Below are 121,896 nucleotides of genomic sequence, written 5' to 3'. Positions count from 1 at the left end.
GGGAATCAGTTTTAACAGTTTTAATTGTTCGCTAATAATGGAGTCTATGGGGGATGCACTTTCCTGTAATTTAGAGCTTTCTGGATAGCAGCACATTTTATATCTCAGGTGCATCACTTTACATTCATGTGAAGTCAGACTTACTGGCCTATAATTGCCAGGCTAAGATCTCAATCCCTTTTTAAATATAGAAATCACATCAGCTTTCCTCCAATCCATAGGCACCAAACCAGATGAAAGCGAGTCTGAGAAAATCAGAAATAGATCTGTACCCAAGGGATGTATTCCATCTGGCCCAGGGGTCAGTATCGTTACAGTCAAATCCGCAGCCCATTGAGAAGCATAAGTACTGCTCTTTAGCTTAGAGTCTAACAAAGACTTCAGTTGGGGAAACTGAGGGGTTTGTTTATACAGATGCTTCGCAGTGGCATCTGATTTGTTTTGATTGTGCTCGGAAGAAACAGTAAAAGTAGAATGTGACTTTACTTTCACTGCCAGACTTGCCGCTAGGGCAGGGTTAGATTTAGAGAGCAGTGAATCAGATACAGTAGAATGGGCCCCAGCTGGACACAACTATGGAATCAAAAATGTCCAACCTGTGACCCTTTTAGCTTTGCTGGGATGCAGGGAGTTGTGGTTTAACAACAGCTGGAGGGCCGCAGGATAGGCTTCCCCTGCAAGAATGAGACAAAACAAAACAACTGGCACACAGGGCAGCAATAAGTCATTTGTAGTCTCACTAATTATGGTTTATGGCCAGGGGGCACCTCCTTTATGGCTGGCATTGGCAACTAGCCATTCTGCTGGATGCTATTTGCCCCCAGTGCAGGAGGGGTTCCAAGGTATTAATTCTACTAATTCCCATTAGTGTAAAACCCTTAAAGTGATACACACATACTAAGAGACACAAAGAGGCTCAGCGGGAAGGTAAAAGTGCAGCCTCAGGCTGCCGCCAGTCACCACATCGGAAAATTCCCTTCCATTCCCGGGGAGATAAGGGACATGACATGCCCTGGGAGAGACTCCGCTCTCTAAACAAAAGGAAGAACTTTAAACTGTGTACAAGTGTTAATCAGTAGCCGCTGGGAGTCAGATCGATGTGGGTATTGGGACCAAGCGCAACGCTGCTACATGCAGGCCCAGGGCCCGTTGTGTTCTTGGGGCCTTCTGCCAAGTGCTGCCAGGGGGTCATGTAATAATGAGAGTTGTAGTTCAGCATAAACTCTGCATTTTGGATGACAGAGAGCAAGTGCAGGTAGGCGCCAATGTGGAACAACACAGCCGTTTGCACCCAGTGTATTCCTGTTACACAAATGCTCAGAAACAAACAAATAAACGTCCGATATCCAATTAGTGAATTGCAGCTTCCTGAATCCTCTCTGTGTAAAATCTGATACAATATTTAAGCTCTCTTTGGCCACAGCTCTCCTGTCCTTGTAACAAGTCTCCCAAGAGTAACAAAGATCCTTTATAACTATAACTCAGTAGTAGAACTACAGCCGGGAGCAGGATGGCAATACTAACTTGAAAATGTTTGGAAAAGCCTCCCTGCCCATCATCTAGCCTTGGACGATCACCCATAAATGCTGCAGTGAGTTTCCCCCGTGACCCATTTATTCTGTCATTTCCAAAGCTCCCCATAGGCCTGCACTGGTCATAGGCTATATTAGCATTAGCCATTTGGGCCAATTAGCCACCTTAAAGGGGTAGTAAACCCTGCTGTACTGCTCAACCAAGCTTTACTCTGCTGTTGCTGGACTACAAAACCCGAGAATAATGTAACATATAATGAAGGTTGAGGCATTGCTGGGAGATGTAGTCAAGCAACATCAAGGTTGTATTCTTAAAGCAATATTGCACAATTAAACTTTCCCCCAATTCTCCAGGGCCCGCGGCTGCATTATAATGCAAGAAATCCCCCAATGAGAATCCCAGCTGATCTGTATATATCCGGCTCCATGTTCTCTGTTCCTGCAATTGGAGTTGGGAGCATTAAGCTCAGTTTCCCAGCACTGAACAAGTCTGTCAGTACATTATTACAGTATATGTAAGTAAGTGTTATGGGAAATAGGGCAGGAGAGAAGGTCAGACATTTAAAATTAGGTGGTTCCCAGAGGTATTGGAGTTGGAGATGGTTACCCTAAACCAGGGATCCCCAAACTTTTATACCCGTGAGCCACATTCAAATGGAAAAAGGGTTGGGAGCAACACAAGCACCATAAAAGTTCCTGGGGGTGCCAATAAGGGCTGTGATTGGCTAATTGGTAGCCCCTATGTGGGCTGGCTGCCTATAGAAGGCTCTGTTTGGCTCAACACTGTGTTTTATGCAACCAAAACTTGCCCCCAAGCCAGAAATTCAAAAATAACTCCCTGGTTTGGGGGCACTGAGAGCAACATCCAAGGGGTTGGGGAGCGACATGTTGCCCCAGAGCCACTGGTTGGGGATCACTGCCCTAGACCTATGGCCTCATGAATGAGTAAATAATGTAGCCAATTTGGGCAATTTCAATCTGCTTTTGGGGTCCACATGATCCAACATTTTGACTGGAATCTGCTTGGAAGCTACCAGGTTACTTAGACTTGCCCCTGCACCTACAGGCACTGAAACCCCATAGGGCACCCTATATCCATGGGCTTCTCAGCCTCTATTGTTATGCCCTTAGTGGTATTACCTTAGGATTTGGGGGGATACCAGCTGCCAGATTAACTATGACCCTTTTTACTCTTTTTTGAGCCAGAAAGCTACAAGCAAAACACATCAAAGCTGCAAGCAATGGGCATTTTATCTCCTATAAACTTACTGCTGGGCAATGTTTGCAACATCGGTTATCTCTGAGCACTTGGGGGGAAAGGTGCCCTGCTGCCCAGGCTATCTCTCATCCCCTCTTATCTGCACTTGCGTCCTCTGTTTAAATAGCTCGATTAGGAAACACGACCAAAGGACTTCGGGTCATAGTCTGATGAACTTCTGGGCAGCTCTTTGCTCAAACCAGTCGGGAAGCAGCTTTGACCTTCATTTGATAATGGGAGACCTGAAAACAAAAGCAAATACAGACCCACAAAGGCTGAGCCAGCAGTATTATGTACGGTTGTGCTACATCCTAGAAAGCCCCTAAAAATGGAACGTTGTTGCTCATTCAAGGAAATGCGTAGGCTGGAAAGTCTAGTACTAGTCACACTTTCCTATAAAATGCAGTTATTTTGCCCTCCAGTTGCAGTTGTGAGTCTCGCCCTATCAGACAGACCAGGGCTCCTTAACTCTATCCATATTCATATATGTTTGCAGTCAAACATTTCAGCCCTTGTGCAAAGGACAAAAGGAACAGAAAGGTGACACTGTCGGCAAAAGTCTCAGCGCCCAACAATCCTACGTCCGGTTGTTGCACAGGGGCTGATGTTGTACACAAGGAGCAGGAAACCAGAGGAGCCGCACAGAGGCCTATGCCATTAATCAAAGCAAGGAAAAGTGCCCAAGCTTTAGGAGAGGACCCCATTTAGGTCATTGTCATGGCGACTAGACCACTTAAAGTGTGTATATTTCAGCTGTAATGAAAAATGCATAACTGCAATGGGTTGGCTGGGACTAGAGACTCCACACAGCAGTAGGTTACAGTAGTCTATATTAGAAGGGCTTCTGTGAATATTTTGGTTGCCTTGTGTGAGAAAGGGTTGAATACAAAGCCAAAAATAAAGGCACAAAAGGACCAGTAGTAAACAAAACACTCACCGACCTTCAGCATAGGGTGCATAAAGCAGAAAGACCTTCAGCATAGGGTGCATAAAGCAGAAAGACCTTCAGCATAGGGTGCATAAAGCAGAAAGACCTTCAGCATAGGGTGCATAAAGCAGAAAGACCTTCAGCATAGGGTGCATAAAGCAGAAAGACCTTCAGCATAGGGTGCATAAAGCAAAAGACCTTCAGCATAGGGTGCATAAAGCAGAAAGACCTTCAGCATAGGGTGCATAAAGCAGAAAGACCTTCAGCATAGGGTGCATAAAGCAAAAGACCTTCAGCATAGGGTGCATAAAGCAGAAAGACCTTCAGCATAGGGTGCATAAAGCAAAAGACCTTCAGCATAGGGTGCATAAAGCAGAAAGACCTTCAGCATAGAGTGCATAAAGCAAAAGACCTTCAGCATAGGGTGCATAAAGCAACAAGACCTTCAGCATAGGGTGCATAAAGCAGAAAGACCTTCAGCATAGGGTGCATAAAGCAGAAAGACCTTAAGCATGGGGTGCATAAAACAGAAAGACCTTCAGCATAGGGTGCATAAAGCAGAAAGACCTTCAGCATAGGGTGCATAAAGCAGAAAGACCTTCAGCATAGGGTGCATAAAGCAACAAGACCTTCAGCATAGGGTGCATAAAGCAGAAAGACCTTCAGCATAGGGTGCATAAAGCAGAAAGACCTTCAGCATAGGGTGCATAAAGCAAAAGACCTTCAGCATAGGGTGCATAAAGCAGAAAGACCTTCAGCATGGGGTGCATAAAACAGAAAGACCTTCAGCATAGGGTGCATAAAGCAGAAAGACCTTCAGCATAGGGTGCATAAAGCAGAAAGACCTTCAGCATAGGGTGCATAAAGCAGAAAGACCTTCAGCATGGGGTGCATAAAACAGAAAGACCTTCAGCATAGGGTGCATAAAGCAGAAAGACCTTCAGCATAGGGTGCATAAAGCAGAAAGACCTTCAGCATAGGGTGCATAAAGCAAAAGACCTTCAGCATAGGGTGCATAAAGCAGAAAGACCTTCAGCATAGGGTGCATAAAGCAAAAGACCTTCAGCATAGGGTGCATAAAGCAACAAGACCTTCAGCATAGGGTGCATAAAGCAGAAAGACCTTCAGCATAGGGTGCATAAAGCAAAAGACCTTCAGCATAGGGTGCATAAAGCAGAAAGACCTTCAGCATGGGGTGCATAAAACAGAAAGACCTTCAGCATAGGGTGCATAAAGCAGAAAGACCTTCAGCATAGGGTGCATAAAGCAGAAAGACCTTCAGCATAGGGTGCATAAAGCAGAAAGACCTTCAGCATAGGGTGCATAAAGCAAAAGACCTTCAGCATAGGGTGCATAAAGCAGAAAGACCTTCAGCATAGGGTGCATAAAGCAGAAAGACCTTCAGCATAGGGTGCATAAAGCAAAAGACCTTCAGCATAGGGTGCATAAAGCAAAAGACCTTCAGCATATGGTGCATAAAGCAGAAAGACCTTCAGCATAGGGTGCATAAAGCAGAAAGACCTTCAGCATAGGGTGCATAAAGCAGAAAGACCTTCAGCATAGGGTGCATAAAGCAGAAAGACCTTCAGCATAGGGTGCATAAAGCAGAAAGACCTTAAGCATAGGGTGCATAAAGCAGAAAGACCTTCAGCATAGGGTGCATAAAGCAAAAGACCTTCAGCATAGGGTGCATAAAGCAGAAAGACCTTCAGCATAGGGTGCATAAAGCAGAAAGACCTTCAGCATAGGGTGCATCAGAAGACCTTCAGCATAGGGTGCATAAAGCAGGAAAGACCTTCAAGCATAGGGTGCATAAAGCAGAAAGACCTTCAGCATAGGGTGCATAAAGCAAAAGACCTTCAGCATAGGGTGCATAAAGCAGAAAGACCTTCAGCATAGGGTGCATAAAGCAGAAAGACCTTCAGCATAGGGTGCATAAAGCAAAAGACCTTCAGCATAGGGTGCATAAAGCAGAAAGACCTTCAGCATAGGGTGCATAAAGCAGAAAGACCTTCAGCATAGGGTGCATAAAGCAGAAAGACCTTCAGCATAGGGTGCATAAAGCAACAAGACCTTCAGCATAGGGTGCATAAAGCAGAAAGACCTTCAGCATAGGGTGCATAAAGCAGAAAGACCTTCAGCATAGGGTGCATAAAGCAACAAGACCTTCAGCATAGGGTGCATAAAGCAACAAGACCTTCAGCATAGGGTGCATAAAGCAACAAGACCTTCAGCATAGGGTGCATAAAGCAGAAAGACCTTCAGCATAGGGTGCATAAAGCAGAAAGACCTTCAGCATAGGGTGCATAAAGCAGAAAGAACCAGGGGCATAAGCAGAAAGACCTTCAGCATAGGGTGCATAAAGCAACAAGACCTTCAGCATAGGGTGCATAAAGCAACAAGACCTTCAGCATAGGGTGCATAAAGCCAACAAGACCTTCAGCATTAGGGTGCATAAAGCAGAAAGACCTTCAGCATGGGGTGCATAAGCAGAAAGACCTTCAGCATAGGTGCATAAAGCAGAAAGACCTTCAGCATAGGGTGCATAAAGCAGAAAGACCTTCAGCATAGGGTGCATAAAGCAAACAGACCTTCAGCATAGGGTGGCATAAAGCAAAAGACCTTCAGCATAGGGTGCATGAAGCAACAAGACCTTCAGCATAGGGTGCATAAAGCAGAAGACCTTCAGCATGGGGTGCATAAAGCAGAAAGACCTTCAGCATAGGGGTGCATAAAGCAGAAAGACTTCAGCATAGGGTGCATAAAGCAGAAAGACCTTCAGCATAGGGTGCATAAAGCAACAAGACCTTCAGCATAGGGTGCATAAAGCAGAAAGACCTTCAGCATAGGGTGCATAAAGCAAAGACCTTCAGCATAGGGTGCATAAAGCAACAAGACCTTCAGCATAGGGTGCATTAAAGCAACAAGACCTTTAGCATAGGGTGCATAAAGCAACAAGACCTTCAGCATAGGGTGCATAAAGCAAAAAGACCTTCAGCATAGGGTGCATAAAGCAGAAAGACCTTCAGCATGGGGTGCATAAAGCAGAAAGACCTTCAGCATAGGGTGCATAAAGCAGAAAGACCTTCAGCATAGGGTGCATAAAGCAACAAGACCTTCAGCATAGGGTGCATAAAGCAGAAAGACCTTTCAGCATAGGGTGCATAAAGCAAAAGACCTTCAGCATAGGGTGCATTAAAGCAACAAGACCTTCAGCATAGGGTGCATAAAGCAGAAAGACCTTCAGCATAGGGTGCATAAAGCAGAAAGACCTTCAGCATAGGGTGCATAAAGCAACAAGACCTTCAGCATAGGGTGCATAAAGCAACAAGACCTTCAGCATAGGGTGCATAAAGCAGAAAGACCTTCAGCATAGGGTGCATAAAGCAGAAAGACCTTCAGCATAGGGTGCATAAAGCAGAAAGACCTTCAGCATAGGGTGCATAAAGCAGAAAGACCTTCAGCATAGGGTGCATAAAGCAGAAGACCTCAGCAGGGGCATAAGCAAACCTTCAGCATGGGGTGCATAAAGCAGAAAGACCTTCAGCATAGGGTGCATAAAGCAACAAGACCTTCAGCATAGGGTGCATAAAGCAACAAGACCTTCAGCATAGGGTGCATAAAGCAAAAAGACCTTCAGCATAGGGTGCATAAAGCAACAAGACCTTCAGCATGGGGTGCATAAAGCAAAAAGACCTTCAGCATGGGGTGCATAAAGCAACAAGACCTTCAGCATAGGGTGCATAAAACAAACAGACCTTCAGCATAGGGTGCATAAAGCAACAAGACCTTCAGCATAGGGTGCATAAAGCAACAAGACCTTCAGCATAGGGTGCATAAAGCAACAAGACCTTCAGCATAGGGTGCATAAAGCAACAAGACCTTCAGCATAGGGTGCATAAAGCAACAAGACCTTCAGCATAGGGTGCATAAAGCAAAAGACCTTCAGCATAGGGTGCATAAAGCAACAAGACCTTCAGCATAGGGTGCATAAAGCAACAAGACCTTCAGCATAGGGTGCATAAAGCAACAAGACCTTCAGCATAGGGTGCATAAAGCAACAAGACCTTCAGCATAGGGTGCATAAAGCAACAAGACCTTCAGCATAGGGTGCATAAAGCAGAAAGACCTTCAGCATAGGATGCATAAAGCAGAAAGACCTTCAGCATAGGGTGCATAAAGCAGAAAGACCTTCAGCATAGGGTGCATAAAGCAACAAGACCTTCAGCATAGGGTGCATAAAGCAACAAGACCTTCAGCATAGGGTGCATAAAGCAACAAGACCTTCAGCATAGGGTGCATAAAGCAGAAAGACCTTCAGCATAGGGTGCATAAAGCAGAAAGACCTTCAGCATAGGGTGCATAAAGCAGAAAGACCTTCAGCATAGGGTGCATAAAGCAGAAAGACCTTCAGCATAGGGTGCATAAAGCAAACAGACCTTCAGCATAGGGTGCATAAAGCAAAAGACCTTCAGCATAGGGTGCATAAAGCAACAAGACCTTCAGCATAGGGTGCATAAAGCAGAAAGACCTTCAGCATAGGGTGCATAAAGCAGAAAGACCTTCAGCATAGGGTGCATAAAGCAGAAAGACCTTCAGCATAGGGTGCATAAAGCAGAAAGACCTTCAGCATAGGGTGCATAAAGCAACAAGACCTTCAGCATAGGGTGCATAAAGCAGAAAGACCTTCAGCATAGGGTGCATAAAGCAAAAGACCTTCAGCATAGGGTGCATAAAGCAACAAGACCTTCAGCATAGGGTGCATAAAGCAACAAGACCTTTAGCATAGGGTGCATAAAGCAACAAGACCTTCAGCATAGGGTGCATAAAGCAACAAGACCTTCAGCATAGGGTGCATAAAGCAAAAGACCTTCAGCATAGGGTGCATAAAGCAGAAAGACCTTCAGCATAGGGTGCATAAAGCAAAAAGACCTTCAGCATAGGGTGCATAAAGCAACAAGACCTTCAGCATAGGGTGCATAAAGCAAAAAGACCTTCAGCATAGGGTGCATAAAGCAGAAAGACCTTCAGCATAGGGTGCATAAAGCAAAAAGACCTTCAGCATAGGGTGCATAAAGCAGAAAGACCTTCAGCATAGGGTGCATAAAGCAGAAAGCATCAACCACCATATAGGCACTCAGGAAACTCCACAGGGTTCACAAAAAATATTTAAAAGTAAAGAAGACTTTATTCACATTATATTAAAATATCTCATTTTAATGAGACATGCATAAATATTCTTACATATCAACATATCTGCAACAAAATTGCTCAAAACTATTAAACTGAGATCCAATGTTATGCTCCCAGGTTCTACTGATTCATCTGCTGATTGCACTGGGTAACCGCACACTCTGGGGCCCCACTGTGACAGACTGGACCTCTTAGGGGCCACCAGACAGGTTAATGCTAAAGACATTCAAAGCTATTAGATATAGACAGGTATAGGACCTGTTATCCAGAATGCATAAGAGGTTTTTAATTAAATAAACCCAATAGGGCTGTTCTGCCCCAATAAGGGGGTAATTATATCTTAGTTGGGATCAAGTACAGGTACTGTTTTATTATTACAGAGAAAAGGGAATCATTTAACCATTAAATAAACCCAATAGGGCTGTTCTGCCCCAATAAGGGGTAATTATATCTTAGTTGGGATCAAGTACAGGTACTGTTTTATTATTACAGAGAAAAGGGAATCATTTAACCATTAAATAAACCCAATAGGGCTGTTCTGCCCCAATAAGGGGTAATTATATCTTAGTTGGGATCAAGTACAGGTACTGTTTTATTATTACAGAGAAAAGGGAATCATTTAACCATGAAATAAACCCAATAGGGCTGTTCTGCCCCAATAAGGGGTAATTATATCTTAGTTGGGATCAAGTACAGGTACTGTTTTATTATTACAGAGAAAAGGGAATCATTTAACCATGAAATAAACCCAATAGGGCTGTTCTGCCCCAATAAGGGGTAATTATATCTTAGTTGGGATCAAGTACAGGTACTGTTTTATTATTACAGAGAAAAGGGAATCATTTAAAAAAAATTTAATTATTTAAATAAAATAGAGTCTATGGGCGATGGCCTCCAGTTTCCATGACTGTATATGATTAGTTTGGTGGGATAAGAATGGGTTGTTGGTAACTGATCTAGGATTGGGCCCACCAGGAGATATATAGGCCCCCCTGATTGATTGGGCAACATTTACATTTTTCTTTTTTTTTTTTAATGGAATTGAATGATCCAGTCTGTCAAACAGTAGCTGTAAAAGTTTGTTTCACAAGTTTATGATGAAATTTCTGGGAAACCAGTCTTTTCTTAAATAAAAATAACCCCCTTTATATGAAAAGTAAAAAGGGGAAAGTGAAGTAAAATAAGCAATAAATATACATTTGCCATAGGAGCTTACAGTCTAACCTATGCGGTTCCTGAGCGCTGATACTGACTATTTACAGACTCTTTAAAAAAGGACAAAAATGCAAAAAAAAAAAAAATGTAAATAGGCGGCTGAATGTGGGTGGAGTCAGGACGAGTCTGTTAATCAATATTTTAATGTGACATCAGAAAGAGAAAGGATTGTTTGCTTAAAAGTTCTGGTTTCCATAAAGGCCGACGGGCAATTCCCTGACTGTGAGATCCCAGCAATGTCCCACAGGGCAGAGACTTTCTCTTCAGTTTCAAAGAAAGTGTTTTGTTAGAAACCATCAATTCTACCTGCGCCGAAGCCCCTTCCGCTCATACGGTAAGAACCCCCCTATTCCTGCAGCTTGGTCTCTTCCACTCCCTTAGCTTTACTCATAATATAGAGGGGAAAGGGGGGTATTTCTGGGTGTCTTTTTATGCTCCCCAATATTATAAATATTATATATTTCAAAGTCATATTTAGCCGTTTCCAAGCACTCTAAGTGCCATAAATTCGGGGGAAAAATTTTTTTATATTTTTTTCACATAAATAGGCTAATGTAGGCCATAAGACTATTATTGTAATTATTTGTGATGCCGAAAACCCATTAGAAAATCACAAAATGATCTAAAATTTAGAAAAACGCTGACTTACTATCTATTTTACCATGAATTTTAAAAAAAAGAAATACGGAGAGCGCCAATACGAACGTATTTTATTGCAAGATAAATGATAAAATCTAGTGCAAATAGTTAATTTTATTTTTAGATGAATTTAAAAAAAACAAGGAATATCAAAAACACCAGTTTTAAAGAAATGTACGTATATTTTAGAAATTAACCAATGTAAAATGCAAACATTAGATGGGATTGCTTATTGTGTGCACCGAGATATCCATGGATATTTCTATATTATACATACAGGTTGGAGCTGCCATATTGTTTCATTTAAACAGTTCCTATACAGTGTGAGGGTTTTTGAAGGCTCAGAACATTCCTTCTGTTTCTATGTTTATACCCAGCACAGTAAGTGCTATATGTCCGTATGATAAAATAATGACTCCTGCTGTATCCATTTCTGGCAATTTTTATTAGTGTTCGATGTTTCCTATTTATATATATATATATATATAATTTCATAAAATTGCCTATTTTAATAATACCATGAAACTGCTTTATTTTTCCTTATAATAAAGGGAAACTTGAATTTTGAAAGTCTGCAAAATGCAAGAAAATAAAATATAAACCAACTTTTCAGCAGAGTTATTTGTAAATGTCGCTGCTACTGAATGTCTGCCCCCGGCTGTTCCCTGCACTGCTGGTTCTGACGCTTGAATCAATGTACCAGAAGGCACCGTGGGAATTCCCGGCCAAAGGGGAACTGGCGTCGGACTGATTGTTTCATGAGTCAGAATCAGCAGTGTATAAGAGAATGATACACTTAAAACCATTGAATTTTACCCTCATTGAAATGAATAAGAAATCCGATTTTGTGCCAGAGGCCGTGCCATGGACTTGGTATGAAAGCAGCCAATAAAACCACAGGGCTCAGGGAGTGTCTGTCCGGCTGATGTGACTGCCATACACTGTGTGTTTTCCATACTTTTCTATGCCAGTATTGTACAGTGTAGGCCACTCTGGCTCCGTGTATTTACCCTGCCACAAGCCCGACACTCAGCAGCCATATTCCTGTATCTGCCTTGGGATCTACTGAGAGTTGGTTTAAGACCAAAATGTGGGACTGCCCCCCCCATGGGGTAGAAGGTCAGTCAGTGAGCAATATGACAGTTAGTGCCCATTCTACTCATAATTATGTCTCTATAGGAGGGAGACTGTACTGCCAGTGGCTTCATATAGACATAACCATTGTATGAGGCAGTGTGTATATATCAGCAGCTTGGGGGGCTCATTATTCCTGTGTTTTTCTCTTGCAGAATCGGAAGTGGAACTGATCTACATTCTGATCGGGAGTCGGACTGCTGGAGCTATGGAGTGTGACAATGGTGTTTGTGTCAGAGCTATCAAACGCCATTATCACACTAATGAGCTACTGCAGGCACACTCACTCACTGGCTGTAGGCTCACTCGCTCGCTGGCCGTAGGCTCACTCGCTCGCTGGCCGTAAGGCTCACTCGCTCGCTGGCCGTAAGGCTCACTCGCTCGCTGGCCGTAAGGCTCACTCGCTCGCTGGCCGTAGGCTCACTCGCTCGCTGGCCGTAGGCTCACTCGCTCGCTGGCCGTAGGCTCACTCGCTCGCTGGCCGTAGGCTCACTCGCTCGCTGGCCGTAGGCTCACTCGCTCGCTGGCCGTAGGCTCACTCGCTCGCTGGCCGTAGGCTCACTCGCTCGCTGGCCGTAGGCTCACTCACTCACTGGCATCAATTCAAGAGGCCCCAGGTGCAAACATTTTAGCCTATAGTATTCTCTGTTATTTAGTGTATTTTTGCCACATTAACAAAAACAACATATAATTTCACTTTGATATAATTCCCCTGCGGTTCTGCTCCAGTACCGGTAGGGTACGAAATGTGTAAGGCGGCATTTTTAGGGGTTTGTATGCTTTTAATAATGATTTTTGAATAATGTGAGTTTTGATCTTTTGGATTTTGCTGTTTGGCTTGCCCTTTAAATCTGGGGGCAGTGTCCCATTCACTTTGGCTCATTTTGACTGGCCATTGAGGATCCTTCTTTTGCTATAGTATAAAACGTTCCTGCCAGGGAGGAAACAGCCATTTCTTTATTCAGCTTTATTCTGTTATTGCATCTGTCCATCTCTTTCTACTCTGTATTTCAGATAATAAAGGCAAATTCAATGCTAGTGTTTGTCTGCCATGTGTTTCCCTGAAGCCCCCGGTACAGAGAGCAGCATTACATTGCAGGGTGCGTGTATCATACGTGTGAGTGAGAGCTGGGAGTATTACTGTAATGGGGCCCTCGTCATGTATGTATGTATATGTTTATTTATAAAGTGCTACTTATGTACGCAGCGCTGTACAGTAGAATACATTAATACAAACCCCCTATTATTAAGATAATAATAGATAAATACACAGTATAACAATAAATACAAATAAATACAAGATACAGTTGCAATAATTTAAGAGTCAAAGACACAAGAGGATGGAGGTCATGGCAGTTACCATGTTCCTCACCTATGGGCCTTGGGTTCACGCTGCGTCCTGGCCAACGTGGGGGACCTCTATCCCTCTCCAGCCGTACCTGTACTCAAAACCTAGGTATGAGCCCATCTGGATGTGCTGAGGGTCAACCCAAGGCTCAATCCTATCCAACTGGGGGATTAAACAGATTGTTCTGCTGAGGGATCGGTTCAGTCTTCCATAAGCGCCAGTAGCCTGTGTATGCAGTCCCTGCTTCAGGCTGTTATAGGGGCCAATATACAGTATATACTCTCACATACTATCAGCAACATGTGGGGGAAATGAATGGAACCCATGAAGTATGGAGTATGGCATTAGTGCATTCCTTTCATCTTCTCTCAACTTTACCCTAAATGCTTATTGACATTCACTAAACTGTTGGTCGAGAGGTCCCTGTAATTATTATTATTATTAACATTTATTTATACCAATGTACCGTATAATGTACCCATGACATTATAAGGCATAAAGAGTCCAACTAAAGGAGGCCATACACGGGCAGATCTGAGCAGCTGATCCAGCAGCCTATGTGCCCATGTACGGGGCCCTTCAAAAGATCTACCCCATTGATGTCAGGCAGGTTTCATTTTCCCATAGGATTGAGGGCCACATTAGCCCATTCACGTGGTCCATAACCCGACAGCCTGTTTCCCTGTCATTATTAGCTGAACTTTGGCTCTAGGGCTAAATGATTGGATAAGCCCAATATCTCTCACCTTGGGTGGGCACATCGATGAAAGACCAGCTCGTTACGTGACCTCACCAAATGAGCCGATCTAATAATGTGTGACCAAAGCAGAAGGAACAAAGTAACACAAAAGTATAGGACAGACTTAACAAAGTGTGAACTGAAGCATGGAGCCCCACTAATCAGTCAGAGGATAAAATAACACAGTTAAAGCCTGTGCACTTATTATACTGATATATAAAAACATGGTATATATGTGGCCACAATGCACAATTGCTCTAAAAGCCTCTTGGACTTGTAGTTCTTGTACCGCCCACTGGGGGGCAATGAGGTGTTTTTCTCCCTGGACCCATAGCGGATTCCTATCTGCCAGAATATTGCTTTATCACCAGCAGGGTTGGAAATTTACTGCCCACGAGGATATTGATCATTTCACTAGGAAGGGATTACAGGCTGCAGAGACAGTTGTGCCCTTTTTTCCTTGCAACAGTATCCCTAGGCATTGGGGATGAACATATAGAACAGGAAAAATACAAGAATAAACATCTATTTGGAACTGGTCAGTCTAGCACAGACTGCAGCTTTATTGCTGCTAGTAGTACAGCCATCAGATCTACTATGGGGCCGGACAAGTGGTGTTTCCATAATAAAGGTGGCATGGCGTGGCATCACAGGAGCCTGTACATTTAATGGGCACGTTTATAAAGTGATGTAGAATTATACACAATACACATTCGTAGCTCACAGGTTAACACAATGGCTATGGGAAGCAGCATGTCTGTCCCTTGGTACCCTCTGCACTGCTGGCACTGACTGTTCAAACAATGTACCAGGAGATGTCTGATTAACAGACCTGTAATGACGCATAAAAGGCAGTATTGGAAATGGCAGGGGGAGTGCTGCCCTGTTTCAGGAGTCAGAACCAGCAGTGCAGGAAAGGGCAAACAAATACTGCTTGTAACCAAAATGATATTAAATAATGAATAGGCATAGAGAAGAGGCTAAACTACGACTGGGCCATGGGATCGCAATGGGATTGGGTCACTTAGTTCTGACCGGGGTTTACACTCCATTTGCACTGTTTAACTATTTTTTGAATACTCTAAAAACGGGCATTTTTAGTGGGCGCTGGTAGAACCTGATTGCACTCTGATACTGCATTAGACTCCATAGTGTCCCTGTGTCTCTGGGAAGTACTGGGGCCGGGGGGTTTGGGGGGTAGGAGAGCCGGAAGGATAATGAGATGGGGAAGGTGCAGGAGAGGTTATTATAAAGGTGCAGAGATGGGGAAGGGGAAGGCGTGGGTGTTGATAGGTGCCATAAGAACATACACTGCCTTCACAGCTACTGATGCTTTACAAAAAAATGTCATTTTGGTTTAAACTACAGTGTGGATTAAAGCAACTTGCTTTCCTATAATGGGCTGAGTTGCAAAAGTCACAGAAATGACATGCACTTTATTAAAGGTCGCCAAGCAAGCGGATCTTCACCCGATATCCCCACCTATGGGTGGGCGACATAGGGGAGTGTGTAGGTAAAAAAAAAAAATTTGATCGTTTGGCCCTGGGGCCAAATGATCGAATTATATTGGCGGCAATGGGGCAGTCCATTCGGGGACCGCATCAATGAGCCGGTATTGTCCCCACTCCGACTGAATTTTCTAACCTGGCCGATCGATATCTGCCCAATTTCAGGCCAGATATCGGTCGGCCAGGCTCCTCGTTCATGCCCCTACATGGGCCGATAAGCTGCCGAATCAGTCCAAGGGACCGATAACGGCAGTTATTATGGGCCCGTGTATGGGGACCTTAAGGCTGTGGCTGGAGTAGGGGGTGGTTGGCGTAGGAGGAGCTGATGTAGAGGAGCTGGGGCACAATGGCCTGACTGTAGATGGGGCTAGTTTGATTTTGCTGTCAACTAAGGACCACCTCTATGCGCTGATGTACTCCACGTCCCAACAGCCTGCCTAGCAACATATATGATCTGATAGATGGTCCAAGGGCCAAATGATGGGCCTGATATCCTTAATTGGTGAACATATGGGTGGCTGGGGGTGTGGCTTATATAGGGGGGGGTTAGTGTAGGGTGTGGCCAGTGCAGGGGAGCTGATGAATGTGGGGTGGATAGAAATGTGCTTGGTGAAGGGGGTGGTTGGTGCCAAGGGCTGCTATAGGGTGTGGTTGGTGCCAAGGGGCTGCTATAGGGTGTGGTTGGTGCCAAGGGGCTGCTATTGGGGGTGCTTGGTGCCAAGGGGCTGCTATTGGGGGTGGTTGGTGCCAAGGGGCTGCTATAGGGGGTGGTTGGTGCCAAGGGGCTGCTATAGGGGGTGGTTGGTGTCAAGGGGCTGCTATAGGGGGTGGTTGGTGCCAAGGGGCTGCTATAGGAGGTGGTTGGTGTCAAGGGGCTGCTGTAGGGGGTGGTTGGTGTAAAGGGGCTGCTATAGGGGGTGGTTTGTGCAAGGGGCTGCTATAGGGGGTGGTTGGTGCCAAGGGCTGCTATAGTGGGTGGTTGGTTGGTGCCAAGGGGCTGCTATAGGGGGTGGTTGGTGTAAAGGGGCTGCTATAGGGGGTGGTTGGTGCCAAGGGGCTGCTATAGGGGGTGGCTTGTGCCAAGGGGCTGCTATAGGGGGTGGTTTGTGCCAAGGGGCTGCTATAGGGGGTGGTTTGTGCCAGGGGCTGCTATAGGGGGTGGTTGGTTGGTGCCAAGGGGCTACTATAGGGGGTGGTTGGTGCCAAGGGGCTGCTATAGGGGGTGGTTGGTGCAAAGAGAACTGATGGTGGTGGGAGGTATAGTGTAGTGCCAAGGCTTTGTCCTTTTTGACCAGTGACCCAATGAGCCATTTATTCAGAATTACTTTTTAATAGGCAAAAACCTTATGTTTTTAGTACATATCTGCAGCTAAAAATCACTCAGATCATATGTAAACATGTCAACTGCCCGGCATCCTAATGAAAAAGGCTCCTACATTGAAAGAATAAATCATCGTTTGCTTCAATGAAACGTAACAAGAGACAGACAGACGGAACGACAGGACAAAAAGGTGCAAATATCTGGGAAACACTCTGACATGTGCAAGGCTATGCCCCGCCCCCAGCGGCACAGAGGGGCCTAACGAATAAGAAGTCACGGTTCCACTTCAGGAAATTATACAATCCCTCTGTCTGGGTGCATCTTGGGTTCTGTTGGGTGCCACGTGGATTATGCCAATGGATTATTTGCAGATAAGAGTGGGAGTTGCTATTACTGGGGGGCTGCCGAGCTGCAGAACAGCACCCCTAGTGGCTATAGGCTGTATAGCTATGACAACTGGTGCAACAGGGGAAAGCAGAATGAGAGTGTGCACTTATATATAATATTGCACATACAGTAAGCAATGTTATTAGTGAACTCCTAAAGCTGAAGTAGGAGAAGCACCATTAAATGGGCCAGTACTGGCGCTAACACTAAGGCAAGACTTAAGGCTTCATATTTGGGGGCTCCAGTCGGTGCTGCCACGTTGCATACATAAATGGGGACGGCTGTTGCAAAATTGAAACATCTTAGAAGCAAGAAGCACAGTGCAATAACAGGCATGCTTTGCTTCAGGCTTTAGCCCCTTATAGATGTGCCATCCTGGGATGGGCAGTAACATTCCCTCCAGCTTTACAGCTCCGCAACCCATTGTGGCCTCACTCCGATACACCATGAACACTTTAGCCTGCATGCACGATAGATAGATAGATAGATAGATGATAGATAGATAAATAGATAGATAGATAGATAGATAGATAGATGATAGATAGATAGATAGAAAGAGAGAGATAGATAGAGAGAGAGAGAGAGAGAGAGAGAGAGAGAGAGAGATAGATAGATAGATAGATAGATAGATAGATAGATAGATAGATAGATAGATAGATAGATAGATTGGTAGGTGTGGGTTAGGTGTGCTGGGTTTACTTGGATGGGTTGAACTTGATGGACACTGGTCTTTTTTCAACCCTATGTAACTATGTAACTATGATAGATATAGAGAGAGATAGGTAGATAGATAGATAGATAGAAAGAGAGAGAGAGAGAGAGAGAGGTAGATAGATAGATAGAGAGAGAGAGAGAGAGAGAGAGAGAGAGAGAGATAGATGATAGATAGATAGATAGATAGATAGATAGATAGATGATAGATAGATAGATAGATAGATACATAGATAGATAATAGATAGATAGATAGATAGATAGATAGATAGAAAGAGAGAGAGAGAGAGAGAGAGAGGTAGATAGATAGATAGAGAGAGAGAGATAGATGATAGATAGATAGATAGATAGATAGATAGATAGATAGATAGATGATAGATAGATAGATAGATAGATACATAGATAGATAATAGATAGATACATAGATAGATAATAGATAGATAGATAGATAGTTAAATAGATAGATATAGAGAGAGATAGGTAGATAGATAGAGAGAGAGAGAGAGAGAGAGAGAGAGAGAGATGATAGATAGATGATAGATAGATAGATAGATAGATAGATAGATAGATAGATAGATAGATCGATAGATAGATGATAGATAGAAGATAGATAGATAGATAGATGATAGATAGATAGATAGATAGATAGATAGAAGATAGATAGATAGATAGATAGATGACAGATGATTTCTAGTGAGATAAGTTTGATTAAAAAAGATCCATAAATGTGGCCGGGTAAATAGAAAGGCGGATATATATCTACGACACATACAGTAGGTAGATAAGATTGGCTGGCAAGACAGGTAGATAATAGATCATAGATCAATAAAATGTGTGCAAAAAACAACAAATACAGTTCCTTTGTTAATAAATTAAGAGCATGAATCCTGACACACAGGTACAAAGCAATACAATCGAGTACAAAACGTTTTTTCTTTCTGATCTCGCTGGTCGAAACCAAATCCAACTTTATAGTCGATCCTTGAGCACAGAGTACTGTAGGGTTTGTGAGCAAAAACCCCATTTGCCACTTATGGTTGTCACATGACCACAGAGCTCCCAGCGTTGTAGCCCCGGCCCTGGGTACTTTGCCCAACACATCCCTGATCCACAAGACTCCTTTTATTTCCCACAAGGCTTTGTTCGTTTTTGGGTCCGAGGGACAGGAAAACATTTGGAGCAAGTTTTGCTAAATAATAAAGATTTGGCCAAATCTGGAACTCAGAACTACACTTCATGCATTCCTGCCATTAATTATAGGATCTGTGATCTGGAAACCCATTATCCAGAAAGGTGGGAAATATGGAAATTCCATAAGAGTCCTTTTTGGCCACTTTTTGTCTGACTGAGGCCCATTGATTGTGGGAGTCGGCAATTGATGTCCTGACAGTCTGTGTCCAGGCCGGACCGGCAATCTGTGGGTTCTGGCTGCTGTAAGGTGCCATAGACACTCACTATTCATTGGGCTGGGGGGGCTGCTGTAAGGTGCCATAGACAGTCAGTATTCATTGGGCCGGTGGGGGTGCCATGTTTGGGTCTCTGTGAACCTGAGATGCCAGGGCCTATTTTAAAGCTTATAAAGCGCATAAGAAAAGCTTGAAGCTAAAGTAGAGACTTCGTGTAAGTCCTGCCCCCCCGTAATGGGGCTGCTGTACACACGGCCTATGCAAGCTATCAGCAAAAATCCTAAACAATGCCGGCTATCCAGCTGGCAGCCCCCCTGCTTTCATTGATCTACAACTCCCAACGGCCCCTGTCAGTCAGAGGGATGATGGGAGTTCTAGACCAGCTGTAGCGGGAGGGCCGCGTGTGTCCTGCGCTATCCCCGCGCTATTATATATATACACACTATTTCCTTAGGAAAACTATGAATATTCTGTACAGAAAAGGGGATCCAAAATGAAGAAAGTTCCACACTAAGCGGCTGTGAATGAGTCCATCTGCCGGGTAACTAACGGCTGTTTCTAGGCAACCAGCAATGTCCCCTCGGTGGGTAACTCAATAGGGTCTAGGAAGCGCATTCCTCCACAAATAGCGCCGGAGAGGAGCTACGTTTTGTGCTTCGGCTTGGGCCCATTTTTGCTTTTTCGGGAGCCGGCCGCGCTGGGCTGAGTCCTTTCCTTGGCAGCACTTTGTTTCTTTGGCTTCGCTGGGTTGGCTTTCAGGGACTTTAACCCTAGAATTTCACAGAACTTGTTGCACTGGTGTAAGGCCTTGAACTGATCTATGAACGAGACCGAGCAGTTCCCTTTAAATCCCTTGTACCTAAGGGAAAGAGCAGGATACAAAATGTAAGGCCTAAGGAGAGCAACAATGGACATATTGGAACATACCATATCTCTGTGTAATGGGGGGGTTAGATCTGCTTCCTCAGTCAGAGAAGTCACGAGAGTGGCATTTAGAAAGTTTACAAAGCCACATGTGGTGTTTTGGTTTTAAAAACTCCCTTTGTAGCTTAATTACGCCAAGTTCCATTCAATTGAATCAGCCAAATGGCAAACCTGTGCATTTCCGGGGGCATAAAAATGCAAAACTACGCAGCACAGGGCATTCTTTTGGCATTGCCTGAATAACACCATTAAAGGGAAACTATACCCCCCACAACAATGTAGGTCTCTATAAAAATATACTGCATAAACAGCTCATATGTAAACCCTGCTTCATCCAAATAAACCATTTCCATATAGCAGTATGTGCCATTGGGTAATCCTAAATAGAAAACTGCCATTTTATGTACTAAGGGCCGCCCCCTGGGATCATAGGATTCACAGAGTTCTGCCTTTTACTCCCACACTACTTCCTGTTACAGTTAGAGCTGCATCACTTCCTGTCAGCTGATCTCTGAGGGGGCACACAGCCCATCACTAAATGGCGGCTCAAGGGAAAGGCTGTAAAAGGGCAATATTTACTGATATATAGTTTGGTAGGTAATTTAATATGATATAAACGGTCTGTTGGTTAAGTATTCATTCTGGGGGTATAGTTTCCCTTTAACGTTCCATGAGTATTGATTGCCATACAAATGCAATGGTATCACACGTAAATAAAATACACTGAATTTTCAAGATGGCATCAACGACTCTCATGGGAATGTGGAGAGGCAGAATTAGTGAAAGAAAAAGGGGGGAATGCAGAAAACCATAGAGAGAGGGAAGATGGGGAGGGGGGAGAGGTAAGAAGAGTAGAAGAAGGAGCGGAGAAGAGAAGGGAATAAGGAAAGAAAGGAGGTGAGGGGGGGAAGGAGGAGAATATTTTGGAGAGGGAACCCTGACACCCAACGACACATTTCCTATTACATTTCCATTTCAAAGTGACCAATGTTCATTAACTTTAACTCCGACTTCCCACATGAAAGAGCAGCAGCTTCTCACATTTATAATAATTGGCCAAACTAACGACGGCTTCAAAGGCGTGACTCGCTGACCTGCCTCATGAAATGTTCCCTTTCTTCCGCTAATTACCAGCAATATGCAGATAGAACTCATTAAATCTGACCTTTGAGGCACTGGGAGCCAAACAACTCGCACAGAAAGGGACGCTGGGAGATTTCTCTCTACCTACAACTTTCTACATTTAGAGAAACGCGTTGGGAACAACAATAGGCCTTCAGGTTTTGATTGCTCCACTTCTGTGGATTACAGATCATAGGAAAAGATTCACTTAATGGAATTAGGTAAGTTGGGCAACCTGTAATACTTTATAGCAGAGTTGCCCAACTGGAGGCCTGTGGCCCTGCAAAGGATATTTATGGCCCCCAGGCTGCTCAAAGGCTCCATAGGCTTCACTGAATGATATAGTTTAGTCTAATCTGGCTATTGTACATCCTATGTGAGAAATGATTGGCCCATAGCATGTAATATGTTGGTCAGCACCAAGGTGAGCTTTGTATTTACTGATTCACTTGCTTATCAATAGATCCAACATCTACAGATCCCTCATGGAGGAACTAGGATTGGAACCAGCACTTTCTACAGATATAAATATGGCCTATGGTCTTGGTCCATTCCCCGGGCTGCTGGGATAGAGCGTGTAACACCATCCGTCGGCATTCTTCTACCTCATAAAGGACATAGTAGTAAGTCTGCAGTCCTATAGAGGCCTTGGCTAAGAACTGTGGCCCAACACGGAAAGGCTGCTTTTGACTATCTTGGCCCTATCAGTCTCTCTAGGAAAGCTCTTTAGAGGCAATGATACTGCTGGATTCATGCACCTCCCTGACTGACAGGCATGAATTACAACATTAAAGAATGAGTAACAATGGAAATAACTGCTGGCACTTACCCTTTAGTTATTGTTGCTATGCCAACATCTGTCAGTTTCATTCCAACACCTGCAGATGGGAAAAAAGCATTTAGATATTGCAATGCATTAAGGCCAGTTTGGTAGAAGTCCATAGCCACCCACCAGTGAGTAATTTGGCCTGGGTGCCTCATCTGCAGTGGCCTATTGAGTCTGCCTGCAGTCACCACCAGTAAAGTGGCTTGGGCCTTCGGGATTGGGTTATGGGCCGGCGGTAGGGTTCCCACCTAGTATTTTACCGGCCAGGCTGGTAAAAATGATGCTTAATGCTATTGTTATTAATAGGGAAAATAACAAAAAATATAAGAAGGCCGGAATTTTTTTCCAGAAAAGGTGGCAACCCTAGCCACAGGGGACCACCGGGTTTTTTCCTGGTGCCCAACCGGCCCAGTCCGACCCTGACCCCTTCATTACATCCCCTTTACATAAGAGACAAGCCTTTTCTTTTGCACTGTTTATAACAACTGCAGGGACCCCCCCCAACAAAGTGTGGTTCCCTGGGAAAGTTGTCCAACCGTCCCCAAGCGGTGCAGCCCTGGCAACAGAGCAAAAATAACAGGGAAAGGTGCGACAATGTGGCCAGCTGGGCAGAGCCACTCGGGGTATGCAGAGCTCACCCGTATGAAACACAGAGCATTCAATTTCACAGTAACAGGCGGGATCACATTACCCTGCATATCAGTGACGAGTAAATTTCCATTGGTCTTCTCATATACCCAGTGCTGGAACGTGCAGCACTTCTGCCCGGCCTCCGAGTCCTTCCTCAGGACATTGATCTCCTTGCCGTCCTTCACAGAATACTTCACAAAGTCCCCAATTAATTCCTCCTCCACTGTTGCATAGGGGATATTGTTTGCTGGGCGGTGGATGAGGAAGATGGGAATTATCCTGAAATGAAAGGAGCCGTGAAATCAGATCACTAGATATAGAGTCCCACAAATATCCCACAAATAACCTCTGTGAAGGCGCTGGGAGTTGTAGACCAACAACAACCACTTACATTGTCTCATTACACACACTCAGGGTTGCCTTGAGGTAAACCATGCTGTACCCTGTACCTTGCACTGGAATATTAATATTTGCCCCCTCAGCGCTCATTCACTTGCACCCGTGGCAATAGCAAATGAGCCCTTTTACCTTTTATAATCTGGAGACCAAAGGTTCCAAACTAGGGCCCAGATGAGTAGAACATGGGAGACAGCTTGAAAGCCAATTAGAGTTCTCGAGGGTAATGTAATAAATGGTCTTAGGTTTGCTACTTGTCTAGTAACCTATAGCGACCAATCACCAGGTAGAAATTGCTGGTCAGCCGTTTGAAAACAAATCTCTGATTGGTTGCTATGGGTTACTAGTGTGGGCAAACTTTTTATTACATTACCTGGGGTAAATGCTTATCCATATATCTAGAGATTTCTGAGATCCAGCTGGGAATAGGGCGACTGATATTTTGGTATGGGTTTTCCTATTTGGCTTGGGACCTGGGGGGTTTTTGGATAAGGGGTGCAGCTATTTAGATTTGTAACCATAAAGGAGAAAAAGCTAATCTGTCTTAACTAGGACTCTATGGCAAATGGAGCTTTCTGGATAATGGGTTTCCAGACAATAGATCCTATGTTTGTTTGTGTACAAATGGTAATTGGGACCCTGATATAACAATGGAGTGTAGAGGTGAATGTGAACCCAAAAGAGCGGAGAGCCACTGCCCCACGCTATTAGTTTCTCTGGGTGATCCGACCCACTCCCCCCACTGTGCTTCCGCCATCTCTATGGCACTAAATAGACGTATTTGGTTTTTGGGTCGCTCAGTAGAATGTTACACATGAATGCCAAGGATTTCACTAGAATTAATATGGAGTCAGGTGATGGACAGACAGGAGCAGCTGGCAGAACCCAGGCAGCGCCGCACATACCCGCACTATTCATCCTCCTAACGGCAACAAATCTCTATGAGCCGCAGCCAAGAAAGTGCCAAACCCTCCTGTTTATCATACACAGTAACACAGTAGCTACACAACTCAGCTGGCACGGGTACATACGTACAGCATAGCCTCACATACATACACACACATACACACACGTACACACATATACACACACACGCACATATATATATATATATATACACACACACACATATATACACACACATATACAATGACCTCTGATCCAAGTAACAGAAAAATAACATTTTACAACTGTATTTTACAACATATTTTGTTATCTCAAAAATATCCGTAGGAGGGTAAAGGTGGTCCTTTATTATTGGGGGGGTTGTTTACCAAGCCTAGGTTACAGGATTTCCTGGCAGTGCAGACAGGCCAGAAGGTGTCAGGATTCCCTTAGTCTATAAAAAGGGAGGGCACCATGTGCTCAGCCTCTTTTGGCCTGCCCACTTGCTGTAGGGGGTGCTATAGAGCTGATAGGGCCCAGAACAGAGGAAGGTTCCAGTATAGGAAAAGGAAGTGCAAGGGAAGATTTGTTATAGTCCCTCTAAAGGTGGCCATACACGGGCCGACTATAGCTGCCGATAACGGTCCCTTGGACCGATTCGGCAGCTAATCGGCCCGTGTATGGGGAGAGCAGAGCGGCCTGGCCGACCGATATCTGGCCTGAAATTGGCCAGATCTCGATCGGCCAGGTTAGAAAATCTGGTCGGATCGGGGACCGCATCGGCTCGTTGATGCGGTCCCCGATCCGACTGCCCCATTGCCGCCCACATAATCCGATCGTCTGGCCCCAGGGCCAAACGATCGGATTATTATTTTTTTTACCTAAATGGTCCCCGATATCGCCCACCCGTAGGTGGGGATATCGGGGGAAGATCCGCTCGCTTGGCGACATCGCCAAGCGAGCGGATCTGCTCGTGTATGGCCACCTTAAGAGTGAGAGACAGGGGTCAGTTAGCAAGGCAGCTACAGGCTCCAGTGAGGAGACCAGTGAGGGTTATCACCCTGTGGTGTCAAAGCTGCCATTATAGGGACCCAAGCGGTTAGTTGTTGTAATGCACCACTGTGTAACACGTGCCCTATCAGGAGTTGCCGAGATCTGAACCCATTTAGACTGGGTCTAAGGATTCTACCAATGATCAAAAAGGAAAAAGCCAGAGCTCCACAGCTCAGGAGTAGACAACACAAAAAAATAGAAAACAGTTAAAGGGCAAGGTGTAATCTCTTTAGGCCCGTAAAAATATACCACTTAGGACTTCTCTATCTATCTATCTATCTATCTATCTATCATCTATCTATCATCTATCTATCTATCTATCATCTATCTATCTATCTATCTATCTATCATCTATCTATCTATCTATCTATCTATCTATCATCTATCTATCTATCTATCTATCTATCTATCTATCTATCTATCATCTATCTATCTATCTATCTATCTATCATCTATCTATCTATCTATCTATCTATCATCTATCTATCATCTATCTATCATCTATCTATCATCTATCTATCTATCTATCTATCATCTATCTATCTATCTATCTATCTATCTATCTATCATCTATCTATCATCTATCTATCTATCTATCTATCATCTATCTATCTATCTATCTATCTATCTATCTATCTATCTATTATCTATCTATCTATCTATCTATCTATCTATCTATCTATTATCTATCTATCTATCATCTATCTATTATCTATCTATCTATCTATCTCTATAATCTTTTTCTATCCCTAAGTCATTCTAAGTCAGAACTTACTCCGGAACTTTTCCAAAATCTTCCAACTGTTCAGCTTCTGCCGCGTAGATCTTAGCATATTCCCGCGCAGTATTTTGCACGTGGCATTCCTATCATAAACAAAAAAATATATTTATTGAACCATTTTCTATAAATTTTAATTTGAGCCTTTACACTCTGTGTTTCTATTGTTTCCTATGTTAAAGTCATTAAAGATAAATGCATATTGTAAGGAAAGAGCCAGTGAATACTAGGAGCTAGGGGCACAGGCCTCAGGTGGAATTGTCGGGGGGGGGGGCGCTATTTGGCAAGGGAAGGAGGGACAGTGGCAGACAGGGGGCTCATGCAGGCCAAGCAGTAGGAGAGCAAGTGGCCGAGGGCCAGTGTGTGCCAAACAGCGGGGGAAGGGGATAGGCAGGCAGGGTGCTGGGTTAAGTAGCATTCCCTTGGGTGCCAATAATATATGGCCGGGCTCTGCTAAATACAGGGTTATTACAGTACGGCTATACCTTTACATTTGCCTGTAGAACTGTTCTTACTACAGAGGAATATGTATGCTGCAAAGGTTTATGTAATGGCCCATTCCGCTGAGTGGGGTCTTCTACCTGGGTTGAAATATTTCATGAATGGTTGGGAAGGGTGCAATGTGCTGCAGTGAGCGGGATCCATCCCTAGGGAATAGCAGGAACACGTTACTGCCCTCACCTGCACAGCAAGCTTATAGTTCCTTTGCACCAGTTCATCGTTGTTCTTCGTCCCATACGCTATAGCGTTGTGCACTTTCAGAACACACAGGTGCCCAGGGTTGAAGACAGGGAATAGGCCGCACATGACTTTACTCCGAAACGCCTTCCGATGGACTCCTTCACCAAAGTGCAAGTCTTCCGTAGTGATTCTGCCATACAGGTTGCCTCCAAAGTACATGTCGGTGATGAAGTCCTCTCGGAACAAGAGCTGATTAAACTCAATCTCCTCACCGCCTAAGGAATGAAAGAATATAAGTAACGCACATGCACTCACAGATATATTGATGATATATACAGAGTCTTTCTAAAATATTCTGACTCTTCACCAGTTCTCTCATTTTACTGAATAACAAATCCTACACTTACATCTTATTTTTATAAATATTCTGTCCCTATAATGTAATACACCGCATAGCCACCTTTTATAGCAACAATGACTATTTGGTACTGATGTTGGCCCATTCCAGGTTGATTTGTTCCATGTCATTCATCTCAGCTCGGCTTTCATATTGTGCCATAGGCTCTCAAGTGTGTGACCTCTACTGGAAAGCATTGTATTGGTCCAATCTGACCACAATCCGCATCGCAACTGGGTCACTCTCATGCTTTTTGGTAGGCCCCACACATACTCATACTTGGCTCTTTTTTGCTAATGGCTTCTTTTATGCCACCCTACCATACAAGCTAGTATTAACTCTATATCTCCTACAAATTCATTGTTGGCCTCTCTGTTGCTTCTCTCATAATTCTTTGTATGGAGAGTTTTGAGAAACCTTTCCAAAGCATTTTTTGTATTACTTTTTGTCTTGCTCCCTCGATCAAAGATATTGAGCGCTCATTTTCATATTCACAGCTCCACCTCACTTGGAAAGGTTAAACTTCATGGACTTTTGTCCTTCTTCAACCCAAATAAACTGTGAATAGTAACTGTGAATAGTGATCTGTACCTTGGGGAGAAATGATTGCTTATGGCAGTGCTGTCCAACTTATTACATATAGTGAGCCAATTATATCTCATACAGTATAGTGGAAGGTCAATGTCAGTTAAAAAATGATATCATATAGGGAAGTCTATGGGGCCTTTGAGAAGACCAAGGCCATCAAAATCCAGTCAAAAATCCAGTGTCAAATCCAGCCTGTGGGCCTCCAGTTGGACAGCCCTGGCTTAGGGCAATGAAATAGAAAAATACAATATATCAGTGCCTATGAGATAACACAGAGCATTTGTCCCACCAGGGATGACTTGATTAGTAGTGTACTACAGGTCTGGAAATGTATGACTAATATTCAGAAGAGACACTTGAGGTGGCTCATAAGTACACAGTGTTCGCTACTGAAGAAATGCGCGGAGGATTCTCTATAATTAGAATATCACTTTATCCAGCATGCTTCACAGATGAAGATATAATAATGCTCTTGGAAAGCATACGCTGTCGCTTAGTTTAGAGACAAAGTTGAACGCGGCAGGTTGACGTGTCCTTCTAAGGTACGCAAAATGATTCCTCGAGCTTAGTTATTAGCTGTTCCCATGAAGAACACTGGGATTTGGAAGACTATGGCACATTTATTTCTAGATAGGCTTAAGTGTCAATGGATAAATGGACCAGAAATAAATTACTTATGGGTCAAAGAAGGCCAGAATTGAAGTGTATCCCATGTACTAAGCACAGGTCTTCTAACTTGTCCAATTCTGATTGCATTCGGTGACCTTCAGTCTATCCCATGTAGGGCCATCAAGGGAGTGTTTTGGATCAATACATTCTTTTGAATATATCTGTTGCTTGAACAGTCAAATGGATAGACCAGGTTGGGAAATGACTTCCATCTGCTTGTGTATGGGTTTATTTACCAACCTGACGGAGGAACGCGCCTGGACTTTGGTAAAGTCATCTGGTTAAACAACTTATGGCCCAATAAGTCATATGTGTGTAATTTATCCACCCCAATGTGCGGCCAAACTGAACACTAGCTGCCTAATTAAAAATGTGTTTTCAAATGCTACCTGTGGATTGGTATCTATGGGGTCTATTAGATTGCCTCCTAGGTGACATATTGGCCTGCAGGCCTTTAGATGGCATTAGATGGCTTCTATATTGTTTCCCTTAATTTCTTTCAATAAAGTCCATAATGTTATAAGTATTATGTTATATTGATGAATATATGCCGTTCTGGGCCAATAATATTATTCCCAAAGCCACAGTCAGACCTTAGGCAGAGGTTGATCATTCAGCCTCACCAAAGGAATCATTTTATTTTAGATTAGTTCTGAAGAAATCTATTTTTAACTTTTATTATTATGACCTGGTGCATGACCCTTTATCTTTTTTGACCTACACCTCCCAGCATACACTGCCAGCCTATGTGGAGGTGTTGGGGGGGGAAATGGAAAACAGTGGAGCTCACAGAAGTTCCCACAGAAACCCCTTTCCGTCCTGTTTGGGTGAATGCCTTTACCTTCAGCTTCTGGACAGGGAGACAGCTGCTCCAGCACTAGAAAATAAAAAAATGCCATCAATAAATTGTCACTCATTGGGACCAACGGCCTAAAACCAGACCCTTTCCCCAACTTACCATCGGAAGTCAGATGAAATTCTGATGATGCTTTTCCATATGAATTCTTCAGGGTGCACAGATATATCCCCTGGTCTTTTTTACTCATTTGCACTATTGCTAGTGAAACAGGAGACTCATCACTTGAGCTGAAAGGGGAAAGGAAAGAAAAGCAATTAGACTGAATAGGGAATATTGGGAATAGGGAATATTGGAATTAGGGGTTTGCAGGGGGCACGCAGAAACCTACTGATTTGTATTGAAGTTGGAACTGTGGGACTATAGTGTAAATAGAAAGTAATGTGTGTTTCTATGTGTTCCTGCCTCGCCCCAATATCACAGAGAGACAAACTGGCCCAGGAATAAAGAGATAGTAAATTAATAATACATAAAATATCAGCAACACCACTGTGAGCAAAAATATATATCAAAGACCCCTTAGGGACTATTTTTTGTATCCCGGGTGCAAGAGAAATTGTCCTGCTAGGCCTTCAAAGAGGCTGTTCACATTAAAATGAACCTTTAGTATAACCTGGAGCTTGATATTCTCAGACAACTGCTTGTCACTTTCTGTGGGTTTTTAATTACCTAACCTTTTGTTCAGCAGTTTGGAATTTCAGCAGGTATCTGTTGCTATGGTCCAAATTACCCTAGCAACCAGGCAGTGGTTTGAATGAAAGACTGGAATATGAATAGGAGAGAGGGTAAATAGAAAGATAAGTAAAAAAAAAAAAAGCAACAATAACAAAATAGCTATAGTTTTTTGACTGTCAATGACCTCCTGTTGAAAGTTGGAAAGAGTCAAAAGAAAAAAACAAATAATTCAAAAACTAAAGAAATGAAGACCAACTGAAAAGTTGCTAAGAATCAGCCATTCTATAACATACTAAAAATTAACTTAAAGGTAAACCACCCAATCAATCATAGGCATAGTTTGGTCTGTGATTGGTTGGATATTCCAACCAACCATTGACTTTGTTTGACTCAACATGTGTCTTATGTAATTAGGTCACTCCAAGATTTCCAAGTAGTGGATACTTCCCTCAAGCAGGGTCAGACTGGGCCAAGACACTGGGAAAAAAACCCAGAGGGCCCTAGAGGCCCAAACTCGATCCCTGTAGGTGCTCCCCCGGGGGTGCTTTTGGGGGTGTGGGTGACATGGCCGTAGGGGGCACTTTGGGGTGCGGGGCCCCCGGGGCAGCAGCCCCGGTGGGCCCTACACCCCCCAGTCTGACCCTGCCCTCAAGTATCTGTATTTTTGTTTTTCATTATTGGTGTAATAGCTCCATTCATTTAGATTCCTGGTATAGAGGTTAATTGTTGAAAAGATCTGGTGATCTGGTAACCTCACACTACAATCTAGGTTAGGGTGTCACCATTGCAGTTTAAAAATAAAGTTGAGGGCGTGTTTTATGGGTGAGGACTACAGTTACCCGAGTAAATGCACTGGATCACGTAATGAGCCATTCCAACAGCTGGCTAGCCCCTCTGAGCCCTCAGCTATTCCGTTACATTAGCCCCCACCATCAATCACCTGTCACCATTCAGATCATATAAGGAATTCCTGGCTTATACATGTTCTCAGCTGAGTTACCCAACCCTTCTACACGGTACTGTATATCTGACTTTATATTCAGTATTTTCATATTAGTGGATAATGCCTTTACTGACGCTTTATAGTTACATAGTTACATAGTTACATAGTTACATAGGGTTGAAAAAAGACCAGTGTCCATCAAGTTCAACCCATCCAAGTAAACCCAGCACACCTAACCCACACCTACCAATCTATACACTCACATACATAAACTATAAATACAACCACTAGTACTAACTGTAGATATTAGTATCACAATAGCCTTGGATATTCTGATTGATCAAGAACTCATCCAGGCCCCTCTTAAAGGCATTAACAGAATCTGCCATTACCACATCACTAGGAAGGGCATTCCCCAACCTCACTGCCCTCACCGTGAAAAACCACCTACGCTGCTTCAAATGGAAACTCCTTTCCTCTAATCTAAAGGGGTGACCTCTGGTGCGCTGATTGTTTTTATGGGAAAAAAGAACATCCCCCATCTGCCTATAATCCCCTCTAATGTACTTGTACAGAGTAATCATGTCCCCTCGCAAGCGCCTCTTTTCCAGAGAAAACAACCCCAACCTCGACAGTCTAACCTCATAGCTTAAATCTTCCATCCCCTTTACCAGTTTAGTTGCAGTCTCTGCACTCTCTCCAGCTCATTAATATCCTTCTTAAGGACTGGAGCCCAAAACTGCCCCCCATACTCAAGGTGAGGCCTTACCAGGGACCTATAAAGGGGCAAAATTATGTTTCATCCCTTGAGTCAATGCCCTTTTTTATACAAGACAGCACTTTATTTGCTTTAGTAGCCACAGAATGACACTGTCTGGAATTAGACAACTTGTTATCAACAAAAACCCCTAGATCCTTCTCCATTAAGGAAACCCCCAACACACTACCATTCAGTAGATAGTTTGCGTTTATATTATTTCTACCAAAGTGCATAACTTTGCACTTATCAACATTGAACCTCATTTTCCAGTCTGCTGCCCAGTTTTCTTTATGTGCCGGAAGTTCCACCCCCCCAACTGGAATTCTGTGCGGAAACTAACTAGTGCCCAACCTAGTGCTGAGGTTCTGATGGGCGTTATTTAGCAGGCGTCTGCAATTATACTGGAATTCTGGGAAAGAAACACTCCATTGTCAGTAAGAAACATGGCAGATTACATGCAAATGTAACAGCCTTCATTTAGGGTGTGGATTTGTGGAGCTGAATACTAATAATTTGGCTGATTTCCTTGCAAACTTGCAGCTGCCAGGGTTCCGCTTCATGGAATCTTAGGGTTCAGTGCCCCCCTACTGGTAATGTTGCCTTAAACCACCTGATAGAGCTACCTATGGGACTATTCCAAAAAATAGTAGGGTACCAAACCTTCATTCATCATTGTTTTCGGAACCTACTAACTTGACTTCCTATTGGTACACTGACCCAAACTATATAATACAAGACAATGGCAATAATTCATAGGACAACCTCAACTAAAGGTGCCCATACACGGTCCGATTGTAGCTGCCGATATCGGTCCCTTAGACTAATTCGGCAGCTTATCGGCCCGTGTATGGGCACTAACGATGGGCCTGCCCGACCAATATCTGGCCTCAAATCGGTCAGATATCGATCGGGCAGGTTAGAAAATCTAGTCGGATCGGCTCGTTGATGCGGTCCCCAGACCGACTTTGCCTATACCCGTCATTATAATTCAATCGTTTGATATCGGTCGGGCAGGCCCTCGTTTCTGCCTCTACACGGGCCGATAAGCTAATAATACATTTACATTAATAATAAGGAAAACAACAAGGAACATGGCAGAATGTGTACTTGACCTTAACAAGAAATATTTGCACCCCAGCTATCCCACCCTCGATCCCTGGAGCACAATGATTCAATGGCTATGCAAGGAATGTATGTATGTATGTGTGTATGTGTGTATGTGTGTATGTATGTATGTATGTATAACTTTACTTATACAGTGCTACAAGGGTACAGAGAGCTGTGGGGATACATCCCTATGGCTCCCAAGGCCCATCAGTAACACACCAGCAAGCACCCAAGCCTCTCGGTGCATGAAGGTGGTATTAATAGGCATCTTATTATAGCAGTTTTAAAGCAAAGGGCACACATGGGCCAATTCACACGCAATATAATGTTCAGCCCAGGTACCCAGTATGTAATACCAAACTCAATTGCCAAATGGGTCAGTGTCAAATTACACCGACCCATTTGTCTGATTCTCAAGCAGAACTATTGGATCAGTGGAGAAATGCTGGGCGTCATTGGCCAACGGTTTTTTGGTTTTTTTGAGTTACAGACACAGATTAGACCATGACTTTGGGGATTTATGCACAAATGTTGGAAAATCCATTGCAGTTTTAGCATTTACCTTCTGTGCATCCGAGCCAGCAGCTTTGAATCCTTGGTCCAGGTAATGGTGGAGTCCCCGTGGATGTCTCTGAACTGACAGAACAATTTCACATTTCCAGAGTAGTCAGCGAACATTTCGACCTGTATTTTGTGCAGTAGTCTGGGAGCTGTAAATGCAATAAACTTTCGTAAATGTTTGTTTAGCGTCCAGGCTTCAACCTCCGCCTCAACAATGATGTGTTCAGGGTTATAAAAAAAGCACATTTAGTCAGACGTTGTTGCTTTAGGGGGGTCAAGGCAGCGGGATAATAGTCTCTGGGAAGGGACTGTGGCTGTTCTCCTACTCCCATGTAACTGGAGGAGTCCCAAGCCGGACTTGGATTTCTTACTATTGAGTGCTATTCTGATACCTACTGGGAGCTGCTATCTTTCTCCCTTCCCATTGTTCTGCTGATTGGCTGCTGGGAGAGGGGGGGATATCACTCCAACTTGCAGCGCAGCAGTAAAGTGTGCCTGAGTCTGAGCTTTCAGAAGGAGCCAGCACTACACATTAGAACTGCTTTCAGCTAACCTATTGTTTCTCCTACTCCCATGTAACTGGAGGAGTCCCAAGCCGGACTTGGATTTCTTACTATTGAGTGCTATTCTGATACCTACTGGGAGCTGCTATCTTGCTCCCTTCCCATTGTTCTGCTGATCGGCTGCTGGGGGAGGGGGGATATCACTCCAACTTGCAGCGCAGCAGTAAAGTGTGAGTGAAGTTTATCAGAGCACAGGTCACATGGCCGTGGCACTCTGGGAAATGAGAAATAAGGCTAGCCTCGTGAAATTTCTAAATTAAATATAAAAAAAAAATCTGTGTTTGTGAAAAACAGATTACAATGCAGGATTCTGCTGGAGAAGCTCTATTAACTGATGGGTTTTGAAAAAAACATATTTTCCCATGACAGTGTTCTAGTTATACACCTGATTGTTAGAGACAAGGAAAGAAAGTAGATAGGAAGAAGCACTCTGAGAATGAATACAAGCTACTAACTCTATAGAGAAGCAGTGCAGTATATCAGTACAGTGTAGTACCAGATGCTTTATTTCTATGAGTTCCCATTGATAAACAGCAAAGCAGGGTCATGTGAGTCCTACTCATGTGCGGTGGGAGCTCCTGTTTCACTGCAGGCAATAAACATGTTGGCACTGGGTTTTATTGGGACCCTACACCCATCAGGTGTGACAGTTATGCCATGGTCTGTGATGGGAAATGGAAAATGATAGAACTTGGGTGACCCCATAGCTGATAATCAGAGAGTAGTTATTTTATCTGGAGCTGCTTTTGAAATCACAGCAATGATGAGAACTAAATGGATAAAATTGCAGATCTCTATTCCACTGAACCCTACCTATCATCGTTTAGAGCAGAGGTAAGTGTGAATGACTCCAGAGGCTGGGATCTGGCTCTCCAGTAACGACCTGTCTCCCAGTAAGGGATGTAAGATCTGTGCCTGTCTCTTTATTGTATCTGCCCAATGGAGCCCTATAGGCTTGCCTACTGTTGCCATCTTGCTTTGCTGTTCTAGTGGTTCTAAGGGAACCTAAACACACATTAGATACATATAACGCAATGCATGCGTCTAGATGGCCCAACTGGTGCTGTTCTGCTGTTTCCTTTGCAGAATTAATACCAATCCTAGTATTACCTAATCCTATTACAGTACTAATCCTAGTATTACCTAATCCTATTACAGTACCAATCCTAGTAGTTACATTAAACCTAGTCACTATTTTCTCACCTTTACCATCTTTATCTTTCCCAGAAGAAGCAGAAGAAGTCTCCATCTTGTCCTCCTTTTTGACAAGCTTATCTTTATCTCCTGCCAGTCCCTCTTTTCCCCCCAATGTCTGTTTGTTGTGGATTTTGGGATGTGAGTCACATTCCTTCCCCTGTGCACTTATTGTCCTTTTAGCCATTTTCTTCTCTGCTTTGGTCTCCAGCAGACCTATAGAAGCCACTGGAGTTTGGGAACTGCTTGGTTTTGGGAGTGCGTTTGCCAGTGAGTTTGGGCACTGGGGCTTTTGGCTGCTATCTCGTTTTGTATCCAGCTTACTGGTTTCATATACATCTGAATCCTCAGAGATAAATAACAGCTCCTGGGAATTTGGAATGTAACCTGCATTATCGTCTTCTTCATCTGAATCCTTGGGAACTGTTCCACCCGATGAACCTCGTGCCTCCACCTTTGATTTCATGGTTGGTGCCGCACCTTTACCCACTGTTGCCTTACATACAACACCACCATTTAGTAGCTCTCTGTTACTCCCAAAAATACCGTCTTTCTTTGAAGGCCTTCTTTTACCCTCTGGAATTGTATCTTTTTGTTGTGTAGTTATGCTATTTGCTTTTTTTGTGATAAGATTCATTTTGAGCTGGTCTGTAGCTCTGCGGCTAGTCATTCCACCATAACCTTTATTTTCAGGACAAGGATTAAGGCCTTGATCAGTATTTCTGTCGATCATTGCTAAAGTGTCTCCAACATTCTCATGTTTACAGTCCAAGGAAGCTTTAACACTTACAGCTTTAGTAAGGTTACTCACTTTTTGTATGGTGCCTAACGGTTTGGGCACCACAGTAGAACACGTAGAAGAGGCACTTTCTCCTAAAATGTCTTTATTATCAAATGGCTGAGTAAAATGTGTATTTTCCTTGAACAAAGTTAAAGAAATGTCTTTTGGCATGACGTTAGATCTGTGACAAGGACAGTCACTGTGTATCTTGTGGAGCCCATTGGCATCGCGTCCTGAGACCTCTGTGGAGGTTCTGTGTCCCTGGCTGGACTGGCTGCTGCTTTCAGGCAGAAAGTTGTAGGATTCATTGCCATTTGTAACCTTTAAATGAAAAGAAACAGACAAATTTTGTTAGATAGACTGATGCCCAGTTTATTAATATCTCTATAGTGATCATTTACATTAGAAGTGTTACTGTATCTCCTAATTCAATTCTACATTTCCCAAAGACTTCAATAAAGTTTTAAGGTGATCAGCTTTTCTCAACGATTTTAACATTGCTCTATATGTTTGAAATAAATACTTATATTGAGAAAATTGTATTTTTTTGCATGGTTGTTTATGGGCATCCCTAGGAAGTAGCCAAACAGCTAGGTTTCTTTGAAGCTTGCAAAAGAAAATCTGCCATCTGGGCATGAAACGCATAAGGCTGTTATATATAAAGTAAGATATATGTTGATGTTATCATAAAGGTTTGTTCTATTTTTAAATTTTGAAATGCAAAATGGATTCATATATGCTTTCATTGAAGCTTGCCCTAAAGGAACTCAATTGGGAGGAATTGAGTGGATCTTTTCATGGGCCATATCCGACTGGTCCGACATTCTGACAATGATTAGATCAAAACATAGACCTATGGCCCTCGTCCGACAGGATTTTCTAACCTGCTTGGGCCGACCGCAGGAGGTCTGTCATACATTGGCCAAGAGAGGCCAAGACAGCAGCTTTCATTGGCCTATGTATGGCCAACTTTACTTGTATTCCTCTGCAATATATTCATTGAGCTGTAATTCTGGAATCTGAGGCTTGATAAAGGACTAGACTGAAGCCTGAACATTGCCTTTGGCATATAAGTAAAGTCATCACTTCTCAAAATAACCAGCGTGCTGCTGTTTCCATCATTTTGCAGAATGGAACACGGGGCACTTTTGAGCACTTTGAGAATCAGAGAGACAGAGAACCCAGAGAACCTTACATGATCTGTACTGGTGGACTTGAATAAAGGTGCCCATACACTATAAGATCCGCTCGCTTGGCGAGCATTTGTATTTTCATGTAGCAAAGATTGAGTCAGGCTAACAGGAAAACCTTGAAGCAAACAACATAAATGCCTCAGTTATCCTTCAGCCCTTCCATGTAAACTTGGCCCCTTGACACTACATGCGAAATGCGTGAAAACTGCCCACAGTAGTAGTTTCACCAAATTGCCACTGGGAGCAATGGGGGAGCGATAACGGATGATTCAGAGCAAATGTTCCAAATCCCTATGTGTGCAGTCAGCCTAAGTAATGCCCCTGGGGGGGCCAGTGTCTAATGCAGCATAAATGCAATATCAGCCCAGTGACTGGACTGGGAAACAACTGTTCCTAAGAACATTTATCACCTCCGTGAGTGTCGGGGGGAATAGAAGCTTTGCAGTCAGGTGCGACCTTCATCTGGGAGTTTGTGACCCAGTCATAGACAAATGTTTATAGTCTATTGGAATTAACTCGTTCATGTCCTTAATATCAGTCGGTAAGAATGAGCTGGATACTGCACCATTAGACTCACATGAGAGTACCAGCTCCTCAGCACCCCGGCTAATACACAGTACATGTGCAACATAAGCTATAGTTAGCCCTGTCTTTCCAACCCTGTTCAGAGCCATGTTTCCTGGGTTCTTGGGACAACAAATGTCATGGGACTACAACTCCCAGCATTCCTCCAACCCTGATAAAATGTTAGGGCTGTAGTTTAACAAGAAAATAATTTAAGGGGCCAACATTTTCAACACATAACTGTACAGTAACTATTGGGTACTAGGGAATTATCAGCCCTGCCAGTCTGCCCATTGTAGAAGCAACTGAGAGCCATTGTTAGGGCACTTGGTGGTGATAGTCCTAGTTCCCTGAGAAGATATCCTGGGTGGCACTACTGGATCAAAGGTGGCAACAGTTGTGCAAATCTTTTCCCACCAGTCACTCCAAGGACAGGGGAGTCATTTAGCCAGTCTAGCGATTGATTGAAAATAGATGCCATCAGCAGACAAAAGGCTTGATCATGTCCAATCAGGAACATGATTCCATTACTGAATCCTATCCACTAATGGGCAGACTTCAGCTCAAATCGACTAAAACTGGTCACTGGCTGCTCTGATATACCAACCAGAGTGCACAAATGTGGGTAGAAGAAGCCAATGGGAGTGTTTTCTTAGAATAACAAGCATTTAAATAAAGGCAAATCTGACTTCCTGGGTGGCATTTAGATGTATAAATTTAGCTCAATGGCACATAGAAGCCTGGATCTGCTGGGGTTTGGACCACAGTATAAGACACAATTATTTTTATAATAAGAGCCAGAAACCATCCTAAGCTGCACATCTTCATTGCGAAGAATACAATCCATGACCTCAGAACCTTCTTTCAGATCTAGGTCTTAGTACCAAAGATCTTTCTAAAGAGGAGACAGACAGGAACATATTATGGAGGTAGGAATCACATTGGTGCATGTCAAACTCTCCCTGCTTCACTTCCAGTCTGTATTGCATGATAGCCCCCCTCAACTCATCTACTCCACAAGCCTTGCCTCTCACCTCACTTGGGGGGAAGCACTGAGGGAGTGGGGTGCACATTGGGCCTGGCATTGCAGTTCTTCTGTGGTCAATGGCCTGTCCCAAGCTGAGTATAAGGATCAGGAGAGAGTGGGAGCAGATATAGAGAGAGAGGAGCAGAGGAGTGCAGGGTTATGAAGGAGAGTATAAGTTAATATAGTATATGAGTAGAATTCATTAGCAACAGATTATTAGAAATGTTATTGGGTTGAAGTACTTACACATGGTGCCATCTTCAGCAGTTACATGGCACACTGCCAAGCCTACTCCCAGAAATGAATTCAATGTCAAAACACATTTTCCCTATGGCGGTTGATCAGCCACTCCTTGACGTAGCTTTAGAATGTTCAGTTACATAAGTCTATCTTGTAGCCTATAGGAGACCCACTCACTGCTTGCCTAGGCTTTACTGAGCTCCCATACCCCATGACTTACCTCGACACCTACATCAGTGCTGGCGCTCACATACTTATGAGACACTCCGAAAAAATGAAGCCTATTTGTTTTTAGTTACAAATACCCACCCCTCCCAGCTCATACACGATCCCCATTGTGTTTAACAGGCAGTTAGGAGATAAATATAGAGGATGTTTTGCTGGTTTACGCAGTTTATGGATTGTGGGGTCTGTTCAAATGTCACGTAAGAATGTTCTGGAAAGTCTGCCCCCACTTATCTTTATCTACGTGAGCAGGCAGCTACTGTAGTGAAGGTGGCTAAGGGGGAAGCCATTGATTTATGGTGGGTGACTGTTGTGGAAAAGATTTTGGACCTTGCCACCCGGATGGACTTAATTTACAGCTGAAATAGGAGACTCCTATGAGGGAACTAAGAAGCCAAAGGCCTCGTGTTCCAGCATCAAAAGAATTTCCTCCTCCTGACTCTTTTACTGCTCTATGGAAAATGTTTGGCCCTTTATAAATAAAGGCCTTAGACAATGCCAGCCCTGGGGACCGTCTGTGTGAGGAGCGGCACATACTGAGACCCAATGGCATTGCTAACCCACCTTTAGTAGGAGAACTTCGAATAAATATTATGTACTGGACCTTGTGAATAGTCTGCAAGTCCTACAAACTATACAGGTATGGGACCTGTTATCCAGAATGCTCGGGACCTGGGGTTTTCCCAGATAAGGGATCTTTCCGTAATTTGGATCTCCATAACTTAAGTCTGCTAAACATCATTTAAGTATCCAATAGAATTGTTTTGCCTCCAATAAGCATTAATTATATCTTAGTTGGGATCAAGTACAGGTACTGTTTTATTATTACAGAGAAAAGGGAATAATTTAACCATTAAATAAACCCAATAGGGCTGTTCTGCCCCAATAAGGGGTAATTATATCTTAGTTGGGATCAAGTACAGGTACTGTTTTATTATTACAGAGAAAAGGGAATCATTTAACCATTAAATAAACCCAATAGGGCTGTTCTGCCCCAATAAGGGGTAATTATATCTTAGTTGGGATCAAGTACAGGTACTGTTTTATTATTACAGAGAAAAGGGAATCATTTAACCATTAAATAAACCCAATAGGGCTGTTCTGCCCCCAATAAGGGGTAATTATATCTTAGTTGGGATCAAGTACAGGTACTGTTTTATTATTACAGAGAAAAGGGAATCATTTAACCATTAAATAAACCCAATAGGGCTGTTCTGCCCCCAATAAGGGGTAATTATATCTTAGTTGGGATCAAGTACAGGTACTGTTTTATTATTACAAAGAAAAGGGAATCATTTAACCATTAAATAAACCCAATAGGGCTGTTCTGCCCCCAATAAGGGGTAATTATATCTTAGTTGGGATCAAGTACAGGTACTGTTTTATTATTACAGAGAAAAGGGAATCATTTAACCATTAAATAAACCCAATAGGGCTGTTCTGCCCCCAATAAGGGGTAATTATATCTTAGTTGGGATCAAGTACAGGTACTGTTTTATTATTACAGAGAAAAGGAAATCATTTAACCATTAAATAAACCCAATAGGGCTGTTCTGCCCCCAATAAGGGGTAATTATATCTTAGTTGGGATCAAGTACAGGTACTGTTTTATTATTACAAAGAAAAGGGAATCATTTAACCATTAAATAAACCCAATAGGGCTGTTCTGCCCCCAATAAGGGGTAATTATATCTTAGTTGGGATCAAGTACAGGTACTGTTTTATTATTACAGAGAAAAAGGAAATCTTTAAATTTTTAAAAATCAGAATTATTTGCTTATAATGGAGTCTATGGAGATGGCCTTTCCGAAATTCAGAACTTTCTGGATAACAGGTTTCCGGATAAAGGATCCTATACCTGTACTAACAAAAATCTATGAAACTATATTGAATGTATAATTAATTACAATATGCAGTCTCTTTTCATTCTTCTTTCCCATTCCCTTTCTCTCCTGACCTCTCCATCTCCTTAATCTTTCTTAAGCAACCATTCTATTTCAGCTTCTGTCTTCTCCCATCTTCCTTCCATGTCTCCTTTATATGAGGTTGATGGTTCATGTTACACTGGTAGTTCTCCTAGTGGAAGAGCAGTCTAACGCTTCTCCGATCTCACAGAGATGTCCCACTTGTACTGCTGACCTGTTAGTACAGGACCCCATGTGAACTGACAGTCACATTCTAAGCTACTACTGTGCATGATAAAAATAGGTTCCCTTGTAAACTATGGAGGGGACAAACTATGCAAGAAGCTGTAGTTCATGTGTCTTTTCTCATAGTATGCGATGAAATCAATACATACCTTAGTTAGGGCCACAGAATCTACTTTTGCGCGGAGTGCAAAGACACAAACTGCCATTTTTTTTACACCTTGCTCCCTACCCCATGTATAGCACCCATAGGAACAGGCATTTATGCTTCAAAATGTAGCACAGAAACATGTGCTTCTCCTATGAATACAGCACTGCCTACATTCAGCAGCACTGTATTCATGAGCAGGCCTGGTCTGGTAATCTGTAGATTCTGGAAGATGCCAGAGACGCTGCTGTTAGATGCCATAGTGAGCCATATTAATTGGGCCTGTAATGGGGGCTGCTGGGGCCACTGTGTACTTAGAATGAATGAATGAACACTTAACCAACAGATAGTTTATATCATATTAAGTGGCCTGTTAAAGTAGGAGTAAAAGTAAAAGATAGAATTCTGCCCACTGATTGGCTGATGGGGCCTAGCATGTATGTGTGCCAATGGTTTGTTTGAGTGCACTGTGAATCCTATGATCCCAGGAGGCAATTATCTTTTTAGGATTACCCAATAGCACATACTACTAAAAAAGTATATTTTTATGAAAAAATGTTATTTATATAAACAGGGTTGTACATATAATCTGCCCCTGTGCAGTTACAGAATGCTCAGTCTAGTGCAAATCTAGTGCAAAGTGCAGCACTGTTGTGCAATACAGCCCTGTTTCTATCTTAGTACAGGCCCGTTGTGTTTTCTGCCCATGGGCACACCCTTGCACGTCTGAATGTTATGCAAGCTAGGGGGCGTCGACATACCGCCTCTAGCCCCTCCCCCATAAATACAGCGCTGCGCTTATATGAAACTTGTGTGCAGCGCTAATCCTATTTGTTGTTTACTGCAGCTAAAATACATGTTGTACTTGTGTCACAATGACCCATATAAGAGTGGCTAAAGCCAGGGGGAACATACTATTGGCTTGTAGTCCATGTCTTGCCCTATAAGTCAATGCAACCTCAGTAACCAGCTACAAGTCGCCCTTGTGTGGCCCTGTCCTGTTATTTCCATGCCCCTAATACACTGAAGGGCCGATCATTTGCTGAATGGGTTAACATAGACCCGAGCTACAGAATCTGTGCATAAGTATTTATATCAGATTTCCCCATACAGCTGTCCCCAGCTCTATTAAAGAGTCCAGCTATTATCAGCCATTCTCTATAATTAGGAAAGCTTGCTGTTTGGCTGACACTTCATTTTAACCATTTGTGTTCCTCTCCCAGCCGTAGCTGTCACTCACGCCTACCCAAATGGCTGCTGGGATGTAAATATTCCTTTTCTCCCAAAAGCCCAATCCCACCACGCTCATGTAGCAAGGCACCAGGCAGAAGGGGAAACTTACTGTAAGTGCGGGGTTTTCTTTGGCATTTCTTCTGGCAGGACATTCCATGTTACAGTGGCACTTGGCCACCTGTTGCTCCACAAGGTAAGAAACTGCCTCTGCTGTTTTCTTGCAGTTTTGCCCTTTAGTTTTCTCTCTACTTTGGGACGGAACAGTTCCATTTATGTCGGTCAAACCTATTCCAGAGAACTGTTGGTTTGATTCCATTTCGCTGGACTTAGTGGGACAATTCTCTCCAAGAGGCACAACCATTTTATCTTCTGGTGACTGCTTTTGCCTTTCGGTATCCGTGCTTGGAGAGGTCAGTATGAGAGAATTCTCCATCTGTTCACCCGTCTGTGAGTTTAAACATTTAATATTCGCCAAGGTATCTATGCTATTGGCCGAGGGGTGTTCCACTGAAGTAGTACCAAGGAGTTGTTTGCCATGAATAGACAGCTCCCCAACAAGGCTATTTTCTTTGTTCTCCTCTTCAATCCCAGCCTGATCATTCTGAATGGCGACTGCAGAGAAAGGCAGTTTACATCTCTCTTTGCTTTTCACACTGGAGGTTTCATCTTCTTGGTGCCCCACAGTTATAACCATCTCTGGCTGTAGAGCTTCCAGGCGATCCCTGGAGAGTTCCTTTCTGACAGCTACTTCTGTTGGCTGTGGGGGACTGACAGCGAGGCCAGTAAAGGAGTCCTCCTCATCTACACTGTTATCCGACACTTCATTCAAACAAGTCACACCACTAAGGGCAAGATCACACCCATTTAGGTAATCCTGGCTTTGCTTTGTCTCATCATACTGGTCACTTTCCAGTAAAGATCCAGGGTCAGAGTCTAACAGAGCCTGTTCCCACATTCCGTTGGCATAATCAGTCATGACATCAGAACATTCCAAATAGTTGAGACGATCATCAAAAAATTGCTCTTCTGAAGGCAGCTTAGTGTCCCAGTATGGCTTGGCATACATGTACCAGTAGTTAGTGCCGAGCCACGTACAATACACACGATCCATACTGTGTGTGTGACATGTGAACAATTTATCGTGCCGCTTACCAAATCCATCATTGTCCTTATTGTCTATGTCCTCAATTTTTGGAGTATTTATTGGGCTTGACACCAGCTCGGAATGTTGGGTTGCGTTGGTTTCAGTGTTCGAAATCAAATTATTTTCACCGCTCTCCATCCTGGTTTCTTTTTGTAATTCCTGATCCCCTTGGATTTGTGGGTCCGTTATGGATAACTCTTGGATGGCCATTATGTACTCGATAAATGAGTCAATACTTAGGGTTTGGTCATTTTCAGGTCCCTCTGTGTTTGCAGCCCCCTCCATAAGTCAAAAAGCCCACAAAATTCTGTTTTAGTCTGTGTTATGCACTTCTCATAGGAACGGACTCAGAACATTTCAGTATTGGGTTTGTGATCATCAAACTATTAGGAATTGCCTTCATGGCGCTGTTACGTTTGCTGGCTCTTCGGGTCATTCCTGCAGAGCAAAACAACAAGCAAAGTACTGTAAGGGCATATTATATAGGGATCATTAACCCTAAAGTGAGCAACTATTCATTCACAACACAATTACTGTTCTACATATCCTTAAGGTCCCCATACAGGGGCCAATTTTAGCTGCCGATATGGGTCCCTTAAGGTGGCCATACACGAGCAGATCCGCTCGCTTGGCGATGTCGCCAAGCGAGCGGATCTTCCCCCGATATCCCCACCTACGGGTGGGCGATATCGGGGACCATTTAGGTAAAAAAAATAATAATCCGATCGTTTGGCCCTGGGGCCAGACGATCGGATTATGTGGGCGGCAATGGGGCAGTCGGATCGGGGACCGCATCAACGAGCCGATGCGGTCCCCGATCCGACCAGATTTTCTAACCTGGCCGATCGAGATCTGGCCAATTTCAGGCCAGATATCGGTCGGCCAGGCCGGTCTGCTCTCCCCATACACGGGCCGAATAGCTGCCGAATCGGTCCAAGGGACCGATATCGGCAGCTATAGTCGGCCCGTGTATGGCCACCTTAAGACTGATTCGGCAGCTAATTGGCCCGTGTATGGGGACTAACGATGGGCCTACCTGACTGATATCTGGCCTGAAATCATCCAGATCTCAATCAGGCAGATTAAAAAATCTAGTCGGATCAGGGACCCCATCGGCTTGTTGATACGGTCCCCAGACCAGGGCCAAACGATCAAAATTACCCTGGATTCTCCCGATATCGCCCACCCGTAGGGGGGTGATATCGGGAGAAGATCCGCTCGCTTGGCGACATCGCCAAGCAAGCGGATCGGCCCATGTATAGGGACCTTTACCTACAGCCCAGTAATGTCAGCCCTAGAGGGCTCTGTTTTGTTAGCATCTGGGATTAGGTTTACTTCTCAGAGGGGGTGTCAAATTTGACTCACTGCAGAGGTTGTTGAACTACAGCTTTCGGCTAACCACTGTCAGCAGGGATTCTGGGAGTTGTAGTTGACATCAAGAGTGCCTTCTGGATATACTGTTTGTACTGTTGCCAAGGCCACCATATGCTCCCTCACACCATTAATATGGCACTGTTACCTGAATCCTCTAGCAGGCAATTTATTTCTGGGACAGTGAGTACTCAGTATTGGATTTCCTATTCAGGACTAACATAGGGGAAGTTAACGTAAGACCTAATGTTATAATTACTTGTACCAGAGATTGTGCATGTGTTTTTATTGTTAATATAGGCATTATCTAGGAGTATTCCAGGATGCTGTTAGAGCAGGGATCCCCAACCAGTGGCTCCGGGGCAACATGTTGCTCACCAACCTCTTGGGTGTTGCTCCCAGTGGCCCCAAAGTAGGTGCCATTTTTACATTTCTGGGTTGGAGACAAGTTTTGGAAGCCCAGAGACCCAGTTTTACTCCAAGCAGAGCCTCCTGCAGGCCACATGGGGCTACCAAATAGCCAATCACAGCCCTTATTTGCCATATGCTGGTATCATGATACTGACACTAAAAACACTTCTTATCAAAACATTGATGTATATATAAGTTACCAATAGGTCAAGTTCATCGTTTTTTGCTGGAAATTCTAATTTTGTAAGTAAAATATTTGTTAAAGAGTTTTCAAACTGCTGCACTGCTCTGCTCAACCTAACTTTACTCAGCTGTTGCTGGACTACAAATCCCACAGTAATGTAACATATAATGAAGGTTGAGGCATGCTGGGAGCTGTAGCCCAGCAAGATCAGGTTTCTATTCTTAAAGCAATATTGCACAATAAAACTTTTCCAAACTTTCCCCCAAATCTTCACAGCCATCAACTTTAAAATGCAAAAAAATCCTCCAATCAGAATCCCAGCTAATCTGTGTAAATCTGGCTCCGTGTTCTCTGTTCCTACAAGTGGAGTTGGAAGCACAAAGCTCAGTTCCATAGCCCTGACCAAGTGAGTCCTTTATCTCCATGTTTAATTCCAGTGTAATATAATGAAGAATAAAAAGACATTGTTATCTCTATATGTAATAGGTAACAGCAAGATGGCTGACATAGTGCTGGGAATCAGCATTCTTATTGGTGAATTTTTTTGGGGCACAGTGGAAATGTAAAAGCACTGGACAAATTAAGGTTTTCATTATGGACATAAACAGTTTGTCTCATGTATTGTCTAGTTCATAGAGTTACCTTATACCACTTTATATCATGGTAAGTTAGTAGGCGCTAAAGCAAAGTCTCTGTAGGGCTTATTCTTTATGGATTCTGTGCATCTGCCCAGTCCAGTCTTCCTCCCAATAAACCAACAACTGTAGAGAATGAGTTCTGTGAGACTCCAAGGCAGAGAGAAGAACCTATGTGTAAAATAAAAAACATTCAGGTACTTATATTCAGGTAATATCTAGTGTATGTTGCCCACACTGACCAGTTTATACCAGATGACGCATTCCTATAGCATTATGGGTAAGTTGAGGGTTGCTTTAGGGCAGTGGCAGACGGGGAGATTAGTCGACTAGAAACAAATCTTCATTGCCGCGGGCAACTAATCTCCCCACAATGCAATGCCATCCCACCGGCAATAATGTAAATCGCCAGTGGGTTGGCATACGTGTCGCTACAATACCCGAAGTTGCCTTGAGAGGGTGCCTTAGGGTGAAGACACACGGAGCTACTAGTAGCAGCTACTTGTCGTGGCTACTAAAATAGACAATGCTGATCATTTGCTGATAATTGTCTCTATGTGTGTTTTAGCAGAGGCAATTCTCAGTATTGTCTATGGTAGGGGTTTTCTGGTGTTTAGTAGCCTTGAAAAAGTAGCTGCTACTAAGTAGCTCAGTGTGTCTTCACCCTTAAACAACAAGGCTCATGCTTTTTCAGTTATATTCGGTAACATAAAGAACTTGGAATGTTTTTACATATTCAAGCCCTTAGAACTTTTTTGTACCCACAAAACATTCCTGGAGCTCTTCCCAAACAAGCAGAGATGATAAAGGGATAATGAGGCCGAGCGGAGAAACGGCATCCCACCTGTTCTACTACTGAATGATGTACAGCGCAGTTATGTGTTTGCCAAGTAGGCACTCGCTGCTTTGCACAATGAGCCACTGGAACAGGGATTTATTCATGAATTTTATAATGACCAAAAAAAAAAATAAACTTTGTTAGGCAGCTAAAGGGAAACCTAGGTATAAATTCTGTCTTAATGATTAAGGCATTCCCATTTAGTCCCTACATACCCCAAGGGAGGTGAGAATGCCTTCTTGGCCCAAGCCAATGGCTGTCAAGTGGTACCCCTATTGAATATGAGGTAAGGTGATGTCATATTAAACCTTTTAGGCTTAGGAGGCAGATGGTGTATGGTCCTGGGGAGCCCGAGGAAAGTGGGCCCAGGAAAGAGATGGACCAGGAGGAGAACCTCAGTTGGAGTCAGGGAGAAGGGGCTAAGTTAAGGCCCCCATACACAGGCCAATTGTAGCTGCCGATATCAGTCCCTTTGACCGATTCGGCAGCTTATCCCCGTGTAGGGGCAGAAACGAGGGGCATGCCCAACCGATATCTGGCCTAAAATTGGCCAGATATCGATCGGCCAGGTTAAAAGATTCAGTTGGATTGGGGACTGCATCAACGAACCAACTGCCCCATTGCCGCCAATATAATTCGATCGTTTGTTCCCTGAGGTGACGATCTCGCCAAGTGAGCGAATCTTCAAGTGTATGGGGACCTTTAGCCTACACGTTCCCTGATATCGCCCACCCGTAGGTGGGGATATCGGGTGAAGATCCACTCGCTTGGCGATCTTGCCAAGCTTGCAAATCTTCACGGGTATGGGGACCTTTAGAGTGAGGATGTTCTTATAACTCACTATATCAGGGCTAGGTGTTGGTTAGCTAACAAGAGTGATCCAGGGTTCTGACAATAAGAGTAGAAGGGTTAAATCCAAAAGTGAGGTCCATGAGAGTAGGGACTCAAGTGAGTAGGCTCAACATATCAGAAATGACCCTGGAAGCACCACTGTGAGGGCTGTTGCACTAGTTATAGGCTCAGTAACAGTTGCAAGGACCAGTGGCCCCAGTTTGTTTAAAAGTTCTGGTATGTGTATGAGAATAAAGGTTAATGACCCATTCCTTCCATACTCCTACGGTTGCTCTGTACAGACATAGCAGGGGCAGTTTGTGCATATCCTCTTCTCCTGATGTAAACAATGTAAAAGGTAATGAGTGGATTTGGGCATACTGTGGGCCAATGGCACCAAGGCACGGCCAATGTAATACGTTGTATCGGGTGTATCATTGATCTCTGCAGAGACAAGATGGAAGACTAACTGGACCTGGAATAGAAAGGCTTCTGAAGAAGAGTCTGAAATATGGGTTGTGTATAAAAGGCAATACCAGGGTGCTCAGCTACCCAACTGCCCTGAAGCCTGCAATACCTAAGGGGTTTCAAGAGGGCATTTACATCCCATAATACCTAGAGAACTGCCATAATGCTACATGAGATCAGTACTCCCATGGATACTATGTAGCAGTATGGTTGTTCTCTATGTATAATGGCAGGTAAGTGTCCCTTCTTGTTATCCCCCAGGTACTGCAGGGCAGTTGGGCAGCTCAGCCCCCTGCTGGTAAGTTTAAGCAGTTGCCCTGCTCAGGGCATCATATTCTAGTTAGCAGTTTCCCCATTGACAGCTCCTGTATTCATTTCATTTATAGGGAGAGAAAGCAATAAAATACTCCTGTCTCCATATCACGGAGACTTTGATAGCTGATGCCTGGAAAATCCCAAATAATACCCCTAATCCCGGGATTGTTTCTGTGCTAGCACGCAACCCAACCCAGGTAAGCTCCCTTTCTCGGTTATTTAAAATCAGCTAAAAATAGTCATTTCTCAAAGTGTGTGGCATCAACAACACGGGCCATGGAAACATTTAGCAAAATGACCCCTCACATGGGCAATAAAACCCGGTTCTGGAACCCTACAGGCTCCGCCATGCAATCTCAGCACATTCACCCTGAGCATTTTCCTAAATAAATCAATCAGCGGGTATTAAAAGATCCCACTCACCCGGGTACTAAAAGGTTCCACACACACTGCCACTAGTGCATTGTTAACCTTTTGAGTGGGGCACGTTGCTCTCACATTCTTCACATATAATAGCAGCCAGAGTCCAACTCTGAAGCAGATCCCGCTGACCAAGTCAATAGGCTATAGATTTACACTATAGAGGCCCAAGCCTTAAACCTACATTTTGACTAAGAAAATCCCAATTTTCACTTTGATCAGTTTATGTTAGTTCCCTAGGCCTCCAAAAGCTTTTCAATTTGTAAAGAAGGCGAATTAAAATGATTATAAATAGTTGGTGATAGTTCCTACTTTAGACAGTAGGTGGCAGCAACCCCTAAAGTTGGTCATTGGTCAGATCCAGTCCCAGATTGGCCACACTTGTTACCTCAATTTGGCGCCCATCCATACCCCCATGTTACTCCAACCCCCCAAAAGTATGTAAAATGTCCATAAAGGATATGGAAGTCTTGCCGTCTTAACCACAGTTTTCCTTTCTCTTAACGCAAATTCGAATTTCAACACCAGAGATTTTCCTTTCCTAAATTGTCCCTCCTCTGCTTCTTTCCCTGTCTCACACACACTGAACTCCTTCCTATTTCCCTTATAAAAACTTTATTTATAATAACAATAATAATCCCCAACAGCCCCCATGTAAACTGACACAGTCCACCCTCAGTCTCTGCAATAGGGGCATTAGCTTTGCCCCATTTCCCACTTCCAAAGCCGGGCAGGGGGACTGGCGGTGATGTAATGGGGCAGGGACAGTAATGTCGCGGGGCAGTGACATCATGGGGGGGGTCTGATGTGGCAATTGGCGAGTCCTGTACAGTTTTCCTAATTTGTTTCTTTTTAACAACTTTATTAATTATAACAATAATAATCTCCAACAGTCCCCTCACAAGTAAGTGGGAAGATTCAATGCACCAAAATTACAGAAGGGTTGAAACTACGTCAGGCAGAAGAGCAGGGGTGTAACTACTCTGCCCAGGGCTGGCCCCCCTGCAAAAAAATCTTCGGATGGGCCCGGCACAGAGTACCAAACTCTAGCAGCCCTGACCCTTCCGCTCTGTCATGTCCCCTGCCCTGTGTTCCCTGCGTCACGTCCCCTGCCCTGTGTTCCCTGCGTCACGTCCCCTGCCCTGTGTTCCCTGCGTCACGTCCCCTGCCCTGTGTTCCCTGCGTCACGTCCCCTGCCCTGTCTTACCTGCATCACGTCCCCTGCCCTGTCTTACCTGCGTCACGTCCCCTGCCCTGTCTTCCCTGCGTCACGTCCCCTGCCCTGTCTTCCCTGCGTCACGTCCCCTGCCCTGTCTTCCCTGCGTCACGTCCCCTGCCCTGTCTTCCCTGCGTCACGTCCCCTGCCCTGTCTTCCCTGCGTCACGTCCCCTGTTGCTTATAAATCTGCGCTTCCCACCCATTCTCCTATCTAACAACCAGCAAGGAGCGGGGATGAACAGGCAACAATAGAGGAAACAGACCCTGTGGCCCCTATGGCCTGCACCCCCCTGTCCCGGGCCCCGGCGGGGTCTGTGTCCTCTATTGTTATGTCACTGTAGAAAAGTTACAAACAAGCACCCCCACCTAGGGTTACCTGTTAGTTCTGCCCACATATTGAATCCACATCCTGCATGACTAACTAGCAATTAATTTAGATGTGTGCTGCAGACTAAACTGAATTATATGCAGCCCTGCCTAAATTAATTGCTAAATAGCCATGCGGGATGTGGATTCAATATATGGCTGGTATGTGGCTTTCCAGCCAGAAAAGAAATATATATAGAGAACAATTCTATCGGGTTTAATTAACGTTGTATTGTTTCTTTAGTAGACTTAAGGTATGGAGATCCAAATTACGGAAAGACCCCTTATCCGGAATACCCTTGGTCCTGAGTATTCTGGATAACGGGTCATATACCTATATATATATAACAAAATGATTCATTTCAAGCACACATGCAATAATACACAAACAATTCTGCTTCCTATTGGCCATTGTTTTTCGGTACAAATGATAACAATTCTAATTATTGTATCTTTCTCTGTTTCCTATTTGCTGAGATCACTGACCCCCCAATGAACATGGCTCCGCCCCTAAGCTTTGGATTAATGAGAATTATCAATGATATATCCAACAAAAGCAGAATATAAACAGCTCAGAAACATATAAATAAATATAAAACATTTCCAATGAAATCCTTGTGTTGGCAGCCTGACGTGTTAGAATGTGGCAGTCAGCAAACTGAACCGAACAGGTCGCGTTCCACCGCGTCACTGGCAACAGAGCGGCCAAACATACAGCTCAGCGGCTGCAAGAGATCAGCAAACCTGTCGTGTCCCTTCAAGAAATTTCAACATAGTAATGGGGGGGGGGGGGTAGGAGCTAGAGGGGCAAGTACTTTTATTATGGTGCAGACAGTAGCATCTTATAATCAATTTCATTTTTTATTTCTTGCAATAATTTCACATTTTTTCATTGGAATTTTATATTCTATATGGAGGCTAGGGCTTAATGAAATTAAAATTGGAACCCAGCAGCTGGAGTATAAAGGAAAACTATAAATAAACACCGGTGGATCTATGTTTTTGTTGCTAGGGTCAATGACCAGGGCTAGGTAACGGACCTCAGCCCTCAATTGACACAGGACCTACTATACGGTTCAAGTACCTACCCCTGGGAAGACTTTTCCCCCCCTACATTCTAATTTACCATATAGGCACCTGAGGGATGCCCCCTAGTGTTGCTACCCTAGCTATGGGCCTGCAAGCACCAATATGGTAAATACAGTGTCAGTTGCAGGTAGAGGCAGAAAAGGAAGGCTAATAATTTAAAAAAAACACAAAAATGGGCATTTGAAAAATTGCTTAAAACAAGCCCATCTGTAATACAGTATATTTCCCCTTTAATAAACAGAATATTGGCCCTACTAAATTGCTGAAAGTGCTAGCACTGCCAAATTACAGCACAGTGCTTCCACTTTACTGCTGCGCTGCAAGTTGGAGTGATATCCCCCCCCCCCCCCAGCAGCCGATCAGCAGAACAATGGGAAGGGAGCAAGATAGCAGCTCCCAGTAGGTATCAGAATAGCACTCAATAGTAAGAAACCCAAGTCCGGCTTGGGACTCCTCCAGTTACATGGGAGTAGGAGAAACAATAGGTTAGCTGAAAGCAGTTCTAATGTGTAGCGCTGGCTGAAAGCTCAGACTCAGGCACACTTTACTGCTGCGCTGCAAGTTGGAGTGATATCCCCCCCCCCCCCCAGCAGCCAATCAGCAGAACAATGGGAAGGGAGCAAGAAAGCAGCTCCCAGTAGGTATCAGAATAGCACTCAATAGTAAGAAATCCAAGTCCGGCTTGGGACTCCTCCAGTTACATGGGAGTAGGAGAAACAATAGGTTAGCTGAAAGCAGTTCTAATGTGTAGAGCCGGCTCCTTCTGAAAGCTCAGACTCAGGCACACTTTACTGCTGCGCTGCAAGTTGGAGTGATACCCCCCCCCTCCCTGCAGCCGATCAGCAGAACAATGGGAAGGGAGCAAGATAGCAGCTCCCAGTAGGTATCAGAATAGCACTCAATAGTAAGAAATCCAAGTCTGGCTTGGGACTCCTCCAGTTACATGGGAGTAGGAGAAACAATAGGTTAGCTGAAAGCAGTTCTAATGTGTAGCGCTGGCTCCTTCTGAAAGCTCAGACTCAGGCACACTTTACTGCTGCGCTGCAAGTTGGAGTGATATCCCCCCCCCAGCAGCCAATCAGCAGAACAATGGGAAGGGAGCAAGATAGCAGCTCCCAGTAGGTATCAGAATAGCACTCAATAATAAGAAATCCAAGTCCGGCTTGGGACTCCTCCAGTTACATGGGAGTAGGAGAAACAATAGGTTAGCTGAAAGCAGTTCTAATGTGTAGCGCTGGCTGAAAGCTCAGACTCAGGCACAAGGCACTGAGATGGCGCCTACACACCAATATTACAGCTACAAATACATTTGTTGGTTCAAGAATAACATTTTAAATGTGTGTGAATTATTTGCTATGTAAACAGTGTCATTTAGAAATAAACAGTATACCATAACGGCCCTGCCTGTGGTGTCAGAAAGAGAGTCAGCGTGCAGTAAGTGCAGGTGTTGCTCCTGGGCACCCTGTAGTTTGCCCCTTTCCCATTTACATTGATTGGCCTGTAGTTCTGCTTGTCTGCTGGTCACTCAGCAACATAGTGTGTATATATAGTGTGTGTGTATATATATATATAAGAAACATTTTTAAAAAATATATAAAAATATAAATAGTGTGTATATATAAAGTAGTGTGTATATAAATGAATGTTACATTGGACAAATAAAGAACACATTCCCTATGCAGAGATATTTATGACAGTGATTCTGATCCAGCAGAAACAATAAGATGTTGGACTGTGATCCTGGTTATCCAAGCAGGAGAAACTAACTTGTTTTGGTGGAAGGCCTGACTCAGTGACCTGTAAAGGGGAATGAGACCATAGTGCAAAGGAAGCTATTTTGTTATGTTTTCTTTACCCATAATGCAGCGTGCCCCACCAATATTCAGCTGTACGCAGATTTGTGCTGCCGCGGCTGCAATCGTACTTGCACTCTAATCAGTTTAGGTGCATTGGGGTCAGTTCATTGCGTTTGGCAAGAGAGTGACAGTGACTTTAGGGAGGAGCAAGGAGCGTATTTTGGCACAAGTACCTTTAATGAAAGTTACTCACTGCACTTGCGAGCCCTACTATCCCCTAAAAGTTATAGTATTTACCACTTAAAAAGCAAATATAATGACAAAAACAAATTGTATTCCTAATTATAACAAGAAGTAACTCAGTTGCCCTTAGTACTCTGCTACCCCAATACAATTAGGACCATGAGAAGCCGTACTTTCCAGCTACAGGATTCTGTGTTATATATCAGAACCCCCCCAACACCCCCAATCAGTAGAACAGTTCTACAATCCATTAGAATTAGTAAATGATGGCAAAAATCACCAACACAACTGCACTTCATACCCACAAACTAACACAAACATTAGTGAAACCCCAGGGTTTATTTCCAAGGTACGGCAATGGGCATCATAGGAGGCATCTCTGGCTGTTCCAACTTTCACTTGAAGGGAATTCAAGAATTTATAATAGTATAATTATGTGGTAATTATTGGAACAGATACGCACATTTGATATATTTTCTAAAAGAATATTTCCCTTTTGATATATTGTTATATTGTTCTTACAAACCAAGGCCAAAGCAACCCAAGATGAAGATGCATCTTTGTTAATAACATTCACTATTTCTAATTCTAGGCACATCCCTATAGCTGAACTGGCACCATCCCCAATCACTACCATCAAAATAATGAATAAACCCAGTGCCGGGGCAGCATGGGGTATATGAATAAGGGGGAATTTGGGGGGCTGCTGCTGCTGCTGAGACATACCTTATATCTGCGCAGGAGATGATGGAAAGTCTGCAATAGTAACTACAACCTTTAATGCTTTGCCTTGATCTATTTTTATCCGTTTGCCAAGTAAATGTAACTGACACCCCTAACATGCGCTCCTGTCTCGGGGTTAGTTTACACACAGGGAATTATTTCAGTATAGAGGTGGATTTACTTTCCAGCAATTTGTGTGTTATAAGAGGATGGAACTCCCTTTTTACCTGCTATAAGAGTGTAAGCTCTTTTGGTTCTCCAGCTGATCACTTCTCCCCAGATGCCCACACCATCCTGTTGCACCCAAGGCACTTGGCTCTGTTGCCCACCCCTAGTTAAGCTTTGGACAATAAAGACTGGAGAACCAGGGGGTCATTTACAGAGACCCTGGACCCTGGCTTGCAGTGTTGGACTGGCCCACCAGGATACCAGGAAAACTCCCGGTGGGCCCAGGTGTCAGTGGGCCCTCCTGCTCACCCAACCATTTGCCTTGTATGCCTATACCATGGCCATTACTCAATTCTATATGAGAAGAAATGGAGGAACAGGAGAGGAAAGGTGGTCTGGAGAGTGGGCCTAAGGGCTAAGGTTTTCTGGTGGGCCCTTGGCACCCCAATCCGACACTGTTTGTAGAGCACCTATGCCCAGAGTCTGGTTGTGCTCTGCACCTCACAGTGGATAATAAAATCTGGTGTTGAGTGTAGAGGTGCTACACCGGTGGGTCTGTCCTTACAAGCTGCCATAGGGCAAATGAGGGCTCCATTATGTTCCAAAGGAAGTGGATGTTAGAGGGCAGGAGGGAAGATGCCTACACGCCTACACCTGCCCACCGCTCATGAACACAGCACTGCTGAACTGAGACAGGGCTCTATGCTGTACATTTTTGCACTATGACCCCTGCCCTGCACGTCATAAATGACTCCTAAGGTGTCTGCTAGAGGGGGCTCAACGAGAATCTGCCTTTTGCAATTACTGTAACCCATCATCATACAGTAAATCATCTTGTCCAAGGTTATTTGGAAAGAGACCATTAAAACTATATGCTGGGGGGCATTACTTTGAAGTCTTGCTATTGCTGTGGTTAACTGTAGTAATATCTGAGAATTAACATATTGACTGATATATTACTGACACCATGTGTATTTTAATGGCAGAAAGACATGGGCTCTGAATGTATGAAGATCAGGGTTGCCCCCTCTCCTACCCAGGAACTCCAGGCAGGGAAGCGGGTGTGAAGTCACTGGGTAGGACAGTGATTGTCGATTGGCCGATCGCCGCGTCAGTCTTCAAGAATCCTGGCAGGTTTTCCAAATTGGGAAAACCGGGCGGGCAGTTTTGACCTGGATAGCCCTACCAAAAACCGTGCTGTCAAGCCGGGCCCTCTCAAAAGCTTTTTCTGCAGGGGTTCCCAGCGCAACCAAGTTTATGCTACTGATAATTACCCAAATACTGAGTCCCATTCGGATGCGGCTGTTTGTCTGTGAACCATTAGGTTCCAGTCCCGACTTCATGCATGTAGCAATTGTGGTTGGGCACGGGTTCTTGGATGGTATTTTGGGGGTAACTTTTTGGTTTTAATTGTTTTTACTTTTTGATATGTTTAATAAAGATTGATATTTATTTATTGAAGTGAGTGTGCATATAAACAGGTTCTTGGCCTCATTCCCTACTCTTTTGGTGGGCTGTGGCTATTTTATGGAGTATATATTTTCTCCTAGTTTGCACCTTTATTACCTATTTAAGGTATAATTTGGCTGTGGTGCCCATATCTATATTCTTCTTTTTTGTTAGAGATTCAAAAATAAACCTACATTGAGGTCAGTGGGAGCAACATAAAAGGGGTTGGCGAGGAACATTGTGAGCCACTGGCTAGGGATCACTGGGTTATGGCTTATAAAGAGCCAAGCAGAACTATCAAGTATAATTCAGATATGGAAACAGAAGAAAGGATTTGGCTTTCCAGGTTCAAAGAAATGAGAAACATGACCAAGTGAGACACAAGACAATATTCAGCACTTATTGTGTGGACCTGGTCCAGTCGGGCTATTAGTCACACTTGTGCTTGAGAAGGTGAGGGTTACACTGGGAGTGTTAGTTCATCCTCAGGATGGGTCTCATGTGAACCGAGAGCAGCTTAAGCTTGAAAAGAAAGAGGTATTTTGACAAGACGGGTCTAGTCCGGCAGCGGAAGGCTGAGAAGGTTGGGGAAGATAAGAGCATCTGACTGTGTTACACAGAGAATTCAACAAATGGAGGGCAGCTCAAGAATTGTCTTGAATAAGAGAATATTACAAGGTCACAGGGAATAACAAGAGGTTGCTCAGAAGAGCAGACTGCACTGGTATGGGGCATTTAATCCTAGTAACCGCCAATACAAGGGGCATTAGAATAGACAAGGGAATCTGGCATAGGGCCCTTCCAGCTGGATTCTAGATGTGTCCCTGAATTTCCAAATGGTCTGGTCACCCTAATCTGGCATCGTTGTTTATGAAGTATTGGAATTGCAAATGGCTCTAAGAAAGGGTAAATACATTGTAGGAGCATCGAACAAACAATCCTTAGCCAATGATTAGCTCCAAAAAATCACTATAAAATAAATGACTCTGATACAATTGTGTTAGTCCCGGGGACAACCTGCAGGTAATTCCCTCCAGATTACTGTTACCCACACTAGGAAACACAAAGGTTGCCGGGAGTAGTAAGATCCAATGCTTTATTTCTTACTTCGCCATGGTCTCCCCCCCTTCCTTAACAGGGCTTAGCCCCAAAACACCAGCCTTGCCAGGTACAGGGTCCAACATTGTTTGGCACCATTGAACTCCAGAGGGCCTTCCTACTCCCTTAATATCCACTCCAACCCTGACTGGCAGGTACCCGCTGGGAAGCTACTCCCACTCATGCCTTGGTGGAGCTTTTAGCTGCCCATTCTCACTAACCTGTTTCAGTTGCCTCTGCAGGTCATTTGACTTCCTCCCTGAACCTTCGTCCCATGAAACATTCTCTCCTTCCTCTGACACTCCCTCCATTTATACTCTTTCTAAACTCCACCCTTTAAGCTTTTTGAAAAGTAAACACAATTTCAAGGAACGTTCCCTAAGCCCCGCCCCCTGTTCCCCTGCTGATCTGGCTGGCTACTTTGAGACTCAAATAAAATGTAACAGTAGTCGCCTGTCCTCAGCCTGCCTTCAGCCTGCCTCCTCCCAATCCCACAATCCCCTGCTGCACATGTAATGTCAATAAGGAAAGGAACATCTCAGTGCAATGCATTGTGGGTTATGTAGTTCCTGCATGCTGTCTGTAAGCTGTGGAGAAGGAGTTTCCCTTTAATATTCTTCAGAGTTTGACATGCTAAGTGTGTTCAGTATTGTGTTATGTTGGCACTTGATAGCTCTGCAATCTTGCGTTGCCTTTATGCGCAGTCTGATTCCATGAGAATGCTCAATTCCACGCTCAGTAAAACTGTGAAATAGGGAAAAGTGGGTAGGGTTGTCTCCCACAGGTATTATTGTGATTCCATTTAATAGCTGGGGCAGATGCGGGGGCAGATTTGTTTATGAATTGTTACATTGTCATATAATCCCACCAGTATTTATCAGTATTACAAATATGCCTTGTATGTATAAGCATGTATCCTTGGTAGCCACTTGCCCCCACTAGTGCTATGTATATCAGCGGGCTGGCCCAAAGCCGTGGGACAGGGGAGAATCTGAAGGCCACTAAGGGTTAAGTGTGGGTTTGTATAATTCTTGAGCTGACACTGATACACAGGCCCAGAGAGGGAACTATACACAGTAGCTCTCCAAACTACAGATCAGTTTAAGGCAATGCCGGTTGCCATTCTCCAGGTTCACTAAAATGAGCTATGAAAGGTGCTGGGAAACCTCTATTTCAATTTAAAGGTTTTAAAACAACTAATGTAACTGTTTTAAAGGGATTCTGTCATGATTTTATGGGGTACTTTATATTTCTAAATGACACTGTTACACAGCAAATAATTCCCTCTGCCATTTAAACTTTTATTCTTGAACCAACCAATGTATTTGTAGCTGTAATATTGGTGTGTAGGCGCCATCTCAGTGCATTGTGCCTGAGTCTGAGCTTTCAGCCAGCGCTACACATTAGAACTGCTTTCAGCTAACCTATTGTTTCTTCTACTCCCATGGAACTGGAGGAGTCCCAAGTCGGACTTGGATTTCTTACTATTGAGTGCTATTCTGATACCTACTGGGAGCTGCTATCTTGCTCCCTTCCCATTGTTCTGCTGATCGGCTGCTGGGGGAGGGGGGATATCACTCCAACTTGCAGCGCAGCAGTAAAGTGTGCCTGAGTCTGAGCTTTCAGAAGGAGCCAGCGCTACACATTAGAACTGCTTTCAGCTAACCTTTTGTTTCTCCTACTCCCATGTAACTGGAGGAGTCCCAAGCCGGACTTGGATTTCTTACTATTGAGTGCTATTCTGATACCTACTGGGAGCTGCTATCTTGCTCCCTTCCCATTGTTCTGCTGATCGGCTGCTGGGGGTGAGGGGGGGGGGATATCACTCCAACTTGCAGCGCAGCAGTAAAGTGTGACTGAAGTTTATCAGAGCACAGGTCACATGGCTGTGGCACCCTGGGAAATGAAGAATATGGCTAGCCCCATGTGAAATTTTAAAATTAAATATAAAAAAATCTGTTTGTGTTTGTGAAAAACAGATTACAATGCAGGATTCTGCCGAAGAAGCTCTATTCACTGATGTCACATGTCATGGGAAAACATGTTGAAAAAAAAAAACATGTTTTCCCATGACAGTGTACCTTTAAGGAGAGAAAGAAGCCATCTATTGCATGTAATTTACCACCAATCTGAACCAAACAGATTAGTGGTATCACATACAATAAATGTTTTCTATGCCATACCACTACAGTAATCTGTTGGTTGAAACCACAATTTCCCCTTTAAATCAGAGTGCAGTAAGGGATTAAGCAACAATATGCCCAGCCTATGCAGAATAGTTTCTGATTGGAGAAGCCTCCTGTATAGGTACGTAACATGCGGGGCAGTGGAGCAATCCTTGGCCATACATATGTATAAAGATCTTTCTACTTGGTGAAGTTGCCAAGTGGATGTTTGCCTGATTGAGTTGGCTTCCCGTGTTATAGGCCAAACCAGGCTGATCTGATTGTTGGCCCAGTGGGCAAACAATTGGATCAAACTGCAGGTGGGGACCACATCCACATGCCAAGGTGGTCTTTGCTCAGTGAGATTTTCAACACTGCCTGACAGATATGTGGCTGCTTTTGGGTAGCTCTTAAGCAGAAGGACCCCATACACGGGTCCCATGGGCTGGGCCAAATCAGGGTTATGTTGGCTAAGGGACAAAATTATTGGAATCACATCCACATGCCAAGGTGGTCTTCATCGAGTGGGATTTTCAACCCTACCTGATAGATATGTGGCTGCTTTTGGGCTGCTCCTCAGGAGGACACTATACACAGGTCAATAAGCTATGGACTCAAGCTAAAGCAGTTTTATTGGAATGTGTATGGTCAGCTTTAAGCCAATGAAAATGCATATGGTGTTACAGGTCCCCTCTACTGTTTAGGAATAGTTGCTCCAGCCTCAGTGAATATCATTGTACCATTGTCACTGGTGGAACCATTGTAATTGGATAACAGTGATAGTGTTTCCCTAAAGCAGGGATCCCCAACCAGTGGCTCAGGGGCAACATGTTGCTCACCGATCCCTTTAATGTTGCTCCCAGTGGCCTCAGAGTAGGAGCCACTTTTACATTTCCGGCTTGGAGACAAGTTTTGGAAGCCCAGAGACACAGTTTTACTCTAAGCAAAGCCTCCTGCAGGCCACATGGGGATACCAAATAGCCAATCACAGCCTGTATTTGGCCTTTTTTTGGAACTTTTTTCATGCTCCCCAACACTTATTACACCCAAGAGTGGCTTGGGACTCCATTCCATGCAAGCTCAGTTGCTTTGTTGATTCTATAAACCATGACCTGGATCAATAAAAATCTTTATAGACAAATGCAAACCGTATTTAATTAGAAAGAACTTTAAACATATTCAATTCAGAATGAAGTTTTACAACCCCTTTATTGGACCAGTTCTACCTTCTAGCTGGGCAGGAAAATTCATTTGGTGCAACACTGTAAGGGACATTACGTGATATTATTCTTTGGAAAGCCATTTTATTTTCTTCAGAAATGTAAAACAGCGAGCAGGGCACATTGCCTCGATGGCAATAAAGGGAATTCAGTAGCTAAGTGACTTGTCTTTACTCGTTGAAGGTCAACAAAAGCAGAACGCATTGCAAAAGTCATACTTAATGTCACAGGGATTTAATCTGAAATAAACATTGATGCTAAACATGCTGCCATTCCAAAGAAGTCATATGATACGCCAGCAACTCCTGGCCAAAGACAAATCTGTAGGTAGCTGAAGACACTAAGTTAGAGGTCACAATTAAAACAAGTGCCAAACTGTCTCTGATACCCAGCAACACACAGTTTAAAGACAAAATAGATGGCAAGATAGATGAATCCCTATATTGTTTTTTTCCCTTTGGGCCCAAGTGTCAGGGGTGCCTCCTTCTCCTAAACATTTAGCCTACCTCATGGGCATCACTTATTTCTGGGAACAAAGAGGAGAAGTAGATGGAAGGATAGATGCTAGTATGTAAAGAAAAAAGACTAGGAGAATAAAGAGGTTGAGTGAAGAAAGGAGGAGAAATAGTTTGGACAGTGGCCCTAGTGTCTAAATTTACCGGTGGGACCCTGGCATTCCAGTCCAACACTGGTAGCTGAAGGCACAAAGCAAGTCCAAGGCAATGATCCATTTTTATTAATATAAAAAAGGGCCGTTCAACCTGCTCTTGAAATGCAGCAATGACAAATGAAGGGCTGGAGGTTGGAGAACAAAAGAGTTCCCATCTTATATCCATCGCTCTTCCTATGACATCTGGAGTTTTGTGGGGGCCCTCTATGTGCATCTCTCTCATCTTGCAGAGCCTTGTACATAAACTGTTTAGAAGCCTTTCCATATAACTGCAAATGTACCAGTGATTTTTGACATTACACGACTATACTGATGCACATCTAGTGGTCCCTACAGACCCGTTCTGCCTGTATGGAAGATTAAGATTGGCTGTAGGCACCAGCCTAGTAACCCTCAGAAGTGCTGCTATTTTGCTACCAAGATAACATTTTCTGGTTTTATGCTTTACCCCAGGGTGATCCCACACTCTTCCTTCTATATAATTCAGAAATATACATAATAAAATATATCTACTCTTACAGAGAATGCTTTCTGTACTTACCAGAGACTAACCTAAATCTTTACAGAGAGTTTAAGCAAGTAACATGTCTGGAATAGCACTCCTTTACCCCTGAACTTTTTGGATGCTTCTAATAATGGTAATAAGTAAAGGAGTCACAAACCAGAAAGAGCAGTTCCTCCTCTGCTATCTCAGTATTAAGAGAAATTTCCAAAATTGCATTTCCAAATACACATTATATACAGTTAGTATTAGTGGTTGTATATATAGTTTATGTATGTGAGTGGATAGATTGGTAAGTATAGGTTGTGGGTGCTGGGTTTACTTGGATGGGTTAACCTTGATGGACTCTGGTCTTTTTTCAACCCTATGTAACTATATAAAAAGCGACCAGCCCTGCCATCAAAGTGCCTCCAGGAGCTGTGCCAGTGAGGTGCCAGGTCTGTGGGCAGCCCAGCTGCTGCTTCCCATAGTAGTGATTTGGCCTCCCTTCTGTTCTTTGGGTCCAGCATGTTCTCAGCTCTTGTGCTTTAAATACTGATTTTTCTCTAGAAATAGTTACTCCTCACTAATGTCATTTGAGTTGACCCGCCATAGCAAATGATGCCTACATGCTGTACCTGTTGACTGAGTGATGGGTTGTGTTCAGCAAAATGGGGCAATTGCCTTCAGCAGAGGAGAAAGAGAAACTAGAAAATAGACACGTTTTTTTAAAGGGTTTTATTTTTGTTCAAACAACATAACACAAGAGTACAGAGTGTGTGTTATGATCCAGAGTTGCAATAATTAAGAATAGCACACATTATACAAGGATATCTAGTATAAATAAATTTAAAGCAACTGGACTTGTTAAGTAATCATTGAAGACGTTTCACTACTCATCCGAGCAGCTTCTTCAGTTCAACTGCTCGGATGAGTAGTGAAACGTCTTCAATGATTACTTAACAAGTCCAGTTGCTTTAAATTTATTTATACTAGATATACCATGACCTGGATGAATGAAAATCTTCATAGACATTATACAAGGAGTAAATAGGTGTAGTTCAGGCACCATATAAACAATTTGAGACAAAGTATTGCGGAAGTGAAGCATAGCAGTTTATTGTGGTGATAGTGTGATTATATTGAGTTTTTAGTTTCAGGGCAGGCGTCTAGCCAGGGTTCCCACACTTTGCCAAACTGATAATGACCCTGTCCAGCTAGGTACGTCAGATTAATAAGTGGGAGCCTTCTGTTAACCAGTTGTATCCACTGTTGAGTTGTAGGTGGATGAGGGCTCATCTACTTCATCATTTCTTAGCATAGAAATATAGTGTTCTCAGGAGGGTTCTAGTTTTATTCAGGGGTACCAGCTCATCAACTAAACCAAGCAGGCACACTTCTGGGGACAGAATCCCTGGTAGAAGGATGTGGTCACTTAAGTATTTTGTTTTGACCGGTATTTGTGAATTGTGGCGTAATATAGGTCCTATGAGCTATTCTGAACTGAACCATGCTGTCTTTTGTGGAGATAGAGTGACTGTACAGGCCATTTGTTACATCCCCCCCCCCCACATATCATCTAGATGGGGAATATCACCCTCCAGTTTGCATTTGGCTGCCTCAGTTGGAGATCCTAGAGATGTTATAAGCATCTTGTACTGATCAGATACAAGCTTTTTGGGGTTTGGGTCCCATAATCTGTGGGACCTAAGTATCTAAATTTAACAACCCACTTAAGGCCACAGACATTCCCTTTTCCCCAGTGAGCCTGGAGAGAGAAGAGAGTTGACTTGCTTTTGTTAATCTTGTGCCCACTAAATACGCTAAATTTGCTAATTTCTTCGTTAAAGGAACAGTAACACCAAAAAATGAAAGAGCTTTAAAGTAATAAAAATATAATGCACTGTTGCCCTGCACTGGTAAAACTGGTGTGTTTGCTACAGTAACACTACTATAATTTATATAATAAGCTGCTGTGTAGCCCCGGGGGCAGCCGTTCAAGCTGGAAAAAAGGAGAAAAGGCACAGGTTACATAGCAGATAACAGATAAGCTCTGTAGAATACAATGATGTTTTATCTGTTATCTGCTATGTGCCTGTGCCTTTTCTCCTTTGAATGGCTGCCTCCATGGCTACATAGCAGCTTATTTATATAAATTATAGTAGACTTTCTGAAGTAAACACACAACTTTTACCAGTGCAGGGCAGCAGCACATTATATTTTAGTTACTTTTATACACTTTCATTTTTTGGTGTTACTGTTCCTTTAAGTGAACATCATCTGTGCACAGTGCTATCTTCTCCTCTAGTCTCCCACATTGGAGTCCACGCACATGGGATGATTGGTGAATTAGTATGGCATAGGGGTTTAATGGCAAGGGTGAATAAGAGAGGGCAAAGAGAGCAGCCCTGTCTGGTACCACAGGGGAGGGGGAGGATTTGGGAGGACATTATTGATGCAAATCTGTGCAACTGGAGAGAGAGAAAGGAGATTAAAGTGGGGCCTATGCCAAACTTACTTTATATATTCCATAGGTACTGCCATTCTTGCTTTTTTTGGGCATGAACTCAGTTTTATCTGGGTGAACAATAAATGTTATTACTTCATTCCAGCCTCCCTTGCCCCTAACAAAGTGGAGTACAGCCTTGGCGCTAGATCCTTGCTTAGGAGGTGGTACCAAGCTATTGGTAGACCATCTGTGCCTGGGGGAGGCTTCCAGTGGCTTCAGCTACTTCTACCAAGGTTATTGGGCTATCTAAGTAAGTAAGAAGACTCAGCTGCACTCAGTGGGGGGATGGTGAAATTTTGCAAAAATTGGTCTAGTTCAGAGAAAGTATGTGGTGCGTGATGATGTACTCAGCAGATGTGTTAGCTATATCCTCTGAGTCTACAGCATATGTGCCCTACTTGGGTTTGATTCTATATACCATGCTAGGGGTTCCATTTTTGTCCCCCTGGTCCCCGCTGACTAGTGTATAGCAGCTTCTTCCAGGTGGAGGAGGTTTGTGCCAGTTCTTAATGCCTCTGGGCAGATTTTAGTAATTCATGATTGTGCTCATTGTCATCATCACAGTATGTTTTTTTAGCAGCAAGGGCCCGGGCTTCAGAACCAGCAATCCCTTGCTTAATCTCTCTCTGGACTTTTCTATTGCTGACATTAGGGAGCCCCAGGCTGACACTTTGTAGATCAAAATCTGGACGATTTTTAGCCAGAAATCACTCATGGTGGCCCGTTGGAGGACCCATACATGTGCAGATAAAATGCCGAATCGGTTTGAAGGACCTCCTGTTAGGAGGAAACTGCACCGGCTGGGGTATATGTAACAAAGCGATCCTCTTCCTTCTTTGGTCTTTCCTTCTCTTTTAAAACTGCCCATGTATGGCCACTTTAATTGTGATATATAAATATGTGATAAACACTATCCTGCCCAATGGAATTGGCGGTGTGTCGGATCTCAAAGGGTTATGGGTCACTAAGAATCCAGAGCTGCCGACTGCTCACTCTCGTATACTATTTTGTGTAAAGTGCTACTTATAAAAGTGCACACAGAGTATTCAACTGGGTTTCCTAGGGCGCCCCAACTTTATTTATATTGGCACACAGATATCTTCAGCGTATCAAGCCCCCATGTAATATAATTGGGAACTTGGGTTACTCAGTTTAGCCCTTGGGAATGGGGTATCCTGCCCTCTGCTTCTGCACAAAGCAAGTGTATGGGTATAGTCCATATTGGGGAGCACAATCCCAGGATATGCAGGGGCGCACTGTACCGTCTGTGGGCCCCAGTCCATTACAGAGAACATTGCACACTGTACAGTACTTTGTGTACTGAAAGAGCTTGCTGCTTTTATGCAATAGGTGCCAGCTTCTGCCACTGAAAATCCTATTCATATATCCCACACTGGGGCAGGATTTCGGCACCGTGCCAACAGGCATTTTTTAGAGCAGCAGTGGGCACAGTAGAAGATCTGCCTTTAACTGTGCCTCGGGAAACCAATCCTTCAGTAAGACACTTTTTTTCCTTTAGCGGGTACCATATCTAAACACAGGCAAATCTAATATAGGTAGGTAAAGCCAATAACATGTCACTCAGTATGGTCCCATACACAGCAACTCTCCCCACACACTTTACACCATGGAGTAACCTTGCATTGTGTGCCAGTTGATACATTATATACCCCATGCAGTCATGCTTCACACACCAGCCTTTCCACTTTCATGCCAGATGGGGAGGCCTTTGCTATGTAGGAACTACCCTGCAGTTTGTTGGTGCAGCATAGCATATATTTATGTTTTGACAAGCACTGGGGGTTATGTGAAATACTAGGGATATGAGGTAAACTGGTTGTTATTAGAAAGCATCCTGGACTGGGTGAATACACAGTTAAATAGTTATTGGTATAATAATTGCAGGTTACACTGGCTCTTTGTCTCCACCTAGTGCCCAAGTGGAATATTTCCTTCTCAAAGTAATACAGGCAATGGGACCTGTTATCCAGGCTGCTTGGGACCTGGGGTTTTCCGGATAAGGAACCTTTGCATAATTTGGATCCCCCTACCTTAAATCCACCAAAAAAAAATTGTTTAACATTAAATAAAACCAACAGGATTGTTTGCCTCCAGTAGGGATTAATTATATCTTAGTTGGGATCAAGTACAGGTACTGTTTTATTATTACAGAGAAAAGGGAATCATTTAACCATTAAATAAACCCAATAGGGCTGTTCTGCCCCCAATAAGGGGTAATTATATCTTAGTTGGGATCAAGTACAGGTACTGTTTTATTATTACAGAGAAAAGGGAATCATTTAACCATTAAATAAACCCAATAGGGCTGTTCTACCCCCAATAAGGGGTAATTATATCTTAGTTGGGATCAAGTACAGGTACTGTTTTATTATTACAGAGAAAAGGGAATCATTTCACCATTAAATAAACCCAATAGGGCTGTTCTGCCCCAATAAGGGGTAATTATATCTTAGTTGGGATCAAGTACAGGTACTGTTTTATTATTACAGAGAAAAGGGAATCATTTAACCATGAAATAAACCCAATAGGGCTGTTCTGCCCCAATAAGGGGTAATTATATCTTAGTTGGGATCAAGTACAGGTACTGTTTTATTATTACAGAGAAAAGGGAATCATTTAACCATTAAATAAACCCAATAGGGCTGTTCTGCCCCAATAAGGGGTAATTATATCTTAGTTGGGATCAAGTACAGGTACTGTTTTATTATTACAGAGAAAAGGGAATCATTTAACCATTAAATAAACCCAATAGGGCTGTTCTGCCCCAATAAGGGGTAATTATATCTTAGTTGGGATCAAGTACAGGTACTGTTTTATTATTACAGAGAAAAAGGAAATAATTGTTAAGTTAACTTTAATATGTTATAGAATGGCCTATTTTGAGCAAGTTTTCAATTGGTCTTTATTATTTATTTCTTATAGATTTTTAACAATTTGCCTTCTTCTAACTTATTGCAGCTTTCATATGGGGGTCACTGACCCCGGCAGCCAAAATACTATTGCTCTGTGAGGCTACAGTTTTATTGTTGTTGTTACTTTTTATAATTTTTTTTCTATTCAGGTCCTTTCCTATTCATATACCAGCCTCTCATTCAAACCACTCCCTGGTTGCTAAGGTAATTTGGACCCCAGCAACCAGATAGCTGCTGAAACTCCAAACTGGAGAGCTGCTAAACAAAAAAATAACTAAAAAACTACAAACAATAAAAAGTGAAGACCAATTGCAAATTGTCCCAAATATTACTCACTACATCATACTAAAAGTTAACTCAAAGGTGAACAGGCTTTTAAAAATCGGAATTATTTGATAAAAACGGAGTCTATTGGAAATGCCTTTCCTGTCATTTGGAGCTTTCCGGATAACTGATCCCACTTGCTAGAGACTGGTTAGATACATGATTAATCAGTTTATGGGACAAAATGATATTTAAATGCTGAAATATCAAAATACTGAGAAACAGGTGGCATATGGGTAATTCCTGCTATTGAGATCAATACCCCAAGGGCTGTCACATCCAACAAACTGAACATCTGTTGGGCCCAGGGCCCCTATCTCTGCCATAATGACATAGACTGGAAACACTTTGCTTCTTTTCATCAGATATTCTCATTTTTATTGCTTTTCACAAAGTCCCACATACAAAGCCATTGGAATTTATAGAGAAAGGGAGAGCATGGAACTCAGCAATAAAACCCCAGTGTAGTGTCGTCTGTCAATCAATAACTTATACCGGAGCCTTCCCACAGCCATTCACATTGTCATAAGTATAGTTAATAAAAAGTCTCCAGAAATACTCAAATATCTCAGGAATTTGTTTTATTTTTGGGTGGCAGGGGGGGGAGGAAGGTTGTATATATATATATATATATATATACATATATATATACAGTGGAGGAAATAATTATTTGACCCCTCACTGATTTTGTAAGTTTGTCCAATGACAAAGAAATGAAAAGTCTCAGAACAGTATCATTTCAATGGTAGGTTTATTTTAACAGTGGCAGATAGCACATCAAAAGGAAAATCGAAAAAATAACTTTAAATAAAAGATAGCAACTGATTTGCATTTCATTGAGTGAAATAAGTTTTTGAACCCCTACCAACCATTAAGAGTTCTGGCTCCCACAGAGTGGTTAGACACTTCTACTCAATTAGTCAACCTCATTAAGGACACCTGTCTTAACTAGTCACCTGTATAAAAGACACCTGTCCACAGAATCAATCAATCAAGCAGACTCCAAACTCTCCAACATGGGAAAGACCAAAGAGCTGTCCAAGGATGTCAGAGACAAAATTGTAGACCTGCACAAGGCTGGAATGGGCTACAAAACCATTAGCAAGAAGCTGGGAGAGAAGGTGACAACTGTTGGTGCGATTGTTCGAAAATGGAAGGAGCACAAAATGACCATCAATCGACCTCGCTCTGGGGCTCCACGCAAGATCTCACCTCGTGGGGTGTCAATGATTCTGAGAAAGGTGAAAAAGCATCCTAGAACTACACGGGAGGAGTTAGTTAATGACCTCAAATTAGCAGGGACCACAGTCACCAAGAAAACCATTGGAAACACATTACACCGCAATGGATTAAAATCCTGCAGGGCTCGCAAGGTCCCCCTGCTCAAGAAGGCACATGTGCAGGCCCGTCTGAAGTTTGCCAATGAACACCTGAATGATTCTGTGAGTGACTGGGAGAAGGTGCTGTGGTCTGATGAGACCAAAATAGAGCTCTTTGGCATTAACTCAACTCGCTGTGTTTGGAGGAAGAAAAATGCTGCCTATGACCCCCAAAACACCGTCCCCACCGTCAAGCATGGGGGTGGAAACATTTTGCTTTGGGGGTGTTTTTCTGCTAAGGGCACAGGACAACTTATTCGCATTAACGGGAAAATGGACGGAGCCATGTATCGTGAAATCCTGAACAACAACCTCCTTCCCTCTGCCAGGAAACTGAAAATGGGTCGTGGATGGGTGTTCCAGCACGACAATGACCCAAAACATACAGCAAAGGCAACAAAGGAGTGGCTCAAGAAGAAGCACATTAAGGTCATGGAGTGGCCTAGTCAGTCTCCGGACCTTAATCCAATAGAAAACCTATGGAGGGAGCTCAAGCTCAGAGTTGCACAGAGACAGCCTCGAAACCTTAGGGATTTAGAGATGATCTGCAAAGAGGAGTGGGACCAACATTCCTCCTAAAATGTGCGCAAACTTGCTCATCAATTACAAGAAACGTTTGACCTCTGTGCTTGCAAACAAGGGTTTTTCCACTAAGTATTAAGTCTTTTTTTGTTAGAGGGTTCAAAAACTTATTTCACTCAATGAAATGCAAATCAGTTGCTATCTTTTATTTAAAGTTATTTTTTCGATTTTCCTTTTGATGTGCTATCTGCCACTGTTAAAATAAACCTACCAGGGGTCAAATAATTATTTCCTCCACTGTATATATATATGTGTGTGTGTTGGGTACAATAGGGCTGCAAAGAATGAGCGTCTGAAGTCTGGAGTAATGTAATAAAGTTGTGGAAGTCAAAAACTGCAAAGAGATTAATAATTGACTCCATTGGCTCTGGCTTGGAATGGGGTGAGATGTTATAAACAGTGCAGCTGTTCTTGGGTCTGTTTGTGTGTTTTACACATTAAATAACACACACCCCAGCCGCTGCCTTACTACCAGCTACAGAGGGGTACAGGCAGCTGTGCCATCCTGGTGTCTCTGGGTGCACTGCCTATGCCATGCAGGGCATGGAGAAAAGTCCAAAATACCAGCCAGGGCCGGGGCCTGTATGTGTTCTGCCCAGGGCCGGATTTGTAATCCCGCCGCCCCAAGACTGTGAGATCTGCACCCACCCCCCCAACGTGCATGCGTGGGGTGTAAACATTCGCATACGTAGCAGTGGGGGAGAGGCAGGGGCGGGCCAAGCCTACCGGGCGCCCTAGGCAACCCGGTTGGCCAACTCCGCCCACCTCCCCACCCCCCTGAACGGCGCATGCGCGCCAAAGCACAGGTGGCGGTGCAGGGGGGGGCGGTGCAATTAGATCGGTCATTGCCTCCACCGCTAATGACAAGCGGCGGAGGCAATGACAAAGTAACACTAGGGGTAGGCAGGAGAGACTCCTGCCTAGCGCCCCCCAATCGTTGCGCCCTAGGCAGCTGCCTCTTCTGCCTACCCCTAGTTCCAGCCCTGGGGAGAGGTCCCCACTGCTCCGTATGGGTGAAAAAGCTTAAGATTGTGGTGCGGCGGGGTGGCATGCCGCCCCCAAATTTGTGCCGCCCTAGGCCCGGATCAGGCTGAACCTACCTCTCGCTCCTACAGGATATCCTCACAACTAACTTCCCCTGCTGGGCCTACCTCCAACCAGGCTCTAACTTCCTCCACCTTCCTGTTCAGATTGGATCCAAGAAGAAACTGGTCAGTTATGGAACTGCAAGGGGCTTACTTTTACATCAGGAAATGGTTTCCCCTCCCAGCTGCAAACTGGGACATAGTCCCTTCCCAGAGGCTATTATCCCACTGCTACTATAGGCACCATCTCTCCCTACTATACCTGCTATCCCACAGCCCCAGTCCCTTCCCAGAGGCTATTATCCCACTGCTACTATAGGCACCATCTCTCCCTACTATACCTGCTATCCCACAGCCCCAGTCCCTTCCCAGAGGCTATTATCCCCCCACTGCTACTATAGGCACCATCTCTCCCTACTATACCTGCTATCCCACAGCCCCAGTCCCTTCCCAGAGGCTATTATCCCCCACTGCTACTATAGGCACCATCTCTCCTACTATACCTGCTATCCCACAGCCCCAGTCCCTTCCCAGAGGCTATTATCCCCCCACTGCTACTATAGGCACCATCTCTCCCTACTATACCTGCTATCCCACAGCCCCAGTCCCTTCCCAGAGGCTATTATCCCCCCACTGCTACTATAGGCACCATCTCTCCCTACTATACCTGCTATCCCACAGCCCCAGTCCCTTCCCAGAGGCTATTATCCCCCCACTGCTACTATAGGCACCATCTCTCCCTACTATACCTGCTATCCCACAGCCCCAGTCCCTTCCCAGAGGCTATTATCCCCCACTGCTACTATAGGCACCATCTCTCCCTACTATACCTGCTATCCCACAGCCCCAGTCCCTTCCCAGAGGCTATTATCCCCCCACTGCTACTATAGGCACCATCTCTCCCTACTATACCTGCTATCCCACAGCCCCAGTCCCTTCCCAGAGGCTATTATCCCCCCACTGCTACTATAGCCACCATCTCTCCCTACTATACCTGCTATCCCACAGCCCCAGTCCCTTCCCAGAGGCTATTATCCCCCCACTGCTACTATAGGCACCATCTCTCCCTACTATACCTGCTATCCCACAGCCCCAGTCCCTTCCCAGAGGCTATTATCCCCCCACTGCTACTATAGGCACCATCTCTCCCTACTATACCTGCTATCCCACAGCCCCAGTCCCTTCCCAGAGGCTATTATCCCCCCACTGCTACTATAGGCACCATCTCTCCCTACTATACCTGCTATCCCACAGCCCCAGTCCCTTCCCAGAGGCTATTATCCCCCACTGCTACTATAGGCACCATCTCTCCCTACTATACCTGCTATCCCACAGCCCCAGTCCCTTCCCAGAGGCTATTATCCCCCCACTGCTACTATAGGCACCATCTCTCCCTACTATACCTGCTATCCCACAGCCCCAGTCCCTTCCCAGAGGCTATTATCCCCCCACTGCTACTATAGGCACCATCTCTCCCTACTATACCTGCTATCCCACAGCCCCAGTCCCTTCCCAGAGGCTATTATCCCACTGCTACTATAGGCACCATCTCTCCCTACTATACCTGCTATCCCACAGCCCCAGTCCCTTCCCAGAGGCTATTATCCCCACTGCTACTATAGGCACCATCTCTCCCTACTATACCTGCTATCCCACAGCCACAGTCCCTTCCCAGAGGCTATTATCCCCCCACTGCTACTATAGGCACCATCTCTCCCTACTATACCTGCTATCCCACAGCCCCAGTCCCTTCCCAGAGGCTATTATCTTCACTGCTACTTTCTTTCATATGTTATCTCACCATTTTTATAGCAGACCTACATAAAATTTGAGGTGTGGCTACTGCCTAGGGTTACTAACAACCATTTCGTTCTTGGCCACATACACAGTATTATACCCCTGCCCTGATAACAATAGGTTTTACCACAGCAGTAACGGGCGCAACCTGTATAGATTAGTTATTAGCCATACAATATGTGTAGTCTATATCCGGTGTATATACAAGTGATAATATATAATTGCTGGGAATGTCACCAAACTGCCCAGCACAAAGTGGCAGATTCCATTTATCAGCAGGGATTTCCCTGTAATTTTCATGCTGGGATTTTTGTTTCTGCAAGTCATTTAGCGGCTGCCAGAGGCGGGCGTGTCCCAGTGACGTTCCTCCCAGTATAGTAAATTCCCTTGGCCAATAATGATAATAAATAAGGATGTTTTTTTTAGATAAAAACTAAAGGAAAGCTCAGGTACAGGTATGGGATCTTTTATCTTTTAAACCTGATACCCAGAAAGCTCAGGAGGGCTACCTACCATAAACAAAAAAGTTTTTTTTTTCTCTGTAATAATAAAAACAGTGCCACGTGCTTGATGGTAACTAAGCTGTATCTATATTGGTGGCAAACAGCCCTTTTATGTTAAAATGATTTTTACCAGGTTTAATAGAATGCTGTCATGGAAAAACACATTTTTTCAGTTAATATTGCTTCTCCAGCAGAATTCTGCATTGAAATCTGTTTTTCAAAAACACAGATTTTTTTTTATATTTAATTTTGAAATTTCACATGGGGCTAGCCATATTCTTCATTTCCCAGGGTGCCACAGCCATGTGACCTGTGCTCTGATAAACTTCACTCACACTTTACTGCTGCGCTGCACTCAATAGTAAGAAATCCAAGTCCGGCTTGGGACTCCTCCAGTTACATGGGAGTAGGAGAAACAATAGGTTAGCTGAAAGCAGTTCTAATGTGTAGCGCTGGCTCCTTCTGAAAGCTCAGACTCAGGCACACTTTACTGCTGCGCTGCAAGTTGGAGTGATACCCCCCCCTCACCCCCAGCAGCCGATCAGCAGAACAATGGGAAGGGAGCAAGATAGCAGCTCCCAGTAGGTATCAGAATAGCACTCAATAATAAGAAATCCAAGTCCGGCTTGGGACTCCTCCAGTTACATGGGAGTAGGAGAAACAATAGGTTAGCTGAAAGCAGTTCTAATGTGTAGCGCTGGCTGAAAGCTCAGACTCAGGCACAATGCACTGAGATGGCCCCTACACACCAATATTACATTTGTTGGTCCAAGAATAAAATTGTAAATGAATTATTTGCTCTGTAAAGCGCGTCATTTAGAAATAAAAAGCATACCATACCATTTTATTATTAAGTCTGAGCATGATATGAGCCCAAATACAGAGATAAATAAAACTTCCTGGGCAGAACAGGATATGCAGCATGGCAGCTTCTTTTTATTCCATTCTTCATCCGAGGCCCACAGATTGGGAGGCTACACACACAGGGAAGTGCGACTTTCACTTTCACTTGCCTCATCCCGTCCATCAAAAGCGAAACATTGTTGCCGGCCAGCAGGGGGCAGCAGAGAGAGTGAGTAGTGTAAGTAGAGAAACCGCAGTAAAGACGCGAAGCAGGAAGGAGAGGCAGAGATATTCTCATACCTGCTGGCAGACATGTCGGACTTACACCAGTTCAACTCCCTAAATATTAATTTACTACAGGAACCCGTCCTACAGAAAGTCTGCGATTTGTTAGATCAGAAAAGCGACAAGGGTTGGAGGAAGCTCGCAGGGGTGATCGCAAGCGACAGCCGCTTTAAAATAAGGTAAAACGAATCCCCTTATGATTCTGCGAACTCTCACCGGGTTCTTCAGGCGTTGCTGCTACAGGGGTAAAGGGTTTAAGGTACAGAATTCAGATAAAAAGATTGAGACTGGGAGAAAACTATTTGTAAAAGCAAAAAGTCACTCGAAATAATGTAGTTCAGGAACTAAAGGGCTTATGTTCAGTCTAAAGCAGTTATTGTTATTGTTATTATTATATTACTATGCTGGAACTTGGACTTTTCTGCTACAGAGAACCGCAGTTGTATAGGATGCTTGTATGGGGAAATTGTATGGGGCCGAGCAATCAGTGACTGCGATATCAGTCCAGCCTTATTGGTTATAGGTAGTTCCTCCGACGGGCTGACCCTTGGACTGATTCGGCAGCTTATCGGCCCGTGTAGGGGCAGAAACGAGGGGCCTGGCTGACTGATATCTGGCCTGAAATTGGGCAGATATCAATAGGGCAGGTTAGAAAATCCAGTCGGATCGGGGACCGCATTCAGCTCGTTGATGCGGTCCCCGAACCGACTGCCCCATTGCCGCGTATAGAATTTGATCGTTTGGATCTAATTCGCCTACATGCCTCCCCGATATCGCCCACCCCTAGATAGGGATATCGGGGGAAGATCTGCCCGTGTATGGCCAGCTTTAGTGCCACTCTAGTACTGTAGGGGCTTTAGTACTAGAGTTTTTTAAATTTAAATTTCATTGGCACCAGTGGGTCAGTTCACACTAGGGGCTAGTGTGAACTGACCCACTGATGCCAATGAATAGACAGCGCACAGCTGTCTCATAATGAAACAGAATGTCATTCTAAGCAACATAAGGTGGGCGATATTGGGTTAATTTGATCACTTGGCCCCTAGGGCCAAACAATCGACTTACAAGGACAGGAAAAAGAGGCGTCAAAGTGAAGACCGCATCAGTGAGCCGATGGGAAAATTTAGCCTGTCTGATCGACATCTACTCGATTTTTGGCCAGATATCGGTAGGGGAGCCCCATCGGGAGTAGGGTTACCACCTGTCCAGCTTTGACCTAGAGAGCTCAGTTTTTCAAGGGGCTGAAAAGCGGTTTTCAACATTAAGGGAAACCGGGCAGAAATCCTTGAATTTGCGTCCTGGGAACCCTCTGATGTCATCACATCAGCAACCCTATAGTGGGGGCCAACACAGCTGGGGGTCCTACATTTTGATGCCGAGAGACATGGCTGTTGCCAACTACACTGCGCTACTCTGCGTTCATAGACCAAGTACAGGGGAAGGGCGCAGGCTCTGTAGGTGGGCTCAGGGTCGGAATTAGGGGTAGGAAGAAGAGGCATATGCCTAGGGTGCAACAGATGGGGGGGCTGGGTACATACCTCAGTTATTTGCCCACCCCTTGGCGATGAGATTTCCGCTCATATTGCAGATTGCATGGCTGCTAAAACCCTCCCCACTCCACATCACCCCTGATCTGCATCACTTTCCCTCCCTTCTCACTGTATGGGGTGGGAATGATTAAGGGTGGGGTGTAAGGATCGAAGGAAGGGGTTGCATCGGGTACTCTTTACTGACACAATAAGCCTCTCTAACCTCCCTTGCTGCCCTCAACCCGACCATGGATGAAATGACTTCTTAGTTCATGCTGTTGCGGGTCCCAGCAGGTAATAATTTGGGTTGCATATATTGTATTTCACTTACACCCATGCAAGTAGCCTTTGTGGCGTAACTCTAAGCTGATCCTGATACAGGATATACCTCAACTATACACAGTTATGCCCAGACCTGCTGCAAACCCTGCCCAGGTTCTCTGTTCCAAACTGGAAGTTTTGGGAACCCTTCCAATCAGCGGAATTGGTTATATAAGCCAATAAGCAGTAGAATGGGATTGGGTCTTACTGGGGCACCCTCATAGGATGTCGCCTTTCCAACAAATCAGTATGTCAGATGGCTACCCAGCTAGAGCTGCCCCATGAAATTACAAGTGGAAACATCTAAGAGCAATTATAGTGCCACACAAACTCAAGGAAAGGGTCCTTCGAGTGCCCCCAGTCTCTGGAAGCAATGTCTGCACAAGAATTGGGTTTGGGCGATTACAGGGGAACACTGCATTCTTTAATGTGCTATTTCACTTTAAGATTTAGGGAAGGAATTATATTGGTCCGGGGCTGTTATTCATGGTTTGGGCTAGGGTTCTTGGTTCTGGTAGAAGCAAACCTTAATGCTACAGCATACAATGATGTATTTAATAATTCCATACTTTCTACACAATAATGTACATAGCAAGGACCACACAGAATGGGTTTGCTGGGGAAGAACTTGACTGATCTCTATAGATCCCAGACCTCAATCCAACAGAACCCATGTGGATGAACTGGCTGCAGACAAGATGTCACCCCCAACAACAGTGGCCAACCTAATGTCTATGTACATTATGTAATGTTACAGCATCTAGTGGGAACCTTCCCTGGAAGGGTAGAGGCTGTTATAGCAGCAATGAGATGTTGGGCATGTGGGTGTCCAGTTACTTGTGGCCATAGTATATGGGGTTATGTAATAAAAGACACTAAGGGGCACATTTACTAATCCACGAACATCCGGAAAGTGTCTGAATGCGTTTTTCTCGTAATGATCGGTACTTTGCGACTTTTTCGCGAATTGTCGTGATTTTTTTGAGCTCTCAATACGAAAGTTGCGATAATTCGCGAAAGTCGCAGTGGCAATGAAAAAGTCGTGACAATTCACGAAAGTCATAATGGCAATGAAAAAGTCGCGACAATTCACAAAAGTCATAATGGCAATGAAAAAGTCGCGACAATTCACGAAAGTCATAATGGCAATGAAAAAGTTGCGACAATTCACGAAATTTGTAATGGCTATGAAAAAGTCGCGACAATTCGCGCAAGTCGTAACGGTTACGAAAAAGTCACGACAATTTACGGAAAAATCGCAAAAAATACGAAAAAGTCGCAAAATGTTCGTGTACCAATCCAAATTTTTCTCATTCGGATTCGTAGATTAGTAAATCAGCCCCTAGGTGTGCCCAGGAGCAGTAACCCATAGCAACCAATCAGTGAATATGATTTACTAGTCACCTTTTAAAAGCAGACATCTTATTGGTTGCTATGAGTTACTGCTCCTGGGCAAACTTACATATGGGGGAAGGTGTACTAAGACTGGGGAGAAAGGCTGTAAACACATAAAAGATATTTTATTTTTGTTTTATTTTATTTTATTAATATATAGAAGCATAAATGAAGAGGATGATGATTGCACATTTAAGGACAAAGGCATGTGCAAAGATTTTGAGCATTTTATTACCCCTTATTTTTTAGGGGCAATTTCCTGAACAACAAGGGCACCATGCAAGTCTATGAGACTGCCTTTGAAATGAACTGCTGTGCCCGCCACAATCCAATGGACTGTAGGGCATCAGTTATTAGCCAGTCACTTGGGGTACCATGAAATTCTTGCCTTGTATTTGTATCGCTTTCCCCTAGTGCCCCCCTTTCCCATGATCAAAAATGCAGATACAGCAGCGTTACTTTCCCTTTGGCTGAGAGAGGTATAAACGATATTCTTAGATTTGCCTGCATTTGGGCACAATGGCCACTGGATTGTAATGTACATAAACCTATGCAAACTGTACAGCTATCCTCTGCTAAACAGGAACCGCATTTCTACATTTGGAGTTTGTAGTAAAACCAACACTTCGCTACACGGTTGTGGTAATGCCCTTTGTTTTATATTTTATTTGCCTTCTTACCACCTTCAGCTGTTGGACTGTGGCCATCTTGCCTATTCCTAGAAGCCCTATGCATTGCTGTTGGGTTGGGGCAGGCTGCCGTAGTGCTGTTTAGTAGAAATAGTGGCTGCTCGTAGTTCCTATACATTATAGAGAAGTGCCAGTTTCCTATTAAAGAAAAAGTGCTTGGAGCAGCATTCATTTTCCGGCGGCTTTTCTAGAGAACCAAATGACAAGGGCCACCTGACGCTGGAAGATTTTATAAATATCGTTGACCCTTCTTTTATAGGTGCATCATCATCATCATCCCCCTTGCATTAACCCAAACCTCTCCAAGCCTTAAGAACACATGCAACCAGATATTAGCTGCTGACTGTCACACCGCACTGGCAGCATATTGGCCGGTGTTTGGGGCAAGGATTGAATAGATATAGGGATAGGGAGGGCATGGGGCTGTTGATGCAGTCCTCTTATGATGGATCTTGCTTAGACCCCCTTTTATGATCCAAGCGTTGCCCAAATTGAGTGGTGAGATTGGGCAAAGATTTGCTCATGTCTTTACTAAACAGTTAGATCTTTACATGTATGGCTAGATTTAGTTCTGTCCTCCCCTCTCATATTGGTTATCCTCCCACTGGGCATTAACTCTGTCCTCTCCATCATTCTCCAGCTGCCCAAAAAGCATTCCCCAAACCAGTTACCTCTGCTAACTGCAAAAGATCTACTTCCAGTACTGCCTTGTATCTTTTATTGCCTTGTGATTTATATTGGTGCATTATTTCCTGTTAATTCCAATTACATTGTGGCCCCTTGGGAAGGCTCAGAAGTGGATAGGTTGGCCCAGCAGCCTGGGACATTGGTGGCTAAAGGCTGAAGGTGGATACTTAGTCAATAGTAGCTTTATAAAAGCCAGACCATTGCTGGCTTTCTGGTTCTATTGAGCCCTATGCTCTGCTGTATAGGAAAACCCGAAATGTGACAACATTAACTTTTTTTCTTAAAAAAAATTCCCCCAGAAGCTAAGACAAGTTACTTTCCTCTGTGCTTTCCTATCTCCCTCTCTTCCTGACAGCAGTTCCAATACACAAAAAACCCATATTGTGCTGCTTTTCCCCTTTACTCTTCACTCTGACCTAATCTGAGTGCCAGTTTGGCACTTACTTTCTGAGTGGCACCTTGCCTCTGCAATCTGCCCCGGAATAATGGGGAAAAGGAAGGATTCAACAAGGAAATATTATTAAAAGATTTTGCCAAGCAGTAATATTTGAGTTATATGTGACTTATGTGAGTAATGTGTCTGATTCATATCCCTTATTTAAGAAAACTGAATTACAGATGCTTATTATGTAATATATAATAATATATAATAATATGTAATAATATAATATAAATTATTTGAAAGAGCTATAAATAACCTGCAAAATAAATCCTTATAGATGGTGTTTTTCATGCCTTTTTTTACCATAAGAGTGCATTTTCACTTATAATACAAAACTGGTACTTTGACTTTCATGTATTTTTGAGCCTTTAAATAGTCTCAGAACCTTTCATGGAATTCTAGTATCCTTATCATTTACAGTAGGGGGTACATTATCCCTTATAATACATGAGTGATACTCAGAGTTCCCTGTATAACTCAGCCTGCAGCCTTGTGCCTTTATATGGGGGGCACAGAACCCCTCAGTAACTGCTAATATCCTTATCATTTACAGTAGGGGGTACATTATTCCTTATAATACATGAGTGATACTCAGAGTTCCCTGTATAACTCAGCCTGCAGCCTTGTGCCTTTATATGGGCACAGAACCCCTCAGTGACTGCTAATATCCTTATCATTTACAGTAGGGGGTACATTATCCCTTATAATACATGAGTGATACTCAGAGTTCCCTGTATAACTCAGCCTGCAGCCTTGTGCCTTTATATGGGCACAGAACCCCTCAGTGAGTGCTAATATCCTTATCATTTACAGTAGGGGGTACATTATCCCTTATAATACATGAGTGATACTCAGAGTTCCCTGTATAACTCAGCCTGCAGCCTTGTGCCTTTATATGGGCACAGAACCCCTCAGTGACTGCTAATATCCTTATCATTTACAGTAGGGGGTACATTATCCCTTATAATACACAAATATTTTTAAATCCATATATTTTTACCTAGGGGTATATTATTCCCTATCTGTTCCTTACTGCAGAACCTACAGGCACAATATAGTATTATAAGCACAAAGGGATGTTTACTTTTAAGCTTGATGTCAGTTTATGGATTCGTAGGAAATGTACTTTGCATCCTAGAATTTTAAATGCAAATGTTATTAATGTGCAGAATAATAGTCAGACCTTTATATGTATCCTTGTTCCTTGTTAGAGTTTTAGAAAATTCCATTTTTAGCACATTGCCCTTTTGCATTGCGCACCCTTACGTTTATTTAAAGGGCTTCAGGGAAGGTTACAGAGACAGATCTTATATTGGAGTTTTGGTGAAGGAGGAAGAGGAGGGTAAGAAGGCTTGTGTAGTAATGACTATAAAGGTGGAAGCTGGAATTCATTGCCTAGGGAATTACACAGTAACATGTGGGAGGCCGTCTACTCACTATTACCTTACTGCTGGAGAAGGAAGACTTGTACAAATACATTTTGTATATAATTCTGTTTACAAAATGTGGGCAGAAATTGCATTTAGTGCTCATTTACTGATGCAAGTGCAGTGTACCAAGTAGGGTTGCCATCTTGCCAACTCAGCCAGTAAAATACCAGCAAAGGGTGGGGCTATTATTAAAAAATTACTGCCAATATATACTGGGTATATATAATTTGTAATTCAATTGGGCCCTTGCCGCCTTACATTCGCCCCCAGCCCGCCCCTTTCTTCCCTCCACACTAACCTAATCCAACTAATCTGGTTTGGTCCCCTTGATGATTAGACTCCACCCCTGTGACATCATGGCCCCACCCATTTATGTCACTATCTATATCTTTATGGACCCATCACCGCGCAGCCGGTAGAGTTTATAGAAAAAGGTGACAACCCTAGTACCAAGCAAAAAAACAACAAGAAAAAAAAAACAAAAAAATCATAAATTGCTAATTTTTGGGCCACAGTGAATCACAAGGCTTACACAGCTGTGTTATGGCCAGTATGTGGGAATGCATGCTGTTATATTTATATTTTTAGTTGCTTATTGGGGGGGGGGGGGGTAATGCAATGAGCAACATCACCTGTGATGTTTTACTCCACTTTTTACACAGCATGATAAATATACCCCTTGGTGTTTTATGAAGTTTTTTTAACTGCAATTCTTGGGTTTTCCTAAAACCTGCCCACTCTTTGGACAACATGAACATAGTGTTACTGAAACCATCTTTCCCTGCTGTCCTATCTTACTTTGATTTATCAGTTTTCCCTACCTTTTCTGCCAATAGCTGTTGCCCTAGGGCAGTTATCCCCAACCAGTGGCTCAGGGGCAACATGTTGCTCCCCAACCCCTTGGGTGTTGCTCTCAGTGCCCCCAAACCAGGGAGTTATTTTTTCCTGACTTGGGGGCAAGTTTTGGTTGAATAAAAACAAGATTTCCTACCAAATAAAGCCCCCTGTAAGCTGATAGGGTGCATAGAGGCCCCTAATAGCCAATCACAGCCCTTATTTGGCTCCTCCATGAACTTTTATGGTGCTTGTGTTGCTCCCCAAGTCTTTTTATATTTGACTGTGGCTCTCGAGTAAGAAAGGTTGGGGATCCCTGCCCTACAGAGATAGACTATGTACCAGGCCCAGGCCAGTCTATTTTTACGCACCCATTTAAAGGCAGTTCTGTGTGATAGTCCTTTATTTGCTACCCTGCTGATAGTAATGCAGACATATTCTTTCTTTCTAGTTCTCAAGAGCTGCACCAATGTTCCCTCAAAGTGATGCTGTCAGAAGGAAGCCCCTCACGCAGTTTGCTAAAATTAATGGGGGAACGAGGATGCACCACAAAGGATCTGACAGAGTTCCTACAGAGTATCGGCCAGTCAAATGCTATTCAGTTGCTGAAGCCCCCAGGTCAGACTTTGTTGCCTTGTTTAGCCTCTAAGCTATGATGGACATATCTGGTGTTCCTGTGGATAAACAGTCATGGAAACATTTGTCAGGGGTTTAGATTTGGCATATCAATGTCTCCCCCCCTACTCTGACCTCATTATTTATTGCCCTTAACTACAAATAAGCCTTTTATAGATGGGCTATCTGTAGTTCAGAGCAATAAATATTTAATAAGGTCAAAGATTTGGGACTTTGTGTGGAAATAATGACGGCTGGGAGGTATCGAAATATTATGTGATTTAAAATTTATAAAAACTCATTATTTTACAGGTATGTTACCCATTATCCAGAATGCTCTGGACCCACACTTTTCCTTATAAGGGATCTTTCTTTAATTTGGATCCCCATAACTTAAGTCTGCTAAAAATCATTTAAATATTGAATAAACCCAATAGGGCTGTTCTGCCCCCAATAAGGGGTAATTATATCTTAGTTGGGATCAAGTACAGGTATTGTTTTATTATTACAGAGAAAAGGGAATCATTTAACCATGAAATAAACCCAATAGGGCTGTTCTGCCCCCAATAAGGGGTAATTATATCTTAGTTGGGATCAAGTACAGGTACTGTTTTATTATTACAGAGAAAAGGGAATCATTTAACCATGAAATAAACCCAATAGGGCTGTTCTGCCCCAATAAGGGGTAATTATATCTTAGTTGGGATCAAGTACAGGTACTGTTTTATTATTACAGAGAAAAGGGAATCATTTAACCATTAAATAAACCCAATAGGGCTGTTCTGCCCCAATAAGGGGTAATTATATCTTAGTTGGGATCAAGTACAGGTACTGTTTTATTATTACAGAGAAAAAGGAAATCATTTTTAAAAATTAGAATTATGTGTTTATAATGGAGTCTATGGGAGATGGTCTTTCCGTAATTCGGAACTTTCTGGATAACAGGTTTCCGGATAAGGGATCCCATACCTGTATTATATATTGTAAATTTTTATTTTTGACTCAAGGGCAATATTTACCGATATATATATATTCCAGTTTGGGGAGATTATTTAATAGGCCACTTGATTTAATATAAACTATCTGTTGGTTAAGTATTCATTCTGGGGGGGGTATAGTTTTCTTTAGTATACACCCTAAGGATATTATTGTTTCTGTTCATTTTTGGGTGTGTGCATAGACAGATGATAACATGTATAACATGGAGATTTCCCCAGCCATAAGCATTTAAATGACTCAAGGAAACATATCAGTTTGTGCTGCCAAATTGTATTTAGCCACCAAACATGCAATGTTATATCTATAGGAATATGTTGTCAATAACTAGCATTTGCCTTGTCATGTTTATAGGGTTCTACAGGTTCCTCTCTATGGGTTCCTCCTGCTTGCATCAAGATCTAATGCAACATTACAAAGCCATTATTAATTGTTAAGACATATATAATTATTACTATAAGCAGTCATAACACTTTTTAAAGGGCACCTATTGCTCCCAGCAAATACTGTGGCTCAGTGTATGCCTAATTGCCTGTTCCAGTGCCTGTATTGCTGTGTAACCACCTTCTCTAGCGGTGCTGCTGCCAATACATTGGGAGAAACCACAAACACTTCTGTTAATTTACAATAGGGATCCATATGTGCCTTTTAGTGCCCAGTAGCAAGGCATTAATGGCAGCGGGCTTCATTGTGCACAACCGCCTGGAACTTATTGGGGCAGGCTGGGCGGCCATGTTGGCCCTTACCACAAGATGCCAAGGAGCATGTTTTGATGCAGGTTCCTTTGTGAATAGCATCAATGCGAGATTAATTCTTTGTGTGTTGCATATGTAACTGACTATTGAATAACCTAGTGGACGATCAGTTCCCTTGGGGTACTATTAGATATATTACAGACTTCTTTGGAAAACCATACCCCTAGCATGAATACAGGTACAGGACCCGTTATCCAGAATGCTTGGGACCAAGGGTATTCCGGATAAAGGGTCTTTCCGTAATTTGGATCTCTATACCTTAAGTCTGCTAAAAAATCAATAAAACATGAATTAACTTAACATGAATTTTATTATTACAGAGAAAAGGGAATCATTTAACCATTAAATAAACCCAATAGGACTGTTCTGCCCCCAATAAGGGGTAATTATATCTTAGTTGGGATCAAGTACAGGTACTGTTTTATTATTACAGAGAAAAGGTAATCATTTAACCATGAAATAAACCCAATAGGGCTGTTCTGCCCCAATAAGGGGTAATTATATCTTAGTTGGGATCAATTACAGGTACTGTTTTATTATTACAGAGAAAAGGGAATCATTTAACCATTAAATAAACCCAATAGGGCTGTTCTGCCCCCAATAAGGGGTAATTATATCTTAGTTGGGATCAAGTACAGGTACTGTTTTATTATTACAGAGAAAAGGGAATCATTTAACCATGAAATAAACCCAATAGTGCTGTTCTGCCCCCAATAAGGGGTAATTATATTTTAGTTGGGATCAATTACAAGGTTCTGTTTTATTACTACAGAGAAAAAGGAAATTAGTTTTAAAATTCTGAATTATTTGATTAAAATGGAGTCTATGGGAAACGGGCTTTCCGTAATTCGGAGCTTTCTGGAAAACGGGTATCCGCATAAGGGGTCTGATACCTGTACTTAACCAGCAGATAGTTTATATCGTATTAAGTGGCCTATTAAAGATTATTACCAAACTTTTGCATGTTTTCCCTTAAACCACCATTATGTGATGGGCTGTGTGCTCCCTCAGAGATCAGCTGACAGGAAGTTACATAGTTACATAGTTACATAGGGTTGAAAAAAGACCATTGTCCATCAAGTTCAACCCATCCAAGTAAACCCAGCACACACAACCTATACTTACCAATCTATACACTCACATACATAAACTATATATATACAACCAGTAATACTAACTGTAGATATTAGTATCACAATAGCCTTGGATATTCTGATTGATCAAGAACTCATCCAGGCCCCTCTTAAAGGCATTAACAGAATCTGCCATTACCCCATCACTAGGAAGGGCATTCCCCAACCTCACTGCCCTCACCGTGAAAAACCACCTACTCTGCTTCAAATGGAAGCTCTGTTCCTCTAATGTGATGCAGCTCTAACTGTAACAGGAAGTAGTGTTGGAGTAAAAGGCAGAACTCTGCCCATTCATTGGCTGATGGGACCTAGCATGTATGTGTGCCTTGGCTTGTTTGTGTGCACTGTGAATCCTATGATCCCAGGGGGCGGCCCTTAGTACTTAAAATGGCAGTTTTCTACTTACGATTACCTAATGCCACATACTACTAAAAAAGCATATTTTTGTGAAAATTTTTTTTTAGATGAAGCAGAGTTTTACATATGAGCTGTTTTATATTTGTATAGAAAGCTACATTGTTTGTGGATATAGTTTTCCTTTAATATTGGTCTTTGTTGTTGTAGGGATTAAAGTCATTATGCAGCCCGAGCCGATGGCTGTTTTAGCTGGACAAATGGTGAAGCTGACATGTGTAGGCTCTGGCCACCCTTTTGTCAATTATCAGTGGTTCAAGATGGATAAAGAGGTAGGTATCTTGGGGTACAGTGATTCAGCATGTGTAAATGTTAATTGTAATAGCGCTTACATAGGGCTCAGTTACCACGAGGGCTCAAGTCCAAAAGTGCAGTGGGCAAAGTTACATTTCTAGTCAGCATTTTTTCCCCAGAATTCCAGCATTATTGCAGTCTCAAGGGGTCACTGTGTCTGATGCAATTGCATCCAATTCACCAAAATGAATGCAACTGCATGTGCAAATCAGATGCAATTACTTGGACGTCTGGCTGGTGTAATTTCCGGTATTCGGCACGTGAATAGCAACTGTGCCTGTATATTTAGCCACAAGTCTACTGCGTCTATTGACACTGGGTGTGGAGGAAACCCTGGAGCTATCACCTGGTCAAGAGGTGGCGGTAACTCCAGGGTTCCCCTGCATCAATGGGCGCAGCAGCACTTGATGCAGAATTGAAGGCATGAAGGGCTAAGCGGCACCAAGCGCTACTATAGAGAAGTGCAAGCTTCTCAGCCAGTCAGGTGATTTCTTTCAAACCAGGTGACTAGTGAATACTCTGGGTTTCTAGACCAAAAGCTCCCATGTTTCTTCATAGTTGAAGTGGGAAGAGTTAAAAAAGACAATAATATAAGAAATGAGGTGCATGTTGTAACATCCCTGCCCTAATTCTGCTAATTGCCTGCCCCGGGGGAATTACAGCTGCCTTAGTCTGGCTAGTCATATTAGGCAACTGTGCTAGGAATCACATTACAGAAGTCAAGCATTACTGGGCAGTTTTTTTTTTCTTATAGATATTAAAGGTGAGGTTTACCTTTAAGTTCATTTTTAATATGTTATATATTGTTTAATATGTTATGTTTAATATGTTATCTCTTAGCAACTTTTCAGTCTTCATTTTTTATTTTTTTTTATAGCTTCTGAATTATTTGACTTCTTCTGCCTCTTTCCAACTCTCAAAAGGGGGTCACTGACCCCGGCAGCCAAAACAGCAAAACACCATAGCTTTGTGAAGCTACAATTTTATTTTTATTGTTATTTTTTATTGCTTATCTTTCTATTCTGTCCCACCTAGAATATATGTTCAGGTCTCTCATTCAATTTCACTGCCTGGTTGCTAAAGTAAATCAGACCCTAGCAACCAGATAGCTGCTGAAATTCCAAGCTGGAGAGCCGCTTTGGCCAAGATTCACCTTTTTTCAGCAGGATTTGGATTTGGATTCTAAAGTCAATAGATAAATACAGAAAGTAAAATACAGTGTTGGTTAATGTTTGTCCCTCTTTTAATTTTGCAATTAGGTCCCACAGGGAAACTCTTCGGAGCTGGTATTTAATCCTGTTCAAGTGCAGGACGCAGGATCTTACACCTGTCGCGTAAACAATGGTAATTCATATGATTTCAGCGGATGGGCTCAGCTAGATGTGAGAGAGAGTCATCTGAGAAGTCATGGTAAGTGCCTTGTTTGTCTAACCAGGAATAGGAATTCTGTATCTATAAACCTTTTGGCTAAGTATAGGCAGGGCCAGGACTAGGGGTAGACAGATAAGGCACGGGCTTAGGGTGCAAGGGTAGGGGGACACTGGGCATGTTCCTCCTATGCCTGCCTTTTCCTAGTTTAAGCCCTTCTGTGAGTCTGGGGCATCAAATCTCTGCGCTCACCAATGCGCTGCTGTCTCATTGTGGGACTGGCAATCTGCGGGTTCTGCAAATGCCAGGGGGGCTGTAAGATGCCATAGACACTCACTATTTATTGGGCCTATAGGGGGCTGATTGGGCCTCTTTGTACCTGAAATGCCAGAGCCTATTTTGAATTCCAGATTTGGTGTGTAAGCTGCCTTGGGCACCCTCACCTTTAGGCCTGGCACTGAGGAACAGTGGCCCTAACCAAGCCCAGATATCCTCCTGTTTCCATTGGCACTTGTCAATATAGAGGACACCCCGTGTTACATTTAATCATTTTACCAACGGGAAACTGAATAAAACCGTACAACATTATTTGCCTGATTAGCAGTTTGTGAGCACTGGGTTTCAGCTTCAGCTCTGTTTCCTTTTGGTGCCTCCTGGCTTAGAAGGGCTCTTCCTTTTTGCCTCAGTGACTCAATGGAACCACAATGCCCCATCACCCTCATCTTTTGCTCTTGCACCATGCACATGGGTTTCACTTGTGTTTCCTTTCACTTCGTCAAAAGTTATGTTTGGAGATGCATTGATAAGATAAGGACATATTTCTCATAATTATACAGAGCTCTTTCGGCCCAGAATCCCATATGGAGGCCTCCTCAGAATAACTTGTATGTAGGTAGAATGCAGATATAACAACTCCCCTATATTTATAGGAGTCTCATTATTTAAGTCCTTATCCCACGGTCTCCTGCAGTAAAAGGTCCGTCTCCCACTGTCAGTAATTTTCTCCTAAAACACAACTTACCCACTCCATTAAAAAGCATTCAATTGTCGCCCAACATCCTCTGATATTATCCAAAGCAATTGATCAGGGATCATGACAGAATTACGGTTAGACACTGGCGTAATTGTAGAGAGAGCAGACCCTGCGGGTGGGGGGGGGACCATGGTATGGGGGAGCCTGGGAACAGGGGGACCCTGACTGCGGGGTCTGCTTCCTCTATAGCTGTACTTGCAAATTGTAGAGCGGCTGGGGAAGGAATACTTAGGGAGAAGATGCCGGCGGGGGGGGGCCAGAGTTGGCGGGTGGAAGCCAAGTATGAATCACTGTTGGGGGGCCTTATGAACACTAGTTACGCTACTGGTCAGATCACTTTGATTCCGGGTTGGCATTACTGAAAGTACGGCATATTACATATCCCAAAGCCCTTTAGCTGCTGTTAAAATGCCAATTGTCGCACAGCCAAGGGGTCAGTGAACGTATTCTCTAAAGTTTTTAGTTTTTAAATCAGAATGTCAGCTTTTCTATCATTGTGCTCCCTTGACCCACTCCAATGCTAAAAAGGTAAGCACTGGGGGTGAGGGGGGATGCATCTCAAAGCAGCAATAAGGACAGTCCCTGCTTAGAAATATAAAGCAATAGGGGTTGTTCACCTTTAAAGGAGAAAGAAAGGTAAAAATCACTGGGGGGTGCCAAATGTTGGTCCCCCCAGTGATTGTAATCGCTTACCTTTTACACCGGGCTGTTGCTCCTGTTAGGAGAAAACCACACCAGCCCGGGGTACCTGCAGCGAGCGTTACCTCTTCCTTCTTTCTTCTGTCTTCTGAATCCCGCTGTATGCGCAGTAGAGTGAAAAGCCGACTTTTTTGTTTGTCTTTTCACTCTACTAAGTGAAGACAGAAGAAGATAGAGGAGACGCTCGCTTAATGAAAAGTAACAATAAGTTGCAGCCTCACAGAGCAATAACTTTGTGGCTACTGTGGCCAGTGACCCCCATTTAAAAGCTGGAAGAGTCAGAAGAGGAAGGCAAATCATTTAAAAACTATACAAAATAAAAAATGAAAACCAGTTGCAAAGTTGCTTGGATTAGAGCATTCTACAGTATAATATACTAAAAGTTTACTTAAAGGTGGGCCTCCCTGTACCTGTGGGATATCTCATTTGCCCATGTAATGAAACAGCCGTGCCCATTAGCTGTTACTAGCCATGTATCAGCTGGAGAGTGTAATGGTCCATGTGTTACTGGCTTTTATTTGCATTAACATAGTATTGCTCTCAGCAGGACTGCCAGGAATACCTGACTATAGAGTACAGATCTGTACCCAACCTCAGCCCCAAAGTCTTATGCCAGGAGAGCGACTGGTGTTGGAGTGCGCTGCCGTTGGGAAACCCCTTCCCTGGTACCAGTGGTACAGAAATGCTGTTGCCATAAAAGACGGAACCAAGAAACAGTACACGGTAGGCAGTGGGAAGTCTCATGGCAGAAACCTCTCATTTTGCTTCACCTGGGGAAGAACTAAAATAGTCTCAAAACTCCAGTTATTTTTACAAGGAAGAACATTTTTAGAAACTTTTAAGGTTAAAAAAAAACCTTGTGTCCAACAGGTTTAAACTTTTGCCCTTGTAGTTCCTGTTTGTAGTTTCTAGTTGTGGTTTAATTGATGTTATGTAATTCAGAATATTGTAATGTGCAATAAAAGAGCAGGGGGCATTTACTTTGACCCTGGGCAGAAGTGGAAGAGCCCTAAGGGCCACCACTAGGGGACAGGTAGGGGACAGGATTGGAGATGCTGCTGCAGCCAATACTACTCATGGTGTCAATGCACAGAGCCTCTGTAGCTCATAAAAAGCTTACAGATATAGGAAAATATTGGTGCATCAGCTATGCAGCCACAGTGCAAACAATATATAGGGTGGTTAATTAGTTTTCACCCCAAATATCACCCTAACTGACTTTCAAGCTGGACTTTAAGGTGTATCTATGGGGAGCCAATAGGCTTTAGGTCTCATTTACATCCATAGTTGCTTTTTGTCCTGCTCAGCCATTCCTGCCTTTTATTGCAAATCGAGCACTGCTGCACCTATTGTCATAGAGGAGCCGTGAAGCTACCAGGCCTCCAAACATCCTACAAAAATATTAAAACTCAGCTTTTATTCTAATGTAGCAATGAATCTATTATAGGCTCCTTGCCACAAAAGATACATACATTAGCCAAAACTCAATCAGCTGCCATCAGCACAAACTGCAGGCCCCCAGCAAGTCTCCTCTTACCTATCAATCGTGCCGTCCTGGCAGATCTGGCTACCCTTGACGCCTTGTATGTGTAGTTCAGAGGAGTCTAATAGGCAGCCAAAAAGCATTAGCCCCCACTGCCTATTAGAATCTCTAATGCATGGCACAGAGGGCAGTCGGTTAGTTCTCCAGATCAGGCAAGATGGTACCAAAAGATAAGAAAAGGCAACCATGCCCAAAAAATATTTTTTTAAGGACAATGAAACCAATGCAGTAACTATAGAACATTTGTGCATGCATACCTGCCTTCTTCCCAAAAGTAATCCCCAGAATAGCCCTCCTTTCTCTTAAGGTCCCCATACACGGTGCGATTCTAGTTGCCGATATCGGTCCCTTAGACTGATTCGGCAGCTAATCGGCCCGTATATGGGCACTACCGACGGGCCTGCCCGACCGATATCTGGCCTGAAATCGAGCAGATAAGAAAATGTAGTCGGATCGGAGACCGCATCGGCTCGTTGATGCGCTTCCCGGACCGACTTTTGCTATGCCTGTCTTTATAATTTGATCGTTTGGCCCCAGGGCCAAACGATCGAATATCCTAGATTCTCCCGATATCGCCCACCTGTAGGTGGGGATATTGGGAGAAGATCCGCTCGCTTGGCGACATCGCCAAACAAGCGGATCTGCCCATGAATGGAGACCTTTATGCAGAGTAGATTTGTCTGCCCGCTTGACTTCCTATCCTTATACTATGTTGCATGCCTTGGCCTGGCCCTGCCCATAATGCCAAAGTGGTAGCAAAGTTGGAAGATGCTGTTTGTAACTAAAGCTAGGATTTAAATTTAGATTTTAAACCCCAACCCAATGAACCAGGGGAAATATTGACCTCTGAAATACAATGACATCAGTCTTGCTCCTACCTTAGTGTTCTAAAAATGGCCTAAAAACTATAAAAAAAAAAGTTTATATATCTAGCAGCACACAATGCTGAGATAACAGCACAAAAGGTCAATGTACAAGGGGTGTGATAGACCTAGAAGCCTTATAAAATACTTTGCACAAGGGGAGGCACATATGAACGTGCATGAGTAGAGATTGGCTTTAATTCACAACAAAAGTGAAAAGTTCCCTTTTTTTGGTTCCAAACTTTCCTGCAGTTGCCGGAGATCCAGAAAGAGGCGACTGGATGGCTGCATGTCTTTATGGAAACTTGGTGGTAACATCAATATTTGCCTATCTATCTAGGTCTCCAGCGTGTCTGCGGAGCACCAGGGGTTGTACTACTGCCAGGTCACCAACGGGAACGAGTCGGAACTAAGTAGAGAGGTTGAAGTCGTTGTTTTAGGTAAGACATTCCTAATACAGTGTTTGGTGCATCAGTACCCTAGAAAGCATGAGCACCCCCTCTTAAGTTCCCAAGTTGGAGCCATCATTTAGGTTTAGAAACGATGAGCTGCGCTATGATATATGTCACCACCACTGATGTTCTCTGCCAGTCTTAGTGCATTCAGGCAACTTGCTACTGTCAGTTTTAGCCTTCTATCAAGGGAATTGGGTTACCGGCACCAACTCGAGTGGCTTTTTTGCTTTATGCCCTTGCATAAGTGGATTTGAAGTGGTCAGGACTAGGATCAAACTGTAGCAGCCAATGAAAGCATTAGATCATTGTGTAATCGCCTACTTTGGCCTGAAAATTCAAACTTGAGTGTTTTTGGCTCAAAAAAGGCATTTCGCCCGCAGCTGCAATAGGGCAACAATGGGGCAACCTCATTTAGATTTCAGTACATGGGTATTTTCATAAAATGTGTTGCTGAAGGAAGTTTAGTGCAGTCGACAAAAGTCACCCTTAACTTGTATTAAGTCATTTTTAACACAATGTTTATAAATTTCTTGAGGAGTAAGGATTCTAATGGGAGCTTGACTGCAACTGAGCTCTAACACCCCATAGTACACAATGGCGATCCGCTGCTCAAAGCAGCCAAACCTCGTCTGATATACCTGATAAGGAAAGTATTAATATAAGTCAAAAAGTATTAAAACGTTTTTGGAGGTGTAGGGAGATTACACATTCACCTTCCTGTCACTTAACCTGAGTGTGTTTCACTGTGTCCACAGAACATTACTTCTTTGCAGTTGTACATTAATGCGCGTACGAGGATGTATCATGGTACATTGTTTAGTAAAACACGTTGCACAGAGTGCTATATACACACAGCTGGGTTATAAATAGAGACTGCGTTGTTATTATCCTTGAAACATGCCTGAGGAAGGCGTAAAAATGCAGATATGCATAGAAGGAATGCTCTTTGTACGTCTATGTACTACAGGTATGGGACCTGTTATCCAGAATGCTCAGGACCTGGGGTTTTCCAGATAAGGGATCTTTCCATAATTTGGATATCCATATTTTAAGTCTACTTAAAAATCATTTCAAAATTAATTAAACCCAATAGGATTGTTTTGCCTCCAATAAGGGGTAATTATATCTTAGTTGGGATCAAGTACAGGTACTGTTTTATTATTACAGAGAAAAGGGAATCATTTAACCATTAAATAAACCCAATAGGGCTGTTCTGCCCCCAATAAGGGGTAATTATATCTTAGTTGGGATCAAGTACAGGTACTGTTTTATTATTACAGAGAAAAGGGAATCATTTAACCATTAAATAAACCCAATAGGGCTGTTCTGCCCCCAATAAGGGGTAATTATATCTTAGTTGGGATCAAGTACAGGTACTGTTTTATTATTACAGAGAAAAGGGAATCATTTAACCATTAAATAAACCCAATAGGGCTGTTCTGCCCCCCAATAAGGGGTAATTATATCTTAGTTGGGATCAAGTACAGGTACTGTTTTATTATTACAGAGAAAAGGGAATCATTTAACCATTAAATAAACCCAATAGGGCTGTTCTGCCCCCCAATAAGGGGTAATTATATCTTAGTTGGGATCAAGTACAGGTACTGTTTTATTATTACAGAAAAAAGGGAATCATTTAACCATTAAATAAACCCAATAGGGCTGTTCTGCCCCAATAAGGGGTAATTATATCTTAGTTGGGATCAAGTACAGGTACTGTTTTATTATTACAGAGAAAAGGGAATCATTTAACCATGAAATAAACCCAATAGGGCTGTTCTGCCCCAATAAGGGGTAATTATATCTTAGTTGGGATCAAGTACAGGTACTGTTTTATTATTACAGAGAAAAGGGAATCATTTAACCATTAAATAAACCCAATAGGGCTGTTCTGCCCCCAATAAGGGGTAATTATATCTTAGTTGGGATCAAGTACAGGTACTGTTTTATTATTACAGAGAAAAGGGAATCATTTAACCATTAAATAAACCCAATAGGGCTGTTCTGCCCCCAATAAGGGGTAATTATATCTTAGTTGGGATCAAGTACAGGTACTGTGTTATTATTATAGAGAAAAAGAAAATATTTTTTAAAAATTTTGAATTATTTGCTTATAATGGAGTCTGTGGGAGATAGCCTTTCCGTAATTTGGAGCTTGCTGGATAACAGCTTTCTGCATAATGGATCCTGTATCTGTAATAATTAACACTAAATGACAGTACCACTTACCTGCTGTATAATCTGCGGTACCGGCTGCACAATTTCCAAGTAATCTGCACACACTTTACTTTAAAACCCTTATGCAAATGTCATGCGAGGCAGATGCCCCGTTGTTGCCCTATCGCAGCTGCTGACAAAATGCTTTTTTTGAGCCGTAAACACTCAAGTTTGAATTTTCAGGCCAAAGTAGGCGATTCCAAGGAAAGACTATGGAAGGCAGCACAGGCAGTTCTATGCATTTCTACTCTCACAGGCCACTGAGGGGGTCGCCCGTGCAGTTTGGGAACCACTGCCTTATTGTGTGTGTGAAAGGTTACTTCTCTGCATATTTGCATTTATATTTTATAACTTGGAGCTGCCATAATGCTTACCTACATAAGGGCATTCTCCATATACCACCATTGCAACCCTATGGGGCACATTTACTAATCCACGAACGCTTGAAAAGCTTCCGAATGCGTTTTTTTCGTAATGATCTGTATTTTGCGACTTTTTCGCGAATTGTCGCGAATTTTTCGAGCGCTCAATACGAAAAAATTGTGACAATTCGCGAAAGTCGTAATGGCTATGCAAAAGTCGCGACAATTGACGAAAGTCGTAATGGCTATGCAAAAGTCGCGACAATTCACGAAAATCGTAATGGCTATGCAAAAGTGGCGACAATTCACGAAAGTCATAATGGATATGCAAAAGTAGCGACAATTCACGAAAGTCACAATGGCTATGAAAAAGTCGCGACAATTCACGAAAGTCATAATGGCTATGCAAAAGTCGCCCAATTCACGAAAGTCTTAATGGCTATGCAAAAGTCGCGCCAATTCACAAAAGTCGTAATGGCTATGCAAAAGTCGCGACAATTCACGAAAGTCACAATGGCTATGAAAAAGTCGCGACAATTCACGAAAGTCGTAATGGCTATGCAAAAGTCGCGACAATTCACGAAAGTCGTAATGGCTATGCAAAAGTAGCGACAATTCATGAAAGTCACAATGGCTATGAAAAAGTCGCGACAATTCACGAAAGTCGTAATGGCTATGCAAAAGTCGCGACACTTCACAAAAGTCATAATGGCTATGAAAAAGTCGTGACAATTCACGCAAGTCGTAACGGCTTCGAAAAAGTTGCGACGGTGACGAAAAAATCGCAAAAAATACGAAAAAGTCGCAAAATGTTTGTTTCCAATCCAATTTTTTCCCATTCGGGATTCGGATTCGTGGATTAGTAAATCAGCCCCTAGGTGGCCATTATAATGTATGTAGAATGCCAAAGATGAGAAAGAAATATGGAACCTAGTTATATGTATAACTGCAAACACACAGAGAGGAGCCTTTCTACGCGCAATAAGCCATAGCCTCAATATATACTGTGTAGTTAAAGGAAAAATAAGTGGACTTAAAAATAGGGTCTGTTTTTCCAATTTTAGCAGAAAAAGAAATAGGTGAATATTTTTATTTGTTGTTTTTCTCTTAAAATGAAAGGAACTAAGAAGCTCTGGACAAATACAGCAGTGGAGTGCACAGAAGGTAGCGTGCCGTTCATCAACACAAGACTTTGCTTGCTTCGGTTTGGGGGCTCTCAAAAATTACCTTGATGCATGTTCTGCAACTGTTGGGGTTTAACACTTTCATTTCACAGCATGAACACTTCAATCAGCATTGTGATTCAGGACAAATTCTAAAGGGGTAGTTTGCCTTTAAATGAACTGTTAGTAGCAACTATCTGGTTGCTAGGGTCTTATTTACCCGAGACAGGCATTGGTTTGAATGAGAGGGGGGCATATGGACAGGAGAGTGTCCAAATAGGAAGATAAGTAATACAAATTAACAGTAAAATTGTAGCCTCACAGAGATATAGATTTATGTCTTCCAGGGTCAGTGACCCCCATTTAGAAGTAGGAACAAGTTAGAAGAGGAAGGCAAATAATTCAAAAACTATAAAAAATAAAACAAGACCAATAAGACCAATAGAAAAGTTGCTAAGAAATGACTATTCTGTAAGATACTAAAAGTATCACCCATTTAAGGAAGAACTGAATGTATATATTAACCTTGTGGCCCCTCTCCCTTAATTTTCCAAAATGTCCCACTCCCCCGTATCTAAGCTCTTAGCTGGGTTTATGGCAACCATATCTTGCCTCATCACTTCCTGTCCCTCGCTTCCTGCATGATTATCACTACCATAGATAAGGAGAGGGAAGTGGTTAAAGTAAAGCATTAATCCCCAGCCAGTGACTCAGGGGCAACATGTTGCTTCCCAACCCCTTGGGTGTTGCTCTCAGTGCCCCCAAACCAGGGAGTTATTTTTGAATTCCTGACTTGGGGGCAAGTTTTGGTTGAATAAAAACAAGATTTCCTACCAAATAAAGCCCCTGTAAGCTGATAGGGTGCATAGAGGCACCTAATAGCCAATCACAGCCCTTATTTATGTTTCTATAGTTAATGCCCCACAGATTACCTGTCGCCACCCAACCGCTGGTTTGGTTGGGGAGTCAGCTGGTGCTGCCTTGTAGGTTGTACCTGTGGGGACTTTGTCATCATAGGGGATAAGACTAGGGATGCACCCAATCCACTTTTTGGATTTGGACAAACCCCCGAATCCTTCATAAAGGAATAACTGAATCAGAATTCTAATTAGTTGGATTTTGGAAGGGTCAAATGGCCGAATCTGAATCCTGCCGAAAAAGGCAGAATCTTGGCCAAATACCGAACTGAATCCTGGATTCGGTGCATCCCTAGAAAAGACCCTTGGAACATAACAAGAGATATCCCTGGAGGCCACACTTGATTGGTTACTTGAAAGCTACTAATTACCTGGGGCACCAGGTTGCTGAGAGAGATCAAACATTGGGTACTGACTGGATCTTTGGGGAAAATCCATCCAGAACAGGGGGGAGAGGGTTTTCTTGTTATGCTTCTACAGTAGGTATGTTCTGGGCACTGAGCTGTGTGTTCAGATGTAAATGGGAGATAAACCCTACATGTAAATAGTAACCGCTTCCTTATAATCACCCCGAGGGCACCAATAATCATTCTGTAACTAAAAACATCAGTGATAAAAATAAAGGCAAAAACAAAACAGCCCATGAAGTTCCTTCTGTTTTCCTAAGTTTCACTTCTTTGTTCTTAAGTAACTGATTGTGCAATGTATGTCCTCGCAGGTTTAAGTTAACAAATCACTTTAATCTCTTCTCAAGTCTCTGTCTATTCCGGTATCTGTGGGTTCTGCATTAAATATACATTTTCTTTATAATCATGTATTCCCCAGTAATAGGGTTGGGGATGGTGTATGAGTATGTCATGTGCATCATTTTCACCAAAAATTATATCTTCTGGTTTTTCAACCATTGATATCATTCAATAAAGGAAAACTATACCCCCAGAATGAATACTTAACCAACAAATAGTTTATATCATGTTAAGTGGCCAATTAAAGAATCTCCCCAAACTGGAATATATATATCAGTAAATATTGCCCTTTTACAGCCTTTCCTTTGAGCCGCCATTTAGTGATGGGCTGTGTGTTCCCTCAGAGATCAGCTGACAGGAAGTGATGCAGCTCTAACTGTAACAGGAAGTAGTGTGGGAGTAAAAGGCAGAACTCTGCCCATTCATTGGCTGATGGGGCCTAGCATGTATGTGTGCCTTGGCTTGTTTGTGTGCACTGTGAATCCTATGATCCCAGGGGGCGGCACTTAGTACATAAAATGGCAGTTTTCTATTTAGGATTACCCAATGGCACATACTACTAAAGCATATTTTTATACAAATATTCAATAGCTTGGGGGTATAGTTTTCCTTCAATTAAAATATTTCTCTTCTCTTTCAGTGATAGCACTGGCCAACATGGCAGTGCAATGCTAAGTTATCTAATACTGATGTGTTATTTATATGCCTAAATGGGAGAAATTCAAGTATTTTTTGTAATCTTACATGTAAGGGGAATTACACACACAGCAATTCTGGGAATTATGCCCCGTACCTCACAGGTTAGTAATTGTCATTAGGATGAATGGGATGTGAGCGCTAGTGAAACTACTAAAAGCTTGGAATTGCTGTGGGTGCCATAAATGCATTTTTGCCCAGCCCAATTCCACAGCACTGTACTGAGATTATACATCATTTCCACCAGTCCCTGCCATAGCAGAGCTTACAGTCTAAGTCCCTATGACGGCCAAACACAGTAGGGTCAGTTATATTAGGTGCTTTGTATGTTTTTGGAGCATGGGAGTATACAGGAATGCCTGGTGGAAAACCACAAAGACATGGGGAGAACATAGCGCTTGGGGATGGCATAGACAGGCCAATAGGGTGAAGGCCAGTTAAGAGTGGTCTAGTTGGCAGCCAATATGAAATGTACTTCAGTAGACAAACCAACAAGTGCACCCTACACAAGCACAGTCATGTTAATGGTTATGTAGCTGTACAGCTGCAGGGGTCAAATACAGACACGGGCAAATAATGTAGTAATATTCTGTTGGAAGCATACCAGGGTATTTAACCATAACCAAGATAACAGCGCTTTAAGGTAGTACCATTAAGATCTAGGCAGTGCCAGTCATCCTAGGCAACCAAGCAGGCCACCTCACCCCCTGGCAGCCTTCCCCACACAGTAATGATGCAGAGGTGGCAGGAGAGGTATGTAGCCAGTGGGCAGTGGTGAGACGAGGGCCTGGGCTAAGGGTAGGCAGAGAGAAGGGATATGGGCCTAGCGGGCCACCATTTTTTCTCCACCATGTGCCTCTTCTGCCTACTTCTAGTTCTGGCCCTGGCTCTAGATGTACCAACCTTCACTGCTACAATCCTGGGCAAAACTAGTCCTATTATTTGTATTATGACTTCATCCATTGAGAATACCCCTTTTACTAAAACAAAATAGCTATGAAAAAATGATCAGTATTTACCCTTGAAATATCTCTTGTATGTCTCTTGAGATGGAACGACTGTGAGTAACTTTGCCATTGTCTCTTTGTTTCTTGTAGAGGAATTAAAAGTACTTACAATCTCTGGTGAGTTTATGAAAAGCTTCAATATCGCACAGACATATCTGGTTTGATATCTTACATTAGCAGTAATTCATTCAACATTTCATTTTAATATATATTTTGGTTGCTATGGGTTACTGCTCCTGGGCAAACTTAGTGCCTTTTATTACATAACCCCCTAAGTGCTGCTGGACCTTTGCAGTGCTGGTCCTGACTACATGTAACATTGATACAAGGTAGAGAGAGTCGGCTCTCCTCCAGCGAAGACTCCAGATTCTTTGTCTTTACCGAATCAGAGAACATGCAAGGTATTTTGGGAATTTGAGTCAAACTAATCGCTACCTCGTAATTTCATGGGTACATGTAGTCAGGACCAGCAGTGAAGGGAATAACACAGGGCAGAGAGATACTAGTTCAGTTGCAATTACACTTACAAAAAGCAGTAAAAATTTGTAAGTAATACATTTTGTAAAGTTTTATTTGCTTTCCATTTGCAAAAATGTTATATTTGGGTTTACAACTCCATTAAATGTAGAATGTGTTTTATGCAGGACTTTATAATGTTTTCCTCAGTTTAACAGTATTTTTTCATGCTTTTGCGTATTTGCCGTTAAGAATTGTTTCATTTGGCTTTTGCAGAAACAGGAAATGAAGACCTTTTCGGTAAGTACTCGATAACAGAAATATGGTACGTACATATCTCATTTGAGCAGCTGTCACTAGAACGTGGTGGTACTACAGATGTATAGTGCACTATATCTGTATTGTGGTTCTCCAATACTATGTAATGCTGCAATGTCATTGGTCAGATAGTTAGCCAGGGCTTTACCCATCATTGTTTGGATACCCAGCAAGGCAATGGAAGCGTATACCAAAGCTCAGCACCCCTGAAAGCCCCTTGGTATATGCAGTGCCCCCTTGTGCATGTATTTAGGTGACTGGCAGCGAAGGGGAATTAGTAAAATACAACAGACTCCGTGACTGTCTGGGCCACCCTCTGCCCTGGCCAGTAGTGATGTGCGTACCGGCCCGACACCCGAGGGACCTGTGGCTCAGGGGGGTTTGGGCCGACACACACATAAGTTCCTTGGGTCTCAAGTGGGTTTGGGACGAGCTTTTCCTGCCGCCCTTCCCACCCACGACCTAACTGTGCCCCACTTCCACCTACATGAGCGCCTATTTATATACGCCTGCCTTGCCCCCCTCCGTGACGTCAGAGATGGGCAGGTCGGGCGCGGGTATATAAATAGCCACAGAGCAGCGGACCGGGTCGGGCATGAGTTTTGAGAGGGTGGGTTATGGTTGAATTTTTGTGTACCTGCACATCACTACCGGCCAGCCCCCCCTTTCCCCAGTCACAGGGTCTGCTATATGCTAGTTACACCACTGGGTATATGCTTTGCAACAGTGAACTGCTGAGTAGTTTTTCCACTTGTTTATATGGGTAAGCCTGTGGTTTTGGGGTAAACTGATGGCAGATTGATGGTTTAAAGACCTGAAAACCGATTGCTCAAATAGCTTGTCAGACTGTTATCAGCAAGGGATGCTTGCACGACAGAATAGTTTCCTACTTCTTCTCACATGAGAGGATGGCCCAAAAAAGCTCTGGTTCCTTTCATGAGAAACGGTAACATAAAATAATCTGGCATGGTGGGCCCAAGGTACCCAAGCCCTTGCACTCAGGGTCAAACGCATAAAGAACAAAGCATGCACAAAGTGACACAGTGTCATCTCTATATAGTGAAAGATTAAAAAAATAAGGGTAAATAACAATGCAACATTAAAAATACATTAAAAAAACACTAAGCTTCCTAAGAAATGAGGAAAGTCCCCAAAAGTTTATTGAATAATAAGGAAAAGAATAAGGGAAAGCAGAACTATTAAAGAGGGGGAGGAGGAAATACGTTGCTTTCCTGTGTGCAAGAGCCATATATCAGTAGAGATCAGGAGATTAAAGCAACACCAGTGAATATTTAGCACTGAGATGGGGAGTATGGGAAGCCGCCTGCGTGTGGGGCTCTCATGTCTGGGACTCCTGTACGTTTTACTGTCATAGTGAGCTCCGACGATACACTTTCCCTTTGTTTCTGATAGGCCCCTGACAGGAGGCACATCAGGAAAGGTAACCCTGGGGATGGCAGTTTGTGCCCAAATGCACCTTGGGTGTGGGAAGGGCTGTCACACAATAATGCCATTGCTGAAATCAGGGACTGCAGAAGTACTGTTGCCCCATTGACTTATATTAAAGGGGAACTCTGTCTTCTGAACCAAAATTTGTTGAAGAGCCTTACACAACACAGAAACCCCTAGTACGCCTGTCACTGTAATCTGTTCCTTCAAAAAGCAGGAATAAATACCATTTTTATATGCTGAAATCCAGCTGCAAAACTGTTCTTCTCTTTCTGCATCATTTGATATCCTGGCAGGGGAGGAGGGACTAAAACACTGATGTTACAAATTGTAACAACTTCTCCACAGCTTACAGACAGCATGCAGGAACTACATAACCCACAATGCATTGCACTGGGATGTTCCTTTCCTTATTGACATCACGTGTGCAGCAGGGAATTGTGGGATTGGGAGGAGGCAGGCTGAAGGCAGGCTGAGGACAGGCGACTACTGTTACATTTTATTTGAGTCACAAAGTAGCCAGCCAGATCAGCAGGGGAACAGGGGGCGGGGCTTAGGGAACTGTTCCAAATCATATTATTACATTAACAATCATGAAAAGGCTGGGGCAGCAGCCCCGGTGGGCCCTGCACCCCCCAGTCTGACCCTGGCATTTTCTATGCCAGCAGTGGAAATGCCAAATCCAACAGTAGCCTAAAGCCCACAAATAAATCTCTGTATCTCACACGTCAGACTCATGCAGTACCAATGCATATATATGGGTTTTATTTGTTAAGAGGTTAAATTGCTGTAGGTGCACGAGGAGCACCCTTCTAATAACAGTCCTTTTGCAGCGGTGGACAAAGTGGCGCTGCTGATCGGAAACATGTCGTACAAACATCACCCTCAGCTGAAAGCCCCCATGGTGGATGTTTATGAACTGACGAACCTGCTGAGGCAACTGGACTTTAAGGTGGTGTCGCTGCTGGATCTGACGGAGCTGGAAATGAAGAGCGCGGTGAATGAGTTCTTACTTCTACTGGATAAAGGCGTGTATGGTAGGTACCCAGCGCCGGCGTGTTAGTTATCCGTTTACATGCCAGTGCCTCATATTGTTACCCACCCTTTACTTCCTGTGGTTTGGGGTTTTACAGTGTGTCATAGTATCTGTATCCCTCTCATGTTAAGTACAGCCGCAGGCATTTACTGGCAGCTCACTGGCTGGCAGTAGGTACAAGCAATGCCACTCACTTTATAGATCTTAATATTGGATCTCCATGGCAACTACTGATACCAAAAATATCATCATTTAAGCTTTTCTGTGTGCAGTTTGGATCCCCAAGTCAGACTGTGCAATGGCAGGTTAGTTCCTTGCAAAATGATTCTGTTATTCCAGGTTCTGGTAGCTCTCTGCCCCAAGCACTGGAACGGGAATGGGGTGCCAAGCAGGAATGAGGTGCCAAGGGCAGAGTGCCTATGCCCAGTGGCGTTTAACTCTCTAAGTTGCGCACCTGAATGACGGCCAAGTTGGGAACAGGTAGGCATGGCTGTCCTCAGGGAAAAAAGGGGGTACTGTAGTACAGGGCCCAGTGAAACCTTTGTCCGAATGGGGACAGGGTTGTGTTGTGATAGTTACGCAAATTGTGTAAGTTACCTATAAAGCTACATCTAAACATACGCAATTTACGCAACTTCTGAAAAAACTGCCTAAAAACTTAGGTAACTTGTGTACCAAGCAAAAGTGCAGAGAAACTTTGCAGGGACAAGCTCCACTGACCCCCAATAAATTAAAAAACTTAAGGTAAATTCCACTGCCCCCAATGAACTGACTGACTTATTAGCACATTAATTATTAATTGTAACTATTTATATGAACTGCTTATTATAGAGTAACATCAGCTGTTTATATTGGGAGCTATATACTGAATTATATCAGTGTCTCCTACATGGACTTTCCAGCAGGGGAATGACTGGTTATTATAGAGTAACATCAGCTGTTTGTATTGGGAGCTATATACTGAATTATATCAGTGTCTCCTACATGGACTTTCCAGCAGGGGAATGACTGGTTATTATAGAGTAACATCAGCTGTTTATATTGGGAGCTATATACTGAATTATATCAGTGTCTCCTACATGGACTTTCCAGCAGGGGAATGACTGGTTATTATAGAGTAACATCAGCTGTTTATATTGGGAGCTATACACGGAATTATATGAGCGCCTCCTACATGGACTTTCCAGCAGGGGAATGACTGGTTATTATAGAGTCACATCAGCTGTTTATTTTGGGAGCTATATACTGAATTATATCAGTGTCTCCTACATGGACTTTCCAGCAGGGGAATGGCTGGTTATTATAGAGTAACATCAGCTGTTTATATTGGGAGCTATACATGGAATTATATGAGCGCCTCCTACATGGACTTTCCAGCAGGGGAATGGCTGGTTATTATAGAGTCACATCAGCTGTTTATATTGGGAGCTATATACTGAATTATATCAGTGTCTCCTACATGGACTTTCCAGCAGGGGAATGGCTGGTTATTATAGAGTAACATCAGCTGTTTATATTGGAAGCTATATACTGAATTATATATGAATTAGTTTTACTATTTTTTATAAACTACTACTGACTAGTTATTGGGCCCCACAGCAAAATCATTAGGCTACTAAAATTTAACTTATGTAACTTCCTTAATAAGCAATAACAGCACCGAGCAGGGCAGGAAGAAGTTAGGGCAAACTCAACTGACCCCCAATCAACTGATAATTAGCACATTAATTAATGGAACTCCATATATGAACTGTTGTTTATATCGGACACAAAAGTGGTGTGGGCAAAATTTTGGTACTGTGCATTTGTGTTCATGTTGGAGGGGCCCCTTATAAGTAACTTGTAGGGGGCTCCAGTGTTTCTGATGGCTGCCCTGAAGTGCTGCTTATGAATACAGTGCTGCAAAATGCAGGCAGTGCTGTATTCATGGGGGGACATAGATCTCTGTGCTCAGCTTTGTGGCAGTTTTTAAGGTGCACGGCAGGACACAATGTGAAAAAACACGGCTGATCGCTCCTTTTTTGCACTTTGTACCCTGCCCTGCATGCTACATTGCTTTTCCCTGGTAGGGAAAGGGTTAAAACAGTTGTTGGTAGGGACATATCTTGACTCTTACACTTACACTCTGGGCTTATACACATTCAGTGGGGAAACTCTTCCCAGCAGCCACAAAGTTACCCCTCTGGCTACAGGGACTTCAGAACAACATGCAGAGATCTCCCTCTTACAAAGCATTCCTTAAAGGTGAAGGTTGAAAGGTATGCAGGCAGGTTTGTCCTGTGCTTTGTTGCCTGTGGGGATAAAATAAAGGCATTTTATGTGCTATTATACCAAATTGTAACATGTAAAATGTTTTCAAATGTTTCTGATTTTGTTTGTTTAACTCAAAGAAATTGCATCTTTTTTAATTAGTTATTGTCTTATGGATAAGTAAACAATTAAAAAGTCAATGTTAAATTGTTTAGGGCACTTTTCTCAGAATTTTTGCAATTTGTTTTTCAGTTTCAGCGCTACTTGATGTTTTCTTAACTGCCAATATAATGAACTTTGTAACAACAGCACCACCTGCTGGTCAGTTCATGTAACTGTACAATCAAAGATATTTACCTTTACAGAGAAGTGTCACATAGTCCTGATATCCATAGAGTGGCAGGGCCATCGGGTGAAATGTGAGCTTTAATTTCCTAACTACTCTTTTGTTATAGGGCTGTTATATTACGCCGGCCACGGGTATGAAAACTACGGCAACAGCTTTATGGTACCCATAGATGCCCCCAAACCCTACCGACACACCAACTGTCTCTGTGTCCAGAAAATCTTAAAACTGATGCAGGAGAAAGAAACCGGACTTAATGTTTTCCTTTTGGATATGTGTAGGAAACGGTAAGGACTGGCACGGCATTGGATTTCTGTATATATGTGGGATCCCCGACCTTTTTAACCTGTGAGCCACATTCAACTATAAAAAGAGTTGGGGAGCAACACAAGCATAAAAATGTTCCTGGGGCTCTGATTGGCAATTTGGTAGCCCCTATATGGACTGGCAGCCTATAGAAGGCTCTGCTTGGCAGTACATCTGGTTTTATGCAACCAAAACTTGCCCAATAGTCAGGAATTCAAAATTATGCTTTAAAGGCCACTGGGAGCAATATCCAAGGGGTTGGTGAGCAACATGTTGCCCCCGAGCCACTGGTTGGGGATCACTGTGTTAGACACTTGGGAACTTGATTTGATCTATTACCTGTACATTGTAATGAGACCAGGGGCTCTGGGCACATCAGCGGGAAAGGGGAGAGTGGGTACCGGCATCAGTTTGCTGGGCAGTGGTATCAAAGTACAATGGACCCCACAATAAAATCTTTTTAGCATTCCCACACCCAAGGAAGATGACCCCTGTCACATCCGTATGTGTAATTGAGGCGGGGGAGGCATGTAGGCGTAACTCTTCCTACCCCCTACTCACGCAGAGGCGCAAGGTACACAGTAGCAGGGTGTGCAGCCCGAAGCCCTTCCCTTACCGACTACTCTAAGTCACTGCTTTTCGCATTTGATTAGCATTTGATTTTTCATTTGGTGCAGGGGTCCCTTGTCAGACTAATACAGGGTCATTCATGATTATAGGGGGCGCAAGTGCAACACCTGCCAGTGCTTTACCCATTCCTTGTCCTTCTTTATAAAAATAAAAACCCCTTTTTTATCAAATTATAATGTTAAGCAGTTCTGAATTCTAAATGACATTTCCTTCATTACAGGAATCAGTATGACGACACCATTTTGATACTAGAGAGCCTGAAGGTGACAGCGAACATAGTGTTCGGATATGCCACGTAAGTTGGATTAGTTAACATGCTGCAGATACTTTTCTTGAATGACTGGAATGTTTTGTGATTTGTAAGGCTTACAGCTACCAGGGAACTCTCTGTTCAGGCTTCGTAACTTAAGTGTCTCTGTTGTAGCTGTCAGTCATTTCAGGGCAATTAGCAGGCCGGACCAACACATCTGGCTCAAGTGCCCTCCTATTACTTTTTTTACAAATCAAAATTTTTGAAGGTGGAGTATGCAAGAAGAGGGAGCCCCATGGCAATTCAGTGGACTCAAACTTTGGGTTCCTACTGATATTACTGGAAGATAATTTAACATTGTGGGATGAAATACATGGCATACACTGATTTTGGCACTGCAGAATCTAGCCCTAGAAGCTATAGGTTTTGTGGGGACCGTGGACATCTCTCAGACTTGGGTCAGTGAGGGATAGAGGATGAGAGCCCTGGATCAGACCTGCAGGCTGCAGCGCATGTAAGCACATATATACCTGGAAGCGGGCTGTAGGTTGAATGGTAGGCAGCTTTGGAATAGGTCCTATTTGATTGGGGAATGCAGGGTCAGTATTACCAGCAACCCCATTGCCCTGCCCTTGTTAATATGCGTGTCTGAGCTATGGAGAAAAAAGTGAGGTAATGGTGCAGTTTCAGGACCTTTTTCCCCACTATCCATGGCCAGAACTAGGGGTAGGCAGAAGATACACTGGGCCTATTCTGTCTGCCCAACCCTATTACAGATCCTGGGTGAGGGAAAAGGGAGCGTGGCCTGGAGGATGGGATGCTATGGGGATGCAAACGGGATGCTGGAGGTTTAGGCAGACCAGAACGAGGAGAGAGCACCAGCAATTTTTGCTCACATAGCTGCTGAGCGAGGGGAGCAGGGGTGGGTTTGGTGGACATCAACTGAGAGCGGCTTTCCTTGGTCTTGTCTAGCCCGGCACTGCCCCTGTACATCACTTCTGCTGTCTCTTCACATTTAATTCAAAAGATCTTCTCTGGAATAGGATCACAGAGCAAGATCTTAGTTGTTCAGATAAGATGAACACAAAAGTTACATTGTAGATGATGTGTAGGCCTCCCTGCTAACATTAGAACTGTATACATAAAGAGAAATGTATTTTTAAATGAATTTATGGGGTGGTTCAGCTTTAGGTTAACTTTCAGTATGTTATAGAGTAGCCTGTTCTTAGCACCTTTTCAATTGGTCTTCATTGTTTATTTGTTATACATTTTAAATAATTTGCCTTCTTCTTCTAACACTTCCCAGCTGTCAAATCAAGGATCACTGACCCCGGCAGCCATAAAACTATTGCTCTGTGAAGCCACATTTTTAAATGTTATTGTTACTTTTCATTTTTTTTTATTGTCTTTCTGTTTAGGGCCTCCTCTATAAGTATTCCAGTCTGTCTTTCAAACTACTGCTTGGTTGCTTGGTTAAATTGGACCCTAGCAACCAGAAAGCTCCTGAAATTCCAAACTGGAAAACTACATAGTTCAAAAACCTCATACAAAATGAAGACCAATTGCAAATTGTCTCAAAATATAATTTTCTACAGTGTCGGACTGGGATGCCAGGGGCCCACCAGAAAACTTTAAACGATGGGCCCACTCTCCAAACTATTTTTCATCCACTTTTCACTCAACCTCAATATTTTCCTAGTTTTTTTTATCTTTACTTGCCATAATCTATTCTTCTTTATATTTGGTCAATTTGTTCCCATAGAGAAATAGAAATGACCATGAATTAGGCCAGATGGTTAGAGGCAGAAGGGCCCACTGACACCTGGGCCCACCGGGAGTTTTCCTGGTATCCCTGTGGGCCAGTGCGACACTGACTCTCTACATCAGGGATCCCCAACCTTTTTAACCCTTGAGCAACATTTAAATATAAAAAAAGTTGGGGATCAACACAAGCATTAAAAAAGTTCCTGGGGGTGACCACAAAAGGCTGTAAGTGGTTATTTTGTAGCCCCTATGTGGATTGGCAGACTACAGTAGATTCTGTTTGGTAGTACCCACGGTCTTTATGCCTCCAAAACTTGCCTCCAAGTCAGGAATTCAAGAATAAAGACTTGCTTTGAGGCCCCTGAGAGCAACATCCAAGGGGTTGGTGAGCAACATGTTGCCCCAGAGCCACTGGTTGGGGATCCCTGCTCTACATCATACTAAGGGGCACATTTACTAACCCACGAACGGGTCGAAATGAGTCCGATTGCGATTTTTTCGTATTTTTTGCGATTTTTTCGGCGTCTTTACGAATTTTTCGTTACCAATACGATTTTTGCATAAAACGCGAGTTTTTCGTAGCCATTACGAAAGTTGCGTAAAATCTGGCGATTTTTCGTAGCGTTAAAACTTGCGCAAAAAGTTGCGCTTTTTTCGTAGCGTTAAAACTTACGCGAAACTTTGCACCTTTTAAGTTTTAACGCTACGAAAAAGGCGCAACTTTTCGCGTAAGTTTTAACGCTACGAAAAAATCGGGCGATTTTACGCAACTTTCGTCGAAAAAATCGCAAAAAATACGAAAAAGTCGCAAAATGTTCGTTTTCAAGTCGGAACTTTTCCAATTCGGGTCGGATTCGTGGGTTAGTAAATCAGCCCCTTAATGTTTTGATAGAGGTGAACAACCCATTTATGAATTATTAGTATTGTTTCCTTTTTTGGCAAAATGTTCACCGTCCCTGTCTCTCCCAAACTCTTTCAAGCTGGGCACATCTGTTTCTTACTTTGAGGAAGATCACAAGCTTGTGGCTGCCATCTTGCAAAGCCTTCCATCCCAGAGCTCCCTGGGCAGAGTGCTTAATAATTTACTTAGGCATGACCCACTAGCCTTCTGACCCGCTGTACCAGGGTCCTGGGAGTTGTATCCATGTGAGGGGGGCATAATGTAGAAGCAGCAGATTGCCTGGGATTGAGAAGAAGGAGACCACTTGCTCCTCAACACATTTGCAATTGAGTCTCTCAAGCAGGGCCCAACTGTCTGGGAAACAATATTTTTTTGTCTTTGAAATCATAGCTGAAATGTTCGAGATGTAAGGAGGGAATAATTTAGAAAGACTTGAGCAAACAACATGTCAATCACTGGCAGGAATGCCATTAGAGTGTACCTAATGAACTAAAATTAGTAACAGCTCTGAGGGGAACACAGTTCCGTGATACTTATACATAATGTCAATTCTTTTCAGAAAGGTGATTTGCTAGCCCCCCCGGCGTTGTGTCGTGATTGATGGGAAGGCGCTAGTCAGGTGATAGATACTTACAGAAAGAAGTCGTTTCACGGGATTCTTAAAATCTGTTGTTACCGTTTTGGTCTCTATCAGATCTGGGGCCAATGGGAGGTTGTATTTAAAAGTCATTATGGTATGAAGGCTTCTGTAATTGGAACCGCCGAGCATTAAAGGGGGTTGTTCACCTTTAAATAAATGTAGAGAGTTCTATTCAGAGACAGTTTGCAATTTGTTCAGCAGCTCTCCATAGTTTGGAATTCCAGCTGCTATCTGGTTGCTAGGGTCTTGTTTACCTTAGCAACCAGGCATTGGTTTGGACGAGAGAGTGTAATATGAATAGAAGGGGGCCTGAATTAAAAGATAAGAGATAAAGAGTAACAATAACAATTCATTGTAAGTTCACAGAGCAATCTTTTTAGAGCTGCTGGGGTCAGTGTAGGTGTAGAGGAAGGCAAATAATTAAAAAAAACATTAAAAATAGATAATGAAGACCACTTGCAAAGTTGCTAGGAATAGGATCTTATATAACATATTACATGTTAACGTAAGGGTGAACCGCCCCTTTGAGGTCAGAGTATTTTAATTGATAGTGGAGAATATTGCTTTAGGAATCATTTTAACTCCATTTGAAGTTTTTATAAAGCCAGTATAAATGTCCAGTCCTTAACTCCAAGGGCTCCAAAAGCTCAGAGGATTTATCCTCATACACAGTGCTGATAGTTCAGAGTCCACAGTGGGTGTGAGTGGGATGTGAGTTCATGCACAAGAACTTCATTAGAAACAACCCACATAAACGGGGAAGTAAAATAATAGCATCTCCCTGTATTGTAACTTATTACCTAGAATAGATATTTATCCACCCATTTGTCCTTGTCATATCTCCACCTAGATCTGAACTCTCTGATACAGGTATGGGACTATCCAGAATGCTCCGGACCTGGGGTTTTTCTTGGATAAGGGATCTTTCAGTAATTTGGATCCATACCTTAGGTATTAAAAAAAATTGTTATGCCTCTAATAAGGATTAATTATATCTCCGTTGGAATCTAGTACAGGTACTGTTTTATTATTACAGAGAAAAGGGAATCATTTAACCATGAAATAAACCCAATAGGGCTGTTCTGCCCCCAATAAGGGGTAATTATATCTTAGTTGGGATCAAGTACAGGTACTGTTTTATTATTACAGAGAAAAGGGAATCATTTAACCATTAAATAAACCCAATAGGGCTGTTCTGCCCCCAATAAGGGGTAATTATATCTTAGTTGGGATCAAGTACAGGTACTGTTTTATTATTACAGAGAAAAGGGAATCATTTAACCATTAAATAAACCCAATAGGGCTGTTCTGCCCCCAATAAGGGGTAATTATATCTTAGTTGGGATCAAGTACAGGTACTGTTTTATTATTACAGAGAAAAGGGAATCATTTAACCATTAAATAAACCCAATAGGGCTGTTCTGCCCCCAATAAGGGGTAATTATATCTTAGTTGGGATCAAGTACAGGTACTGTTTTATTATTACAGAGAAAAGGGAATCATTTAACCATGAAATAAACCCAATAGGGCTGTTCTGCCCCCAATAAGGGGTAATTATATCTTAGTTGGGATCAAGTACAGGTAATCATTTAACCATTAAATAAACCCAATAGGGCTGTTCTGCCCCCAATAAGGGGTAATTATATCTTAGTTGGGATCAAGTACAGGTACTGTTTTATTATTACAGAGAAAAGGGAATCATTTAACCATTAAATAAACCCAATAGGACTGTTCTGCCCCCAATAAGGGGTAATTATATCTTAGTTGGGATCAAGTACAGGTACTGTTTTATTATTACAGAGAAAAGGGAATCATTTAACCATTAAATAAACCCAATAGGGCTGTTCTGCCCCCAATAAGGGGTAATTATATCTTAGTTGGGATCAAGTACAGGTACTGTTTTATTATTACAGAGAAAAGGGAATCATTCAGAATTATTTGATTAAAATTGAGTCTATGGGAGATGGCCTTCCAATAATTTAGAGGATAATGAGTTTCTGGATAACAGATCCCATACCTGTAATGTATTTGTTTGGCTGCATATTTTACTGATTATATAGATTAGTTAAAACACCACATTTAGTTCAACAGGGGCTGCCTTTGAGTAGCAGAGATGGACAGCACCCAGTATACATTATAGGTAGTACTATATTAAAGCTATATAATGGAGTATATACACCTTTCTACCATTATGATCCTTCTGCCTCCCCCCCCCTTCCTTCCACTCCCTGTCTGACTGAATAGAGATATGATTCCCAATGCAAGTAGTCGAGACACATGGATATTGCAACATTCTGCAGCTGCTTCTAGCACTGACAATCTGATACTGGATACTGTAACCAGACATTTCTGTCATTCAATTGCAGCTATTACAGGTATGCCCTGCTATACAGCATGTCATTTAAAGGGGCAGTGTACCATTTTGTTCAACATGGGCGCAATGGACCAGAATGAAGGTCCACTTTTGCCTTTCTTAGATTCGCTGAGTAGTCAGTCGGGTCTCCTGAAGAAAGGATGTTCTGCTTCCCAGCATCAGCTTTAAAAATCTTTCATTCTGATCTCTTCCTTTTCTGGCCATCTACATCCTGCTGATTAAATGCCACGATTTGCCGATTTATCTTCCTATGGCAGGACAGAACTGCTGCTTTTGTAAGGGAAGGGACTGAAATATAATAACATTAAACAGATCAAGCACTTGAACTTCATATTGACTGTGAATTTTTTCTTCTGTTATCACTGATCTACTAGATGTCATGTATGCATTTGTTAAACATACAAACTTCATGGTTGGGTTCCACGAAATGACGCTGCTTTGAGGATATATTGCCTGACTTCAAACATGGAATTTCAGATGCAAGTGATTTAGCTGTCACTGGGTTTAGACTTGCCTGTGTCCGTGTCCTACCTCACCTGTATTCCTACCTCACCTGTATTCCTACCTCACCTGTAATGCTGTGATCAGAGGTTACACCTTCTCCCCAAGCTGCCCTATCTATGAAATCCATCTGATTTCCGATATAAATAGTGGTGACGCTAGAAAGTGCAAAAGTGACAAAAATACCTATTATTTTCCACCCATAAAAAAACAATTATCTCATTTACTGTGTGCAAGTTATCACCCTCCATTCTCCAACTGTTTCTTGTAGGTGCCAGGGGGCCGAAGCCTTTGAAATCCAATACCCAGATTTAGCCAACGGAATATTCATGAAATTCCTAAAGAAGCGCTTGTTAGAGAACAAAAAAATCACAGTTTTATTGGACCAAGTGGCAGAAGGTAAGGAGATATCGCTTGGCGTTTGCTTTCTGATGAGAAAACTTTACTGGAAGTGTAAACAGAATAATGTAAATAATATTTCTAGAATATATAAATACTGAATAAAGGGGGTGGTTTCAGGTGAACCACCCCTTTAAGCCCTTGCCTGCTGGCTCACAGTATTGATGACTTTCAGTATTCAACCTAGTCCAGAGCATTTACCACTAGGGGTGCTGTTGTAGCTTTTGAATTCATTTCAGGGTAAGGTAAGGTAAAATATGCTGTTACTCCCACACATTTTGGGTGGGGAAGGAATGTTAAACCTAATAGTAAATAATAAGCTCTGTATTTCCAATATGTTGTTTCTACATAATCTCAACTTGGCATCTCCTACAGACATGGGCAAGTGTCAGCTGACGAAAGGAATGCAAGCTCTTGAAATCCGTAGCAGCCTATCGGAGAAAAGGGCCTTAACTGATCCCATACGACAGACGGCATGTTCTCCGGAGGGGCTGGCACGGAACCTGCAGTGGGCAAAGGCACATGGTGAGGGGCATTTGGGTCTGTCAGTCAAATTTTAATCTCTCTGTCAACTCCTTCGGTTTATTCATTTGTCTCAGAACTCGTTAGTATTCAGTAATAAATTGAGGAGATACTGATCGCTGACCATTTCCTCTCACTCAGTGCTGGATGTTGATCCACATGTGCCCAATTGGGAAGCTCAGTACTGGCCTGTGTTTATACATTGCCCTTTTCTGGCTCCCTTCCCCAAGGGCTTATGGGTTTCTCTACAGATTAGAATGAATATATGATGAAAAGCCACTTAGGCAGAGGATTGAGTAACTATCAGACAGGTAAATCCAGTGGTTCAGGTTGGGCACAGGGAATCATGTTAAAACAGGTGAGGGTTTAGAATGACTTTGGTCGAGTTTAGTTTCTGGTATGTGATCCCTGGGGCCCGATTTTCTGTGAATGACATTTTTTTTGTCTCAAAGCCCCCTACTTTTGGTGTTACAACAACCTCAACTTCTAGGCCTTTATGGAGCAAAGTAAGTAAGGTTGCTGTACATTGGAAGCATCGAGCAGCCTGAATTTCTAAGCCACCATTAGTGAGCTGGGCCAGTAAAAACAAGGTAACTGCTGCCATAGTCAATTACTCAGAGACTAAATAGACAAAATGGGTATCGGAATCCAAATATCACTTGATTCTCTTCTGACCTCACAACACCATTGCATTGCGGCATATAGAAGTGGCACATACTGGGTAGGACCTGATGAAGTATAGATAGGGAATGTATCCCTTTTAATATTATGGTAATAAATTTATATAGCATTACCAAGTCATGCATGGCTTTAATATAAATCCCCCTGCAGAGTGACATTTACGCCTGAATTTTCAAGTGCAGCACTTGTGAGATGGAGGAGTGTGATGGTGCGGCTCAAGTGTCTCTCTAGCACTGCAGGGTAACACTACAGGAGTCTGGAGAGCCATATGTGTTCTGCTCATACTGTGCAACAGAGGGGATTTTAGAATATAAATTAGGAATTAGAATGCTTTTCTATAGTAAATAAATGCTGAATCACAATTATGTTGCATAAATGCTACGTAATCAGATTTGTTTTATAAATTTATAGAAGTCTTCAAATATGTTATCAACAAAAGACAGTCAAACAGACAGCTAGGGAGGCAGGGTCCACGCAGCAACACTGCACTGAGCCATTGAGCCAAATAAATAGTGACTGTCTATGGCACCTTACAGCCCCCCCTCCATTTGCCAGAATCCACAGATTACCTGTCTGGGCCTGGGGAAGAAAGAGGAGCAAAAGAAGAGACAACAGAGGAGGGGCAACAGAAATAGAAAGGGGAAGCACTAAAACATAAAACTAGACAGGAAGCAGATGGCTGTAGAGGAGAAAATTGGACATTCACCTGTTCAGTTTATGTCTAAGCCTGATACAGTATCTAGGAATAGGGGACATTGGAGAAGGAAATAAAGGAATGGTGAGAGAGAGAAGGAAAAGTGGGAAGGGAGAAAGACAATGGGGGAGGAATAAATATGAAGAGAAGGACAGAGGAGGCTTGAGATAATCAAGATAATAAGAGTGGAATTTGGGGTAGCTGGAGAGGGGCAGGTCATAGAGAGAAGACATTTAGGGGTAGCGCCATATTTCTTTTTCAGGCGCCCAAAGGCCATCCCCGTTCTCCGCCCCCCTTTGGACATGCGCATCCTTACACCTCGCATACACAGCACTGGGGACGGGACGCACTGAAACATCTGCTGGACTTGATTTATTTTATTGTAAACTGCAAGACTCTAGCCATGACGTGCTAGTTCCTGTGATACTGCTGAGCAGTAATTAGGTAATTAAGAGTGACATCCCTGTGTGGCATTGCTAAGTGACTAACAGTAGAAATAACCCGGCGAGTGAGTCATTTGTCCCATGAAGCTCAGAACGTGATTGCATTTTGCAGAGCTTCCTGAGAGCATGGCAATCGAATTCGACTGCGGTGTCAAAATGAAGCTGGGTTTTGCTGCGGAGTTCTCTAACGTGATGATCATCTACACGCGGATAACAGAGAAGCCGGCAGAAATCATACACTGCAACGCCAGCATCACCGACTTTCCTTTAGTAAGTACTCTGCCTTCAGCACACTGACCTCTTGGCACTAAAGCGCTTGTTCACCTTTGATGTGGAGAGTAATATTCTGAGATAATTTGCAATTGGTCTTCATTTTTTATGTTTTTTTTAATTATTTAGCTTTTTGTTCAGCAGCTCTCCCCTTTGGAATTTCGGCAACTATCCAGGGTCTATGAATAGGAGAGGACCAGAATATAAAAATAAGTAATAAAAAGTAACAGTACAGTAAAACTGGAGCCTCAGAGAGGAATAGTTTTTTGGCTTTCGGGGTCAGTGACCCCCATTTGAAAGCTGGAAACAGAAGAAGAAAGCAAATAATTCAAAAACTATAATAAATAAATAATGAAAACAAAAACAATTTAAAAGTTGCTTAGAATGGGCCATTCAATAATATACTAACTTCGGTAACTTCAAGATGAACTACCCCTTTAATACATGATTTATATCAGTGATTCACATAATATCGTTATGTGCCAGAGAATATGTTGGAGAAGTTTTCTACTTGGAAAATGGTTTTAGAAATATATGAAAATGAAGTGTAAGATTGTAGCACCACAAGGTGCTACAATGGGCACAGGATAGTGCAATGCACTTGTACCTACATACAGTTTAATGCTGTGCATCAGGTTGCAAGTTGCAAGACACAGACCTGTCTGTACCTAACACCTGCCTTCAGTGTCAGACTGGGGTGTCCAGGGCCCACTGGAGCTGCCACCTCAAGGGCCCCCACACTGCCACAAGGACCCCTGTCCCAGTCGTGAGCTGGTTTAGTTCCCCACTGGGTTTTTTCCCGGTGTCCCGGTGTCCCAGTCTGACCCTGTAGGCGGTAAGTGCAGGGCTCTGTTTTTGTTTTCAGGCCAGAGTCATTTTTCCCTGAGGCAGCAGCCCAACGCCGCCTTCCCTCACCCGCTCTAAACGTACCTCTTTGGGAGTCAGGGCCGATCAAGGGTGCATCATTATTGCTCTCTCTACACTGGAGCCTAAGGCAAGGTTCTCACCCTTGTTGTGCCTATAGGTGCTCACTGTCATGCCACATGAATAACGTGCAGTTGAAGGTCATTTAAGTGTCCCATATAAAGTCCATCCGCCGCCCGTTTCCGGAGAAGACAATCAGGTCAGGACCAACAGCCCAAAATATAGTGCTGTCTATAGGTGGCCATACACAGGCAGATTTCAGCTGCTGATTCAGCTCCTTCAGACCGATTCGGCAGCTTATCCGCCCATGTATGGGCACCCCAGACAGACCTCCCTGACTGATATCTGACCTAAAATTGGCCAGATGTCAACCGGGCAGGTTTGATTTTCCCGTTGGATCGGGGACCACATAGGCTTGTTGATGCAGTCCTTGGTCCAAGGGGCATATAGCTGCCCCTTTATTTTGATCATTTGGCCATAGAATTGCAGAGTGCACTAATTATTGGTTTTTGGCCACCTTCATCAAATGACCCCTGTTGCTGTTTAAATCAAGGGAAAGTTAATGTAGAATGTTGCCTTAGAATAATTTTAGATAAGGGATATTTTAGACAAACTACAGCAGTAGTGGTATTTTTTTTTTTTCGTGGTTTGCGAAATATCTTTTTGACTATTTTGCCTGGTTGCTAAGGTATCCAGGCAGTGCCCTCGCCCCTTGTAGGAAATCTAATGAAGCGTTAACCCAAACCCTTTCAACTTAACAGGACTTAAACGTGGACCCAAAAGAAACAAACAAAGGAACCCCTGAGGAAACTGGAAGCTTCTTGGTGTCCAAAGAACTGCCCAAATATGGCTCATACACTCGGCTTAGCTCCCTGCAAACCCTAAAGGTTGGTATCTTTTCTGATCTTGATAACCTGCTATGCACTGGCAAAAGTAGAGGAAGCAGACTTTGTGGTCCAGACCCCCCTGTCCCTGGGCCCCATGACAGCAGGGTCTGTTTTCTCTTTAGTTACAAATAATCCCCCCTGTCCTACCTGGTATGCCGTGAATACAGGTATGGAGTGCACTGCTGCTATGCCAGCGAATACAGGTATTGAGTGCACGGCTGCTATGCCAGGGAATACAGGTATGGAGTGCACGGCTGCTATGCCAGCGAATACAGGTATGGAGTGCACTGCTGCTATGCCAGTGAATACAGGTATGGAGTGCACTGCTGCTATGCCAGTGAATACAGGTATGGAGTGCACTGCTGCTATGCCAGTGAATACAGGTATGGAGTGCACTGCTGCTATGCCAGCGAATACAGGTATGGAGTGCACTGCTGCTATGCCAGCGAATACAGGTATGGAGTGCACTGCTGCTATGCCAGTGAATACAGATATGGAGTGCACTGCTGCTATGCCAGCGAATACAGGTATGGAGTGCACTGCTGCTATGCCAGTGAATACAGGTATGGAGTGCACTGCTGCTATGCCAGGGAATACAGGTATGGAGTGCACGGCTGCTATGCCAGTAAATACAGGTATGGAGTGCACTGCTGCTATGCCAGTGAATACAGGTATGGAGTGCACTGCTGCTATGCCAGTGAATACAGGTATGGAGTGCACTGCTGCTATGCCAGCGAATACAGGTATGGAGTGCACTGCTGCTATGCCAGGGAATACAGGTATGGAGTGCACTGCTGCTATGCCAGCGAATACAGGTATGGAGTGCATTGCTGCTATGCCAGTGAATACAGATATGGAGTGCACTGCTGCTATGCCAGCGAATACAGGTATGGAGTGCACTGCTGCTATGCCAGGGAATACAGGTATGGAGTGCACGGCTGCTATGCCAGTGAATACAGGTATGGAGTGCACTGCTGCTATGCCAGTGAATACAGGTATGGAGTGCACTGCTGCTATGCCAGGGAATACAGGTATGGAGTGCACTGCTGCTATGCCAGTGAATACAGGTATGGAGTGCACTGCTGCTATGCCAGGGAATACAGGTATGGAGTGCACGGCTGCTATGCCAGGGAATACAGGTATGGAGTGCACTGCTGCTATGCCAGGGAATACAAGTATGGAGTGCACTGCTGCTATGCCAGTGAATACAGGTATGGAGTGCACTGCTGCTATGCCAGTGAATACAGGTATGGAGTGCACTGCTGCTATGCCAGCGAATACAGGTATGGAGTGCACTGCTGCTATGCCAGGGAATACAGGTATGGAGTGCACTGCTGCTATGCCAGCGAATACAGGTATGGAGTGCATTGCTGCTATGCCAGTGAATACAGATATGGAGTGCACTGCTGCTATGCCAGTGAATAGAGGTATGGAGTGCACTGCTGCTATGCCAGTGAATACAGGTATGGAGTGCACTGCTGCTATGCCAGTGAATACAGGTATGGAGTGCACTGCTGCTATGCCAGCGAATAGAGGTATGGAGTGCACTGCTGCTATGCCAGCGAATAGAGGTATGGAGTGCACTGCTGCTATGCCAGTGAATAGAGGTATGGAGTGCACTGCTGCTATGCCAGTGAATAGAGGTATGGAGTGCACTGCTGCTATGCCAGCGAATAGAGGTATGGAATGCACTGCACTGTGATTGTCCTAATTGTTCCCAATTATACATTTGCAGGAGAACCTAACCTTCACAGTATGTCTGAGCTACATGTATCAAGGGATCGAAGAAACGTTGGACGAGAACAAGAGAGTCGACGTAGGAAAACCCCTTATAGCAAAGCTCGACATCCACTCAGGATTTAAAAGGAACTTATCCGTCCAGACTTTGCACAGTCCGTGCCACAGCCCAGAGCTCGGCCTGGGGGTCGCTGAAGCCTCTCATGTTTGTTCAAGCCCCCGCTATTCTCAGCCACACTTTAATGCCTATCACTCAAATGCAAGAACTGCCGTGTACCCCGGGACAGGTCCGACCGACATCTACTCAGGCTTTTCTCCTGTCAGCAACCGATCGAGGTACTTCCCAGAGCCCATAATAACATACAATGTGCCGGAGGAAACCACAGATGATAACAACTTAGATTTTCCCCAATAACAGACTTCACCTTGTGTTTTTTGGTTTTTTTTTTACTCCACTGTATATAGATGGTTCAGCAGGTTCCAATTTTGTAATAATGTTATTAATAATAATAATAATATCAGTATTCACGGAGGAATGTAATTATTATGTGGGCCTCAGAGCCATTTTATGTTATAAATTCAGTGTAAATATTTTATATATTCTTATACAGTGCTGCTAGTTTTACACAAAGAAGAATATTTCAGGCAGAGTTTGCCGGTACCTGGAAGGTTAAGTACTCGTGCTCCATACTTGTGAACAGTTGAAATAAAAATGAATGGCATTTTAACTGAATTCTGTTTGTTTAGCAAAAGAGAGTGCATGATTTCAAAACTGGGACATTTAAAGGAGAACTAAAGCCTAATAACAACCCTAGTGTCACCTCCAGTGAGGTGTGAGCCACAATCAGATGTAAAAAGTGTTGGGGAGCCACACAAGCATGAATTTTTTTTGGGGGGGGGGGGTGCCAAATAAGGGCTGCTTATCGGTAGCCCCATGTGGATTCCTGGCCTGCAGGAGGCTCTCCTTGGAGTAAAACTGTTTCTGTGCTTCCAAAAGTTGTCTCCAAGCCAGAAATGTAAAAATGGCTTCTACTTTGGGGCCACTGGGAGCAACATCCAAGGGGTTGGTGAGCAACTTGTTGCCCCCGAGCCACTGGTTGGGGATCACTGAGTTGGCCCAGTCTCCTCCTTATTTCACTGTCCTTCTTTATGCATTGTACAATCATTCATCCCAGTTCTCTATTACAAAAAATGGGCAATGTCCATGGTAAAAGCATTCAAGGCCACATGGTTTGGTTTGCATGAGGGCCAATTGTCACTTGGGCCCACCAAAAGTTTTCCTGGTATCCTGGTTTTTTGGGGGATGCCAAATAAGGGCTGTGGTTGGCTAATTGGTAGCCCCATGTGGATGGGTGGCCTGCAGGAGGCTCTGCTTGGAGTAAAACTGTGTCTGTGCTTCCAAAACCTGCCTCCAAGGCGGAAATGTAAAAATGGCACCTACTTTGGGGCTACTGGGAGCAACATCAAAGGGGTTGGTGAGCAACATATTGCCCCTGAGCCACTGGTTGGGGATCACTGTGTTAGGCCATAGGCCCAGTCTCCTCCTTATTTCACTCTCCTTCTTTATGCAGTGGACATACACACAACCCAGTTCTCTACTACAGTGTTTTTCAACTTTTTTTGGGCAAAGGCACACTTGTTTCATGAAAAAAATCACGAGGCACACCACCATTAGAAAATGTTAAAAAATTTAACTCTGTGCCCAGCAGCAGTGCCCCCCTACTACATTGGTGCCCAGCAGCAGTGCCCCCCTAGTACATTGGTGCCAAGAGCAGTGCCCCCCTAGTACATTGGTGCCCAGCAGCAGTGCCCCCCTAGTACATTGGTGCCAAGAGCAGTGCCCCCCTAGTACATTGGTGCCCTGCCTACGGCACACCAGGCAACATCTCGCGGCACACTAGTGTGCCGCGGAACAGTGGTTGAAAAACGCTGCTCTATTACATAAATGGGCAATGTCCATGGTAAAAGCATTCAAGGCCACATGTTTTGGTTCATGAGGGTCAACTGTCACTTGGGCCCACCAGGCCTTACACCCCCCTCTCAAAGCACATAACTGGGGAGTCTCACAACTGCTCCTATCTTGGTACCTGGCTAAAAACTGCAGAGTTGGGCAACAGGGTTGGAAGCTGGACCTGGCTTAAACAGTGCATGTTACATTTCTGCAGTTGCGGAGAAGACGACTTGAAGCAGCGCAAGACGGTGCCCAGTTTGCTGTACTAGTCTGCATTCTGCAGTCTGCACCTAGGCTCCCCAGTGGGGCCATTTGGGAGAGGAGAGGGGGCTTGGGGTTGTCAGTAGACTTTTGTTCTTCTTTAGGGTCACACACCAAGGTCCAGTTACATGCCCTAACTCTGGACCTGGCTAAATCCCACTCTTTGTTCTTTGTTTCATTAATTGGCATCTTCTGCCAAAGTATATGGTTGTTCAGGTCCCAAACCATAGAGTTGGTTGTTATGTTGTAGTTTAGTAATAGAGGGAGAACTGCCAGTGGGAAGACCCATGCCCTTGATGTCATAGCTGTAATATAATATTATAATAATAATGTCAGAGAGAGAGATGATTGTAACAGCATTATTGTACAGTAGAACCAATAGAAGCAATGTACATAATCAACTGAATGTATTGTTTCTCTAGGGTAAGTAGAATATTTAGACGATCTAATCTGGAGTGGTAGAATTAAGGATAAAACAATGTATTACTAAAACTGTAAAAGAAATACTAAAGAAGCCAAGGTTAAGATACAGAAATGGAACAATTACACTGGGTTTCTACATCATCCCATCGTGTACCTTCTGCAGTATAGCTTTGTGCTGTGTGTGGCCCAGTACCATAATAGGCCTGACGTTAATTATCAACAAACGTTCTGCAATGAATGCAAATGGAACAAATAGAACAACTTACATATCTGAGCATTTGCAAGGTACTTTCACGTTTTAAAGGAGAAGCTGACCTTTACATTTTAACTTTTAGCAGGATGTAGAGAGTGCTATTCCGAGACAATATGCAGTTGGTCTTCATTGGCTTCCAGGGTCAGTGACCCCCATTTGGAAAGAGTGAGAAGAGGAGGGCAATTTTTAAAAAAAACAAAACTATGAAAAATAAAAAATGAAGGCAAAATGAAAAGTTGCTAAGACTGACCATTCATACTAAACGTCAACTTAAAGGTGAACCGCCCCTTTAAGGGAAAGGACACACTATATCTAGATTATGGTTAATTTAACACTTATTTTATCAAATTCATTTGAAACCTGCAGAATTAGTTTAATTGAAATTTCTGTGTTAATCATAATGTCCTTTTGTAGCGGGGGTGGGACATATTTTGAGGGTAATATCACAACACACACAGGATTCCGCCAGATAAATGTCCCTCTGACCTCTTCCTGTGGGTGATTTTACTGATACAAACTACAGTCCTGCAGTGACCGAAAACATCAGGTACATTCTGCATTTTGTACACTAGACTGTCTGTTGGCTTTTACCCAAGCAC

At 43.3% G+C, this 121,896-nt stretch overlaps 2 protein-coding genes and 1 non-coding gene across 6 annotated transcripts; 2 read left to right on the top strand and 1 right to left on the bottom strand.

Moving 5' to 3' along the window:
- The first annotated feature begins 12,102 nt into the window (after window positions 1-12,102).
- Window positions 12,103-12,171, top strand: mir122 (microRNA mir-122). The gene has a single exon (NR_049568.1). It is a non-coding gene; the product is annotated as a microRNA mir-122 (primary transcript).
- Window positions 12,172-19,412: 7,241 nt separating this feature from the next.
- On the bottom strand, window positions 19,413-46,397 carry alpk2 (alpha kinase 2). The gene is made up of 11 exons (XM_012967485.3): window positions 46,238-46,397; window positions 42,595-44,067; window positions 34,937-36,029; window positions 33,172-33,319; window positions 29,227-29,354; window positions 29,110-29,145; window positions 26,615-26,889; window positions 25,931-26,019; window positions 22,883-23,100; window positions 22,195-22,243; window positions 19,413-20,178 (listed from the first exon to the last, which is right to left on the bottom strand). Exons 2-11 carry the CDS (start codon window positions 43,912-43,914, stop codon window positions 19,962-19,964), a joined length of 3,573 nt encoding a protein of 1,190 aa, XP_012822939.2. The 5' UTR covers window positions 43,915-44,067; window positions 46,238-46,397; the 3' UTR covers window positions 19,413-19,961.
- Window positions 42,601-119,142, top strand: malt1 (MALT1 paracaspase). Of its 4 annotated transcripts, none has more exons than XM_004910400.4 (17): window positions 42,601-42,678; window positions 81,807-81,973; window positions 85,419-85,540; window positions 86,822-86,972; window positions 89,207-89,385; window positions 91,409-91,508; window positions 95,222-95,266; window positions 98,722-98,748; window positions 99,364-99,387; window positions 101,688-101,891; window positions 104,596-104,773; window positions 105,643-105,717; window positions 112,124-112,251; window positions 112,627-112,776; window positions 114,704-114,861; window positions 116,547-116,672; window positions 118,408-119,142. In XM_004910400.4, exons 1-17 carry the CDS (start codon window positions 42,641-42,643, stop codon window positions 118,822-118,824), a joined length of 2,289 nt encoding a protein of 762 aa, XP_004910457.1. In that variant the 5' UTR covers window positions 42,601-42,640; the 3' UTR covers window positions 118,825-119,142. The 4 variants fall into 4 exon arrangements, with proteins under 4 accessions (XP_004910457.1, XP_004910456.1, XP_004910455.1 ...); XM_004910399.4 differs by lacking the exon at window positions 42,601-42,678 and adding an exon at window positions 73,997-74,207 and having other exon boundaries at window positions 89,210-89,385; XM_004910398.4 differs by lacking the exon at window positions 42,601-42,678 and adding an exon at window positions 73,997-74,207.
- The last annotated feature ends 2,754 nt before the right edge of the window (window positions 119,143-121,896 follow it).

The sequence above is a fragment of the Xenopus tropicalis genome, chromosome 1 (genome assembly GCF_000004195.4).
Source record: "Xenopus tropicalis strain Nigerian chromosome 1, UCB_Xtro_10.0, whole genome shotgun sequence".
Classification (NCBI taxonomy): Eukaryota; Metazoa; Chordata; class Amphibia; order Anura; family Pipidae; genus Xenopus; species Xenopus tropicalis.
Note: the sequence above shows the minus strand (reverse complement) of the source record. Positions and strands in the feature narration are given on the sequence as shown.

Bases quoted from the DNA above. Each gene is read 5' to 3' on its own strand.
- malt1 (XM_004910398.4), top strand. From the start codon at position 74,056: ATGTCGGACTTACACCAGTTCAACTCCCTAAATATTAATTTACTACAG. The intron at 105,718-112,123 runs GTAAGTTGGATT...TGTTTCTTGTAG, and splicing joins ATAGTGTTCGGATATGCCAC to GTGCCAGGGGGCCGAAGCCT. The intron at 114,862-116,546 runs GTAAGTACTCTG...TCAACTTAACAG, and splicing joins GCATCACCGACTTTCCTTTA to GACTTAAACGTGGACCCAAA.
- alpk2 (XM_012967485.3), bottom strand. From the start codon at position 43,914: ATGGAGGGGGCTGCAAACACAGAGGGACCTGAAAATGACCAAACCCTA. The intron at 33,320-34,936 runs GTGAGAAAATAG...TTGCATTTACAG, and splicing joins GAAAGATAAAGATGGTAAAG to CTCCCAGACTACTGCACAAA. The intron at 22,244-22,882 runs GTAATGTGATCC...TCCCATCTGCAG, and splicing joins ACTCGTCACTGATATGCAGG to GTGTTGGAATGAAACTGACA.